At 43.1% G+C, this 144179-nt stretch overlaps 1 protein-coding gene across 2 annotated transcripts; it reads left to right on the top strand.

Moving 5' to 3' along the window:
- The first annotated feature begins 83227 nt into the window (after positions 1-83227).
- On the top strand, positions 83228-141389 carry LOC142651666 (N-acetyllactosaminide beta-1,6-N-acetylglucosaminyl-transferase-like). 2 transcript variants are annotated; one of them, XM_075826648.1, is made up of 3 exons: positions 83234-84528; positions 126333-126422; positions 140874-141389. In XM_075826648.1, the coding sequence occupies exons 1-3, from the start codon at positions 83613-83615 to the stop codon at positions 141062-141064; spliced, it is 1197 nt and encodes a 398-aa protein (XP_075682763.1). In that variant the 5' UTR covers positions 83234-83612; the 3' UTR covers positions 141065-141389. The 2 variants fall into 2 exon arrangements, with proteins under 2 accessions (XP_075682765.1, XP_075682763.1); XM_075826650.1 differs by lacking the exon at positions 126333-126422 and having other exon boundaries at positions 83228-84528.
- The last annotated feature ends 2790 nt before the right edge of the window (positions 141390-144179 follow it).

Below are 144179 nucleotides of genomic sequence, written 5' to 3'. Positions count from 1 at the left end.
CAGTCCCATTTGTTATAGTATGGGAAATGGATTTTGGACAAACCTTTGACTCTTAGGCCTGGATGAGAGCATTCACCTTTACTCATAAATCCTCTGTCTCCTGCAGATTGCAGGAGAAAAAAATATAAATTAAAATCCTGGTGGTACAGGACGCCAATACTTGTAAATGAAATACATATATCTACAGAGTTCTAGGATCTGCTGGAGATGTGTATACGAAGTGGAAAGCACTTGCACATTTGGTGGTCATGTAACAAAATACTTCCTTCTGGAGCTGCTAAACCAGTTGTACACTCAGTTTGCTGGCGACCAGGTTACATAGTGTCACAGTACTGTTAAAGGGGTGAAAATTATTTAGTAGGGCTGCAAATGAAATAAATAAGCCAAAAAACCAATACTTACCTATCCTTGCCTCTGGCGATCCAGGGCTGAGGCTTCGACGGCACTCCCAGTGGTTGTTTACATACACGTAGCATGTAACCGCTGCAACCAATCAGAGGGCTCAGCTGGGCTTTGTGGGGACGAATCGTATTTCCGGCATAATGCCAGAAACACATCATATGGCTGCTGAGCCCTCTGATTGACCGATCCCTGTTAGAAGCTATGGAATAGCAGGATGACTAGGCAGCTGCTGACTGGCAGCATGAGTAGAACGGTACCTGAAAATTAAAATGTAAACCAGAAAGCACATAATAATTTCAGCAGGACAATAACAGCAAAAGGGTAACCAAAAAGCACGTAATAAATTTAGCAGTACAAGTAAAAGGTAATCCAGAAAGTACGTAACAAATCCAGCAGTAAAAGTAAAAAGTAAACCAGAAAGCAAATAACATATCTTGCATGATAATATCCACTCCACAATAAACCAAGAAGAACCTGGTTTTAACCCCTTCCCCCTGCTTGCATTCTGGGCCCTAATGTCCAAGCCATTTTTTACATTTTTCCATTGTCACATTCGAAGAGCTGTAACTTTTTTATTTTTGCGTCGGCATAGCTGTATAAGGTCTTGTTTTTTGCGGGACGACTTGCAGTTTTTATTGGTACCATTTGAGAGTAGATGCGACTTTTTGATCACTTTTTATCACATTTTTTTTAAGTCAGGATTAACAGAAAACAGCAATTTTGTCCATTGTTTTTTATTTTATTTTTTACGGCGTTCACAGTGCGGGTTAAATAATGTAACAGCTTTATAGTCGGGGTCGTTACGAACGCGGCGATACCAAATATGTGTAACTTTTTTGCTTTATTGTAGTTTTTTTTAATAGTAAAGCATTTTGTAAGGGGAAAAAGTGGGTTTTTATGATCGACTTACCTGCAAACGCTGATGCTGCTGCAGAATCAACTGTAGCCTCTGGTGCCGATGTGGCTGACACGATGCAGGACCTGTGAGTGACGTCACAGATCTGCACTGTCAGAAGCTGGGCGTTCTGAAGAGAAGTGGATGATACTTCTCTTCAGAGCGCCCAGCTAGTAAAAGTATTAAAAACGCCCCGATGTACGCACATAATACACGCCCACTTGGACTTTTACTTTTAAACACACCCACTTGGACTTTTGCAAGCCTCATTTGCATAACTACAAAAATGGTCATAACTTGGCTAAAAATGCTCGTTTTTTAAAAATAAAAACGTTACTGTAATCTACATTGCAGCGCCTATCTGCTGCAATAGCAGATAGGGGTTGCAAAATCTGGTGACAGAGCCTCTTTAAGTATTTCTTTGGTGAAGTTGAAAGAAATGGTTGTTATAGATGAAACATATATGAGACTCCTTGACTGTGAAGATTGAATGTATGAGGGTTAAATAAATAAAACCCTGTGTGTGTATAAGGGAGTCCAATTAGGAATGGTCCTTTGTAAAATTGTTACAAGGACAAATCAGTAGGAAAAATACTGTAAAACACCCAGGAACATGAAGTATATGACTGATCAGCATAATACTTGTAAATATTGTTGTGTTTTGTGTGTGTACTGTGAAACTTTGGTGAAAATACCTTGTGGTCAAGATATACGAGGTATACAGAAATATAGAATATGATAGTAGGTTTTGTTATTCATATCGAATTTGTCTGTTTGTTAATCGTTAATCATGTGTCTTGTCTAAATGTGGTAAAAGTGAGAGTTGAGACAGTGTTTCACATTTTCTCGTCGTGGTCACCTTGGGTGAGCGACATTACTGTCTTGGGACTGTGTTTTGGTAAGCAGCTCTAGGTGTGTAGAGTGCAGCGAGTCCTACAGTCCAGGGAGAATAACGTTTTGGTAAGCGGCCTTATTTATAAGGTGCAGCGAACACTGTTATTCAATATTCCCAACTGACCATCAAAATTCTACAAGACTCTTTGAATGAGATCAAATTAGAGTCAGATCATAGAACCAAGAACAAATAGAATAAAGGGATAAATTAATATTAGTAAGTCAAATTGTCACGTAGCAAAAAGATGGATTAACATCTATTGAAAATATTAGAAAAGGACAAAGGCACACCAGATTGTTTTAGAATGTTTTATTCTGATTGTATGTTTGGATTAATCAGGCTATTTCTACTGAAGGTTGGAGAATAGTCAAAATAATTGATAAAGGATACAAAGTTAATCAAATCTTTTCATATTAAAAGTGCTCGTAAGACTCCTATTCTAGAAAAAAGAAAATAAACTATTTAGGTGTCCATTAAATAGAGAGACATATACTAAAATTGCTAAATTAGATTTCCTTTCAAAAGGACACTGCTTGTAACATGTGTAACGTATCAGGAACAGTTTCAGGATGTGGTTGTTTGTGTTAAAAAGTATTAAAATATTCCTTTAGAAGGGGATGTTAAGTATATGCACAAATTAGATGTGGTGAATGTACAATGATGATGATGATAAGGGTGTGGCAAATTTGGATTTAAAAGGACTTTGAGGGTAATTGAATGTTATAATTTAGTGAAGGAAAAAGAGAAGTGTGGTTTTGATTGTGTAAGACCATGGTTGGAAGAATCTCACAAAGGAGAACAAGGTAGAAGGTTGACAGAATGTTAAAATGATAAGGAATGTTAAAGAAGGTTGTTTATATAGTTCAAGATGAAAAACTTTCATAGAACAAAATGCTGGCTGGTTGAAAGACCATGAAATGTTTGGAAAAGCAGAACTATAGAATAGTGTGTCAATAAATGTTGAGATGTATAGCATGTGCATAAAAGTGATAACAGTGACTGTACTAGTGATAAAGAGTAATACAGATAGGTACATTGCAATGAGTAAGGTGGATGAGAACGAGAAGTATGATGTAGACGTGTATACAGGGTGTGTGTCCGTGTATACAGGGTGTTTGTTGCAGACTAGTCTGAGGAGGAAATGAAATTGTGTACTGTTTGATGTGAGATGTTTTTTTCAATCCAGATTAAGAACTGAATTAATTGAATTTCAAATTATTATTATATGTAAAATTAGTGTGTAAAAAGTTCTAGAACATTGAACTAAAGTACAAGATTGTGTAAATAGACTGACTTTTTAAGTAATTAATTAAAGTTAGCTGTATAAAAATCCAGTTTTAAAGTTATAAATACAGTTTCCTTAATGTACGAATTTGCAAATGACAAAGACTTGTTTGATATGGAACATGAGTCTGATTGTCACAGTTTAATGTAACTTGAAGCCCAAGGGTTACCAGTTGTCACTGATGTACCTTTGACTAACTATGATGTTCAGTATTTTGTAGACGGATCCAGATACTGGAATGAGCAGACAGGACATTTCACCACCGGGTATGCAGTAGTCCAGGAAGGTAAGACAGTGCTGCAAAAGTCACTGCCCTCCAGCAGCTCTGCCCAGGAGGCAGAACTCATGGCACTCGCAGAAGCATTTAAGATGGGCACAGGTAAAAGGGTGAACGTCTATATAGACTCGAGGTACACCTTTGGAGTCTCACACGATTATGACACAATATGGTGCAAGAGGCTTTCTGACTGCAGCAGACAAACCAATACAACACTGGTTTGCACCTGGATTTCAGAACGCAGCTGCTCAACATGTAGAGGGTTGCCTGACATGCGTCAGACACAACCCCGGTAAAATGATAAAAACACCCAGTAAGCGCACGCCTTGCCTTGATTACCTCTTCCAGCAACTGCAGGTGGACTACATACAGCTACCCGAGGTGGGTGTATATGAATATGTCCTCATATGTACTGACGTGTTTACAAATTGACCTGAGGCATGGCCAGTAACCAAAAACATACCTAAAAACACTGCTAGAAAAATAATCAGTGCAGTAGTATGCCGATATGGGGTCCTGAAGTAATTGAGAGTGATAGAGGAACCCACTAAACAGGAGAAGTATTAGGGCATATACTTACTAGCCTCGGTAACACACAGGCATTCCATACACCATATTACCCAAGAAGGTAAACATCTAGATGAAGGAAGAAAGTCAGCAATACTCCAAGCACCGAAACCTCTGACAAAAAGACAAATGATGTCCTTTTTGTGTATGACTAACTTCTTCAGGAGTTGGATATGCTGATATTACAGGACCATTGATGTCTTTGATTTATGAAGAGGCCTTTTTTTTCAGATAAAACAGGTTCTTGTAGGCTCTTCAGTGCTTGGACCAACTGATTATTTAAAAAAAACAAAAAATAAAAAACCTTTATTCAAACTTTAGATTGTAAAAATTGATATATGACTTCGGGGCTAACACAGGAGTATGGAGGAAAGGATAGACCTCTAGATTACTACTCATCAAAACTCGACCCTGTAGCTGGAGCCTTACCTACCTGTGTTCAATCAGTTGTAGCTGCCGCAGAAGCTATAAGAGCTTCCGCCACATTAGTGTTATTTATGATAGAAAGATGTACCACTTTAAATTTTTCAACCTTGATGTCTACTGCGGAGGATGGTGCACCACTTGATTGCCTATCCTCCATAGCAGAAAGAGTGTTACCAAGATCAGATCTTAAAGACATTCCACTACTAGATAGTGATCTCATACTGTTTGTAGATGGATCTTGTAAGAACAAATACATCCTACCCAGCAACTTATTCAGATATGAAGTTATATTGAGCCATGGGACAAGCCATGTCTCAAAAGGGGGGATGGTAGAAATCATATCTAAAGTGTTCATGGCATATTGCTTTACTAACTACTCTAAAAAAAAAAAAATTGTTTAGCATGCGCCAAACATAATCTACAGGGGAATGTAAGACCAAAGAGAAGACAGTTCCCAAATCCACAATATCCATTCTAACACATTTGTATGGATTTCATTGAAGTTGTTTTTGCTTCCTAAGATATTAGGTATATGTATAAGGGTGTTGATTTGAAAAAATTTGGTTTGAGACACTTGTCAGATAAAATATATGGTATCTGTGAATATTTCTGTGAGTAGAAGATGTTACAGATAATCATCTCAGATCAAGGTACAAATCCTGCTGAAAGGGGTAACAACAAGTGTGACATAAAATGTACCCAGTAACTACATATTTCTAGGTTCCCCTGTCCAGAGAGACAGAGAAGTTTTTCTTATATAAAGGTGTTTGTTTGATTTGATATACAGGACTTGTCAATGAACTGATGACACCCAAACCAGAGGGGTGATAGCGTGAGATTGGTGATAGTATTCTTTTCTTAGTTGAGACTCTATTGTTTATATTGTCTGAGGTTTATAATTATAATGTATGCCACGGTATTGTGAATAACAACTTGAGGTGTTTTATGTGGAGTTATGAGGTGAAGGTCACTGGTTGTTGTCACTCATAAGTAAGAAGTACATGGCAGCAATGAGAGCCCAGAGGTCATGTGACCTGGGTGTCTTTAGGTTTGAGGAAGATGCTGCCCATAACCTGTTATATCTGCAGGGGTAAAAGTCGAATTAGAACAGTAAGTGACAGTGCGACAATTATGACCAATATGTACCATGGTAGGAGAAGTTTGGATTATTGACAATGTTAGTAGGTTTAGCAGTAAAGAATGCTCATAATGTAGAGAAAGTGGCCGACAGATTGAACACTGCTCCCTTGGCATTTGCCAAGTAGTTGGCTCAACCTGTTGCCACTGTATAGACCTTTTTGGCCTTATGCAGGATAGAGCAAGCTAAGAAAATAAAGTCCGTAAGGGGGATAAGCCCTATTTTAAGTACCTGGCTTGGGTACAAAATGTCCTAAAATAAACAAAAGGTGGGAAAAATGAAAGTGATTAAAATAATGTTTAGATTAATTTATTTTGTGCAGCAGTCATCTTGTCTGGAAACCCCATCTTGTTCTTATGTAGTGAATAAGAAAGATATTGTTTCTTTAAGACAAGTATATTAATGCTGATTTCGCATGTTATTAAAATAGTTATTTTTGACATTAGTTCTTATGCGAAACCCAAAGGGAAGAAATATTGTTTCGTGATTATTGATGTATTCACCAAATGGGTAGACTATTTGTAATACCACAGTTACATCCATTCTCTAGGATGGATGAAGAGTTTGATTTTACACTTGCTAAATTTATGGCAAAAATGCTAACCAACAAGGAAGTTTCTATCTCTAATTGTATTCCAGGTGACCCTATACCTGAACCTGAACCTGTGAAGCCAGGAAATTGGATATTATTTTCATTGAAAAAGAACATATCAGGTTCTGCTTACCACACCTACGGCCGTACAGATAGCCGAACATACCTCTTGCATACACTTATCACACTGTAAGGTAGTTAGGGAATTGCCACTATCCTCCTAGGCTATAAGAGACTGATTACAAAGGGTGGTCATTTGTTAGAAGTGACTGGTCTCAAACTTCAGCGAAGAAAACATCCAGAGCCTGGGAGGAGACAGGGCAAAATGTTATTAGTTATTCTAGGTATCCTATGGGGGTCCAAGGTGTGTTAACCAAAGGTATGGGATCCCTGGGACACAGGGTCAGAGTATGATTTCTTAAAGACTTAGCTTGGAGAGTTAAATATTTTAATTTCACTGAAGGTGAGACTGCAATGTATGAAATAGATTTCCGCTCTGTGTTGTAGATCAAGGCAAGGATAGAAACACATCCCACAAACTAGCATATTCAGATAAATACATTTGTACTATCTATGTAAATACCCTAATAAAAAGGATAAGGGACTATATGATATAGGAATTGATGTTTCAGGTACTGGCCTATAGGGCATGTCTTGCAACTGAAAGTTTTTTAGTTCCAAAGATAGACCGACCCTTTATAGTCTATCTGGCCAACTTCACTTATGAAGATAAATTGGCATTAGAAACAGGTTACAGTGATAAAAATGAATGGTTAGCCTGGATGAGATACACTGCAATCCAAAATAATAGAACTAACTGTATCGCTTGTGCAAAAGCTAGGCCACATCCGGCTACTATAAATTTCAGGCTATCAGATAAGGAGAACCTACAAGGTCTGCAATGCATGTTATCTTTATATAATGCATCATATAATCCAGGTGATAAATTATGTAAGACATTCTCTTTATTGTACCCACCTGTGGGGAGAGATGAAATCCCTCCCTTAGTAGTGGCTTACCCAGGCAACTACACCTGCTTTCTGAGGAATGGGCAAGGTAAGAAAGTAGGGAACCTCACTGAACAATTTTGTGACCGATAATGGTAATTACTCCTCTAATTGGTTTACCAACCAGACAAGGGCAAGGACTGATCTCTGGCGGCTATGTGGAGAAGGAAGGCCAAGTGGCAGGGAAGCTGTGCTCTGGTTCAGCTTCTGATGCCATTCCACTTGTTTTTAGCACCTGAGTTTCAGAGAATGAGAAAACGCCCTGGAGACTATCTGAATCACTATAAGCGGTCTATCCCTGGAGGTTCCTTTGACCATAGAATATACATAGAAAATAGGAGTACCCCGAGGGGGGCCAAATGAGTTTAAGGCCCAAAATCAGATTGCATCAGGCTTCGAGTCTGTACTTTTCTGGTGGTCTACGATAAATAAGAATGTCAACTGGATTAATTATATTTATTACAATCAACAAAGATTTGTTAATTTTACCAGAGATGCAATAAAGGGCATTGCAGATCAGTTGGGACCTATATCTTTAATGACATGGCAAAATAGAATGGCCCTGGATATCTTACTAGCAGAGAAAGGGGGTGTCTGCAAAATGTTTGTATTTTCTGTTGTACTTTTATTCCCAATAATGCAGCTCCTGGTGGCAGTATTACCAAGGCAATGGAAGAACTCAATTCCCTGTCCGAAGAGCTTGCAGGAAAACTCCAGAATAAATGACATCTTCACCTCATGGATTGAGGGGTAGTTTGGAAAATGGACTGGCCTGGTAACATCTGTACTCATGACCATTGCCGTTGTTGCCAGTATATTGACTGTTTGTCGATGCGACACTCTACATAAGAGGATTGATCCAAAGATTAATTGAGACCTCAGTAACAAAGACAATGTGCCAAGAGATTCAAAAGAAGAGAACCTGTCCTGGATAATCTTACAGAACATGTCTACATAAATTTATAAGAGGAGGGAATGTTAGACAAGTTTTATTTTAAATTTATTGTTACTTCATGTAATAGATATTAAATGTGCATGCAGGGTTCTCAGAAAATGCTTTAGTTGACATGTTATATTCTTAAGTGTATGAGGCGGTTGGACTTCTTAATAAAGATTGCAATCTCCAGAGGAAGTCCAACGTGGCCTAATCTCATTCTGAAGTGTAACATTTCATATGACAGGAAAGCCACAAACGGTTTTCAGTTGGTATATGTGTATATAAACTTATGCTTATGTAATGAAGGCAGACAACTGCTGATTTTGACTTGTCTCCTCATCGATGAGAATAAAACTCTTATTGGGATGAAAACTTGAATCATTATTGATAAGTATGGAAAATTCTTCTAACAACTAGTCCCACTAGGGGACTTCACTATCCTCCGATCGCTATTGTAATACACTGCAATACTTTTGTATTGCAGTGTATTACTGCCTGTCCGTTTAAAACGCACAGGCATCTGCTAGGTCATGCCTGAGGCATGATCTAGCAGGCATTCGCTCGAGGCAGACCTGGCGGCCTTTATTAGACCCCCGGCTGCCATAGAAGACACTGACACTCTGCGATTTTATCGCCGGGTGTCGGTGGGAGAGAGAGGGAGCTACCTCCCTCTCTCCAAAACCATTCAGATGCGGTGCACGCTATTGTGCACCGCATCTGAAGGGTTAAACGGGTGAGATCGATACTAATATCGATCTCACCCGGCAGAGCAGGGACGCTCCCAGCCCTCAGCTGCCTCTAGCAGCTGAGAGCAGGGAGATTTGACAGCTCCCTGCTCTGTTTACTTTATTCTACAGCAGCGCCGTAGAATGGCGGCGCTGTAGAATAAAGCCCATTAATGACCGCCGTGAAAAGGCTTATCGGCGGTCATTAAGGGGTTAAACAAAGATTATTGAAGTACATACATAAACATAGTGAAAAGTAGTTGCGAGGCCTGAAAACAGAGCAACACACAGAAATCCAGACCCAGCCCAGTCTGCACACAAGAAAAATAATAAGTCAGAGTGAGATCAGGGAAGTCCAAACACTGAGAAACTTAGCAGAGTTTCAAAAAGCAGTAGTAGGGCCAGGTAGAATAAACAATTATTGGCACATGAGGCCAGGAGAAGGAACTTTAAATTTGGCGCTGCCTTATATGAGTAGACGCTGGATCAATCAGCTATCAGATTTGACGTCTACTCATATTAGGCAGCGCCTAAAATATCAGTACTCTAGCAGGCTGGTCAGATCGACCACTACATACCAGAATGCATAGTGCCTACTGTAAAATTTGATGGAGTAACACTCAGGGTATGTTCACACGGCCAAATTTCAGACGTATACGAGGCGTATTATGCCTCGTTTTACGTCTGAAAATACGGCTCCAATACGTCGGCAAACATCTGCCCATTCATTTGAATGGGTTTGCCGACGTACTGTGCAGACGACCTGTTATTTACGCGTCGTCGTTTGACAGCTGTCAAACGACGACTCGTAAAAATACAGCCTCGTCAAAAGAAGTGCAGGACACTTCTTTCAGACGTTTTTGGAGATGTTTTCTCATAGACTCCAATGAAAACAGCTCCAAAAACGGACGTAAAAAACGCCGCGAAAACGGCGCGAAAAACGCCGCGAAAAATGCGAGTTGGTAAAAAAACGTCTGAAAAGCAGGGTCTGTTTTCCCTTGAAAACAGCTCTGGATTTTCGGACGTTTTGGTTGACTACGTGTGAACATACCCTAATGGCCGCAGACTGTTTTTCAGGGTTTGGGCCCCACTTTTGCATTAGAGAGTAAGACATTTTAGAAAATTGTATAATTCAAACTTTGTGGAAACAGATTGGGGAAGTCCCTTTCCTGTTCCAGCATGACTATGCGCCTGTGCACAAAGTAAGGTCCATAGAGACATGTTTTGATGAGTTTGCCGTGCAGGAACTTAAATGGCCTGCACAGAGACCTGACCTTGACCCCATCAAACATATTTGGCATCATTTAGGAATGCTGAATACGAGCCAGACTTTCTCGTCCAACATCACAAATACTCTTTTTGCTGAATGGGCAAACATTCCAAAACTTTGTGGGGTAGAAATAACCTTCCTAGAAGAGTGGAGACTGTTAAAGCCACAAAAGAGAGTCCAAATCAGGTGTCCACATACTTTTGGCCATATAGTGTATATTTCAAACTGGTTTACCAATACATCCCATTGTGCCAATGTGGCTCAGAATTTTAAATTTTTTTCCACTTATAAGTGTGGACGCCATCTTACATATTCAAACTACATACTGTACCTCTCTTCTAAGTTAAGGGATAATCCACTGATTTGGTCCACCATTATAATGTGGCAGCATTTTATGTATAGGTTTTTCTCCATTTTCTTGGAAACCCAAACATTTCTCTTGGGCAAACCATTCAACATGTATGAAATTTTAGGCTACATGAACATGTTGCGGTATTTGATGTGAAAAATCCTTATCAAAACCGCAGGTAATTCCGGACGTAAAATCCACACCTAACATTGCAGGTTTTTTTTAATGTGTTTTTAGGTGCAGTTTTTACATTTTGATGTGAAAGCACGTGCGCAATTTAGGCGGAAGATTTTGGTTATTTTTTTTAGAAACTTGTCAGATACAATTCTGAGATTGAAACGCAAGATTAATTGACATTCTGCATATTTTAATGTCCACGCCACAGGTCAATTTACATGTGGAAAAACTCTGAAACATGTTGATGAGATTACTTGAAGTCTCAATATCTTTGCTAGTACTGTATTACGCTGCAGGAAAATCCATGCAGGAAAATCGCCACGTAATACGCATCTTGTGTATATGACCTTAGGGTCTCATTATCCAATCATTTTTATTTTTGTCCAGAAGGTCTGCACAAGTTCTATTTCAATTAGTCTGGTTTACAAGATTATGATATAGTATAAATTGGACACAGGTCCGGTTCAATGGTTTGTCCAACTTCCTGGTTTTGATATTGTTACACTCTTACAAGTTATGGCCCTTTTGATTTTTTATAGGGCCTTTATGACACCTTTCTGTGCAATCTAAACTGCTACGTAAGTTTGTGCGAAATGTAAAACAAATTTTTCGCTTCTATTTCTTCTAAGGCCCCGTTACATCATGTTTATTCCCTACGTTTAGAGTGTACATTAGGAAAGCTCCCGGCGTACATGCTAAATTTGTACATAGGGCTCCATCAGCGATGGAGTGCAAAAGTGTTTCCATTAGGACTCTGTCGGGCTGGTATACATACTACTCACACCTCGGCAGCCGCGGCCATGGATCTGTGAGTGCTGGCCAGCATCTCCTTCCTAGGAGATTCCAGCATTCACTGCCACTCCGCTCGCTGTCCTGTAGGGTGCGTGCGCACGCTCGTGCCTGGCTTTAAAGGATCAGCGTGCGCAGATTAATTATATTTACATTTAGCCCCAATCACTCTGGACTATTTAAGGGGCCCTGCCCCTTCACTCCCTGCCTGAGCGTTGTTAGTAATTCCCATGTTGGTAATTGCAAATTGTCCCTCAGTGTTATCCTGTTCCCAGTGTTGACGTGCCCTGCTACCTGTATCTTGTATCCCGTGCCGTGCGTTGTTTCTAAGCCTGTCTAGTGCTGGAGTCGTGTCCTGCTGCACCTACTGCCATCCGCCACGTCTGGCGCAAGCTGCCGCACCTATGTCGTCCGCCATGTCTGGCCAACCTGCTGCACCTGCTGTCATCCAACATGTCTGGCTTAACCTGCCCCATCCAGCCCCATCTATGCTAAAGCCTCTGCCACTGTCTAGACTATTCAGGTACTCTTGTGCTGGACTTTGTATTGATTGCCTCCCCGCTATGACTGTGCGGCCTAGTGGGTCCACATACAAACAGACCGTGACACTTTTATTTCTCACTTTGTAGACTTTTCCCCACAGGGAATATTAGATGTAATTGTTATACTGGCAATTATTATATTTCTATGAGATGGTGCTCTTCATTATCCCCTGCTTGTAAGGGCTGATATGGAGAAAGCTATCACTAGCAGGAGGCAGTGGAGACAGGCTGAAGCTGCATCTCGTTGGAATACACTGAGAGTCTGCAGTGTGAATACAGAAGTTCTCTGTTACTGATCTATCACTCGCTCCATAGAAATGAATGGCCGAGCATGCGCACCAGCGCTTCATTCTCATGGAGAACTTCGGGGAACTTTTTGTCCCCGTACTCCTCATCGCTGGGGGTCCCAGCAGTTGCACCCCGAGCGATCACACATGTATCTCCTATCCTGTGTATAGGGAATACTTGTGTTTTGTGGGGAAAACACCTTTAATAATTGCCTATTCTGCACTATATTAGCAAAAACAAATTGCTGCGGTGCTTCTTTAAAGGAATTGTTTGTTTTTAAAAAAAAACATTTTAGATTACTCTGTTAGGGAATTCTAAGTTAAAGAGGACCTGTCAGCTTTCCTGACATCTATTTCAGTAGATACTTGTATTACCCATAAAATTACAATTCTGGAGCATTCTTAGAACTCTGTGTTGTGCCGTTTCTTTTTTATTCCTGCTAGAAATTAATGAATAAATTGAAAAATGGTTTCACTTTTCTCAAAGGGGTATGTGCCTACACAGCCTGACACTGAATGGACATTTTCAGTCAGTAAAGGGACACACCCCCAACTGTAACACCCAGCTGTCAATTTATTCATAAATTTGTAGAAGTAATAAAAGAGGAATGGCACAATGCAGAGTTTTGAGAAAAGATGTTATAATGGACAGTTCTAAGAAAAAAAATATTATTTTAGGGAGAATACTAAAGCAGACATGTCAGGAAAGGTAACTGGTCCTCTTTAATGGAGGCAAGTCACTTGTTTGGGACCTCTGTCAATTAGCCAGAGCAAAGAGCAGCTACAAAGATCATCTCTCATCCTGGAGGACCCGGCAGGCGTGTGGTTTATACGGACAGTCCATTGATTTTAATAGGCACCATGTAATGCTTAATTTCCCTTGTGGTTGCATTGTAGGGAAATTCAACACTTGCTGCCATATTCCCCTGAAGATTACTGCTGACCACTAGAAGTCCCAGTACTGGGGCAACCTGTGATCAGCCTATTTTTGGGGGACCCTGCTAACAGAAAAGGAATTGTATATGGCAGAAAACCTCTGGTGATAGATCTTCTTTAACATTTTTACTGATGTAACTATTGGAATATGATAAATAATTGACATATTTGTTGTAAGTTAAATATTTTTGCTTTTGATAGGCTGTTAATAACCTAATTTGAAAGCATGACAAAAAAATGGCTCATTGGTACTGCTTTATAAATACGTTGTTTTTTATTAGAGATAAAGGATATTTTGCCATATGTCATATGCATAAAAAGAGCATTAATCAGGATTTAAGTTGGCATGGTGTGTTCCTATCTGATTACATAGGGTTAATGATTACTATTAAAGTGTTGTTTTCCTACAAGGGACAGCTGTTCATACCAAAATATATTTGCTTCTGTAATCTGTATGTGTCATTTTACGCGGAGAAATTACTATGCTGTAGTAGTTATATAGGCCATCATTGGATTGTTCTCTCAGAGAGCTTCCCCATTTCCAACTGGAAAACGGAAGAAATAATATTGAATTAGATTGGACGGCTTGCAGCACAATAAATGTTCACTCAAAGTTTTGCTGAAGGCTTGCTTACAGATATAGTCACAGTAAATAATTCTTTTTTTTATTTTAAGCATTCACAATCGTTGTGGCTTACCAGAAACATTTCCACATGTATCATTATTTTGATCAGTAGCAGCTGGAAGCAACTGTTTTAAAATATTTTAATTTGACCGGAAGAACTTAAAATGTACGTGCTGGAAATAACATAAGAACTAAGGACTATACCAGGAGCTGAACTACCGCCTGTGCCAGTCTAGCGACACAGGAGCCTGGAGGAGGAGAGGGGCCCAAGGGGCTGCCATTTGAAAAGGAGTAATAATTATATCTCCTGTTATAGATGAGACATAATTATTGTATCCATTGCAGTGGCGTAACTACCGCTAAAGCAGCCGTAGCGGCTGCTACGGGGCCCGTGGCATGAGGGGGCCCGTGTCGCCCGCCTACACGGGCCCCCACCATGGCCGGAGGCTCCGCTAGCAACCGCTATGGCTGCTACAGCGGGACGCCACTGAACACTACGGCAGAGCAGGGAGGTATCTCCCTGCTCTGCCATTAAACAAAAGACATGTATCCCCTATTCACAGGATAGGGGATACATGTGTGATCGCTGGCATTGATAGGGAGAACGGGGGACTGAAAGTCCCCTGAAGTTCTCCATCACAAACCTCGGACTTCCGGGGTCTGTGTCGGCAGCTCCGTAGAAATGAATGGAGTGCTGGTCGCGCTTGTGCGAATGCGTGATCAGCGCTCCTTTCATTTTTATTGAGCTGCGCAGACGCCGGAAGTCAGAGGTTAGTCATGGAGAACTTGGGGGACTTTCGGTCTCCCGTTCTCCCTATCGCTGCCAGCGATCACACATGTATCCCCTATCCTGTGGATAGGGGATACATGTCTTTTGTCTTTTCACACTGTAGGTCGCATTTTTTTGGGTGGTTGGGGACGCTGTATGGCGTTCCCTACAGGGGGGGCTGTATAGCGTTACCTACAGGGGGGGCTGTATAGCGTTCCCTACAGGGGGGGCTGTATGGCGTTCCCTACAGGGGTGGCTGTATGGCATTCCCTACAGGGGGGGCTGTAAGGCGTTCCCTACAGGGGGGGGCTGTATGGCGTTACCTACAGGGGGGGCTGTATGGCGTTCCCTACAGATCCCCCCTGTAGGGAACGCCATACAGCCCCCCTGTAGATAGCGCCATACAGCCCCCTCTGTAGATGGCGTCATACAGCCCCCCCTGTAGATAACGCCATACAGCCCCCTTTGTAGATATCTACAGAGGGGGCTGTATGGCATTATCTACAGGGGGGACTGTATGGCGTTATCTACAGAGGGGGCTGTATGGCGTTATCTACAGAGGGGGCTATATGGCGCTATCTACAGAGGGGGCTGTATAGAGGGTCAGAATAGAGGACCGGGTCTGCTGCCAGATTAGAAAGTCCGTAAATGTAGAGTCAGCTGCGGGTATCTGAAATGTAGCCATAACAGGAAGAGGGATTTGTGGATGTTGGCCGTAGACAATGTAGAACGGTGTGGAAGTAGTGGACTCTCTTGTGTGGTTGCTATATGAGAACTCGGCCCAAGGAAGCTGTACTCAGTCATCATGCTGCATGGAGATGAAGTGACGAAGATAATTCTCCATGATTTTGTTAAATCCCTTCGACTTGACCATTGGACTGGGATGGTAGGCTGAGGAAAAGTCCAATTTCACATCCAGGAGTTTACAGAGGGCTCTCCAGAATTTTGAGGTGGACTGAACTCCACGATCAGACATGATATGAAGGAGCAAGGCATGCAAACAGAAAATGTGCAGAATATAGAGATTTGCCAGTCGAGGAGCAGGAAGTAGGCCGGTCAGCGGGACAAAATATGCCGTCTGCGAGAACCGGTCCACCACCACCCAGTCAGTATTGCATCCTGCTGTGGGAGGAAGATCTGTGACAAAGTCCATTGCAATATGCTGCCAGGGAGCGTTGGGCACAGGCAGAGGTTGGAACAGACCGGCAGACTTGGAGTGAGCAATCTTGTTAGAAGCATAGACAGTGCAGGAACAGACAAAGTCCACAATATCTTTGGTGCAGCGTGGTCCACCAGAAATGACGAGCTATCAGATCACGAGTCTAACTTGAAGGGGATTAGCAGTAACAATGCAGGACCGGTCTATGATACATTGAGGGGTCTCTACAGTCTCCTCTGTGTCAAACGACCTGGAAAGGGCATCGCCCTCACATTTTTATTAGCGGGATGTTAGTAGAGCACAAACTGGAACCGGGTGAAGAACAGCGACCACCTGGCTTGACCGGGGTTTAGCCGTTGAGCCGACTGGAGATAGGTGAGATTCTTGTGGTCTGTGTATATCAGAATGGGATGAACTGCGCTCCCTAGCAGATTTCTCCATTCCTCTAGTGCCAAATTGATGGCCAGTAACTCCCGATCCCCAATAGAGTAATTGCGCTCTGCTTGAGAAAAAATTCTAGAATAATAGCCGCACACTACGGCCTTTCCTTTGAAGCTTGGAGACTCAAGGCAGAAGTGAAGGCACTCTTGAGGCTATTAAACGCTGATCCTGCCTCTGGAGACCACACTATGGCGTTCATTCACTTCTTGGTAAGGGTAGAGATGGGAGCCGTCAGAGACGAGAAGTTTGGGATAAACTGCCGGTAGAAGTTGGCGAATCAAAAAAAAACGCTGCATGGACTCCAAGACCTGTGGACGTGTCTGTTCCAAGACAGACTTTACTTTTTCAGGATCCATCTTTAGTCCTTGATCCGAGGTTATGTAGCCCAGGAAGGGCACCGAGTTTTTTTCAAAAATGCACTTCTCCAGCTTGGCATACAGACGATGCAACAGAACTTGATGGACATGCCTCTGATGTATCATCGGATTTGGGGAGAAAATTAATATATCATTGAGATAGACCACAACACAGACATAGCGGATATCTCGGAAGATGTAATTTACAAATTCTTGGAAGACCACGGGAGCGTTACACAGACTGAAGGGCATCAGCAGGTATTCATAGTGCCCGTCTCGAGTGTTGAATGCCGTCTTCCACTCGTCACCTTGACGTATTCGGATCAAGTTGTAGGCCTCCCGCTGGTCCAGTTTAGAGAAGATCCTGGCTCCTCGTATACGCTCAAACAATCCGGATATCAGTGGCAATGGGTACTTATTCTGTTTGAGACCACGGTAGTCAATGCAGGGTCGAAGAGATCCATCTTTCCTTTTAACGAAGAAGAATCCGGCTCCGGCCGGGGAGAAGAATTTTCATATGAATCCCCTCTCTAGATTCTCCTTGATATAGGCTGACATGGATTGAGTCTCTTGCAAGGAGAGAGAATATACCCGTCCACAGGGAGGTAAAGCATTTGGAACCAGTTCAATTGGACAGTCGAAAAACCTGTGTGGAGGAAGCATTCCAGCCTCCTTCTTGCTGTAGACGTCTGCAAACTGACAAAAATTAGTAGGTAATCCCACTAATAACTGAGGAGAGAAGGCTGGGCAGACGGATCTGTAACAGGCAGTGGTGGAGACATTTGGAGCCCAATTGGAGAACCTCTCCGGAATTCCAGTCCAGGACTGGGGCATGCAACCGGAGCCAAGGCAGACCCAGCAGAACAGGATTGACGGCTTTAGAAAGACAAGAGATGTAATCAGTTCAGTATGAAGGACTCCAACTTTAGTGGTTTGGTCTCAGACACGATCAAATCAGGCAGAGGAAGTCCATTCACCGACGCAACAGCCAGAGACAACTGCAGAGGCACTGTGGGCAACTGTAGATGATCCACTAATTCTTGTTTGAAGCCCAGTTTGGAAGAAAATGTTTAAATTAACGCCGTTCCACCTAGGGTTGTCTCTAGGCACTGGAGTTTTTTGGCTTCTGGGGACACAGACGCACAAAATGGCCTCCGAGGCCGCAATACAGACAAAGTCCCGAAGGGTATCTGCGTTGTTTCTCCTGGACTGACAATTTGAGCTAGTCCACTTGCATAGGCTCCTCTGGTGGAACAACTGATGAGGGCAGCAGGGGTTGCTAGAAAGTAGGAGTCAGCCTAGGGAATCTTCTTTCCTGGCAAACCCCTTGGGACCGTTCCCGGATCCTAATGTCTATCCAGGTGGCTAGAAGAATGAGATCATCCAGGGTAGGTGGCAAATCTCGAGCGGCAAGCTCATCTTTAAACTCGGAAGACAGTCCCTGCCATAATGTAGCCACCAAGGCCTTGTTGTTCCAGGTTAGTTCTGCAGCCAGAGTACAGAACTGAATGGCGTACTCGCCCACAAAGATGTCTCCCTGGCGAAGGGTCAGCAGAGATGCAGCTGCAGAAGACACTCTCCCAGGTTCCTCAAATACTGTACGGAAAGTCTGTAAGAAACACTGTAAGTCATGGGTCTCTGGTCCCTGACGTTCCCAAATGGGGTTTGTCTATGATAGGGCCTTGCCAGTAAGGAGAGATTATGAAGGTGATCCTTGCATCATCAGAAGAAAAGGCCCTTGCATGCAGTCTGAAGTGGATCCTGGCATTGGTTCAGAAATCCCCTGCAGGTCCTCGTGTCCCTGTCAAAACGAGTAGGTAGTGGCAGGGAGAATCGGGGATCAGCATTGGTACTGACAGGAGGTGTAGCAGGAGTAACAGCAGGAACAACAGGAGCAGGTGCCGTAAAGACTGCAGCTTGCGCATCCTGCCAATGTGCAGTGGCGTTCACCGCCTGCAGGAGTTGGTCCTGTCATGACCGGAGGTCTCGCATGCCTGCTTGTATGACTTGTGATGTCGTCATGGTCTTAGGTTGACCAACGCAATCCATGGCCTAAGAGTACTGTCACGATCTGTGGGTATGTGGACCCACTAGGCCACACTGCCGTAGCGTAGTAGCAGCTGGCCAAAGAACAGTCTATACAAAGTACTAGCACAAGAGTACCTGAAATAGTCCAGACAGTAGCAGAGGCTAGGTACAGATGGAACGTGAAGGTAGATGATGCCACACGTGGAGGATGATATCAGATGTGGCAGATGACACCAGACATGGTGTATGACTGCAGGCTTGACAGGTGGCACAACACAACTCCAACACTAGTTAAGGCTCAGGAACAAACACAGCATAGGATACAGGTAACAGGGAATAGGAAAGTTGGGAACAGGATAACACTAAGGGACCATTTGCTAAGACTAACATGGGCATATACAACTACGCTCAGGCAAAGAATAAATGGGCAGAGCCCTTTTTATAGTCCTGGGTGTAAAGGGGCTAATTTGTAATATTCTTCATGTGCGCGCACCCTAGAGGACACAGCAGAGCAGAGCGGAAGTGAGAGCTGGCGTCTCCTAGAAGGGAGATGCCGGCCAGCACTTGAAAGCCTGCGGTTACGGCCGTCGAGGGGTGAGTGGGGACGACGGGCCGTGGCCAAGGACGTTACAGGTATCACACATGAACTTTTTGTGCCATTTTTTTTTAGCCAAACAGAGGATCGGATCCAAAAAGAAGACGTATAAATTAAAGACTAATACATGTCGTCTCTTTTGTATTTACTCTTTATGCATGTGTTATTACAGCCTAAAAAAAATCTTAAGCTAAATATTAGATCTGTCGCCAGTATGAATAAGTAATTTGTGGTGTGCCGCACCCCTCTGCTCTCTACTGCTTGATAAGGTCTCTTTACACACTGCAGTCATGCTGCATACTTTTTGCAGCGATTTTGCTAAAATTACTGTAATTTGTAAATAGAACCTAATACAGAGCAAGAGGGAGATGGAGCCTGACACAATCACCTTAAGCCTACCCAAGTACCCTTGAAAGAGTCATCATAGGTCAGGTCTCATAAAAAAGATGGTCCTGTATCTTCAAAATGTGTCTGGAAAAATCGCCACTGCTCCAATGCATAACTCATAAGTTTTGCCCAAAATATTTATTTATATACTCATCTATAAACAGAAATCTGGGCTATGAACTTTTCTTATTTTCTACTGTGTGCTATCCTTTGTCAGACACTTCTGAACTCTTCTTTCTTGTTATGTCTTGATGTAGTTACTTTTATCATTGTTGTCTATAATGTATGTCCTTTTCTAATGCAAAAAAAATCAATAAAAAGAGAATTTGTGAGTGGGTTCAGGAAGTAGCTAAATTGCAGCAGCCAATTCTAGCAGCTTTGGAACTATCATTCTGTCACAGAGTCATAGATTATTCATAAATGCATGACTGCTTCCCAGATCCTCCTCCTATCTCTGTGTGCTACCTGTTAGGTTTTGGACAAAATGAAATGTAGAGCCTAACTTATGGCTGTCTGGGAGTGGAAAGCTAGAAAAAAACATGAAACATTAACTAATTTTTATATCAAAATTATAGTATAGTGTAAACTATCCTAAGCGACCACATTATCTTATATAGCAATCACTGTAGACCCACCTTAAACAACCTCAAGAGATATATCCTCAAGAGATATTCACACTATGAGATGAGGCTTTGTAGTGCATGTCACCACAGGATGGTTAATAAAAAATTACAACCCTTCTGGCCACTATATCTTGGCACTCAGAGTAGATCTCACTTTTCTTTCACAAAATAGCAATAAAGTTTTTCACATATATCTTCAAATCCTGCTAGAGAACAAGTCTGTTCCTAAGCACACAGGTAAGTGACAATTTCCTTTTAAAGCATAAACACTAGTATACATGCAAATTAACCTGAATGGTTTCTGTAAAAAAATCAGGTCACCAGATCTTTTCAACTGATATAAGGAAAGATCCATTCAAATATGCATTTTACCAATGTGTTCTAACTTGTATACATGCCTCAATATACTGGCATGTATACAACCACAGTTTTTTATGTAAAGTTGGCATTAGCCACAAGACAGGAAAGCAAAAGCTCTGCCAAATTTGAAAAGTACTTAAACGCAATAATAAACTTTACGCCACTAACAACAAAAGCTCCTTTAATTGAATTTGGCATATTGTAAAGCTATACAGTTTTCTTTGTGTCTGACACAATGAAAGCCATAGCAGAAAGAGAGAACAGTCATAACCTCCCTATCAGGTGGGGGTAAACTACATGGTTTATATGATTAATGTAATATTTGTTCTTGTGTTCAGCAATTACGGTAAATGGGAGTGTTACTTGCAAATACTTCCTCATACAATTCCTGTCAGCACCTGACTAGTTAGAGGGGTGATCTGGAGAGATAAAATTAATGACCTATGCTCAGGATAGGCCATCAATACCTGATCAGTTGGCTTCAACTCTCAGGACCAGTGCTGTAACTATAGGGGTCGCAGCGATCACAATTACGACCAGGCCCCAAAGCCAGGGGGCCCGCGGCCCCCTCCACACCCCATCAATGAAAAGTTACTATAGTAACTGGGGCCTATGTTCTAAACTACACGGGCCCCCATTACTATAGTAACTGACAGTACTTACCTTTGTCATTCCAGAGCGCAGCACACAACATCCCAACCCTGGATGGAGTCAGGACCTCTGCTGCGGCCGAAGAGGAGGGTAAGTTTAATACCACTGTCTGCTGGAGCTGAAAGGTCGGGGTCCGACCCCTGGGACCCCCGACAGCAAGCTGTTTTGAAGGGGTGCAGTGCTCGTACGAGCGCTACTTCCCTTCATTCCGGTCACTTTCTCACACTGTAAATCGCCAACACGGACATATCAGCGATTCACAGTGTGAGCAAGTAATTGAACTGAAGGGAAAGCAGCGCTTGTACGAGCGCTGCACCCCCTTCAAAACAGCTGATTGGCGGGGATCCCGGGAGTCGGATCCCGACCCATCAGCTATTGATGGCCTATCCTGAGGATAGGCCATAAATGTTTAGGGACTGGACAACCCCTTTTAAGCCTACCATGTGGTAGGCTTAGATACAGGGCCCCAGCAGACAGTAATCTTATACTGTATAAGATTACTGTCTGCTGGACCCTGTATCTAAGCCTACATTGTGGTAGGCTTAGATACAGGGTCCAAGAAACCGTATCACACATGCACATGGGCCCTGTATCTAAGCCTACCATATGTGTTAGGCTGTGTTCACACCACAGTTGTCCTTCCGTTGAGAGGTTCCGTCAGAGGTTTCTGTCGGGTAACCCCTCAACGGAAAGGCAAACTGAACTCTCAGCTTCCGTTTCCCTCACCATTGATCCCTATGGTGACGGAAACGTTGCTAAAGGTTTCCATTTGTCACCGCTGTGACAGGGTTCCGTTGTTCTTGATGCAACCAATAGCGCAGTCGACAAATAGGATATTTGTAGGAACTGTCCACATCATATTTATGTATGTCTAGATTATACTTGCCCATGTCATGTTGTGAATGTCCCTCCTTGCTCTCTATGTCTTCTGGAATATCTGAGGACATATCAGTATACTTTTCAGGCTTGGACTACGCAAACTTTTTTCACCTCACATTTACAGTCCAGAGGAGTATATAGAGACATGCAACTTTCTTGTGACTTTCATATGGAACAATTAGCACTAAAAAAGCACTGGAACAATTAAGATTTAACTATTTATAGATATACTCGATAAAAGATCAGAACAGCGTTATAATACAGCTATCTTGAGCACGCTGCAGCATTGTACCTGGTTGAGAAGGGTTTCGTAGTCAAAAGAAGCAGGGTATTTAAAGTTCGGGCCATGAATCTTGGAGGAACCTGGCTCCAGCGTGTAGAACAATCTGCCCTTTTGTGACCCCCATTGTGTTATTGGATAATATGTCGTGGTAAATACGTTTCTTCCTACTGCACGATGTTCCCAATATGGTCCAAGATCCTCATGCTGAGTTCCCTTTTAGTGACATAATTGAGGAAATAGCAACGTAAACAACCACCTTAGTGAGACAATTGATAAAGTTGCTTATTTCAAACCTTTTGCCGGTACATTCATATGCCACTCACGTCCTTGTATAGATTCACAATCTTTACACCTCACTTTATACATCCCTACCAGAAAATTGACTGTGCATTAGTCTGTCTTGGAGATTATCATCTATGCAACAGGTGATTAAGGTATCATGACCTCTTTTACGTCTACATTCATTCTCAGTATATCCCAGTGTATTGACAGAATATTTCTGCATTTGCATGCATAATAGCAAGGTACTAATGATCCTGATCTCTTCCTTTCCTTCCAACTCTTTCCTTGGGTACAAGCAGTTCATGTCTATTTTACCGAACTGCATGCTCAACCACACTTTGCATAACATTTTTGGGGAATCCTTTTTTTTTTCAATAAATAATACTCCATTTTTGTGGCTCATTCTCAAATATAAGAGTTGAGGAGCTTGAAGGCTGCTGGGTGATCTCATGTTTGTCTCCAGGGTACCATCTGATGCCCTAGATATGTTCAGGTCCAGGAAAGTGAACTTTCTTTCCCTGGTGAAAGTCATGCCAATCGTGTTAAAATTCAAGTGTCTAGAGAATGTTATCAAAGCTCTACGTAGCGAAATATGCTCCCGATATGTGGGAATGTCTACTGATTTGTTATGTCTACATTACCAAATAAAGAGTTTGTAAAAAAAATAATTCAAGTGTCTAATGAATGTTTCAGCATCGTTTTTTCTCCTGCTATAGAATGAGGATGTCATTTATGTAAAGTTTCCCAAAAAAAGGATCGAATCAGTCCACAACTATATCCTTCCATTAGTGCAGAAAGAGATTAGCATAAGGGCTCTCCTCATAGCAGTCCATCTGAACTGGTGGATAGTAATTATTTCTCTTGGTTTTAAGGAAGCACTCCATAGCTCTCACCCCAAGTTTGTTGGGAATTTACCTGTACAGCGCCTCTATATCTAAGCTTGCAAGATTGATATCCTCCAAGTATGATTCCTTCCAATTTTCTACATATATACATTGTGTCTCGCATATAAGATGGCAGTAATGTAACAAAGCCCCTTAAGAGTTGATCTAGATATATAACCACATTTTGTGTTTTATGTTAATACTGAAGAGGGGGTAACATTTTTATGGATTTTAGGTAAGCTAGAAATGGCTGAAATCTGTACTTACTTTATTGTCCTGAATCCTTCATTCTTGCTCAGTTTCTTTTTAACCCCAACCTCCAATATTTTGAAATAGTTCATTTCAGAGGACAGTGGAGTGGACTCTCTCCAAAATCTTGCAGTATTCATATTCAAAAAGGATTTGCTGATGGTTTTATGTGTTTCCATTATATGTCCATAACCTCAGTATTTCCATTGTCATCTGAAGACTTGATGACAATGGAGTTATTCTTCTCAATTACCACCAACACCTAGACTGCTGCGACACTGTGGTTAATGCCCCTTGAATTAGTTACACATGTAGAAAGCCATGTTTTACCAGTTACAATAATATGTCAGTGTTAGTTGCGTCTCCAAGTGGCGCATCCTGTTATGTTTAGGTCAAAAGGTGGTTAATGGTCCACTACAGATAGAACTTCCTCTCTTGGGGTCTTTCAACTTTCATTCTGCCCTGGTGCTCACTACCAATAGTAAACCATATGTAACAGGGAAAAGGGAATAGAAAGAAATAGGGGGCAAAAAGTTAAATAAAACAATAAATAGTTTTATTAGGCAAATTAATATACTGGCAAGAGTGGGCATGTACCACCCATTGGGAAAGTACATATAGGGTGAATAGTTCCCTTATTTTTGATCACCCTATTATTGAACATATGTTCAAATCCCATTTATATTTTATTGTATTTTTATAAAATTATTATTTAGTCTTATTTCACTGCTTTCTTATTGTTTTTATTCAACTTATCAAATTGACCGAAAGCAGTAAGTTAATACAATAGATGGGAATAGAGAGGGAAAGTTCAGATCTAATATATTGTAGCCATTACTTCAGAAGGTAACTTAAAGAGGCTCTGTCACCAGATTTTGCAGCCCCTATCTGCTATTGCAGCAGATAGGCGCTGCAATGTAGATTACAGTAACGTTTTTATTTTTAAAAAACGAGCATTTTTGGCCAAGTTATGACCATTTTCGTATTTATGCAAATGAGGCTTGCAAAAGTACAACTGGGCGTGTTGAAAAGTCAAAGTACAACTGGGCGTGTATTATGTGCGTACATCGGGGCGTGTTTACAACTTTTACTAGCTGGGCTTTCTGATGAGAAGTATCATCCACTTCTCTTCACAACGCCCAGCTTCTGGCAGTGCAGATCTGTGACGTCACTCACAGGTCCTGCATCGTGTCGGCACCAGAGGCTACAGATGATTCTGCAGCAGCATCAGCATTTGCAGGTAAGTAGCTACATCGACTTACCTGCAAACGCCGATGCTGCTGCAGAATCATCTGTAGCCTCTGGTGCCGACACGATGCAGGACCTGTGAGTGACGTCACAGTGCTGCACTGCCAGAAGCTGGGCGTTGTGAAGAGAAGTGGATGACACTTCTATACACAACGCCCAGCTAGTAAAAGTAGTAAACACGCCCCGATGTACGCACATAATACACGCCCAGTTGTACTTTTACTTTTCAACACGCCCAGTTGTACTTTTGCAAGCCTCATTTGCATAAATACGAAAATGGTCATAACTTGGCCAAAAATGCTCGTTTTTTCAAAATAAAAACGTTACTGTAATCTACATTGCAGCGCCTATCTGCTGCAATAGCAGATAGGGGCTGCAAAATCTGGTGACAGAGCCTCTTTAAGCAAAATAAATAGAGTGCTTGTACAAATAGCATCTTGTTCTTATCCTTTTGTGTTTTAATGGTATAGTACTCTTGTAGTGGAATGACATGTTGCTATTTTATGATACAAAGTGTGTGTTACATGTGTTGCTGTGGAAAACATGCACCAGTAAAATTTAGCAAATAGTTTCACACACTGCTCTCTGCAACAACACTAAATTACTAGCCAATCAGAGAGAAATGTTGTGTACAACCCCACAGGTAGATGAGGTGAATGTGATACAGCCCAAATTGAAACCAAAATCTAAAAACATGCCCCTCTTAGACATCGCCCCACAAGTTAAAGTTTTTGTGGATCTAGTCTCAAATGATATAAATAAACGAAGCAAATCATCTTCACAAAATATTACAGCTGATGAATATATCTGGCTCTAGAAGAGTTCAAAACATGGACAGATGGTGTTTTCAAACAATCGGATAAAGGGGGTAATGTGGTCATTTGGCCAAAATTAATGTATATTAAAGAGGCAAATCGCCAATTAAACAACAAAGTGCTATAAATCCCTGTGGGGGGGAGCCTACAGAACAGGGTCATAGAGAATATGAGAGACTCGTTGAATTTGGCTTCAGTAATGGAGCAGTTACGCAAAATGAGGCCAAATTTCTCTCAGTCAGACGCCCAAAATAGCAACATTTTAAAAGTTGCCCAAGGTACACAAGAATTTAGAGCAACCCCCGGGTAGGCCCATAGTATCAGGCCGGGGGTGCCTGACTGGGAAATGCAGTCAATGGCTAGACTGTGAATTGTGAGAATTGGTGTATAGACTTCCTTCTTACACTCGCAACACGATGCAAGTTCTCCAAGAATTAGATAGTGCCAACTTCTTGCAACATGTGACGTCAAAAGTTTATATACACATATTGGACATGACCTTGAATGTGCAGCAGTTGATTTATTTTTGAGATGAAAGCCCAATTACAATTCAACCAGAATAAATTTTGCTATTAGAGCCCTCAAACTCATCCTAACCAGGAACTATTTAATCTTTAATGAACACTTCTTCCTACAAACCCAAAAAACAGCGATGGTTGCGGCTTGTACGCCCATCTTTGCCAACTTGTTCCTTGTGTGGTAAGAAGAAGAGTTTGTGTTTAATGAACAACTGCAATCTTGTATTAATAACATCACGATATGGCGTCATTATATAGATGAGGTCATATTCATCTGGAGGGGGCCAGAATATGAGCTGCTGAAGTTTGTAGATTGTCTCAATGACAATGAGCTCAACATTAAATTCCGTATTTACCTCTATCATTTGGTCCCAGAAACGTCCGAGAATAGCCCTCAAGAAGCTCATGACACCTAAAGAGCTAAGAGACCTTAACTTTCCTGACCTCTGTAGCTACAATTTAGCATGCCTTACTCGCCATGGGCTTGATTGGTTGCAGAACTACTCCAGTTCCCTAGCGGCAGGGGTAGTGTATCCTTTAGATTTATCGACCCTATTACATACCGCTTTTGGAACCCTCCTTGCCAATTTGAGACACAGAGTTTTATTACGCGATACTATTATGGCTTGGAAATCTATTAGGTCCTCTTTCAAGCTCCCTCAACATATATCTAAACACATGAATCTTTGGGGTCATCCAGGCTTCCCCTAGCGGAGAGATAATCCTCACTTTCAAAGGTGGCGCATACTGAGCATTTCCAAACTCAGACACATTCTACTCCCTTCTGAAGGTCGTTTCATGACTTTTCAGGAAATGGTATCTACGTTGCATGTCCCATCACACCATTATCTGGCTTATTGTCAGCTTCGTTCTATTTTAATATCATTGCTCCACGACATATCACTAGAGTGTGTTGAGAATCCAATTGATTCTTTAATTGCCACTCTGCCTATGGAGATGCCCTAAAATGGTCCCATATTGGGTAGACATATTAAAGTTAATAGTGGATACTTGGGAGATATCACCTCCCATGGATCTGTTACCCCTTTTATTCCATATACTTCCTGACTCTTCATGCTCTCTGCAAGCCCTACACGTGTTTTTTTTGGTAGCTAAACCATGCTTACTGGCTCACTGGCTCACGTCTCACGTTCCCACACTTATCAAACTAACAATACAAATGAAAAAATTTATACTTATGGATAGGCTGGAAATAGAACGTACTGCAGAAGCTAATGCCTCAAAATTACTCCAAAAATGGAAAACTTTTATTTGCAAACATTTCCAACAAAACAAAATTACGGAGTTGATGGCTCCTTTTCATTACACGTCATGGTACTTGACTAGGGACATTGCTGGTACGCTTGGTCATCTGAAATGTTAGAAACTAATAGAGAAGAGGTATACAATGCTTAGTGGTGGTACCTGTTATAGAAACTTAGACCTGGTTGTCTCATAAACACAATTTGATATAAATACTGAGTCCTTGAGCTTTGGGAGGTGTTTTTTTTTTTTGGGTTACTTTGTTATATGATTCTTTGCATACTGGTACGTCACCTGTATTGAGTCTTATATGTAACACTCAGGGGCGTAACTAGGAAACACTGAGCCCCATAGCAAGCTCTTGACCGGGCCCCCCCGGTGCAACAAGCAGCCCCCCTTATAAATAGTGCCCCCTGTAGAATGTGCCATACAGATCCCCTGTAGACAGTGCTATATAGCCCCGCTATAGAACCAACCTCAGTACATAAATACATCCCCAGAACCAAGCTCAGTACATATATACACAGAACCAAAACCAATCTCATACGTATATACAGCACCAGAACCAAGCTCAGTACTTACATACAGCATCAGAACCAAGCTCAATACATATATACAACACCAGGACAAATACAGCTCAATTTAGTGCAACCCCTGCTGTATAGGTTTGTACAGCGCAAAACTACAGCTCCCAGCATGGCCCGGACAATGGAGGGGGGCATGTTGGCTGGCGGCACGGGCCCCCTCAAGCCCCAGGCCCCGTAGCAGCCGCTACTGCTGCTACCACGGCAGTTACACCACTGGTAACACTGTATCTATTGTAAAATATACAATGTATAACTTTGTGATTGTATACTGCATTTTCTCATGTACCATTCTCACTTTATATCCTTTTGTGTAAATATGCCGAGTTTTGAAAATCAACAAAAATTTGTTTAAAAAAAAAATTCATTGTTTACATTTTTACATTATTATACATTATGGTGTATAATGATGCCTACATGGCATACAACTTGCCACTGGGGGAGTACATAGATTGCTATAAGCAGGAATGCCCCAAGTGTGGCATTTTAGGGCAAACTCGATGCATTGTTTCTGGGGGTGCAAAAAGTTAAATCGTCTGGGTTGGACTGAGTTTATACTCGATCCATGGTTATGCTTACTGCACAACGAGAGAAAAAAAAAAGGAAAAGGGTACAACCCTCACAAATCCTTCATTTGCTGCTATTAGTAACAAAACAAAAATAATTTTGAGACATTGGTTATTCAAAACGACCCATAGAATTAATGGAGCAATCGAAGATCTTAAAATCATAGTCAAAATGGAAGGAATAGATCTGCTCTCAGCCAAGTCTAAGAAGGAAAATAATTTTCAACCAAGGTGGGGAAAGTATTTGGATAAAATCCTAGATCCAGAAGGACAGAACATTATACTGTATGACTTTAAATATGACCCTTTAGATGAGAATGGGAGTAAGTAAGCATATGAATAGTAAAATCAATCCACTTTATTTATTTATATATCTGTGTGCTTATGGGGAGGGAGGGTATGGGTGGGAGGTTTATTTTCAATAGATTAAAATCTATGTATGTAACACTACTTTTTATATCTGATTTATTATTTTATTTATAATTTGTAGTAATATGTAAAAGTGATAATAAAATCTTTAAAAAAAACAAAAACACAAAAGGACATGACCAAATGCTATTTGTACAAGCTCTCTGTCTATTTTCGTTAAGTTACCATTTGAAGTAATGGTTACAATATATTAGATCTGAACTTTCCCTCTTTATTCCCATTTATTGTATTAACTTACTGCTTTCGGTCAATTTAATAAGTTGAATAAAAACAATAAGAAAGCAGTAAAATAAGACTAAATAATAATTTAATAAAAATACAATAAAATATAAATGGGATTTGAACATATGTTAAATAACAGGGTGATGAAAATAAAGGGACTATTCACCCTATACTTTGTCAATAGGCAATACATGCTAGCTCATGCCGGTATTTTCATTTAATTTAGCTACTAAAAATGTTTTGGTTTTATGGAAATTTTTGCCCCCTATTACTTTCTATACACTTTTTCCTGTTATATTTAATGGTCCACTATCCCCTTTTCTTTGTCGCTCCTGCCAGAGAAATTTGAGGAAGTTGTGATCCCCAAAGTCCATAGGGTTAGTTTCCAATTCCTCACACTTCTTTGTCCAAGTCAAACATCATCTGAGAGGAGTCAGTTCAGACTCAAAGACAACCTTGGACGAAAGGTTCATTACCCCACTGGCCCCTTGAAATTATGTCAAGACTGGCTGTGGGCTGTTTCAACCCCTCAGGGAGTAGTCGGAGGACAGGGAGAGCGTTGCAGTGTGTTGTCCCTATGGCATGTTCGTGTCTCTAAAAAAATGTGCAATGGAGCACCTGCCTTTTATGTAACAAAGATACATATTGGCTAAAAATGTAAAACAAAAGATGCCTCACAAAAGTTGCATGACTAGCGTATGACTACTACAGTTGAGTGACAGTTGCTATCAAAGCAAAAAAAGTCTGTGTGTAGCCCCAGCTTTAGGGAGGATGTGCTTTCATTATAATTGTATATTTACATAAATTACCATTTATTCAGGCTCATTTGTCTAAGTATATGTGTGGCAGATGCCAGATTATTAGCTTGTAGTATATAATATATCATATTATCCTTGCTGTAACATCAAATTAACATTTCACCAACTGACTTCTTGAAAAGTTTGTGGTGGGCTTGTGCTCTATACCACAGCCAATCAGTACAAGCAGAGCTGCAATGTAAAAAATGAGGATGGGACAGAGAAGCAGCACAAGGTTTTTATGAGACAGGAAGCAGATATTTTAGTTCTTATTCCCTTAAAGAGGCTCTGTCACCAGATTTTGCAACCCCTATCTGCGCTGCAATGGAGATAAGAGTAACGTTTTTATTTTAAAAAAATGAGCATTTTTGGCCAAGTTATGACCATTTTTGTATTTATGCAAATGAGGCTTTCTAAAGTCCAACTGGGCGTGTTTAAAGTAAAAGTCCAAGTGGGCGTGTATTATGTGTGTTACATCTGGGCGTGTTTACTTCTTTTACTAGCTGAGCGTTCTGACGAGAAGTATCATTCACTTCTCTTCAGAACGCCCAGCTTCTGGCAGTGCAGACACAGCGTGTTCTCGAGAGATCACGCTGTGTCGTCACTCACTTCCTGCCCCAGGTCCTGCATCGTGTCGGACGAGCGAGGACACATCGGCACCAGAGGCTACAGTTGATTCTGCAGCAGCATCGGCGTTTGCAGGTAAGTCGATGTAGCTACTTACCTGCAAACGCTGATGCTGCTGCAGAATCAACTGTAGTCTCTGGTGCCGATGTGGCCGACACGATGCAGGACCTGGGGCAGGAAGTGAGTGACGTCACAGCGTGATCTCTCGAGAACACGCTGTGTGTCTGCACTGCCAGAAGCTGGGTGTTAACGAACAGAAGTGGATGATGCTGATTCGTCAGCATCATACACTCCCATTCCTAACGCTCAGCTAGTAAAAGAAGTAAAAACGCCCCGATGTACGCACATAATACACGCCCAGTTGTACTTTTACTGTAAACACGCCCAGTTGTACTTTTGCAAGCCTCATTTGCATAAATACAAAAATGGTCATCACTTGGCCAAAAATCCTCGTTTTTAAAAAATAAAACCGTTACTGTAATCTACATTGCAGCGCCTATCTGCTGCAATAGGAGATAGGGGTTGCAAAATCTGGTGACAGAGCCTCTTTAAGAAATAGAATCTTCTGACATGTTGGATATTTACTGGTCTTTTCTTTAGTTTCCCATGGAGATAAGCAGTACCAAATGAGACAGATGCCACTTACTCCCATGTCTCTATTGAAGTAACATGCTATTTAATCTGAGCCAAACGTGTATGTTAATAGCCGTGTTGTGGCTGACGAATGATAATTGAATGATCTTTCATCCAACAACTGTCTTTCCTCTATGGACAGTTCGAACTCCAGCCAGTGGTCATTGATGTGGCCTAATAAGGCAGAGATTAAAAAAGCAGCCACTGATGAAATGAAAGAGCAAATAAGCAACACCATCAAATAGAGACGTAATTATAATTTTTAACCCCACAACTGTAAAACTTTTAAGTAAATCTTTAAACTTTAAGTAATCCCAAAATACAAACAATCTTGTCTATGGCTATGTATATATAATTTATATGTATTTTATTTTCATCAAGAATGTTTCTTGCTCTATGTCTATAACTTATCTGTATGATGGATTAACTACCGATTCACTAGATGGCACATTTGGCAGTGTATGCTCCACTAGTCTTGAGTCAATATTTTTATCCAAACAAATGCATGCTACATTTAGGAATCTCTTACACCTTTAAGTTTCAAGCAAACAAAAATTTTCTAGTACGCAATAATGGGATAAAGCAATGTGACTACCAAGGCAAATAACTTTTTGACCTATATTCTGCCAACAATTACATACTGTACTAAAATATCTTCAACATGTACTATATTTAGCAGAGGCTGAATACTGGAGAACATTGTTCTTAATATTGTGTAAGCGGTGCTCTCCTATTAATTAAACAATGACAGGAAATATTACAAACGGAACAAGAGCAACATGGGATATGATTCACAGAGATAGAAAGCAGTCTTTGACTTGGACTTCAAACTAGTAGACACAATTTCTCACATGCGGTAATTTAGTAAGAGTTTCTCTATAATTTGAGATTAGTAAAAATAATAAATACTCTATCTTACTTAGGCCTCATTCACACGGCAGGGTTTCCCGGCCGGGTGCCGGCCGTTCATAAATCGGCCGGCACCCGGCTGCATTAGGAATAATAGACCCCTAATGGGGCTATTCACACGGCCGTCAAAAAATAGGACATGCTCTATCTTCGCCCGGGTACCCGGCCGCCCGGCTCCCATAGAAGTCTATGGGGCCGGGTAATACACGGCCATCACCGGGATGTGTCCCGAGTGATGGCCGGGTTTTCCGGAGCCTGCGCTCTATCTCCTCCTCCTCACAGCGCAGAGTGCATGTGAGGTGGAGGAGTTGATGCCATTCTGACGAATGGCATCGCTGTACACGGTGTGGCAGGGCCGGGGTGTACAGCAGGTGGAAGGGAGCGCTGCGCTGGCTCCCTTCCCCTGCTTGAAAAGCACCCTGGCCCGGCGACACCTTCGATGGCGCCGCTAGTAGCAGCAGCTGCTGCTGCTGCTGCGGCTGCTACTACTGCAGCGACGCCACTATAGCAGAGCAGGTATCTCCCCGCTCTGCTATGTGCTAGCCGCACTTTAGCTCCTTGAAGGAGCGGAATCCCCGTGTTTTCGGGGATTCCGCTCCTGGACAGAGCGCTTGATGTCTCTGTCCATATCTGGGCAGTGACATCAGGGGAAACTCCTGAAGCGGAATCCCCGAACACATGGGGATTCCCCTTCAGGAGTTGCCGCTGATGTCACTGTCCGGATCTGCCCGGCCCGGCACGGGTGCAAAACTGAATGCAAACCGGCCGGGCAAAATGGCCGATTTTACCGGCCGACACTCGGGCTCGGGAACGACCCGGTCGTGTGAATCCCGCCTTACAGAGACATACAACAAATATTCAATAAATAATCAGAGATTTTGGGAATTCTTTATTTCTAAAAATACTTTGAGCCCAGTCTATCATCTCTGTTAAAATGACTACTTCCTCCTTGTCTCCTATGCCTAAATGACAGTGACCACTTTGTTATCCTCATTTGCATGCCAGCTAATATAGTATTCTTTTCTGATCTAATGCTCCATTTCCCGATTTACGTTCCAGCGGGCCTCCAAATCTGCCTTGTTCAATAAATAAAGTTGTCAGTGTCCGATCTAGCTGCAAACCACTAACTTGGAAAAATATGTTCAGCCATGCCCAAGTGTGAGCCTACTATCTAAAAAAAATATTCTGTAATATTCATCACTTATAAAGAAGTCAAAAAGGTAGTTTTATTGTAACTCCTCCGTAAAACAAGCTGGAAGGATATACTCCCCAGCATGGACAGTTATACCTTGCTAATGCATGTAAGCATGTAACATTTGAAAATGAACAGAGAACATTGTACTATAGCAAACAGGAAATGTATAAATATTTAAAACGAAGTGCATGTGTTGTCTCTCACTATTAACCAGAGAATATGCACACTGTTCGTCTATTTGTAAACTGCCTAACCATGTTATTTTACAAGAATGTAACTAAACTGCTACAAGTAAATGTCACAGCAACTCTATCACAGGATGATCTTGTTCGTTTCAATTTCCTTCACTGACCTCTATGGTGAGAGACTGGTGCACGAGACAGGCAATTGAGTAGTTGCCAGTTGACAGCTGTTCCATTTTCTGTGTAAGGTACAGGAGCTCTCAGCATACAAAAAAGATACAAAGGAAATGATGAATGCACCCTTCTTTTTAGATAGATAGATAGACAGACAGACAGACAGACAGACAGACAGACAGACAGACAGACAGACAGACAGACAGACAGACAGACAGATAGATAGATAGATAGATAGATAGATAGATAGATAGATAGATAGATAGATAGATAGATAGATAGATGATAGATTCAAGACTTGAACTATTCTTAATCTTGTAATACTGCAAAGCTCCAGAACTTTCCCAGTCATTAAATCCTATTTCCAGAAATTTCAACTAAAACTCTTGAGGAAAGTGTGCGCAAAGAAAGCTGCTACATTTGTCTGGTAAATATCCAATGTTTTATCAAATAGTTACAGTATGTCCCTGGCTGCCAGCTATATTGATAACAAGTAAAGGGTGTTTTAACACTGGGCAATTATCGGGCAAACGCTCGTTCATAGAACGCTCGTTGTTGATAATTGCCCTGTGTAAACAGGGCAGTGATCAGCAGATGAACAAGCAAACGCTCGTTCATCTGCTGATCGTATCATTTTAAAAAAGTAAAATATTATCGTTGTTGGCTGCAAATTTCCCTTTGTAAACATGATGATAATGTATGGGGATGAGCGATCGGAGTAACGACCGCTCGTCCCCATACATAGCTCCTTGTGACCGGAGCAAATGGGCTCAATGGCCTGTCTCATTGATCGGCGCTCGTTGCACCTTCCAAAATCGACTGGTGCAATAGGGCCTTAAGGCTGGGTTCACACCTGTGTTGTTGTGTTCTGTTGTTCTACTCCATCAGAGGAGCAGAACAAGGGATTATCGGAACTAACAGTTCCGCTGCACAATGGATACTGCCGGTTGCCGACCAAACCTATTGACTTTAATGGGTTCTGTCGGCTTGTCCGTGATTTTACCCGACAATAGCGCAGCATGCTGCACTATTGTCTCCAGTAAACTCTGGCAAACCCTGCTGGATCCGTGACGGAGGCCCCTAATGGAGCCTCCAACGCATATGTAAACATAGCCTAAGACCAAAAAAAAGAAGCTCCTGATGTCACCATTGAAATATAAAAACGTCGGGAAAAAAATAGAAAGGGAAGTATTATAGTGCAACTGGTTTACTGAACAATCTTTGAAAAGTCGCGGTGAACAACGTCAGGCACTGTTTAGTAGTATGGGATGCAATTTCCAAAAGTCATGCACTGTGCTATGGGTATCTCTCTGCGTATCTCTGCACAGTGAGAAGGATGGGAGGAAGAAAATTCTCTGACTGTGACTGACTGACAGGGATACCTGACAGAGGAATAAGAAGGATCCTGTGTGTCATGAGACTACTGAGACTGCACTCCCATTAAAGCTAATTTAACTTACAATGGTATTTGTCAGACAGCTACTTCAGCTACTTCCTGTTCCAGATAGAGAAGGCAGGAAATGTTTTGAGCACAAACAGCGTCTTATGTTTACTGCACATACTGTAAGAATTTAGAAGCATTTTCCTATCATATAGCTAGAGAAAATTAAAAAAGCATCCCTATAAGTACATTATTCACAAACAGACTTGAAAATCAAGAACATAGTTATAATGGTTGAAAAAAAAAATACATGTATCCATCAAGTTCAACCAAGAGAAGGGAGAGGATGTGGATGGAAGGAAGAGGGTGTGGGTGTTGCGTGTTATTGCTTTGTAGTTCGTTATTGTTTTTCAGTTTGTGATTGCTTTGAAGTATTTACCTACGGCTGGTTTTATTCTGATAGACAGCAGAATTATTGATTCATCTTTTCCTTTTACTGAATTGGAGGTGTATATGTATATATATTATAAGTGACAGCCAGCACGGTTTTACTAAGGACAGAAGCTGTCAAACCAACCTGATTTGTTTTTATGAAGAGGTAAGCAGAAGCCTAGACAGAGGGGCCGCTGTGGATATAGTGTCTTTGGACTTTGCAAAGGCATTTGACACTGTCCCCCATAAACGTCTAATGGGTAAATTAAGGACTATAGGTTTAGAAAGTATAGTTTGTAATTGGATTGAGAATTGGCTCAAGGACCGTATCCAGAGAGTTGTGGTCAATGATTCCTACTCTGAATGGTCCCCGGTTATAAGTGGTGTACTTCAGGGTTCAGTGCTGGAATCACTATTATTCAACTTATTTATTAATGATATAGAGGATGGGATTAATAGCACTATTTCTATTTTTGCAGATGACACCAAGCTATGCAATATAGTTCAGTCTATGGAAGATGTTTCGTGAATTGCAAGCTGATTTAAACAAACTAAGTGTTTGGGCGTCCACTTGGCAAATTAAGTTTAATGTAGATAAATGTAAAGTTATGCACCTGTGTACGTACAACCTGCATGCATCATGTGTCCTAGGGGGAGCTACACTGGGGGAGTCACTTGTTGAAAAGGATCTGGGTGTACTTGTAAATCATAAACTAAATAACAGCATGCAGTGTCAATCAGCTGCTTCAAAGGCCAACAAAATATTGTCGTGTATCAAAAGAGGCATGGACTCGCGGGACAGGGATGTAATATTACCACTTTACAAAGCATTAGTGAGGCCTCATCTAGAATATGCAGTCCAGTTCTGGGCTCCAGTTCATAGAAAGGATGCCCTGGAGTTGGAAAAAATACAAAGAAGAGCAACGAAGCTAATAAGGGGCATGGAGAATCTAAGTTATGAGGAAAGATTAAAAGAACTAAACCTATTTAGCCTTGAGAAAAGACGACTAAGGGGGGACATGATTAACTTATATAAATATATGAATGGCACATACAAAAAATATGGTGAAATCCTGTTCCATGTAAATCCCCCTCAAAAAACAAGGGGGCACTCCCTCCGTCTGGAAAAAGAAAGGTTCAACCTGCAGAGGCGACAAGCCTTCTTTACTGTGAGACCTGTGAATCTATGGAATAGTCTACCGCAGGAGCTGGTCATAGCAGGGACAGTAGATGGCTTCAAAAAAGGCTTAGATAATTTCCTAGAACAAAAAAATATTAGCTCCTATGTGTAGAAATTTTTTACTTCCCCTTTCCCATCCCTTGGTTGAACTTGATGGACATGTGTCTTTTTTCAACCGTACAAACTATGTAACTATGTAATGTATAACATATTAAAATGTTTACTGTCTGTTTGTAACAGGCAATAGCAACAAAGTGAATATCTACAGACTAGATATATTAAATTATTAATTTCACCTTATAAAATGATTAAACAGAAATACCAACAAACAGAAAAATAGCCAGAGGGAAATAAAACAGTACATACACCCCCATATGTGGCATTCAGTGTACCTGTCAGTAGAGACCACATGTACAACACATAAGACCTGTACAATATTCAAAAAGCAAGGCTATATCTTGCCATAATTCTGCTTCAAAAAGGTTTAACAGTCTAAAAAAGAAAGCTGGTAAGTATAGTGTGTAGGCATGGCCGGCCTTAGATACGTTCGACCAGTGCGGTCGCACAGGGCGCCAGCCAACACACTGCAAGAGGGGCGCCAGCGGGTGTGTGTATCCCCGCGCTGTTGCAACTACCAGCGGGTCAGGTGCCACTCGCTAACTGCACCCAGGGCCGGCCTTAGGCAGTCGCCTTTCCGCCCGGGCGCTTCTTCACTTAGAAGCCGTCGCTACCGCTGTAGCAGCCATACCTCCCTGAAGGAGCGGAATCCTGGAGCGCTGCTTGATGTCTCTGTCCATATATGGACAGTGACATCAGGGGAAACTCCTGAAGCGGAACCCCCGTCCACAGCGAATCCCAAGACAATCAGATTCATTCCCAATATCCACAGTTTTAAACGTGCCCAGAAAACACATCTATTTAGAAAGGCCTATAACATTCCATAATCTGACTCCTTTCCATGGCCCTCCTTTTCGATTAGTCATCAGAATAAGATTCCGTAACACTCCTTCTCTTCATGTCCGTCATACACGGATACTGGCTGGTGACCGGCTCATGCAGCTTTATGTTACCACCCCATGTGTATAAAAATGGCTGGACTATTGTACAGAACAAACACTGTTACACTGTTACACTTTGTGTCTCCTTTATTTCCTCATAGATTGTAAACTATTGCGAGCAGGGTCCTCACTCCTCAGGTTTGAATTGTAAATTAACTTTGTCACCATGTAATGTCTGATATTGTTTGTTTCATGTTCCCTGGAGTGGAATAGACGGTCACAGCGTCGGCAATGCTGTGGATGGGGATTCAGGAGTTTCCCATGGAATATACGGACAGAGACATCAAGGAGCGCTGCAGGAGCGGAATCCCCGGTCACACAGGGATTCCGCTCCTTCAGGGAGCTACAGTGTCGCTATCTATACTGGAAGGGGGGGTTTGCTATCTACAAGGGGGCTGTGGGCTGTGTGGCATTACCTACACAAAAGGACAACTGTGAAGGAGCACACAAAATACCCAGCTTTCCCAGCTATCAAATAAATGTGTGGAAATAAACTAAGATATAACTTTTATTTAATCTAGCTAAAAGGATTAATCCTTTAGCTAGACTAAATAAAAGTTATATCTTAATTTATTTCCACACATTTATTTGATAGCTGGGAAAGCTGGGTATTTTGTGTGCTCCTGCACAGTTGTCTTTTTTGAATGTCTATTGCCCGCCAGCTATCAGGGTCATTTTGTAGTCCTTGCTACCTACAAGGGGGCTGTGGGCTGTGTGGCACTAACAACCAGGGGCTGTGGGCTGTGTGGCACTACCAACCAGGGGGCTGTGGGCTGTGTGGCACTACCAACCAGGGGGCTGTGGGCTGTGGGGTACTACCAACCAGGAGGCTGTGTGGCACTCCCTACCAGGGGTCTGTGCGGCACACAATACCAGGGGTCTGTGTGGCACTCCATAGCAGGGGACTGTGTGGCACTCCCTACCAGGGGGCTGTGTGGCGCTCCCTACAGCGGGCTGTGTGGCGGACCCTACAGGGGGCTGTGTGGTGCTCTTTACAGGGGGCTGTGTGGTGCTAACTACAAGGGGGCTGTGTGGCACTATCTACAAGGGGCTGTGTGGGCTGTGTGGCACTATCTACAAGGAGGCTGTGTGACGCTACCTACAAGGGGGCTGTCTGGTGCTACCTACAAGGGGGCTGTCTGGCGCTACCTACAAGGGGGCTGTGTGGTGCTACCTACAAGGGGCTGTGTGGTGCTACCCACAAGGGGGCTGTGTGGCGCAACCTACAAAGGGCTGTGTACCTACAGGGGGAACATGTGAGTGATGGGCTGATGGCCATTTTACTGTGAGTGGTGGGCTGATGGTCATTTTACTGTAAGTGGGGGCTAATGGCATTAAATTCCTGCGTCGGTTGTTTGGATCTTTTTTTCCTGCGTCTTTTTTATTCGCTTCAACAGCTTAAGAAAAAACACACAAAAAAAAGTCAAAGAACGCTGTCAGTTGCTGAACGAATTTTGAGGCAGATTTTTTTTTGCCTTACATAAAACGTGTGCGAATATACCCTACGAGTGTAGTGCTTGCTCTTAGACGTTTTCTGTCTTTCTCGAAACAATTTTTGTTAGGGGGGCCCTGAGCAAATTGTATTTTTCCAGTGCTGCCTCGAGTCCGAAAAGGTTGGGAAACTCTGTACTAGGCTACAGGATCCCGTCATGGAGCAGCTCAGTTCGTCATGGAAACGGGGCCTAGGTGAGTAAAAATGTTGTTTTTGTTTGGGTGCACTGTTTACAAGGGGGAGGTGGGGGACTGTATGGCACTGTCTACAAGGGGGAGGTGGGGAGCTGTATGGCACGATCTACAAAAAGGAGGTGGGGGATTATGGCACTGTCTACAGGGAGGCTATATGGCAAAATCTACAGGGGGGCACATATTGTGTGGGGGCCACTAAACGGACATATAACTGTGTAGGGGTACTATAGGTGGCATAATACTGTGGGCACAATTAGAGGACAAAATACTGTGTGCTTGAAGGGGTTGTAATATATTATATTATTAAATATTATTATACTGTATGGGGGCACTAAAGGGGCATTATAATTTTTTTATGGGGCATTTTTTTTTTAATGATGGGGTGGGACGCCAAAAGATCATTTCGCACAGGGCGCCATCTAACCTAGGGCCGGCCCTGTGTGTAGGCATGTGCCCAGTGTCTGCATGGTGTGTGCTTAGTGGTGTGTGTGGAATTTGTCAAGTGTGTGTGGTGTGTGCGACACGTGTCCAGTGTCTTAGTGGCGGGTGGGGCTTGTGTTCAGTGTGTGCATGGTATGAGGCGGCCGCTGGCCTTTTCCGGAATCACAACCACCTTCACCGCCTGGATGTAGCAGCCAGCGGCCTCCTCACCAGGCAAGGACAAGGTAGGGGGTTCCGCATTTGTCAGACATTTAAAAAAATCTTTAAATAAAAATGTCATGATGTTTCTTCTAGGACCCTTTAAATAACAGCAGGTGGGGGCAGTGCACATAGGACTAAGCAGAGCAGTGGTTGACTGCGTTCAAGTAGTAGATGGTAGCAGAGAACTTTAAAAGGAGGTGAGCGGTAGACAAATTGCAACTATACCCATGACATATTTTACCTTATTAATTATGCGTTATTCTGCCTCAGTGCCAATACATTTTCATTCTGTTTAAATATTCTGCAGCAATAGACAAAAATACATACCCATCCGATGGAACCTGCTTTTCGTTGCAAACGTTGACAGTAGCCCAGATATGATGTATACAAAAAATACATTTTACTCACAGATGGTATTACAGAAGCACAAGGGGAGCAAACACTTCTCACAGATGTGAGGCACAGTCTCTTGCAACGTTGTACAATATAATGGCGACAATGGTGGCTCACCAAACAGAGCTTTCAACTCCTCCCTGATACAGAAGTAGCATCCTTTTTATCTCGAGGTCCTTTTCTCTCCCCTACTTGTGGGGAGGCTCCACCAGCCAAATAGAAATCTCTTGCGGGAGGCTCTCTGGCAACTCCACCCGCCGTATCAGTCTCGCTATTTGCGGGGAGGCTCCCTGAGAACTCGACCCGCCATTACTGGACCCAGGGCCACTGCGCTGACTCCCTTCCCCTGCTTGTTTCAGAGCTCCCGGCCCAGCGACTCAGAAGCTGCCTTTCCGCCCGTGCACTTCTTCTCTCAGTGTCGTCGCTACCGCTGTAGAAGCCATGGCGGCTGCTAGGGGCGACACAGGGCAAGAGGGCGCCTGTGGCGGCCATCGGGACGGGTCCCCCCCATGGCCGGTGGCAGGCGCTGCGGCTGCTACAGGGGTAGTGACGCCACATTCAATAGTGTCTGCGTCCTTAGGACACAGATACTATTGAACACTATAGCAGGGCAGGGAGGTATCTCCCTGCTCTGCTATCTACTAGCGCCACTGTAGCTCCCTGAAGTGTGGCCGGGGATTCCGCTCCTGGATGGAGCGCTTGATGTCTCTGTCCATGGACAGTGACATCAGGGGCAACTCCTGAAGCGGAATCCCGGTCCACAGCGTTGCCGACGCTGTGACCGGGGATTCCACTCCAGGAGAAGCCCTGTCGTCACTGTGCATAAATGGACCGAGACGTCAGGGGCTTCTCCTGGAGTGGAATCCCGACCGGATTCTGCTTCTTCAGGGAGCTACAATGGCTCGATTTACAGGAAGGGGTGAAATCTACAAGGGGGCTGTGTGGAACTACCTACAAGGGGGTTGTGTGGCACTACCTACAAGGGGACTGTGTGGCACTACCTACAAGGTGGATGTGTGGCACTACCTACAAGGGGGTTGTGTGGCACTACCTACAAGGGGGCTGTGTGGCACTACCTACAAGGTGGATGTGTGGCACTACCTACAAGGGGGCTGTGTGGCACTACCTACAAGGGGCTGTGTGGCACTATCTACAGGGGGCTGTGTGGCTCTATCTGCAGGGGGAATTTGTGAGTGGCGGGCTGATGGTCATTTTACTGTGAGTGGTGGGCAGGTTTCCACCTCTGACCTCCAATTGAAATTAATAGGAGGCAGAAAATACCTGCGGCGCTCGTTTGGAGTGCTTTTTTGCCTGCGTCTTTTGCATTAGCTTCAACAGCTTAAAAAATGCAAAAAAAAGTCAAATAACGCAGTCATATCAAAGATTCAGTTTGGCGCCCCCCCCCCCAACCTCTTTCCGGACATTTCCTTCCCCCTCGCCGTGTTTGTTTTCTCTACCAACCAATGACGTGTCATTTCTTTTCCACATTTCTTTTTATGTAACTCGAGCATAAAAACATTTGTACATTTTACAAGCAATATAGTTCTATACACAACACCAGAACCAAGCTTAGTATATATATACAGCACCAGAACCAAGCTCAGTACATAAATACAACACCAGCACAAATACAGCTCAATTTAGTGCAACCCCTGCCGTATAGGTATGTACGGCGTAAAACTACAGCTCCCAGCATGGCCACGAACAATGATAAGGATATGCTGGGAGATGCTGTTTCACAAAAAATTTATCATATCATAATCATACCCCCCATCATCTCGCTGCAGATCATACAGTGACTATAGTGCTGGTTAGAGGCAGAATGAACATTTACATTAGGTGACTCACCAGTGACGTCTCAGATTCTAGTTATTTTTCTCCATCCGATCTAGACCTCTATGATGACTTCTCCCGGTCACAGCCCATTTCTGCAGTTTGCCGCTCAGATGTCTTCAGCTTCTCACTTTTCCAACATTTCTACACCTATAAATAAAGATAAAGTTCTCATTATACCACACACTATGCCCCTAAATATAATAGCACCATACACTGCACCTCTAATTATAATATCACCATACACCGTGTCCCACACACACACACACACACTGTGCCCCCAGTAGATAATGCCCCATAGAGCCCCCTGTAGATAGTGCCCATAGATAGTGCCCCCTATAGCCCACCTCTGTATATAGTGTCCCACAATTAGTGCTCCACAGATAGTCAACCCATGTATATAGCCCCCCCTGTAGATATAGCCCACCCCTGTATATAGCCCACCCCTGTATATAGTGCTCCATAGATAGCCCACCCCTGTATATAGCCCCCTGTAGATATAGCCCACTCCTGTATATAGTGCTCCACAGATAGCCCACCCCTGTATATATGTATTAGCAGTTTTACCTTCTGACTGACATTGGGATTCTTGTCTTGTTTATATGGTGTGTTGGACACCCCTGTATATAGCCCACCCCTGTATATAGTGCTCCATAGATAGCCCACCCCTGTATATAGCCCCCTGTAGATATAGCCCACCCCTGTATATAGTGCTCCATAGATAGCCCACCCCTGTATATAGCCCCCTGTAGATATAGCCCACCCCTGTATATAGTGCTCCATAGATAGCCCACCCCTGTATATAGCCCCCCTGTATATATAGCCCACCCCTGTATATAGTGCTCCATAGAAAGCCCCCCCTGTATATAGTCCCCCTGTAGATATAGCCCACCCCTGTATATGGTGCTCCATAGATAGCCCACCCCAGTATATAGCCCGCCCTGTAGATAAAGCCCCCCCTGTAGATAAAGCCCCCCTGTAGATAAAGCCCCCCCTCCCAGTAGATAAAGCTTCCCCAGTAGATAAAGCCCCCACATAGATAAAGCCCCCTCGCAAATAAATTCCCCCTGTAGATAAAGCCCCCCTCGCTAGATAAAGCCCCCCAGTAGATAAAGCCCCCACATAGATAAAGCCCCCCCCCCCGCAGATAAAGCCCCCCCCCCCCTTGTAGATAATGCCACACACTTTTTATTACAATAAAATAAACTATTGAAACTCACCTTAATCTCGCTCCCACGATGGCCGGCAGCAATGGAGACCTGCTCTCTTCTGAGCAGGTCTCCTAGGTGTTGAACGAAGTGTCTATGAAAGGCGCTGATTGGCTGGGCAGAATGACTTTCCCTGTCAGTCAGCGCCTTTCAGCGACGGAAGTGCGATGTCGCTTCACTGGTACAAAAGAGCTGAATAGCCGGGCACGGAACGTACCCGGCCATTCATTGCTTCTAATTGTACCTGTGTCCTATAGACACAGGTACAGTTATAGTGCAGGAGGAGGTGGCGCTGGCGCCCCTCTCTAAGTTGCGCCCGGGGCACATGCCCCGCCTGCCCCCCTAGCTACGCCCCTGTCCAGGGGTACCTCGAGTCTGAAAAGTTTGGGAAACTCTGTACTAGGCTACAGGATTATGCTGGACTACGCAAGGATCCCGTCGTGGAGCAGCTCAGTTAGCCGTGGAAACGGGGCCTAGGGGAGTACAATTTTTTTTTGTTTGGGGGCACTGACTACACGGGGAGGTGGGGGATTATGGCAATGTTTACTAGGAGGAGGTGGGGGACTATGGCACCCTCTACAAGGGGGAGGTGGGGGGCAGTAAGCCACTGCCTACAAGGGGGAGGTGGGGGCTATATGGCACGATCTACAAGGGGGAGGTGGGGGATGTATGGCACTGTCTACCAGGAGGAGGTGGGGGATTATGGCACTGTCTACAAGGAGGCTGTTTGCACAATCTACAGGGTGCACTATCTACAAGTGGGTCTGTGTGTGGCAACCAGGGGAGGGGGTCATTATACTGTGTGGAGGCCACTAAGTGGACATTATACTGTGTAGGGGCACTACAGGGGGCAATATACTATGTGGCACTTAGGAGGCATAATACAGTGTGGGCACAAGGGGTTATAATATATTACATTATCAAATATTATTTTACTGTATGGGGGCACTAAAGGGGCATTATACTGTGTGGGGGCACTATATAGGGCATTATACTGTGGGGGGGCATTATAATTTTTAATGGGGCATTTTTTTTATGGTGAGGGTGGGGCGCCGAAAGATAATTTCGCACGGGGAGCCATCTATCCTAAGGCCGACCCTGACTGGACCCAATTTATCTTCACAGTCTCTATTTTGTCACATGCTTGCCAGCACTTCAACACTCTACTGTTCTCAAAGCCGTAGTTTGCTCACTGAAGGAAATACCACCTTTTATAATTTTAGAACTGCCCAGTGTACGGCAAACAGCGTACCTACGCTGGTTGTGTCCCCCCACAGCTGTTGGCGCAGCAAAATATAGTAGCAAAGGGCATCAGGGCCGTTTCTGCTGGTGCAGGACCATAATAGACAAAGTGAGCCATATATAAGTACGTATATAAATAATATATCAACAGTCCTACTCCAGGATCTAGACCTGTGGAGAAAAGCAAGTCGAACAAATATAAATATAATGCACTTAAAGGGGTTTTCCAGCCAGTAAAAATGGATGACCTATCCTCGGGATAGGCCTTCAATAGCTGATGGGTCGGGGTCCAACTCCGGAGCTCCCCGCTGATCAGCTGATTTAAAGAGGGTGCAGCGCTCGTGATGAAGTGAATGGGAGAAAAGGCGCCAATACCTGTGAATCGCCGCTAAATGCGTTTCAAAGATTCACAGTGAGCAAGTAGAAATGAAGGGGAAGAAGCGCTCGTAAGAGCGCTGCACACCATTCAAAAGAGCTGATTGGCGGGGGTCCTGGGAGTGGGACCCTGACCCATCAGCTATTGATGGCCTATCCTGAGGATAGGCCATCAATTTTTACTGGCTGGAAAACCCCATTAAAGCAACAGTAGCATCTTCACTGAGGAGCGGCTGCTTCACACTCTTACATCCCCCCAGCTTAAATTGGTGCCATCATTGGCACAAGGACGCTCAGCAGCAGGCTGGACGGCCAAAACTGGGAAAACAAAGAATACACAGCCACATATTCACATATTTTAATGAGGGTAGGGATATTAAGATTCTCTTCTGGCTCCCAAGACCTCTCCTCAGGACCAAACCCTTTCCAGTCCTCTAAATAGAAAGTTCTTCCTCCTACTCTCTTGTAGTCTGGAATCTCCTTCAGTTCGAAGATATCAGAATAACCGCTGGGAGCAACTGCAGAACTAGGAGATTTACTGTAGCAGTTCAGAACCACAGGCTTAAGGAGGGACACGTGGAATGAGTTGGGAATTCCGAGACTAGGAGGCAGCCGAAATGTATAGGACACAGGGTTTATTCGTTGTAAAACTTCGAAAGGGCAGAGGAATCTGGGAGTGAATTTGTGAGAGGGCATCTTGCGACAAATGTTTTTGGAGGATAGTCAGGCCTTGACTGGGAGAGAATTGAGAAGGGAACCTCTCTCTTTTTATCGGCATGCTTTTTCATGCGGTCCACTGCCTGGAGGATCGCAGAATTGGTTTGTTGCCAGATATGAATGAAAGTCCCAAATTAGGAATTAGATGCCAGTACCTGGGTCATGGCTGGCACAGGAAGAGGAACTTGTGGATGTTGGCAGTACATAATGTAGAAAGGAGAATAGGCAGTAGACTCACTTGTATGATTATTATAAGAGAATTCTGCCCAAGGCAGAAGTTGTACCCAATTGCCATGATGGGTGGACACGAAATGACAAAGGTAATTCTCTAAAATTAGATTGGTCCTCTCCACTTGACCATTAGACTGTGGTTGATAGGCAGAAGCGAAGTCCAGCTTCACATCTAGCAGGTTGCACAGGGCTCTCCAGAATTTGGACGTAAAACGTATACCAAGGTCTGAGACAATATGCAGAGGCTGTCCATGAAGACGAAAGATGTGCAGAATAAAAAGATTTGCCAGGCGAGCAGCAGACGGAACGTCAGTCAAAAGGAATAAAATGTGCCACTTTAGAGAAATAGTTCACCACTACCCAGACCATAGTGCATCCAGCTGAAGGAGGAAGGTCTGTATAAAGTCCATAGCAATATGTTGCCAAGGGGCATCAGGAACAGGCAGGGGTAGGAGCAGACCAGCAGGTGTGGAATGGGTAGACTTGTTCGAGGGACAGTTCATACATGAGGATACATAGTCCACAGCATTTCTAGGCAGCGTGGGCCACCAGTAATGATGAGCTATCAAGTCCTGTGTCTTACGGACACCAGAGTGCCCAGCCAGTTTGGAACTTTGTCCCCAGCGGAGAATCCTCTTCCTGTCTGCAAGACAAACAAAAGTCTTTCTGGGAGCAATGTCTCTAATTTGAAGAGGGTTAGCAACAATAATCGTGGGGATAATTTAGTTTAGAATAATAGAGACAAGGAATCAGCCATCACATTCTTGTCTGCAAGACAGAAGTGAAACAACTATTAAAATGGGGCGAAGAACAACGACCATCAGACTTGGCTAGGATTTAGTCGTTGTGCAGACTGTAGGTGTAATGTCCGTGGCTGCGGGCTGTCAGCTCCAGCCTCCCGCTGACAGCCGCAGCCACGAGTCGGCAAGCGCTGGCCCCAGCCTCCCCCTCAGGAGACGCCAGCGCTTGCATCCACTCACCTCCGCCGGAGCCCGCCGGACATCTTGAACGACCTTTGACCCGTGAGTACCCTGGGCTATAAGAGGGGTCCAGCCCCCTAGTTTGATGCCTGAGCGTTGTTAGTATTCCCAGTCTGTCTTGCAAATGGTCCCTTAGTGTTTCCCGTTCCTGTTGTTACCCGTACCTTGTTCCCTGTTCCTGTTTCCCGTGCTTTGCCCTAGAATCAAGTCGTGCCACGTCCTGTGTCATCTGCCACGTCCAGAGGAATCTGCCACGTCCTGTGTCATCTGCCACGTCCGGAGGAATCCGCCACGTCCTGTGTCATCTGCCACGTCTGGAGGAATCTGCCACGTCCTGTGTCATCTGCCACGTCCGGAGGAATCCGCCACGTCCTGTGCAACTTGCGGCTCCTGTGTCATCCGCCACGTTTGGCGCCATCTGCTGCACCCATCTGATCTGTGCCAGAGCTGCGGCCACCATCTGGACTATTCAGGTACCCTTGTGCGGGACATTGTATTTCTGGGGTGCCCTGTTGTTTGGCCAGCTGCCTCCCTGCTGCGACGGTACGGCCTAGTGGGTCCACTAACCCGCTCCGTGACAGTAGGTACAGGAGGTTCTTGTGATCCGTATAAATGATAATGGGGTGAATAGCGCCCTCCAGCAAGTGTCTCCACTCCTCTAAGGCAAACTTGATGGCCAGCAACTCCCAATCCCCGATGGAATAGTTGCGCTCTGCAGGAGAGAATAATTTTGAAAAGAAGCCACAAGCCGCCTTCTTGCCTTTGACGTTTTTTTGACACAGCAGTGCTCCAGATAGAACTGCAGAGATGCGTCAGGATGATAAAGAACGGAGGCTGAGGAAAAAGTGCTCTTGAGCTTGGTAAATGCTGACTCTGCATCCGGAGGACAAACCTTGGCGTTCATCCTCTTCTTGGTGAGAGTACAGATTGGAGCAGTCAGAGATGAGAAGTTTGGGAGAAATTGCCGGTAGAAGTTTGCCAAACCCAAAAATTGTTGTATAGACTGAAGACCCTGTGGACGTGGCCACTCTAAAACAGACTTCACCTTCTCTGGATCCATCTTGAGTTCATGATCAGAGACAATGTAGCCCAGGAAGGAGAGTTTGACTTGAACACACATTTTTCGAGTTTAGCATATAGGTGATTCCCCCTTAAGCGCAACAGAACTTGACGAACATACATCCGTTGCGTCGTGAAATCGGGCGAGTAGATCAGGATGTCGTCCAGATAGACCACCACACAGACATACAGCAGATCCCGGAAGATATAATTTACAAACTCCTGGAACACAGCTGGAGCATTACACAGTCCAAAGGGCATCACGCGATATTCGTAGGGACTGTCTGGCATGTTGAATGTCACCTTTGCGGATACGTATCAATTTATAAGCCCCACGTAGATCCAGCTTTGTGAACACTTTGGCCCTACGAATTCTGTTGAAGAGCTCTGAGATGAGTGGCAAGGGGTACTTGTATTTGACCGTGATTTGGTTCTAACCTCGGCAGTCGACACATGGACGAAGAGATCCAACTTTCTTCTTCTCGAAGAAGAATTTGGCTCCAGGTGGGGAAAAAGACTTCCCTGATGAACCCTCTCTCTAGGTTCTCCTTAACGTAAGCAGTCATGGCCAGGGTCCTCGGCAGGTAAAAAAGAAAGACTCATCCACGAGGGGGGTGAGACATTAGGAAGCAATTCAACAGGACAATCGTAGCTGCGATTTGTAGGGAGAGTCTCTGCCTCCTTCTTGCTAAAGATGTCCGCAAAACTGGCATAATGTGTGGGTAGATCGGAGAGCGACTGAGGCAGTGGAGGCAAAACAGGACAAAACTGTTGTAGGTAGCGGTGAAGACACTTTCATCCCCAGTGGGGGACTTCTCTGGAATTCCAGTCGAAAACTGGAGCGTGTAAATGAAGCCAAGGCAGGCGCAGCAGAATAGGGTTGATAGCAAGACGAGAAAGGCAATATGTTCGGAGTGGAGAACTCCATCTTGAAGTGTCAGCGGTTCCGTGACGGACACAATAGGATCAGGCAATGGTAGTCCATTCACAGAGGCAACAGCCAGGGGTCTCTGCAGAGGAACCGTGGGTAGACGCAGGCGATCCACTAGATCCTGCTGGATAAAATTTGCAGCTGCTCCAAAATCCAGATAGGCAGAGGTGGTGTGTTATCTCTCTCCAAAGACAATGGTTACTGGGATGGACAATTTGGGAGAGGATTTGGCCTTTGGCGTCGTTCCACAAAGGATTGTCTCTCCAACCAATCCTAGGTGCTGGAGCTTCCCGGTTTTTGTGGACATTGGCGCATAAAATGGTCTTTGAGGCCACAATACAGACACAAACCGGAAGAGCGTCTGTGCTGTTTCTCCTGCTTGGACAATTTGATTCTGTCCACCTGCACTAGCTCTTCAGGGGGAACAACAGGGGAAGGCAGTATGGGTCTCTGGAATGAGGGTGCCAGTCTGTATAAATGTCTCTCCCGCCGAACTTCCTGAGCACGTCCCTGGATCCTCATGTCGATCCTTGTCGCCAACAGGATAAGAGCATCTAGGGTAGAAGGAAGATCGCAAGCTGCTAGCTTGTCTTTGATGTGCATGGACAGTCCTTGCCAAAAATTTTCCACCAAGGCCTCATTATTCCTCGCCAGCTCCACTGCCAGTGTACAGAAAGAGATGGCATATTCTCCTACCCTCGACTCCCCTTGCTTGAGGGTCAGCAAAGTGGCAGCTGAAGAGGATGTTCGACCCGGTTCCTCGAACACTGTACAAAAAGTCTCTAAAAACAATGATAGATCCGAGAATTCCAGGCCCTCCCCTTCCAAGATGGGGTTTGCCCAAGCCAGGGCTTTGCCAGCAAGAAGAGAAATAACGAATGCTAACTTGGCCTCATCAGAGCGGAAGAGATGAGCACACAGTCTAAAGTGGATCGTACATTGATTAATGAAGCCTCTACAGGCTCTAGGATCTCCGTCGCAGCGAGGCGGTAGAGGTAGAAAAACTGTAGATCCAGGACAGGCAGGAGGGGTAACAGGCAGTAGAACAGCAGCAGCATCCAGAGGAGGAGCAGGCAGATGAACCACACGTGTGATGATAAAATTTACAGCCAGTAGGTGCTGATCCTGGCATGCACGCAGGTCATGCATGTCTGTTTTGCATCACCTGAAACGCCGTATTAGGTTGACCAGCAGGTTCCATGGCCTGAGCGTACTGTCACGATCTGGGGGTATGTGAACCCACTAGGCTGCTCCGCCATAGTGGAGTGGCAGCTGGCCAAACTACAGTCTATATATAGTCTATGCAAAGTCTTTAGCACAAGAGTACCTGTAAGAGTCCAGACAGGTACGAAGTGTAACAGAGGCTTTGGCATAGATAGAGCTTGATGTGGCAGATGACAGCAGATGATTACAGACGTGGCAGATGACAGTAGAAGTGGCAGATGATACCAGATGTGGCAGATGACACCAGACGTGGCATATAACACACTCCAACTAAAGCCTTAGGCTCAGGAAACAAATACAGCAGCAGGATACAGGAACACTAGGAGAAGGAAACAACTAAGAAACCGTTTGCAATACAAACATGGGTAGACATCAACAACGCTTAGGCAAGGAGTGGAAGGGCGGAGCCCCTTTTATAGTCCAGGTTGATCTGGAGATTGGTAAGGGAATTTTAGTATGCGCACGCTGGCCCTTTAAAGCCGGGGACGAGCGCACGCACATTAGGAGACAGTCCAGGACAGGACGGCCGCACAAGCTGGCGTCTCCAAGGAAAGAGATGCTGGCAGGTAGCCAGGGATCTGCGGTCGCAGTGGTCTGAAGGAGAGGGACGGCGGCGGTCCGTGACCGCAGCCGTTACAGGCGTCTTGTCAGCCCTGACCATTCACACTGTCACAAAGGGTCTGTGTACCCACTGGGCGGTACCGCCTTGTCAGTAAGGCAGCTGGCCAATGGGGCGCAGGTCAATGTCTATAGTTCGTATAGGTACCTGTGGCAGCTCGGACAGCAGCAAGGCAGGCTCGGCTGGGACTAGGCAGCAGGTAGACGTCAGGCGAAGTGAAGCAGGTCAGGCATGGAATACAGCACAACACGACAATAGCACAGCACAGTACTCGACCAGGATAGTACGGAATGCAGGTAACAGGAACAGGAACACACTAGGAGGCCATCACATAGACAAACTTAGGGAACAATCAACAACGCTCAGGCATCGAAGCAGGGGGCTGGACCCCTCTTATAGTCCAGGGCAGTCACGGCTTCAAAGTTTCAAAGTTTATCAAGGTCCGGTGCGCACGCTGCCCCTTTAAGAGCGCTTGCCGACTCGTGGCTGCGGCTGTCAAGGGGAGATTGGAGCTGACGGCCCGCAGCCACGGACATTACAGTATCCCTCCTCTTACGCCCCCTCTTCTTGGGACCAGAGCGAGAGAGAAACTTCTTCAGAAGAGTAGGAGCATTGAGGTTCTCCTCCGGCTCCCAAGAGGCGGTTCAGAACCACCGGCTTCAGGAGGGAGACATGGAAGTAGTTGGGGATCTTGAGGGTAGGAGGCAGCCGAAGCTTGTAGGGGACAGGGTTGATCTGCTGTAGGATCTTGAAGGGTCCGAGGAACCTGGGAGCAAATTTGCATGATGGCACCCTTAGTCGGATATTCCTAGAAGATAGCCAGACCCTCGTGCCAGGAAGAAACTGAGGAGGTTCTCTTCTCCTTGTTGAGTAGAAACGGACCAAAGGCGCTGCTCAAATCATCGATGCAATAGACTTTAGACAGGCATGAGTTGCAAATGTGTTTAATAACACAGGGGGGCTACGCGTTTCAACGCCGGACCGGCGTCTTCATCAGGCCAATACAGATTGTGCGATAAGCACACGTTTAAATACACAAGGGGGAATGAATAACAATTAACTGCCAGACAGGGAAAAAAAACGCCAAAGGGGCGGGTCAGAGGTCAAAAGTAAAAAATGCATTTACACGTACCATATTTGCCGATAAATTAATAAATAAATAATTAACATATAAATAATTAACAAACATGGTGCATGTAAATGCATTTTTTACTTTTGCCTGTCTAAAGTCTATTGCATCGATGATTTGAGCAGCGCCTTTGATCCGTTTTTACTCTACTCAACTATCACTCTGACAACAAACTCAGTTTGATTTTGTTTTGGACCTGGCAGCAGCTTTCATACCTCTGTGACACTTACCAGTGTCCACAGTTCAAGGTGAGCACTTTTTGGTTACTCAGTTGCTCCCTTGTTACCCTGCTTTTATTTGCACCATGTGGTCGCCGTGTCTCTTTTACTCTTTTCTAGTTACTCTTCTCCTTGTGTCAGCCTTCCGTTTCATGCGGTCGACTGGCATTAGGATGGAGGATCGAGTCTGCTGCCAAATCTGTAGGAAGTCTCTAAAAGCGGAGTCAGCCGCTGGTACCTCTCGGAAGTATAGGGCACCGGGAGAGGAATTCGGGGGTGCTGGCCATAGACAATAAAGAACAGCTGAGGAGCAGAAGGAAGACCGGTCAGAGGAACGAAGTGGGCCATCTTCGAAAATCGATCCACCACCACCCAGACAGTACTACATCTGGCAGAGAGGGGCAGGTCCATAATAAAGTCCATAGCTATATGCTGGCAGGTAGCATTGGGCACAGTCAATGGCTGGAGCAGACCAGCAGGGCTGGAGTGAGTGACCTTGTGGGCTGCACATACAGAACAGGAAGAAACAAAGTCCATAATGTCCTTGGGCAGCGTGGGCCACCAGAAATGACGAGCAATAAGATCCCGGGTCTTACGGACCCCCGCGTGACCTGCCAGTCTAGAGGAGTGTCCCCAGCGGAGGATTCTTCCACGATCAGCCAGGCGCACAAAAGTCCTCCCTGGAGGAATGTCCCCAACTTGCAGGGGATTGACAGAGACAATGCAAGACGGATCAATAATGTTCTGTGGAATCTCCATGGTGTTGTAAAGGTTCTGCCAGACACAGCTTCTGTGTCGACGCCCGTGGTTAATCAGTCTGCATCTGCTCCTAGGTCTGATAGAGTGACTCGATCTGCTACCACTCAGGCTGGTAGGCTGAGGAGTGGGAGAACCTATCACAGCCTGGCCAGACGGTTCTAGCTCCCGCCCTCGGTCTATGTATACCTTCATTTCCTCCTTGTCTTTGCCTGTGATTCTCTCTTGTTTCCTGGCTCTGCTGTTCCAGCTATTACTATTGACCTCTACTTCACATTGACCCTGGCTTTACTGACTATGCTCCTGCTCTGCGTTTGGTACCTCGTACACTCCTGGTTTCACTCGGCTCGTTCACTACACTTGTTGCTCACGGTGTTGCCATGTGCAACTGCCCCATTTCCCTTAGCTTCTGTGCACCCTTGTCTGTTTGTCTGTCGTGCACATATTGAGCGTAGAGACCATCGCCCAGTTGTACGCCGTTGCCTAGGACGGGTCGTGCAAGTAGGCAGGGACTGAGTGGCGGGTAGATTAGGGCTCACCTGTCTGTCTCCCTACCCCGTCATTGCATAATCACAGGCCCATATACCTTTTCTACCCTGGTTCCTACTACTATGGACCCCCTTGAGACCCTGGCTCAGCAAATGCAGGGTCTCTCCCTACAGGTCCAAGCCCAGGCTCAGAGATGCAACCAGCTAGTGCCCTCCACCTCACCTCTTGAACCCCATCTCAAGTTGCCTGACCGGTTCTCAGGGGACCGGAAGACTTTTTTCTCCTTTCAGGAGAGTTGTAGGCTCTATTTCCATCTAAGGCCCCACTCCTCAGGTTCTGAGAGCCAGCAAGTGGGTATAATTATCTTCAGGCTCCATGACGGCCCCCAAGAATGGGTCTTCTCCTTGGCTCCTGACGCCCCTGAACTTTATTCTGTTGACCTTTTTTTTACACTCTCGGGCTCATCTATGACGAGACTGACAAGACTGCCTTTGCCGAGAGTCAGCTGGTGACCTTACGTCAGGGTAAGAGACCCGTTGAAGAGTACTGTTCTGACTTTAGGAAGCGGTGTGTAGCTTCTCAATGGAATGACCCTGCCTTGAGGTGCCAGTTTGGATTGGGTCTGTCGAACTCTCTGAAAGACCTGTTAGTTAGCTATCCCTCTTCTGACTCTCTAGATCAGGTTATGACTTTAGCGGTACGTCTTGACCGACGTCTCAGGGAACGACGACTTGAACGTTTTTGTGCCTTCTCCTCTGGCTCCCCCATGATGGCTCCCGAGGTTCCGTTGCTTCGTTCTTCAATGGAAAACTCGGATGAACCAATGCAGCTCGGGGCCTCCGTGTCTCCCCAACAACGTAGAGAGCTCCACAGGAAGAATGGTCTCTGCTTCTACTGTGGGGAGGACAAGCATCAAGTGAACAACTGTCCTAGGCGTAAGAATAATCAGCCGGAAAACTTCCGCGCCTAAGTGACCATCGGGAAAGTCGCTTGGGCTCACAGGTATTTCCCGTAAATATGAAACCTAATAAGATCTTGCTTCCCTTTCAGGTCTCTTTTGAGGGTAGGTCTGCCACCAGCAGTGCCTTCGTGGATTCAGGGTCTTCTGCTAATGTTATGTCTGTGGAATTTGCTATGTCTCTAGCTATGCCATTGATTGATTTGCCTAAACCTGTCCCGGTAGTGGGTATCGACTCCACTCCACTTGCTAATGGTTACTTTACACAGCATACCCCTGTTTTTGAACTCATTGTTGGCTCCATTCATTTGGAGCAGTGCTCTGTGCTGGTCATGCAGGGATTATCGTCCGATTTGGTTTTAGGCCTTCCCTGGTTGCAGATGCATAATCCCACGTTTAACTGGAGTACTGGGGATCTTGCTAAATGGGGTAATGAATGCATGATGTCCTGTTTTTCTTTTAATTTTATTTCTCTCCCTGAGGAGGTGGACACTCTACCTGAGTTTATTCAGGACTTTGCTGATGTTTTTTCTAAAAAGGCTTCCGAAGTGTTACCTCCTCATAGAGAATACGATTGTGCAATCGATTTGGTACCAGGAGCTAAGCTCCCTAAGGGAGGGATATTTAATCTCTCTTGTCCCGAATGTGAGGCCATGAGAGAATATATCCAGGAAAGCCTGGCCAAGGGTTACATTCGCCCCTCTACTTCTCCGGTAGGTGCTGGCTTCTTCTTCGTAGGGAAGAAGGATGGTGGTCTTAGGCCGTGCATCGATTACCGAAACTTGAATAAGGTCACGGTAAGGAACCAGTATCCCCTTCCTTTGATTCCTGATCTCTTCAATCAGGTTCAGGGGCCCAATGGTTCTCTAAGTTTGATCTTCAGGGGGTTTATAACATTATCCGAGTCAGAGAAGGGGATGAGTGGAAGACTGCGTTTAACACGCCCGAAGAGCATTTCTAATACCTCGTCATCCCCTTTGGGTTGTGTAATGCTCCCGCGGACTTCCAGAATTTCATAAATGAGATTTTAAGAGACTACCTGGGGGTATTTCTTGTAGTGTACCTTGATGACATACTTGTGTTTTCCAAGGACTGGTCCTCCCACATTGAGCATGTCAGGAAGGTGCTCCAGGCCCTTCAGGAAAACAAACTCTTTGCTAAATCCGAAAAATGTGTGTTTGGGGTGCAGGAGATACAATTTTGGGTCAAATCCTCACTCCTAATGAATTCCACATGAACCCTGCCAAGGTTCAGGCTATGGCTGAATGGGTCCAACCTGCCTCCCTGAAGGCGTTACAGTGCTTCCTGGGGTTTGCTGATTATTACAGGAGATTTATTGCTAACTTCTCGGTCATCGCTAAGCCTCTTATGGATCTTACTCGCAAAGGTGCTGATCTCCTCCACTGGCCTCCGGAGACGGTCCAGGCATTTGAGATCCTTAAGAAGTGTTTTATCTCTGCCCCAGTGCTGATTCAGCCTAACCAAATGGAGCCATTCACCGTGGAGGTTGACGCCTCTGAGGTGGGAGTGGGTGCTGTCTTGTCCCAGGGTACCAGGTCCCTCACCCATCTCCGTCCCTGTGCCTACTTCTCCAGGAAGTTCTCGCCCACTGAGAGTAACTATGATGTGGGCAACCGCAAACTCTTAGCCATTAAATGGGCATTTGAAGAGTGGCGCCACTTCTTGGAGGGGGCTAGGCACCAGGTAACGGTCCTTACCGACCACAAGAATCTGGTCTTCCTAGAATCTATCCGGAGGCTAAACTCGAGACAAGCTCGATGGGCGTGTTTTTTTACTAGATTCAACTTTGTGGTCACCTATAGGGCTGGGTCTAAAAATATTAAAGCTGATGCACTGTCGCGTAGCTTCATGGCCAGCCCTCCTTCGGAGGAAGATCCTGCTTGTGTTATGCCCCAAGGTATAATAATATCCTCTGTTTATTCTGACTCGACATTGCGGCTGATCAAGGTTCAGCTCCCGGGAACCGTCCCGAGAACAAGCTGTTTGTTCCCCTGCAATTCCGGCTAAGGGAAAATCATGACTCTGCACTATCTGGCCATCCAGGCATCCTGGGTACCAAGCACCTCATTGCTAGAAACTATTGGTGGCCTGGGTTGCCTAAAGACGTTAAGACCTACATCACCGCTTGTGAAATTTGTGCTAGGTCCAAGACTCCCAGGTCCCGACCAGCGGGCTTACTATGTTCTTTGCCCATTCCCCAGAGACCTTGAACCCATATCTCCATGAATTTTATCACCGATCTTCCTCCATCTCAAGTCAAGTTGGTGGTGTGGGTTGTAGTAGACTGCTTTAGTAAGATGTGCCACTTTGTGCCCCTCAAGAAACTACCCAATGCCGAGATGTTAGCTACCTTGTTTGTCAAACACATCCTGCGTCTCCATGGGGTTCCTGTCAATATTGTTTCTGACAGAGGGGTACAATTTGTTTCATTGTTTTGGAGAGCTTTCTGTAAAAAGTTGGAGATTGATCTGTCCTTCTCCTCGGCCTTCCATCCTGAAACTAATGGCCAAACTGAGAGGACTAATCAGTCTCTAGAACAATATTTAATGTGTTTTATCTCTGACTGTCAATATGATTGGGTCTCCTTCATTCCCCTCGCCGAATTTTCCCTTAATAACCGGGTCAGTAAGTCATCAGGGGTCTCCCCCTTTTTCTGTAATTTTGGGTTTAATCCACGGTTCTCCTCCGTCTCCCCTGGTGGTTCCAACAATCCCGAGGTAGATGTCGTTCATCGGGAACTGTGCACAGTCTGGGCCCAGGTTCAGAAGAACCTAGAGGCGTCCCAGAGCATACAAAAGACTCAGGCCGATAGAAGACGTTCTGCTAACCCCTTGTTTGTGGTCGGTGATCTGGTGTGGCTGTCTTCAAAAAATGTGCGCCTTAAAGTTCCGTCCCAAAAATTTGCTTCCCGGTTTATAGGGTCGTACAAGGTCATTGAGGTCCTTAACCCTGTCTCCTTCCGGCTGGAGTTACCCCTGTCTTTTCAAATACACGATGTGTTTCATGCCTCCCTCCTGAAATGCTGCTCCTCGTCCTTGGTTATGTCGAGGAAACCTCCAGTCCCTGTTCTCACCCCTGAAGGGGTAGAATTCGAGGTGGCCAAGATTGTGGACAGCAGGATGGTCCAAGGCTCCCTCCAGTACCTGGTCCATTGGAGAGGATACGGGCCAGAGGAGAGGACTTGGGTACCCGCCCGGGATGTTCACGCTGGTTGTATTGCTCAGGAGGTTCCATCTTTGGTTCCCCAATAAGCCAGGTCTACCTAGGAAGGGTCCTGTGGCCCCTCATAAAAGGGGGGGTACTGTAAAGGACACAGCTTCTGTGTCGACGCCCGTGGTTAATCAATCTGCATCTGCTCCTAGGTCTGATAGAGTGACTCGATCTGCTACCACTTAGGTTCTCCCACTCCTCAGCCTACCAGCCTATCACAGCCTGGCCAGACAGTTCTAGCTCCCACCCTCGGTCTATGTATACCTTCATTTCCTTCTTGTCTTTGCCTGTGATACTCTCTTGTTTCCTGGCTCTGCTGTTCCAGCTATTACTACTGACCTCGGCTTCACATTGACCCTGGCTTTACTGACTACGCTCCTGCTCCGCGTTTGGTACCACGTACACTCCTGGTTTGACATGGCTCGTTCACTAATCTTGTTGCTCACGGTGTTGCCGTGGGCAACTGCCCCATTTCCCTTAGCTTCTCTGTACCCTTGTCTGTTTGTCTGTCGTGCACATATTGAGTGTAGGGACCGTCGCCCAGTTGTACGCCGTCGCCTAGGACGGGTCGTGCAAGTAGGCAGGGACTGAGTGGCGGGTAGATTAGGGCTCACCTGTCTGTCTCCCTACCCCATCATTACAGGTGTCTTCCATCTCGAGCGACCTGGACAAGGCATCGGCCCTCACATTCTTGTCAGCTGGGCAATAATGGAGCTCAAACTGGAACCTGGTAAAGAACAGTGACTACCTGGCCTGACGAGGGTTCAACCGTTGGGCCGTCTGGAGGTAGGTCAGATTCTTGTGGTCTGTAAAAATTTGGATCGAATGAGCTGATGAGCTGCGCCCTCTAGTAGATGTCTCCACTCTTCCAGAGCCAATTTGATGGCCAGTAACTCCCGATCACCAATTGAGTAGTTGCGTTCTACGGAATAGAAGAGTTTAGAGAAATATCCACATACCCTTGCCTTGCCCTTGGGACCTCTCTGGAACAGGAGTGCTCTAGCACTGAAAGATGATGTGTCCACCTCCAACGAGAACTGCAAAGAGACATCGAAATGATGGAGGATAGAGGCTGACGTGAAGGCACTCTTTAGGCTATTGAATGCAGACTCTGCCTCGGGAGTCCACACCTTGGCGTTCATGCCCTTCTTAGTGAGGTTAGAGATGGGAGAAGTTAGTGAGGAGAAGTTTGGAATAAACTCTCTGTAAAAATTGGCGAATCCCAAAAGCGCTGTATGGCCCTCAAGCCTTGAGGGCGTGGCCATTCCAGGACAGACTTTATCTTCTCAGGATCCATCTCGAGAACTTGATTCGAGATGATGTAGCCCAGGAAGGGTAGAGCATCTTTGTCAAACACGCACTTCTCCAACTTGGCGTACAGACGATTCTCCCATAACCGTAGCAGAACTTGATGGACATGTCTCTGATGCGTCATAGGATCTGGAGAGAAAATCAAGATGTCATCAAGATAGACCACAACACAAACATAGTGGAGGTCACGGAAAATGTCATTAACAAACTCCTGGAAGACCGCGGGAGCATTACACAGGCCGAAGCGCATTACTAGATACTCATAGTGTCCATCACGGGTGTTAAATGCAGTCTCTTCCATTCATCACCCTGGCAAATCCGGACTAGTTTGTAAGCCCCACGCAGGTCTAGTTTGGAAAAAGTCTTGGCACCACATATACGATCAAACAGTTCAGTGATCAGTGGCAACGGATATTTATTCTTCTCCGTGATCTAGTTAATATCTCAGTAGTCGATACAAGAACGAAGAGAGCCATCTTTCTTTTTGACAAAGAAGAACCCGGCTCCTGCCGGGGAGGAAGACTTTCGTATGAAGCCCCTCTCCAAGTTCTCTTTCACATAGGCGGACATGAACAGAGTCTCTGGCAATGAGAGAGAATATACCCTACTACGGGGATAGGATGCACCAGGAATCAGTTCGATAGGGCAGTCATACTCCTGATGTGGAGGCAATGTCTCTGCCTCCCTTTTGCTGAAGACGTCCGCGAATGCATCATAATGACTCGGCAATCCTGTCAATGACCGAGACAGAGAAGGCTGAACCGAACGAATCTGCACCAGGCAACGGCTTTGACACTCAGGGCCCCACTGGAGAACCTCTCCAGAATTCCAGTCCAGGACTGGGGCATGCAGTCGGAGCCAAGGCAGGCCCAGCAACACAGGGTTAACAGCTTTGGATAGGACATAGAACGACAGAAGTTCGTGAAGAGCCCCTACTTGGAGCCTCAGTGGCTTGGTCACAGCTATAACTGGGTCTGGCAGAGGTAGTCCATTTACTGAAGCAACTGTCAACGGGCTCTACAGAGGCATAGTTGGTAATTGAAGAAGGTCCACCACGTCTCTACGGATGAAATTAGCAGCGGGTCCAGATACGCAGAGACCTGATGCGTTCTCTCACCGGACACTATGGTCACAGGTATGGACAATTTAGACGGAAGTCCGTTCTTACCCAAGGTTGTCACTCCTAGCAACCCTAGGCTTTGGGATCTTTTGGGACATAGGCGCACAAGATTGCCACCGAGGCCGCAATAAAGACAGAGTCCAGAAGTGTGTCTGCGTTGTCTCTCCTGGGTGGATAGCTTACACTGGTCCATTATCACAGACTCCTTAGGAGGATTGACATCTAAGGACAGCAGGGGTTGCTGCAAAGTAGGAGCCAGACTGGGAAGGACTCCCTCCCGTCGAACCTCTTGGAGGCGTTCTCGGATCCGTATATCAATCCGGGCGGACAGAAGGATGAGGTCATCCAGGGTAGACGGCAGATCTCGAGTGGCAAGTTAGTCCTTAATTTTAGGAGCCAGTCCATGCCAGAATGCAGCCACCAGGGCCTCATTGTTCCATAACAGCTCTCCCACCAGGGTGCGGAAGTGGATGGCGTACTCACTCACGGAGGTGTCTCCTTGGAATAGGTTAATCAAAGAAGCCGCTACAGATGAGACCCGATAAGGCTCCTCAAACACCATATGAAAAGTCCGGAGGAAGGCTTGGAAGTCACGGGTCTCTGGTCCTTGTCTCTCCCAGATAGAATTCGCCCATGCAAGAGCCTTGCCAGTGAGGAGAGAGATGATGAAAGCGACCCTTGCGCCATCAGACGAAAATGTCCTATTATACAGACTAAAGTGGATCTGGCACTGATTCAGAAATCCACGACAGGTACTTGCGTCTCCATCATAGCGGTCAGGAAGTGGCAAAGAAACATGCGGGTCAACACTGCCAGGAGGTGTAGGAGGAACGGCAGCTTGTGCCTCCTGCCGACATGCAAGCCTGGAGGTGTTGGTCCTGTCGAGACCCGAGGTCTAGCATATCCGCCCGCATTTCTTGAGACGTCGTCATAGTCTTGAATCGAGCAGCGGGATCCATGGCCTGAGCGTACTGTCACGAAGGGTCTGTGGACCCACTGGGCCGTACCGCCTTGGCGGAAGGCAGCTGGCCAACAGAGTGCAGGTCAACGTCTATAGTACGTATAGGTATCTGTGGCAGCTCGGACAGCAGCAAGGCAGGCTCGGCTGGGACTAGGCAGCAGGTAGACATCAGGCGAGGTGAAGCAGGTCAGGCGTGGAATACAGCTCGACACGACTATAGCACAGCACAGTACTCGACCAGGATAGTACGGAATGCAGGGAACAGGAACATGAACAGGAACACACTACGGGATCTGGCTGAGGTGAGTGGAAGCGAGCGCTGGCGTCTCCTGAGGAGGAGGCTGGGGCCAGCGCTTGCCGACTCGTGGCTGCGGCTGTTAGGGGGAGATTGGAGCTGACGGCCCGCAGCCACGGACATTACACAAGGCATTATCGGCCCCCAGATCGACTTCACGACAAGGTTATATTGTAGGGTTAGACCCCGTTCCTGTTGGATGCTCGAGATGGCACTAATGTTGAACTCCCGGCGGAAGATGGACTCACCAGTTGTGGTGATCTCGGGCAATATGGGTGGCTTATCTCGCCCATTAAGGGGGACAACATACGGCCCAATTTAGGCTCCTCTGACGACAACAGTTCAGCTGCTGGGTCAAGACCACAAGCTCCATCCTTCTCCTCCCACACTTCAGTCTCTTTCTGGCCTCCAGACTGCTCACCGGCCCTGGTCGCAGCAATGGCCCACCAACTGCAAGGCCCCATGGCCCAGCTGTATTTAATAGTCTCGCCCACCTGCAGGTTATGCCACCACCCTCTCACATACATTCCTCCTATACAAAATCAAACTTATTTCAAGGGTCAAAATGCAGGACTGTGCCCCATTTCATCTGCAGCTGTAGCACCTCTGCCACTAGTCCAACCATCAAGCCTCTCATGTGGTGCTCCAGCTGTATATGCTGCTCCTTAGATCACTTCACAGGGTCCTATTCCATCCCCCAGCACAGAAAGCCCAGTGTGAGGCATGCAGCATCCCCACACAGTTGTTAGCGTAGCAAAGTATAATAACAAAGGGGGTCCGGGCCATTACTCCCATTGCAGCACTACAAAAGACAAAGTGAGCTAACCTTGAGTGTGATTAAGAACATGTTACTAAGTAATACAACCATCACAAGTACATACATAAATAATATATCAACAGTCCTACTTCAGGATCTAGACCTGTGAGGAAAGTAAGTCAAACAATAAATATAATGCACTTAAAGCATAAGTGGCATCTTTATCTGGGGAATGGCTGCTCCACACACTTTATTTGTGTTGCTGCAAATTAAAATCTTATCTGACATAAGGAAACGTGTGTTTCTACTCTCTTTTTAGTAAATTGCAGGCTGCAGGATACATCATATTTCTTCTCCATTAAAGACATGGTTCTTAGTCAATACTTTCAGCAGTAATATCACTGTACTTGGCTACTGATACTGTTCTTGATAATTAATAGCTATTATAATGGAAATCAAACACATTTATGCTTGAGTCAGTGCTTCTGGCTTGTTAATACAGCACCTGAGGGCTATAAAAGGGAAAGCTGCTACTTGATACCTTTTGTGTTTCACTCTATATAGATTTAGACTGGTCAGATTAGGGTAAAATATATTGAACGGGATTTATGAAAACTACTACGGACAGCACTGGAAATGTTTTTCTATATAAACCAATTAGATTCAACCTGTCATTTTTCTATGCATTATCAGAACAATTGAAAGGCGAAGAAGCTAAGTACCAACTGTGTGTTCCTTTATTTATTTTTTGATCACTCGATGTTTTCAATTGTTTATGCTTTGTGTCATTCCCTTCTTATCCTCCGTCAGAGAAAAGATGCTCCAGAAATATTTACTAAAACAGGTATGTCAGGGGAGTTGACAGATCCTCTATTCCCTATATTGTGTTCCATCTCTTTCCCATATACCTGTATATTATTGTCTTTGTACATCGTTATTTTTGCAATAAACATATAAACATTGGCTGGAACTTACAGCCCATGTGACTGCAAGGTGACCACTAGCCTTTGTATGTTCTACGCTTCAGTGTAATGAGGTGGTTATCTTGCTAGAGGGAGCAGTAGATACTTTTAACCACAATTTATGCTAATTTCCTATGTGATGAGTCATGCTGCTTAGGCTGGATTCACACGAGCACATTACGTCTGTAATGGACATAACGTATTTCGGCCGCAAGTCCCGTATCGAACACACTGCAGGGAGCCGGGCTCCTAACATCATAGTTATGCACGATGCTAGGAGTCCCTGCCTCGCTGCAGGACAACTGTCCCGTACTGTAATCATGTCTTCAGTACGGGACAGTAGTTCCATGGAGAGGCAGGGACTCCTAGCATCGTACATAACTATGATGCTAGGAGCCCGGCTACCTGCAGTGTGTTCGGTCCGGGACTTGCGGCTGAAATACGTTCCGTCCATTACGGACGTAATGTGCTCGTGTGAATCCAGCCTAACTGTCACTCATTCACACAACACGCGCTAATTAAAGGGGTCTTACTGTTTCAGCAAATTAAGCTTATTCTTTGTATAAGAAAAATGTATATATTTTTCCAACATACTTTCAATATCAGTTTCGTATGGTTTGTCCGAGTGACAATCTAAACCTCCAATTTTATGTTATAGGAATTTACCCAAATACCACAATTGCAGTTACAGTTGAACTTAACTTAGCAAAAATTTAAAGTGAAGTCTTGGAAATTGGGCACTTAAGAACTTAACTTCACTTGAAAACCACTTTTCTATTATCTAAAAATAAGACTACAACAAATCAATAAAACTCTTTGCAAAATGCTGCTATTAGGCATGCTTTTGACAACATAAACCCCCCCCCCCCCCCCCCCGCTTTCTGCATATCCTGATCCCACTTTCTCCCTAACTGTTAATGACATCCTGTATTGGTGATCTCACTGTCTATACATGTAAAAAGTGCAGTATCTCTAGTTTTTTCTATACAAAATCCTTTTTGGCTGATGAAAGCGATGCTGGCTTGTCATATATATTTATATATATATAAAACACATCATCTGAGGACTTCTAAAAGTTGTTTGCCTCAAGGCATGATTCACGCTAATTAATCTTTCTTAAGTAAAACAATTTTGTTAGTAACCAGGCTTTGTGTGCCTTTATTTAGTGGGCCAAGCAGCTGTAAAACCCACACTTCCAATCTAATTTCTTTAATTGAAACCCTGTTTGCCAATTAGATTTGAATCCCTGTTTGCCAATTAGATCTTGGTAAAATCATTGAGGTTCACTAACTTTGGCTCCCTGCACTGTGGATGTTTATTCAATGGAGCAGATTTACCAATGCGATGGTGCCTAAAGCTTGTTGTAAAATGTGCCAAAATGTGGTACTGTAGCGTCCGCGGGCGAAGACCGCCGTTCCTACTCACCCCAGGTGGCCGCGGCTATGGATCTGTGAGTGCTGGCCGGCATCTCCTTCCTAGTAGACGCCAGCACTCACTTCCGCTCCGCTCGGCTGTGTCCCATAGGGTGCGCGTCAACGTTCGTGCCTGGCCTTAAAGGGCCAACGAACGCACATGAATTATATTACAAATTAGCCCTAATCACTCTGGACTATAAAAGGGGCCCTGCTCTTTGACTCCCTGCCTGAGCGTTGTTTGTACCATGTCTGGTGTCATCTGCCATGCCTGATATCCTCCGCCACGTGTGGCATCCTCTGCCGTCAAAGTTCCATCTGTGCCTAGCCACTGCGACTGTCTGGACTATTCAGGTACCCTTGTGCTGGACTTTGTATTGATTGGATACTCTTTTGTTTGGCCAGCTGCCACCTCTCTACGGCAGTGTAGCCTAGTGGGTCCACATACCCACAGATTGTGACAGTACGCTCAGGCTATGGACACCGCTGGTCAACCCAAGACCACGACGACGTCACAAGCCATGCGGGCAGAGATGCTTGACCTCCGGTCACGACAGGAGCAACTCCTCCAGGCGGTGAACATTATTGCGCATTAGATGGATACGCAAACTGCAACCTTCCCGGAACCTGCTCCTATTGCTCCTGCTCCTCCTCCTACTACACCTCCTGGCAGTACAGATTAACTATTCTCTCTGCCACTGCCTCCCCATTACGATGGAGACGCGAGGACCTGCTTGGGATTTCTGAACCAGTGTCAGATCCACTTCAGTCTACATGCCAGTGCATTTCCTTCTGATGGCACAAGGATCGCATTCATAGTTTCTCTCCTTACTGACAAAGCCCTGAGCGGGCGAACCCCATCTGGGAACGTCAGGGACCGGAGACCCATGACTTACAGTCTTTCCTATGGACTTTCTGCACTGTATTTGAGGAACCTGGGCGAGTCTCTTCAGCGGCTGCATCCCTGCTGACCCTTCGCCAAAGAGACACCTCTGTGGGCGAGTACGCCATTCAGTTTGGTACCCTGGCGGCAGAGCTGATCTGGAACAATGAAGCTTTAGTGGCTACATTCTGGCAAGGTCTTTCCCCCGATATCAAATACGAGCTTGCCACTCGAGACCTACCCTCTACCCTAGATAACCTCATCCTTCTAGCCACCCGGATTGATGTGAGGATCAAGGAACGGTCTCAAGAGATTCACTGGGTCAGGATATTGCCCAGTCTGGCTGTAATCTACCCGCCACTCTGTCCCTGCCTACTTGCAACGACCCGCCCTAGGCGACGGGGTACAACTGGGCGGCGGTCCCTGCACTCAGTAAGTGCACGACAAACACGACAAACATACAAGGGAATACAAGCAAGGGAAAGGGGCAGTTGCCCACGGCAACACCGTGAGCAACCAGAGTGGTGAACGAGCCGAGTCAAGCCAGGAGTGTGCGAGGTACCAAACGAAGAGCAGAAGAGTAGTCAGTAAGCCAGGGTCTGTATGGAGCAGGAACAAAATAGAAGGAGCTGTAGCTGGGCCAGGAAACCACACGAAAAAGAATAACAAGCAAGGAGGAACAGGAAATGCAGGTATAAATAGACAGAGGGCGGGAGCTAGCTGAGTCTGGCCAGGCTGCGATAGGCTCTCCCACTCCTAAGCCTGCCAGCCTGAGTGGTGGAAGCTGGAGTCAGTCTCAGGGATGTAGATTCAGGTGCTGACTGATTAATTAAGGTAGTTAACCCCGAAGCTGTGCCTGGCAGATCCTTTACACTGGCTCCTACATTCCAGCAACCTCTGCTGCCCTCATCAGCTGTCCAATCAGAGGAGCCTACGCAAATAGACCATCTCAAGTTGTCTGTCCAGGAGAAACAGTGCAGACGCACTTCGGCTGTATTGCGGCCTCGGAGGCCATTATGTGCGTCTGTGTCCCCAAAAGCCTAAAAAGCTCCAGAGCCTAGGATTGGTTGGAGAGACAACCGTAGAAGGAAAAGGTCTAAATAATAAACTCTCTCCCAAATTGTCAATTTCCGTGACCACAGTGTCCGGTGAAAAGATGCACCGGGTCTCTGTCTACCTGGACTCTGGGTCCGTGCAAACTTCATCCAACAGGACTTAGGGGATGAGCTCCAGTTGACGACGTTTCCCTTGGAGACACCCCAAGCTGTTGCAACGGTGAATGGACTTCCTCTGCCCGACCTTATCGTGTCTGAGACTAAGCCACTGAAGCTCCAAGTGGGAGAGCTTCATACCGAGCAGATTACCTTTCTTGTTTTGCCCAACGCAATCAATCCAGTGTTGCTGGGTCTGCCCTTGCTCTGGCTTCATGCTCCAGTACTGGACTGGAGTTCCGGAGAAGTTCTCCAATGGGGCTCCTAATGTCTCCACCACTGCCTGCTACAGGATCGTCCTGTTCTGCCTCCTATGTTTCAGTCGTTGACAGGACTACCTACTCTTTTTGCACAGTTTGCAGACTTCTTTGGCTAGCAGGAGGCTAAGATGCTTCCCCCACACTGGGCGTATGACTGCGTGATTGAACTGGTTCCTGATGCCTCACCTTCCCGTGGTCGCGTAAACCCCCTCTCCTTGCCAGAGACTCAGTCCATGTCAGCCTACATCAAGGAGAATCTGGAGAGGGGTTTTATATGAAAATCCTCCTCCCCGGCCGATGCCGGGTTCTTCTTTGTAAAAAAAAAAAAAAGACGGATCTCTTCGACTCTGCATTGACCACCGTGGTTTCAATCAGATCACGGTCAAAAACAAATACCCTTTGGCACTGATCACAGAATTATTTGATAGCATACGAGGAGCCAAGATCTTCTCTAAACTAGACTGGCGTGGGGCTTACAACCTAATCCGAATCCGTCAAGGTGACGAATAGAAGACGGCATTTAACACTCGAGACAGGCACTATGAATACCTGGTGATGCCCTTCAGCCTGTGTAATGCTCCCGCGGTCTTCCAAGAATTTGTCAATGATATCTTCCGAGACCTCCTCTATGTCTGCGTTGTAGTCTATCTTGATGACATTTTGATTTCCTCCCCAGATCCGACGACACATCGGAGACATTTCCGTCAAGTTCTGCTGCGATTAAGGGAGAATTGCCTATATGTCAAGTTGGAGAAATGTACTTTTGAAAAAGATTCTTTGCCCTTCTTGGGCTACATCATCTCGGTTCAGGGTCTCAACATGCATCATGAGAAAGTAAAACCCATCCTGGAGTGGCCACGTCCTCAGGGCCTGCGGTACATACAGCGTTTTTTGGAATTTGCTAACTTCTACCGGCAATTTATCCCAAATTTCTCTTCACTGACGGCCCCCATCTCTACCCTTACTAAAAAAAAGGTATGAACGCCAAGGTGTAGATTCCAGAGGCAGAATCCACAATTAATAGCCTCAAGAAAACCTTCACTTCAGCCTCGATCCTCCATCATCCTGACGTGTCTTGGCAGTTCTCATTGGAGGTGGACGCTTCTTCTGTTGGTGCAGGTGCATTTCTGTTCCAGAGGAGCTCCAAAGTTAAGGCAGTGATATGTGGCTCTGGAGGAGTGGAGACATCTGCTAGATGGCATAGCTCACCCCATACTGATATACACCGACCACAAGAACCTCACCTATCTCCAGTCGGCTCAACGGCTAAACCCCCATCAAGCCAGGTAGTCGCTGTTCTTCACCCGTTTCCAATTTGTGCTCAACTACTGTCACGCTGACAAAAATGTCAGGGCCAATGCCCTGCCCAGGTCATTTAAACGGTGGACATGGTGGAGTCCCCTCAAAGTATCATAGACCCGTCCTGCATTGTCAATGCCAATTCTTTGCAAGTTAGAGACATCCCTCCGGCGATTTTGCCTATGCTCTACAGGTTGTCTCGCAATATGCAGTATCTCCGAGACCTGTTAGATCAATAAGCCGGAGCATATGGCAGGTGCACGGCGTGATGACGTCTTTTCACGTCGGTGAGGAAAACCCAGCAGGGATGAAATGCGTCAGCCTAACACTTCTGTTTTGTCATAGATGTGAAAAGACGTCATCATGCCGTGCACCTGCCTAAATTTCCCTGACCATGTAACTTTGAAACCAGACCACTGCTCACCTGCTGGCTGATATTGAACTGGTGAGGTCTGTTTTTTCTGCCCTGCAAGTAGGCACTAAGGAGTCTAAGGTCAAGTGGAGACCTTACATCCGACTGAGAATGGGGAATAATATACTAATGATGTGGTTCACTTAGGTTGTCCTGGATTGAAGTCCAGATCACCTGGCCATATATTGCTGAAACAAAGCAGCTGAAGATCTTCAAATAGATGAGTATATCTACTCCTTGAATCCTCTTTACATACTTTATGCACTCTTATTTTTTTGTCTGGAATATCTGCAGCTAACGGATTCCGTTGCAGAGACTATTTTTCAATCTTGTTTTTTTTTTTTCTATGGTTATACAACCTACAGTGCATATATTGCTTCCTATAGTGATTATACTAGGATTCTGTTTATTTTCCATTCTGGTAATTGTGGTTCTGCTGTTCCAATGCCTGCCCAGGCAATTTAGCCTATGTTCCAGTTTATAAATTGTTTGTTATACTATTGTGATTGGTATTATTCAGGGAAATGGTATTTATACAATCTTAGACTTCAATATCATGGCAATTAAATTTAATATTTTCATAACGTGAGTGCTTGTTTTTTTTCTTTATTTTCTTTATCTTTCCTATATTATCTGGGTGGCACCATGTAAAATTATTTACATTGACTGAGCTGGTTTATTTGACAGTTTTGTAGTTTTTCTATTTATGAAGTAAGTGCACCAAAAGGAACAGATGTCTGTGACTTATTAGACACTTTTAAAGGGGTCTCCAAATTTATCATACTGCTTGCACCCCTGTGATAAATTTGGTCCATCTTCTGACTGCCCTGTACAAATTTATTCTGTCTATATCTCAGAAAGCATTAGTAAATCTGCCCCATAGTGCTAAATAAAAGACATGAACAGTACATTAGTTTAGTATAAGCACCGATCAGCCATAGTATTAAAACCGCCTGCCTAATATAGTGTAGAAAGGTTGCATTATCTTGCTGAAAGAGGCTGCAACAATGTTTAGGTAGGTGGTGTGTGCCCAAGTAACATTCACATGAATGCCAGTATCCAAAGTTTCCCAGCAGAGCATTATCCAGAGCATCACACTGCCTCTGCTGGCTAATCCTGGAGCGGGGGTCAGTAACCTTCGGCACTCCAGCTGTTGTGAAACTACAACTCCTAGTATGCACTGACAGCCAAAGGCTTTATAATTCCAGCCAAATGCTGTCGGGGCATACTGGGAATTACACAGTTGAAGTGCCGAAGCTTGCTGACCTCTGTCCTAGAGCATCCTGGTAACATCACATCCCCAAGTAACGGATGCACGTGCACCCAGCCATCCACATGAAGTAAAAGAAAACATGATTCATCAGACCAAGCCACCTTCTTCCATTAATCCATGGTCCAGTTCTGATGCTCATGTCTCCCTTGTAGATGCTTTTGGCAGTGTATATGAGCCAACATCCGCTCTCGGATTGGTCTGCGGCTAAACAGCCCCAAACGTAGCAAGATTTGATGCACTATTTATTCTAACACCTTTCTACCATAGTCAGCATTATTTTTATTCAGCAATATGTGCTACAGTAGCTCTTCTGTGGGATTGGACGAGACAGGCTAGCCTTTGCTCCCCATGAACATCAATGAGCCTTTGCCAGCCATGACCATGTTGCCGGTTGACCGGTTATTTTCTCTCATGTTATGAGATAAATCACCCCATTTTGAAACTGCACCCCTCAAAGTATCCTAAACAGCAGTCAGAAAGTGTTTTAACCCCATAGGCGTTTCTCAAGAATTAAAGCAAATTTGAGGTGAAATTTGCAAAATTCTTTTTTTTTTTTGCCAAAATAATTTGAAATACCAGAGAAGGTTTTACATGATAAATGCAACTCAATATATATTGCTAAGATTGTGCAGTTTTTAGAAATATCCCACTACTGTGCTAATAGACTGGAAAAACAGGCCTCAGAAGCAAAGGAGCACCTAGTGGATTTTGGGGCCTCCTTTTTTTAAAAAATATACTTTAGGCACCATGTCAGGTTTGAAGAGGTCTTGTGGGGCCAAAACAGTAAAAAAACAAAAAAAAAGTCACCCCATTTTGGAAACTATAGCTCTCATTTAGTTTATCTAGGGGTATAGTTAGTGTTTTGACCCCACAGTTTTTTTGCTAAATGTATTTGAATTAGTCTGTGAAGATGAAAATCTACTTTTTTCTGAAAAAACTTATAAATATTTCATTTTTACAAGGAATAAAGGAGACATAACACCCCAGCATTTGTAAAGCAATTTCTCCTGATTACGACAATACCATATATGTGGTAATAAACTGCTGTTTGGACACACAGAAGGGCTCAGAAGAGAAGGAGCGTCAGTTGTATTTTGGAGCGCTGATTTTGCTGGATTCGTTTTCAGTGCCATGTCACATTTGCAAAGAACTGGAGGGACCAAAACGGTGGCCACCCACCAAAAGTGACCACAATCTACTTTTTTTTTCTGATAAAAGGTAAACTTTTTTTTTTACAAGGAATAAAGGAAAAAAAACACCCCAGCATTTGTAAAGCAATTTCTCCCGATTACGGAAATACCGCATATGTGGTAATAAACTGCTGTTTGGACCTACAGCACGTCTTAGAAGGGAATGGGCGCTATTTGGCTTTTGGAGCTTAAATTTAGCTGAAATGGTTTTCAGGTATTGTTGTATTGTTGTTGTTGTATTTGCAAAGCCGCTTAGGTACCCAAACAGTGGAAACCCCCCAAAAGTTACCCTATTTGTGAAACTACACCACTTAAGGAATCTATCTAGGGGTATAGTAAGCATTTTGACCCCACAGGTCTTTTGCAGAATTTATTAGAATTAGGATGTGAAAATGAATATCAACATTATTTCCACTAAAATGTTGAATTTTTAAATTTTCACAAAGAATAAAGCAGGAAAAAGTACCTCAACATTTGTAAAGAAATACCTCCCGAGTACGGCTATACCCCACATGTAGTCATAAATGGGTTTTTTACTAGAAATTAATTAACCCTTTCTGGACTGATCCATTTGTTGCTTTTCTATTTTTATTTTTCACTCCACTTCTTCCAAGAGCCATAACTTTTTTATTTTTCCGTCAATAGATTTATGTGAGGGCTTATTTCTTGCAGGAGGAGCAGTATTTTCTATTGACACCCTTTAATGTACCATTTAATCTACTGAGAAACTGAAATAAAAGTCTGTGCAGGCTGAAACTGGAAAAAAAACTGTGATTCCTCCATAGTTTTTTTGGGTTTCGTTTTTACTGCTTTCACCGTGTGGTAAAAACTACAACTTAATTATTTTCTGAGACTTAATACAATTAAGGGGATACCAAATTCATAAGTTTTTTTTTTATATTTTACTACTTTTACAAAGTAAAAACTATTTGTTAAAAAAAACAAAACGTTTTGTTTCACCACATTCCGAGAGGCATAACTTTACTTATTTTTTGGTCGATTGAGAGGTGTGAGGGCTTATTTCTTGCAGGATGTAGTTTTTTTTGGTACCATTTTTTGGTACGTACAACTTTTTGAGCACTTTTTATTAACATTTTTTTTAGAGCTAAGGTGACAAAAAAAACAGTGAACCAGAGTTCATTAGATCGCTTGTACAATACACTGCAATACTAATGTATTGCAGTATATTGTCATTTTTACAGGCTCCTGTAACAGCGCGATTGCTGTTCCTGTCCATTAGTACCGGGTGTCAGCTGTAATACACAGCTGATACCCGCAACGTATGGCACGGTGCACAAAGGGGTTAATGCGCAGCGGATGGTGCGAAGTGAAAATTACAATTTTCCCCTCATATGCCACTTTAGTATACAATATGTTGTGCCCAGTTTGTGCTACTGAAGACAAATACCTCATAAAATATTAATCGGGTTCTCCCGGGTATGGCGATGCCATATCTGTGGACGTAAACTGCTGTTTTGGGCTTGCTGTCGGGCTCATAAGAGAGGGAGCGCCATTTGGTTTTTGGAGCGCAGATATGGCTTGGTAGTAGTTCCGTGTGGGGTTTTACTTGTATTTCAGTTTATAATGTGGGGGCATATGTAATCTGTGCGGAGTACATCAGGGCATAATAAGAGGGTATATAATGGGGTAAATAAATAATAATCCGCAGATATGTGGCCAGTGTCGCACAGATAAATGGTGCCCAATCTTATCCGCTTTTAGAACACTCTGAACGTTTTGTGTTGCCATATTCTGAGAGCCAGAATTTTTTTAGTTTTTATTCCACCGGAGCTGTGTGAGGGCTGTGTGAGGGCTTATTAATCGTAATGACATCCGTCAACTTGTTACATAATAGTAAAAATGTGCATAAAAACTACATACAATACATCTTCAATCGACAGTTAATATAAATGCATCAATCGTTATTCTGGTAATAGAAAATGAAGAAGGGAAGTTCACCACACTCCATGTTTCAGTATGTATGTAGTTTTTATGCACATTTTTACTATTATGTAACAAGTTGACGGATGTCATAAAGATTCATGTATAATTCACCTGGGAGACACTGATCACGATTTCCATTGGCTGAAATGTACCATGTGATTATTTGTATTCACCTATTTAAAATGATGTTTTTAGACATAATGTTAGGCTTGACAAAGACCCTACACTCACTATGGGTCGAAACGTTGCCTGTTTGTCGTGGATGTTTTGACAATAAAACCACTTTGAAGATCTGGAGACGTGTGCTGTTGTCCTACTATTTGTCTTGGAATTTGCATTATGCCGGAGTGGGTTTGCCTGGCTTGACAGCATGCACCGCACCAGACTTGGGACATGTGCTGCTTCAAAACCTTTTACTTTTCACCATATTCTGAGAGTCATAACTTTTTTATTTTTCAGTCAAAAAAGCTGTGTAAGGGCTTGGTTTTTGCGGGATGGGATGTAGTTTTTATTGGTACTATTTTGGGGTACATGCGACTTTTTGATCATGTATATTTTGGGAGGGGTGGCAACCAAAAAATAGTAATTCTGGCATTGCTTTTTAGCGATGTTCACCGTGCGGGGAAAATTATATTTTCATAGTTTGGGTCGTTATGAACGCGGTGATACCAAATATGTGTACTTTTTTAACGTGTTCATTTTTTTCCTATAATAAAAGACTTATTATAGGAGAAAAAACATTTTTTGTTTATGAAACTTATAACTTTTATTTTTAAACTTTTATAAAACATTTTTATTATCTTTTTTTTACTTTTTTTTACTTGTCCCACTAGCGGACATTTAGACTTGTAGCTCTGATCGCTGCTAGAATACTTTGCACTACCTATGTAGTGTAATGTGTTCTAACTGTCATTGTGACGTGACAGTCACTCTGACAGGAAGCCTATGAGGACCAGCCTCTGGCTGGTCCTCATAGGCTTCTGTACATGACAGCCCAGAAGCCATTGTCTGGCATCCGGTTGTCATGGGTACCACCGCCAGTCCCCGTGATTTCATGTGGGGGCTGGCGATCTGCGCTAAACTCCTTAAATGCGGCGATCGCAATCGAACACCGCATCTGAAAGGTTAACTGCCAAATACAGCAGCGATGGGCCGCTGATCGGCAACAGGGAATGCAGGGCAGACACCCTGCACAGTTAACCGCCGCTGCAGTGTAGCGCTGCGGTTAACTGTCAAAGTACAGACGTAACTGCACGTCAAGGTGCACGAAGTTACTGCTCACCTTGATGTGCAGTTACGTCAAGGTGCGGGAAGGGGTTAACAATGTAAATATATATATATATATATATATATATATATATATATATATATATACATATACATACATACACACACACACACACACACAAACACGCAGACAGTGAAACCTCTCCAAAAAACCTCCTCTTTTTGAAGTCTACCCCATTATACAGACCAGATTTCTTGGGACAGATTTGCAATCATGCATGCTGGAAATCTTATTTGGGAAGACCACTTCCCTACAAGACCACTTTTTAATGGTCATCTCAAAGAGGTTTCACTGTATATACAGTAAATTAAAAAATGGCAATGGTAGAGCAAATCATACAGAAAGCAAGTCCTGCATCTAAGAAATTATAAAGACACATTAGTTTTTGTCTCGGAGCTACAAATAGAATAAAATGAAATAAAAACAAAAAACAAAGACCAACTGGATCAATGGTTCGTAATCAGTCTTAGTGGTACATAATACATTTGTTACACCGTGTTATGTACCTATCTGACAGAAACCAGGTAAGTATTGTCCCAACAGTCTCTACTCTGCTTCAGCATCTATTTGATTAGGAATGCAAACTCTGCTTTGCCAGAGCCTCCGGTGACGCTGTGAACTCCAAAGATCTTGACATTTCCTCAGGCCAAATAGAGCAGCTCCTGAGTTCTGTAGCGGCTCATCCGGGTCAGGTGCAATTTGCAAATAAAAGAGAGATAAAAACGGAAAAACTGATGAAACTGGTTTGATAAATATCAAACAATGAATTTATTATAAAACGTACAGAACAGATTTTTATTTCATTGCGTATTATCTTGGTATAACAAGCTCAGATTTCCTCAGAAGTTTGTCCGACTGGTTCCAACAATTGCGTCTTCGTCAGGAACATATTTCTGAGGACACAGCATTCAGATAAAAGCAAATGTTGGGAATAACTTCCAGATCAAAGGTTACAATATATAAAATACACAACTATTAAAAACTATTTCAAAATAAAACAATTCAGATCAAGTTCCATGTTTAACCCTCCTGGTGCCATTCAATTAAGTGCATATACAAATTCTATTTATTTTTGAGATACTGCTTTTATTACCTCTCCACCTCTCCACCTCTCCAATTACGTTCCATTTTTTATAATATTTATGTATTCTCTTATTCTTTTTTTTAGGCTTTCTCCCAGGTTTTCTCCCATGTATTGCAGCCCACTGCTGCTTCCCAAAATATAAATCACATTGATACATTTAGGGCAGATTCACACGAACGTTGCGTTTTTGCGCGCGCAAACAACGCAGAGTTTTGCGAGCGCAAAAAACATTTGACAGCTGCGTGTGTCATGCGTGTCTGATGCGCGGCTGCGTGATTTTCGCGCAGCCGCCATCATAGAGATGAGGCTAGTCGACGCCCGTCACTGTCCAAGGTGCTGAAAGAGCTAAATCTTTCAGCACCCTCGACAGTGAATGCCGAACACAACAGCGAAAAACCTGTAAAAAAAAAGATAAAGTTCCTACTTACCGAGAACTTCCCGGCCGTTGCCTTGGTGACGCGTCCTTGGTGACGCGTCCTTGGTGACGCGCCTCTCTTGAAATCGGGCCCCACCTCCCTGGATGACACGGCAGTCCAAGTGACCGCTGCAGCCTGTGATTGGCTGCAGCCTGTGCTTGGCCTGTGATTGGCTGGAGCTGTCACTTGAACTGAAGTGTCATCCCGGGAGGTCGGACTGCAGGAAGGAGACAGGAGTAATCGGTAAGTTAGAACTTCGTTTTTTTTTACAGGTTCATGTATTTTGGGATCGCAAGTCACTGTCCATGGTGCTGAAACAGTTTAACTTTTTCAGGACCATGCACAGTGAATGTCTCCCGACGTCGCGGACCGGAAATTTTTTGGCCGGGTTCGGCCAAAACGAGTTTGGCCGAACCCGGTGAAGTTAGCTTCGGTTGTAGGGGTTCGCTCCTAGCAAAGACACTCCGTTTGGATGCTTGGAAACAGAAAAGCACGTGGTGCTTTTCTGTTTCCATTCATCCTTTTGACAGCTCGTGCGCTGTTTCAGTCTGTTCGCACGGAAGTGCTTCCGTGCGACCTGCCTGGTTTTTACGCACCCATTGACTTCAATGGGTGCGTGATGCGTGAAATACGCAGAGTTATTGAACCTGTCGCGTATTTTGCGCAGCGAACAAACGCTGCGCAAAATACACGGACTGTGTGTACTGCCCCATAGACTTCTATAGGGCATTGCGTGCCGCGCGAAAACCACGCGCCCTACACGCTGCCAAATCACGCTCGTGTGAATCCCCCCTTACACTGTATTCTCTGTCTAATAGAGTATTGTTTCTTATTATTTACATTTCCAAAACTAGTCTGTTTAGTGTGTTTTAATGTCCTGCACATGTTACAGAATTTGCATGGAAAAACCCAATACTCTGCTTCTGAGCTGGAATCTTTAAATAGCTCTTTACTAACTTACCTTTTAGTAAACAGCTGTTGGAAGGGGTTCCTGCCAACTGCAATACTGTTATGTGATGGTGCTGGCACGTGCTCAGAAGCTCAGCCCGCACCCTCATCAGAGGTTTTCAGCTGCATATTACAGCTGATCCTCTGCAGTAATGGCTAGGATCGGAGCTAGCCACCGATTCAGCCGATCAACCCCTTAGGGTATGTGCACACACACTAATTACGTCCGTAATGGACGGACGTATTTCGGCCGGAAGTCCCGGACCGAACACAGTGCAGGGAGCCGGGCTCCTAGCATCATACTTATGTACGATGCTAGGAGTCCCTGCCTCGCTGCAGGACAACTGTCCCGTACTGTAATCATGTTTTCAGTACGGGACAGTTGTCCTGCAGCGAGGCAGGGACTCCTAGCGTCGTACATAACTATGATGCTAGGAGCCCAGCTCCCTGCACTGTGTTCGGTCCGGGACTTGCGGCCGAAATACGTCCGTCAATTACGGACGTAATTAGTGTGTGTGCACATACCCTTAGATGCCACGGTCAATAGCAACCACGGCATATAAGTGGTTTGAAGCCCATCAGTACCCCAAAAACAAGTATTCAGGGGTGCCGATGGTTGTTAATAAAAATGTTAAATAAAAATAAAAAAATTAAAGTTTCAAGTTAAAAAAACAAAAATTACCTTTTTCCCATAATAAGTCTTTTAAACAAAAAATGTAAAAAAACTATACACAATTGGTATTGCAGCATCCATAATAATCCGAACTATAAAACTATCATGTTATTTATACTGCACAGTGTACGCTGTAAATAAATAACATGAAAAACTATGCCAGAATTGCTGTCTTTTGGCCACATCTCCTTCCAAAAAAGATAATAAAAAGTAATCAAAAAGTCACATTTACCCAAAAATAATATCAATAAAAACTACTGCCGGTCCTGCAATAAAACAAGTACAGCTTTGTCGATGCAAAAATAAAAAAGTTCTGACTTTTAGAATATGGCGACACAAATTTTTTGTGCAAAAGTTGTAACACATTGAAAAAAAACTATATAAATTTGTTATCGCTGTAATCGTATCGACGCACAGAATAAAGTTAACATATAATATATGGTGCTCAATAAATGCTAAAAAATAAATAAAAAAATAATGCCAGAAGTAAAAATAAAATAAAAAGTGATCAAAAAGTCACTTATGTCCCAAAATTATTTTTATTACCCATACAGTACTTAAAAACAAAAAAACGAAACATATTAGGTATCTACATGACCGTAATAACCCGAAGAAATAATTTAACAGGTTATTTAGCATGAAACAGAAATAATGCAGAGAATCGCTTTTTCTTATACTCACGCCACAAAAATAAATTATACAACTTAGGCCTCATGCACACGACCGTAGCCATGTGCACGGCCGTGATTTTCGGGTCGGCTGGCCACGGAATGTCAGTCGCGAGCCGCCGCAAATCGTGGGCTGTGCACATGGCCGCGACCATTATCTACAATGAGCCCGGACCACAGAACACAGCCGTAATAAGGCTTGCCCGTTCTTTCTGCGGCCTGGGCTCTGGGGCCATGCACGGACCATGGAAACCACGGTCGTGTGCATGGCCCCATTGGAATGAATGGGGTTGCAATTCTCCCGTGGATTTTCGGGGGAATTGCGGCCGCAAAAGCACGTTCGTGTGCATGGGGCCTTACACAATGAATTTATTATACCCCCTAAACCACGTAGAAAAAAAATAAAAATTTTCCCACATCAAGAAAAAAAATAAAACAGTTAAGGCTGCTGAAAGGCAGAAAGGCAAAAATAGAAACATTTTGCTGGACATTAAGGCCTTTTCAGGCTTGGTCATTAAGGGGTTAAAAAATTATGGCAACAAAAATTTGACATATGGAAAATGCTAAATAGTAACTATTTTGTGTGATATAACGATCTATCTTAGGCCTCATGCACACGACCGTAGTCTGGTGCACTGCCAGTGAATACGGCACAGACGACCATGGAGTGTCATCCGCGGGCCGTCCGTAATTTGAGGACCATGCACACATTGATTTTGGAAAGAACGGTCGTGTGCATGGGCCCATAGAAATTAATGGGTCCGCAATTCATCCGCATTTTTGCGGACTCAAAAACCTATTCGTGTGCATGAGGCCTTACAAGCAGATAAATTCAAATTTTGAAAAATGTTCTCCAAATTTTAGTGTTTTTCTCAAATAAACACTAAACGTATCGACTAAATTTGACCACTTACATTAAGTACAGTATGACACGACTAAACAGTCTGAGAATCGCTTGGATAAGTAAAAGCGCTACAAAGTTATAAACACATAAATTGAGACATGTCAGATTTGAAAAATGAGGCTTTGTCAGGAAGGTCAAAACTGTCTGCAGTTTCAAGGGGTTAATAGTTGTTACTCTTCTGTACACTACCCGGAGTTTGATGAATGGAGCCAGTCTATAATAATTTTTCAGAATATGTCAATGTTTATTCAGTATTTTTTTCATTCTTTCCCCATCAAAATTAGTAAAAAAAAAAAAAGGGGCAATTCTGCTTTTTTTTGTCCATAATTTTTATTTCATTTTGCCCTGTCACCATATCCAAAGAGGTCCAATCATTCAAAAATGTCCCATATACACACACCAAAATTAACAGAGGATATTGGTATTTCTGTGGGCACTTGTTTGTAAAATAGAAGAAAATACATGTTCTGAAGATTATATCCTTCCGATACCTGAGTTGTAGGGTGGTCAATTTTCAAGCAGATAGACATTTATAAAGAATGAAGTCTTCCAGCCATGCCACATTCTGTTTCTTATGTTGTGTCCTACATACTGTAGCAACCGGTGAAGCGAACTAGCTGGATACGTTTCCTGGTGTTGTTTCTCAGCAATGTGTATCTTGAAAGCAGTAGGGACACTCAGCGTGCCATTGTTTAAAGTATATACAGAGGATATAGGATATACAGAGGAAGAACTGTACAAATATAGATTACCATGGTTTTATTAAACAAGTGGTGACATGAATATATCCTTTATCTGGGGTATGTGGCGGTGCAGGCATTTCTGAGCTGCAGACAGTTTTACCGTGTTTATCAATACTCTGCTCTTGGAATCCTGATGTCAGACTTTTATCTGGTACTTAGGGTGGTTTGGCACGCTAAAATTAAATTCCCATGCCCCTCCCCCACTGCTCTTGGCTGTCCAAGACCAAACTACCCTCCATGTATCTACAATCATACTACTATCTTTTCTGTTGTAATGGCCCTGTATAGGCTGTCTCTCTCTCTCTCTCTATCTATCTCTCTCTCTCTCTATATGTATATGTTAAAGCATATTTTAATATCTATACCCCTTTTATCCTGCCCATACCTCCAAAACCAACTCTAGTTATAAATTCAATACAATCCTGCATTCGCTTGCTGGATGCCCAGAGCAAACAACAGAAATAATGGATCTGCATTATTGCAAGTACTATAAGTGCTCACTGTCCCCGCACTAGGGCCAACTATAGAGTGGTACCACTTTGAAGTCATTACCCTCTATTGTACCCATGAAAACATAGTCAAACATTAGTCTCAGCATTATTATAATGACATCAACGCAGAAATGCCCATGATGTTCAACCAGCCGTATAGCAATGTCCAATATATTGTTCTAATCACACTGTAGAATGGTCCAAACAAATGTTCCAGCCACAGTGGCCCTAATATATCACACTTATCTATCTCCTCCATAACGATCTCATTTTGTGCCAATCTCTGAAGTCTGATCAGAAATGGAGAAGACAAAGCGGAAAGGAAGACAGAGAAATCATGGACACTTGTTTGGCATGAGATTGGTTAGTGAGGAACCACACAAAGGAGGCTCCCAAGCCTCGTACACTGTATGTCTTCTTTTTAACCCCTTTGGTACAAAGCCATTTTTTGATTTTTCTTTTTCGTTTTTCACTACCCGCATTCCAAGAGCCATAACTTTTTTATTTTTCCGTAAATAGAGCAGTGTGAGGGCTTATTTTTTGCAGGAGTTGTAGTTTCTTTTGGTCGCATTTATATTCCATATAATGTACTGGGAAACTGAGAACAAATTATTTGCGGGCTTTAGTTTGAAAAAACTGCGATTCCTCAATGGTTTTTTGGGTTTCGTTTTTACGTCTTTCACCGTGCGGTAAAAACGACATCTTATCTTTATTCTGTGGCTCAATACGATTACAGTGATACCAAATTTACATAGTTTTTTTTAAATATTTTACTGCTTTTATTGATAATAAACTCTTTGTTAAAAAGAAAAAATGTTTTGTCGCCACATTCTGAGAGCCATAACTTTTTTATTTTTTCACCAATTGAGCGGTGTGTGGGCTTATTTTTTGCGGGACGAGCTGTAGTTTTTATCAGTAACATTTTTTGGCACATACACCTTTTTGATCAATTTTTATTACATTTTTTATTGTTTATGGCGTTCACCGTGCGCCTTAAATAACGCTTTATTGTAATAGTTCAGACTTTTACAGACGAAGCGATACTAATTTTGTTAACTTTTTTTATTTTTTACATTACTTTAGGGGGAAAATAGGAAAAGTTTTTTTTTAACTTTTAATACTTTTTTTTCCACTTCTATAAACTTTTTTTCATTTTTTCACACACTTTATTAGCCCCCTAAGGCACTTGAAGCAGCGATCGATAGATCGCTGGTACAATATACTGCAATACTAACATATTGCAGTATATCTTCATTTTTACAGGCTTCTGTTAAGCCCTGCCAGAGACAGATTGAAGGCATAACAACCGTCGTCACCCCCGATCTCACTGCAGGGGGGGTGAGCTGTTGGATGGGGCCGCCCCCCTCTTTTCAATGCATCAGATGCTGTGGTCGCGATTGACCGCATCATTTGAGGGGTTAAACAGCCAGGAACAGCGCGATCGCTGCTCCCGGCTGTTAGTCCCGGGTGTCGGCTGTAAAATACAGCCGACACCCGCAGCATATGGAGCGTGCTCAGCGCATGAGCGCGCTCCAAACATCAACCCCCACACCCGGACGTAATGGCACATCAGGGTGCGCGAAGGGGTTAAACATAGTAAAGAATGGGACAGATTTACTAATGCAGTCTAAGATTTAGACAGTATAAACTTAGACATGGCAGTGAAAATATGCGCCAAATTTATCACAGTGGTGCATGCAGTATGATCAATCTGCCGAATCTTACATGACCTGCTGACCCTTTACTCCTTCTTTTCTCCTTCTTATACCACCTTTGTTTTGGTTTACCACTCAAACGATGCTTCCTCGAGGGAGTTCTTAGCAAGCAAATACATTTTTTGCATTTTAGTTTTTGTCTGAAACAGACTAATCGAGGACTCCATTTCTTGCCTACACCTGCTCCAATGCTCAAAAACGCAAGTGGGACTGTTGATAACAAATCTATTGTTCTTTGATTTGGCTTAGTGTGCAACAGAATTTTGTGCCTGTTTTTTTGGGTACGATGGCGCATATCTTAAGCCACGCCCCTTTCAGTTAAGTCACGTCCTTTTGGGAACACTTTTAAAAGTGTCTAGAGAGAAGCAAACATCTAGTTTGCCAGATATGCCCGATGTTGGCACAATTCAAGACACGTTCGAGCTGCAGACACATTAGTACATCTGCCCCAATGACCTTTCAAAAATACGGCAAAGACTAAGCCAAATAATACTAATTATAATCCCAAAAAAAAATATTATTCTATTTATAGAAATAAATTCCTGTAGACCAGACCCCGGTACACATTTTTTACAATGTGTCTGCAAATGTTATTATTTGTTAATCTGTTGCTACTGTATTTTTAAATGCAGGGTAGATCCAGCAGCAGGGTAGATCCGGCAGCAGGGTAAAAACGGCAGCAGGGCAGATCCGGCAGCAGGGCACATCCGGCAGCAGGCTAGATCCGGCAGCAGCGTAGATCCGGCAGCAGCGTAGATCCGGCAGCAGGGTAGATCCGGCAGCAGCGTAGATCCGGCAGCAGGGTAGATCCGGCAGCAGGGTAGATCCAGCAGCAGGGTCTGCTAGCAAAACACATGCAAGAAAAAAGGGAAAGGACAGATTAAAGCAGTCAGTGACATGCGGCTGGATGCCAGAGCCTTAACCAATGAGCGCACTCAATGTTTTCATATGCAAATGTTTAAAGTGAACAGAAGGTCATCACAGCCTCATGCTGCCTGCAGAAAATCATAGCAAGAAAGGGAGAGAACATAGACTGGTGCTGCTCCACGCTCAACAGAGATGACACAAATACATTGCCAGAAAGAAGGCTTCCACAAAGAAAAGACAATGCACCTTTCAGCAATCCGGGAGTGTACAGTAGATGAAAGGCACATTTAAATGGAGGTATAAGATTTCTCTTCTTGTTTAATAATGCGTTCTTGGATGCGATGCATGTTTCCGATTCCTGTATTAAGTGTAACCCTTCTGTTGTTATATTATAACAACAGCCTCATAAAGTGGAAAGCGTTTCACAGGTTTAATGCGACTCAAGAAAGAATCCTTTTACTGGAAGCCTGTGATGCCCTTCTAAATGGGAGAAAATCGACATTTGAGCCTACACTGACTAATTCCTATGAAAGGTATGACTGTCAAGATTATATAAGGAACAATCACTACATCACAGCTCCCCTTTCCGATGAAGAGGCTGATTTTCCGCTAGCTTACATGATGACAGTGCACAAGGAATTTGATACATTCGAGAGATTGTTTAGGGCTATCTACATGCCCCAAAATATATACTGTATCCATGTGGATGAGAAGTCGAGCGCGGATTACTTGCAGGTAGTAGATGATTTTCTAAATTGCTTTCCTAATGCTTTTCTTGCCTCGAAAATGGAGCCTGTGGTTTATGCTGGAATATCGAGACTGCAGGCTGATCTGAACTGCATGAAAGATCTGCTGAAATCAGAGGTGCAGTGGAAGTATGTGATCAATATGTGTGGACAGGATTTCCCTTTGAAGACAAACAAGGAAATTGTGCAGCATTTAAAAAAATTTAATGGGAAAAACATCACTCCTGGGGTCCTGCCTCCAGATCATGCCATCCCCCGCACCAAATATGTTCATCGTGAGGATATAGTACATTCCCATGTACTGAGGACCAATATTGTAAAGCCTCCCCCTCCTCACAATATAACCATATACTTTGGGTCTGCATATGTTGCCCTGACAAGGGAATTTACTCAATTTATTCTGGAAGATCAGAGAGCTGTGGATCTACTGAAATGGTCTAAAGACACTTACAGTCCAGATGAACATTACTGGGTGACTCTGAATAGAATACCAGGTATGTGGCGTCATATGAAAACCTGTTAGACACAGTTGATTTGCTTTGTATTACAGGGATAAACACAAAATAACATTCTTTTACAAAATGTTTCTCTTGTATACAATGTGCACTTAGAACGTAGCTAGTGTCTAACATCATTGGATGAATACTTTGGCTCCACTGCTTGAAGATGTGACCTCTTTGACTTCTAATAGTAGCGGGCCATTTGCCTTTAATACTTATTTTGTTCATTCTATCATTTATTCCACTTCCGCAGTGATAGTAAATTTATCATGATAGATAGTGTACACTTTAAGACTTATAACTTAGGTCAGGACAATGAAAAGTCCATTTTCAGGTCTACTTCACATATACTTCAACAATGTTATATAGTTCTTCTGAATGATATAGGATTGCTTAAAAATATAAAAGTTGAATGTGGGATGCAGCTTGACTTCAAAGAAGATGAAATCATCTCTATGGTCGTGCCCATGAATTTAGGAATAATATGGGATGTCCCCTATTTACATAGTTTAACAAGGATCGTAAATGAAGTGTTGTAAAATTACATTATGACTTTTGAAATTGTCTTTTTAGACTCATACGTAAAAATTAAGAGTCTGTACTCGACAGGAATATTTTAAAATGTACACATTTAATGCCACTGTTATACATATACTTATACAGATGTGTGGTGGGCAATGAAACAATGTATGTTTTGTATAGATGGAAATATTATTATATATTTGCACTGTAATTTGCACTTAAATGAAGATTGGTCAGGTCATACACACATGAAACATTTAAATGGGGTACCTGCCACTAGGACCACATCTCTAGTGACCAAGGCAAACAGTCTAATCCCCTAGCTCAAACACAGAGATTCCAGGCAGTCCACAACCTGTCCAAGCCTCTGGAGGCACAAACACCCTACTATACACTCACAATACCCATACAATGTGGTAACCAAGTCACACCTTCAATGAATTATTCCATCTGGGTTAAACTGGCCCACCAGAGGATCTCCGGTAGGTCGAGGGTCTGACACAATAATGGCCCCAAAGGTCCAGCAGAAGACAACCCCATGTGAAGCTGATTTGAAACCAATCACTTGCCGCTAGGGACAATTTTTATGGTTTGATTCACAAATAAATTTTACTAAAATAACAAATAAGTCTAATAAACATATATTCTGTGTGTACCATGATAATGGCATCAATTAGGATGTAATTAAAACTAGACCTGCACCAGCTTTGTATAAATGGAGAATCATTTCCTCTGGTGGGCCCGAAGCAATCAAACTCTGTATTCTACTACATGAAACCCCGGCTAAGCATAAGTTCACACATAGCACCTTCTGAGGTTTTACACACATCTGAGATTTTATGCACTTAGTATGCATTGGAAAAATGTGTGGGTTTACAAAACATGTATTGTGAATGGGATTTTACATAATAGATTTTTCTGCATGATGAAACCTCCAGAAACTTGCATGTATGAACAATAATACATTGGTAACAACATGTGCTGTTCTGTGTAAGTCAAAATTACTTTTAACTAATGAGACCATAGTATTTCCAAGTACGCTATTCAGCGCCTTTCAATGACATAAGTGATGCGCTTATGTAAAGGCTTCGTTTAAAAGGCGTTGAATGACAGGGCAAGGCACCCTGGCACTCAGTGCCTTTCAACGGCGCTGACGTCATAGCGCTGCTTGCGTCATTGAAAGGCGCTTATTGGTAGGACAGTATGACTTGCCCTGCCATTCAGTGCCTTTTAACTATGCAAGTGGCGCGACGACGCTTGCGTCGCTTAGCCCCAGCAGACCTGCTCAGAAGAGAGCAGGCCTGCATTGCAAGAGGACAGCGCAGGAACAGGTTTAGGTGAGTACGTATGTAAAGTTTTGTTTTTTTTCTGTTAAAAAGTGTGAGGGGCTATATGTGGAGCACTATCTACAGGGAGGGGCTATACGTGGAGCACTATCTACAAGGGGGGCTATATATGGGGGCTATATGTGGTGCACTATCTACAGGGCTATATGTGGAACAGTATGTACAGGGGGGTTATATGTGGGGACTATATGTAGAGCACTATCTACAGGGTGGGGTATATGTGAGGCTATATGTGGAGCACTATCTACAGGGGGGTTATATGTGGGGGCTACATGTAGAGCACAATCTACAGGGGGTCAGCTATATGTGGGGCACTATCTACAGGGGGGCTATATGTGGGGCACTATCCACAGGGGATACTATCTATAGGAGGATCTATGTAGGGCACTATCTATGTGGGGCACTGTCTGCAAGGGGCACTACCTACAGGGGCTCTATGAGGGGCAGTATCTACAGGAGGCTCTATATGGAGTACTATGTATGTGGGCCACTGTCTACAGGGGGCTCTATGTGCGGCACTGTCTACAGGGGACTATACGTGGGGCACTGTCTACAGGGGGCTCTCTGAGGGGCACTATCTACAGGGGGCACTGTGTGTGTGGGAGGGGGACACAGTGTATGGTGCTATTATAATCAGGGACACAGTATATGGTGCTATTATAATCAGGGACACAGTGTATGGTGCTATTATAATCAAGGACACAGTGTATGGTGCTATTATAATTAGAGGTGCAGTGTATGGAACTATTATATTTAGGGGTGTAGTGTGTGGCTCCATGAGAATTTTATCTTCGTTTATAGGTGCAGAAATGTTTGAAAAGTGAGAAGCTGAAGACATCTGAGCGGCAAACTGCAGAAATAGTCTGTGGCCGGGAGAAGTCATCATAGAGGTCTGGACCGGATGGAGAAGAAAAGAGAAAAAGAGCAACTAGAATCTGAGAAATCATCACCTGTGAGTCACTTAATGTAAATGTTTATTCTGCCTCTAATCAGTACTGTAGTCACTGTATGATCTGCAGCAAGATAATGGGTGGTTTGAATTATTTTTTTTGTGAGGCTGCTAGTGATGTAGAACAGCCAGGGGCATGTCAATCAAGATCTGGGGGGGGGGGGCGCCATTTAAATTTTCGCCTGAGGCAGCAGAAAAGCTAGAATCGGCCCTGGGTGACATCACATTTTACCGAAGCATGTACCTTCATATAACCAAAATTAAGCAAATTAATTTGCTGTAACAATCCCATCAATTACTATGGGGCAAATATATACCAAAAGAGTGTCATTTTGGCATATATTTGGCAGATTTACATCTGGATACTTTAATTCCAAATATATACTGATGCCTTGAGAAAGCTAAACATATTAATAATAATTTCATATGTTTGCATCTTGTTCTTTGCAGTGAATGTTTTACAAATAAAGACATGTATACCCTATCTGTTTGGCAGAAATGTAATTTCTAGAGTGCCTAACATTTCTTCTGTAACAGACTATAAAACCACTTAGCATTATTCTTGAGAGGATTTGCACTAGAGGAGTAAACATTTACAAATGGAGTTTTAACTGTTGCTTTTCTGACCCAGGAAGATAAATGACCCTTTTAGTGACATAAAATATCTAAGTCCATCAAAATTATTTTGACATGTAATTTAGACGTCAATTAGATTAGATCTGTTGGGGGCTTGATCTGTGGTAACTATGGAACCATTGAATCAACTACAGTTTGTTAATTCCATTGGAAATCTACGAGTATTGGTCCCAAATTATAGTCACCACTAGTGTCATTTTTTTTATATGCCTAAGGATAGGTTTATGCAGTTCATAAGGCCTAATGGTCTCTATATTTAATATGTTCTCTGTTTAAAAATCTCTGTCAAAGCAGAGGGAATTTACAACATAAAATATCCCGGATCGTGACTCAAAAACTTTAGCTCAAAAGCTGATCTGCACATCTCATCCCTAGACTATTTAGAGCTCCTTATATTAATTAACTCTATAAGCACCACAAATTCAATCACGGCTGATTTATTGTAAAAATAAGTAAATTGGTTTGCAACATGTCTTCCATGAAGTTTCATAAGAGTGTACTCAAACGTCATGGTTCAGACTTAGTTCAGACTAAGGGTCCTCTTACACAGCCCGATGTGGGCCATGTAAACGAGCTCCGATCAACAAGACAGCTCACTATGTATGGCGACGAATGCTCGGCACTACGATTGCTTGTCCCCATACATTTCTATCATGTCGGCAGCACGTCTCCCTGTTTACCCAGGGAGATGTTCTGCCGACAACGATAATATTTTAGGCTGCATAAACGATACAAGCAGCCAATGAACGAACGTTTACACAGGGCAATGATCGTGAAAGAGTGTTCTGTGAACACTCATTTGCCCGATAATTGGCCCGTGTAAACGAGCCTTAAAGGGAATGTGTCGCTAGAAATTATTATTTCTTTTTTTAGTTAAACAGTTAGTGTATACACGATTAGACATTGTTCTAATTTTTTTAATTTTTTCACAAGTCAGGAAATATTATAAATTAGATTCTAATTTATAACATTTCCCTGTGCTGGTCACTAGAGGGAGCAATTCCCAAAATTGCAGCATTGGCATGTGGTAAAGCAACCACATTGCTTTATGCTGCAAAATTTGAGAAGACACACTCGCTCTAGCGTCCTCAAACAATCCACCCTCCTTTATCCTGGCTAGTGCCAGGAGAAAGGAGGGGATTGAATGTTCAAACCTCCTACACTGTGTGCCGCCATTTTTTGAGCAAATACACAGTGTAGTAGTCTTACATACAGTGGTTATAACACAAAACATACACAAACATGACTTACCTGCTCTTGCAACCGCCTCTCCCTCCGGTCCGTCTGCTCCCTCCGCTTTCTTCTGAACACATGCCCGGAAGCCGCGACCGGAAGTAGTCATCTTACTGTCCGGCCACGGCTTCCGGTCCACAAGACAATGGCGCCGGATGTCGCTCGGCCGAAGACCTTCCATTTGGACTGTGTGGGAGCAGCGCATGCGCCGCTCCCACACAGACCCCATACGCTATAGTGAATGGAACGGCTCCCGTTCGCATTCTCTATGGGGATGTGTGTGCCGTATTCCATCACTGTATGTGTCGAAAATCGACACACACAGAGATGGAAAAAAAAGCCCCCATAGAGAAGTAAAAGAATGAAAAACGTAAAAAGTAAAACACAACACAAATAAATAAAATGTATTTAAATATCAAACTAAAACCAATATTATATTTTTTTTTAAAAATTTGTGACACATTGCCTTTAAATATCCATGAACACAAGCAGATATTGGTATTAGCAATCTATGATACAATCGCTCTAAGGCTTCATGCACACGACCGTAGTGGTGTGCACGAGCCGTGATTTGCGGCACGGACGGCCGCGGAGTGTCACCCGCGGCCACCTGCAAATCACGGGCCGTGCACATTGCCATGTGCATTCATTTCAACGAGCCTGGACCGCAAAATGCGGCCGTAGTAAGACATGTCCTATCTTTTTGCGGTCCAGGCTCCCGAGCAAAGCACGGACCGTGGAAACCACGTTCGTGTGCATGGGCCCATTGAAATGAATGGGGCCGCAATTCACCCACAGATTTGCAGATGAATTGCGGCTGCATAAATACCTTCTTGTGCATGGGGCCTTAGTGATTAAATATCGATTACAGACAAGTATTTACGCTCAACTTTAAAATTCGCGAAAAAAATGTTTGGTTGCCTATTTAAAATGTACAACTAACCAATAAGGGGCATGGAGAATCTGAGTTATGAGGAAAGATTAAAAAAATTAAACCTCTTTAGCCTTGAAAAGAGACGACTAATGTGGGACACGATTAACTGGTATAAATATATGAATCGAACATACAAGAAATATAGTGAAAACCTGTTCCATTTAAAACCCCCTCAAAAGACAAGTGGGGCACTCCCTCCTTCTGGAGAAAAAAAAGATTCAATCTCCAGAGGCGACGTAACGGCCACGATCACAGACTGCCGCCGTCCTTCACCTTCCGGCGACTGCAGACCTCTGGCTTCTTGCCAGCCTCTCCCTCCTCGCAGAGGCCAGCACATGCGGCCGCCCAGCTCTAAAGTGTCCTCTAGGGCGTGTGCGCTCGTTTCCAGCCTTAAATGGCCAGCGTGTGCACATGCAAAGAGTTACCAAATTATCCCCATATCATCCTGGACTATAAAAAGAGCTCTGTCCTTCCACTCCTCGTCTGAGCATTGTTGTTGTCTACCCATGTTCGTATTGCAAATGGTCCCGTAGTTGTTTCTTGTTCCCAGAGTTCTCCTATCCTGCTTCCCGTATCCTGTATCCTGTTGCTGTGTTTGTTACTGAGCCTAAGCCTAGTTGGAGTAGAGTGTGTCTCATCTGCCACATCTGGTGTCATATGCCTCGTCTGGTATCATCTGCCACATCTGGTATCATCTGCCACGTCTGGTATCATCTGCCACATCTGGTATCATCTGCCACGTCTAGGTGTCATCTGCCACATCTGGTGCCATCTGCCATATCATCAGTGCCAAAGCGTCTGCTACATTTCGTGTCTGTCTGGACCTTACAGACATTGTGCTAATAGACTTTTCTATAGACTTTTATTTGGCCAGCTGCCATTCCGCTATGGCGGAGCAGCCTAGTGGGTCCACATACCCCAGGACTGTGACTTTACTGGGAATCTGTGGAATAGTCTACTGCAGGAGCTGGTCACAGCAGCAACAGTAGATGGCTTTAAAAAAGGCATAGATAATTTCCCAGAACGAAAAAATATCAGCTCCTATCTCAATGTGAAGAATTTTTGTTTCATCCCTTCCCTTTTTCCCATCCTTTGGTTGAACTTGATGGACAGATGTCTTTTTTCAACCATACTAACTATGTAAAGGCCCTTTTACACTCGGCGATTATCGTGCAGACGAGCGTTCATATAACGCTCTTTGCCGATAATTGCCCTGTGGTAAAAAGGACAGCGATCAGCAGATGAATGAGCAAACGCTTGATCATCTGCTGATCGTATAGTTTTAAAAAAGTGAATTACTATCGTTGTCGGCGTCTGACGCGTTGCCAACATGATGACAATGTAGGGGGACGAGCGATCGGAGTAACAACCGCTTGTCCCCATCCATAGCTCCGTGTGACAGGAGCAATCGAGCGCCGATCAACGATGTCTCGTTGATCGGCGTTCGCAGCACCAGCTGATTGTCGGCCGGTGTAAAAGGCCCTTAACTATGTATTAACCAAATGATTCATGGTTACATACCACAATGCCAAAATAACCTACGATTCTTTTTATGTTCACATAAACTATTATTCGAATGATCAAACCGTGTGTAATCGCTCGTTGTTCAGTCGTCACACCTATTCACATTAAGAGATTATTGTGAACAATAGTTTGTTAGCATTGGAATCTGACAGATTATCTGTTCGCGTAAATGGACCTTAAGGTGACTGTTTCACAATTAAACTGTATGGATTTCGTAAGTACTGAGCTTTATTTATTTGCTTGAGGTTGGAAGTGAGGAAGCTGATCCGTTTGAGAATACCATCTGAACCACCTGAGAAGTTAATATTACAGGTACTGTATATAACCCCTCTATACTATGTGGGTATATACCTGTGAAGTATAGAAATGCGGCTTATGAAATTATATAAGGGTATAATAAATTAAATATGGTGCTCGAAACCTTGTGGCGCTAGAAACTTTAGTCATGGAAAGGTAGAGATTCATGTATAATAAAGCTATCTATCTGGGTAAATTTCATGAATTATTTCTTTAGAAATTGACATTAAGAAATTCATCTTGAGAAGCAAAGGATGCCAAAAAAATCTTTTGTTTAAAATATATTGGAGGATATACAAAGGAAGAACAGTAAAAATAGAGTGATTTGTCAGGTCTTAGTTCTTTTTATGTTTGTAGATTTTATTCTATTTTATTAAACAAGTTGTGACATGAATATTCACAAAATATATTTTAGGCTTGGGTTAGATTTTGTTTCTCATGACAGCAACTGTGGCATAACAGTCCGTCAATAGGAGTACACTGAGCAGAGCAATTTATGTGACACAGATATTTTCTAGACAAACTGCACAAGATTTTTTTTGTGAATTAAAAGTTTTATACATTTTGTGGGGGTATGTACATGCAATTTTCATACAATGGTCACCAAAATATTTCTGTGGTTGAAAGAAAACTTTGGAGGCAAAAAAGTTTAGCAACTAAAATCATGCACAAGACATGTGATCTTTTCCAAGAGAGAGTTGTTGTGTCGCATGACTCATACAAAGAATAGTAAAAAAAAAAACAAGTCACTGTGTACCTCTAGCTTTATGTGGGCAGTTTGTTTAAAAAAAAAGTTTATCTTAATTTGGCTATGTGAATGAGCCCTTGGTAATGGTATAAAATGATGATGGACTTCGTATGTCATTCATGTAATGTGTTTGCTTTATTGAGAGTGTACATAAGACTGTGTGGAAGTGCAGTAAAGAAAATAACCGAAATCTTACAAGATGTCAGTCTATTGCAGATAGCACATGTAAAGAACTAGTGGTCTAAGCCTCCAGACTCAGCATTTCTCACTGTAGGAACATGCTAGGAAATACTTAAAGGGGATGTTTTCTGTAATCAACACTTTTCCATATGCCTTTTTAGAATTTCCCCGCTCGGGACCCCTCTATTAGCCAGGACAGAGAGTCGCTAACAAAGGGAATGTCTCTATCTTGCAGAACTAGCAAGTCCATGAATTACATGGTCGGCTGCACATTGGTGTGAAAGGCTGGCATGCAGAACTACACGCATGGCAATATCCCCTCAGCAATAACAGCTGATCGCCCGGAGCCCTACTATTCTGCTGATCGCTAGGCTGGCTTTAATTTAAAAAGGGGTTTTTCTTTGTAATACAACGCCTTCAATTATTAACCCCTTCCCGCCACATTACATAATAGTAAGTCGTGGTAAATGAGTCGTCACTCTCGAACTGACGTACTATTCACTCATGGTGCTATTGCAGGAACAGGAGCTGTGCCCGCACAATGACTCACAAGTGCGGGCTGTAACTTACAGCCAACATCCCGCTGCAACGTCCGGAATCAGAGATAACTCAGATTCCAACTGGTTAACCCGTTAGATCTTGCATCAATCCGACCTCGGCATCATTGGAATTAAACAGAAGGAGGGGGCTTCCTCTGTCACCCCATTGGTGCGCCTGCAACGTGATCTCGTGGTGCCGATGGGTTGTCATGGGAGCCAGGAACCCCTGCATCCGTATTTGCCTATTAGGCCCTGCATAATAACCCGGCCCGCAAAAAACAACCCATGGCTACATCAGCGAAAAATAAAAAAAGTTATGGCGTCCTGAGCCCGCATCCTTAAGCCCATCCTGCCCCAGCCAGTTTTAGTTTTTTTATTTTCAGTATTTCATCCCTGCATTCGAACAGACATAACTTTTTTATTTTTCTGTCAATATAGCCATATGAGGGCTTGTTTTTTGCAGAACGAGTTGCATTTTTTTTATGGAACTATTTAATATACCACATAATGCACTGAAAATATAAAAATATTTTTTTTTAGGGTGGAATGAAAAAAAAAAAAGAAGCAATTCCTCCATTGTTTTTGGGTTTTGATTTTACGGTATTCACCACGTGGTAAAATTGACTGCTGTATTCTGAGCATCACTACAATTACGGGGATATGTATAGTTTTTTCGTGTTTTGACACTTTTGCAATGTTAGCTTAGCAATATAGTTTTTATTGGTACATTTTTGGGGTAAATACGACTTTATGATCACTTTTTATTCCATTTTAATAAATTTTTTTAAGGCAAGGTGACTAAAAATCACAAATTCCGTCTTTCTTTTTCTTACAGCGTTCAACATGCAGAAAATATATTGCTATATTTTAATTGTTTGAATCGTTACAGATGCAGCAATACTAATAATGTTTATTTTTTTATTGTTTAAATTATTTAACGGAAAAAAAAAAAAAAATCGAAAAGTTTTTTACATTTGAATGTTATTTTATGTTTTTCTTAAAACTTTATTAAAACTCTTTTTACATTTTAGATTACTTTTACACTAGGGGACTTGAACATGTGATCGGATGATCACTTGTACAATACACTGCAATACTTATGTATTGCAGTGTATTGTGCTCTAAGCCCTACCAGAAACCTTAATAGGAGGTTAAATATTACAGACCTGGCAGACCTTCATTAGGCCCCCGGCAGCCATAACCATCTATCAGCACCCTGCGATCGTGTCACAGGGAAGGGGCGCTATGGGACGACAAAGGGGAGCTATTGACCACGGCATCTAAGTGGTTAAATGACCAGGGTCTGAGTTAGCTTCGATTCCAGCCGTTAGAGCAGGGTGTCAGCTGGCACCTGCTGCGTATTGAGCCCCATACATCTGCCTCCCGACTATAACGTACATGTATGTCAAATGTTAGGAAGGGGTTAAAGGGGTTCTCCACTTTGGTTAATCACTACTTGTTAGGTCCCTTGAGAATAAGCAGATCACAGAGTCTTTCCCTGCTGAGAACCTCAGCGATCAGCTTTAATCTGTGAGGAAACCTGGCAGTAAGGGTATGTTCACACGGCCTATTTACGGACGTAATTCGGGCGTTTTTGCCCCGAATTACGTCTGAAAATAGCGCCTCAATAGCGCTGACAAACATCTGCCCATTGAAAGCAATGGGCAGACGTTTGTGTGTTCACACGAGGCGTATATTTACGCGCCGCTGTCAAATGACGGCGCGTAAATAGACGCCCGCGTCAAAGAAGTGACCAGTCACTTCTTTGGCCGTAATTGAAGCCGTTATTCATTGACTCCAATGAATAGCAGTGCTAATTACGGCCGTAATGGACGCGGCGTTCAAGCGCCTGCACATGCCGGTACGGCTGAAATTACGGGGATGTTTTCAGGCTGAAACATCCCCGTAATTTCAGCCGTAACGGACGCCCTCGTGTGAACATACCCTAAGTGTTAAAATTTCCCTGCAGCGTCACCACAGGGGAAATGAAGCATTTCACAGTGCCCATTAAAATCAATGGGCTGTCTGTGTAATAAAAGCGTGGTCAGGTCCTCCAGAACGAGAGAAGTTCTTTGTAACTGTTCTCCACTTTAGCCAGGGGATGAGGATCTTGAACAGGGGACACCCCCCCCCCCCCCCCCCTCTAATAACTCAGAATTCCATAAGAGAATATATATATAAAAATTGTTTTTTAAACAGGACAAACTCTTTAAGGGGTTAAAACATACTGTATATTAGACAATTGTATAAAAAACTATTTTAATATACATTTTTATAACCAAAATACCTCCCTTTACAAAAGGGTAAGAGAAATCCATGTAATACAGCAAGGGAGCCATAGGCGTTTTTAGCTGAGTCAGAGTTGTGCACATACTCTCTACAAATCGATTTGCTCCCATTTCTAAAATGTGTGAGTACTCAATGAAGCAATTTGGGTAATTTATAAATATTAGGATATATTTTTATATAATATATAATGAATATATACTTCAAAGAAGCTCCAAGCTACGGCAGTTCATTATCCTAGGTTAACAAAATATATATATTTTTGACACACACGTTGTACAGGAATAAAGCTGATACTAAGCTGTAAAAACACAGTAGGGAAGCAACTCAAGTATAGGACCACAAATGTTCTCTTAGGCCCCATGCACACGACCGTGTTTTTGCGTCCGCAATTCCCCCGCAAATCCACGGGAGAATTGCGGACCCATTCATTTCTATGGGCCCATACACACTATCCGTGTTTTCACGGGTCTCCGCATGTCCGCAAATCCGTGCCGCAGAAACTCAGGACATGTCTTATTACGGGACGCAAATTCGATGCGGACATGCCAATAGAAGTCAATGGGCCCGTGGAAATTGCGGATACACCTCCGTGTGTCATCCGCAGTTTGCGGATTTGCGGAAATGTTGCTAGGCGACGACCGGGAATGAGTTCTGTCGTCATCCTGTTTTACCTAGGCTTTTTTTTTTTCATCCGCATTTTGCGGATTACATACGGATGAACTGCGGATTACATACGGATGAACTGCGGATGACATTTCACGGAACACAGTCCTGGAATTTGCGGACCAGAAAAACACTACTGTCGTGTGCATGAGGCCTTAGTATAAAAAAATATTATCTTGATGTTTAATTGTTTCAGAAATAAGGGGTTAATATAAGTTTCCTAGTAATATATAGTACATAAGGGTATTAAACATAAGTCTTATGTTCACCGTAATAGATCAATAACAGGAAATGAGGATTTGGGATTGGAAGCACAGTTATTGATCTAAAATCATATGTTTAATAAATGTAAGACTGGAAAGTTAAGAGAGGTGAAGCCGCAAATATAGGTAAGGGGGTAAAACAGCACGCTCCGTACCATAGAAATCATTAACTTTCTGAAATACGTTTGATGATTAGCATTGTGTGACTTAGCTTAATCATTCCGAGACCTAATGTATTTATGGTAATCTAACTACAGTGGACTTATGGAATATTTGCACAGTATGGCACCAATAGCGTGTCATGGATTTTAACCAGCTGCAGGAAATACACTATCATTCTTGCTCTTTTAGCTATGTATACTCAAACTCATTTAAAATTAGTTTGTATTAAAAATAATTTTAACTTTTTGAGATACAGCTGCTCTGTATCCTATATTCACAGCAGCTGTATCGTTCTCTGAATCCTACTCTTGTCAGGTCCGCGGGACTGACGGGTTCAGTGAAAGTGGGTCCTGCGACTCTCTGACACGCAGGATCCATCTGTTATCCATCACATCTAAATTGATAACTTAGATGTAATAGATTACAGCAGGACATGCTGACACTGAGCCCGTCAGTCCGCGGACCTGACGGATTCAGGTCTTAGCGAACGATACAGCTGCACTGTATACAGGATACAGAGCAGCTGTGACTCAAAAAATAATGATTTTTAATAAAAACTAATTTGAAAGTTGCACCAAACACACTGACTAACATATTTATTTTAAAAAAACAAAAAGAACACTTTCAAAGTTGTACATACAGCCAGGACTCATAAAGAAAGCCTGTGAGTCCTTCTCCCCCACCCCAACACACACATACACACACACAAACTCATACAGGAGAAGCTGTCACTATACAGTGTGTGGGTGGAGGTAGCGGGACTCAAAAGCTTTCTCTAGGAGTCCTGGCAGTATAAACAGCTTTTTACATAAAAATACTGAATCAAATCACAGAAAACTACAAATCACGAGCACCGCATCTCCCCATCTATCCTATGCTTGCCACAGATAGGGTAGTCTGGGAGACCTGACAGATCAGCTTTAATACACTATAGCATAAAACAAAGATTATGTTTTAATGGCTTTTTTCTTACCACTCAAGTTTTTCTGATTATAAAGAAAGAAGGATCCAGTTCTACGCTCAGAACTCAGAGTGCCCCATAGCATTGCTTGAATGACTCCCTTCACTCCTACGCACACACACAGTGGTTACAGATGACTGAGTATTGACCTAATGCTAACACTTTCATCAAACTTTTGATACATCATAGAGACATATCAAAAGTTTGGATAGGTGGGAGTCCGGTGGGAGTCAAGGTGCGGAGATCCCCACCATTGCTGAAATGAAGGTGCAGACGCGTTCAGCTGAGCACTTTGCTCTTTCGGCTGTGATCAGCGCTCATAGTCAGGCTAAAGACGGCTTACATAGAAAACCTATGAGAGCCGTCTTCAGGCTGATGAAACCGTACCTTGTTATGTCTTTGGACAAATATCAGAGGCTAACAATGTAACCATGTGCAGTGACCACTTTCAATGACTTTGTAGCATTCAAACATTAGCACCTTACGGATAGGATAACCACCAAAAGTTCTGTGCAAACAGACGAGGTCTCATCAATAAAATCTCCAAACGACATCCACATAAAAGTAATGCAAAGTACACCAGAGTATATTCAATGCTTTATTTATTTTATATATCTTAAGTACAAGTATGATTGCATATGTATCATAATACTTTCACTTAGGGATCACTTCCAATTTTGAATAGAATTTAGGAAAATGTCATGAGCAATCCGCTGGTTGGTTATATGTGCAATTGGAAGTAAAGCAAATCTTTAAATATTCTCTTCTTTACTGATTCTCCAACTTGCACATTTGTTTAGTGCAGGTTATAAAAACGGTTGGTCACTATGAGCACCAAAGTGGTTATTGTGACTATTACAATGTTGTTGTCACGATCTGTGGGTATGTGGACCCACTGGCCGTAGCGGTATAGCAGCTGGCCCAACAGGGTACAAAGTCAATGTCTATTGTTCGGATAAATGTACCTGTGGCAATTCAGACAATAGCAATGGTTTAGGCTCGTATGGAACTCTGACAGCAGGCAGACAACAGGTGCGGAGAAACACAGCGGGTGTATAGCACAGGAACACGGTAGCACGGGACACAGGATACAGGTAGCAGGAATGGGAACACTGGAACTGGAAAACACTCAAGGAACCATTTGCAAGACAGACACGGGTAGATACAAACACGCTCAGGCAATGCAGGGAGGGGCAGAGCCCTTCTTATAGACCAGGGTGATCTGGGAGCAATCAGCTCAATCTCACACATGTGTGCGCTCTGGCTCCTTAAAGGTAATGTGTCGCTAGATTTTATTTTTTTTTTATAGTTAAACAGTTAGTGTATAAGTGATTAAACATTGTCCTAATTTTTTCACGAGTCAGGAAATATTATAAATTAGATTCTAATTTATAACATTTCCCAGTGCTGGTCACTAGATGGAGCAATTCCCAAAATTGCAGCATTGGCATGTGGTAAAGCAACCACATTGCTTTATGCTGTAAAATTTGAGAAAACTCACTCGCTCTAGTGAGCTCACAGAATCCCCCCTCCTTTATCCTGGCTAGTGCCAGGAGAAAGGAGGGGATTGAACGGTCAAACCTCCTACACTGTGTGTCGCCATTTTTTGAGCGAACACACAGTGTAGTAGGTTTACATGCAGTAGTAAACACACAGTAAAACACGTATATACACTGCCCTACCTGCTCCTGCCGCCGTCGCTCACTCCGGTCCGTCCGCTCCGTCTGCTCCCTCCGCTCCAAGTGCACAAGTCCGGAAACCGCGACCGGAAGTAGTAATCTTACTGTCCGGCCGCGGCTTCCGGTCCAGAAGAAAATGGCGCCGGACGTCGCTCGGCCGAAGACCTTCAATTTGGACTGTGTGGGAGCGGCGCATGCGCCGTTCCCACACAGACGGCGTACAGCATAGTGGATGGAACGGGCCCCGTTCGCATTCACTATGGGACTGTATGTGCCGTATTCCATGTCTGTATGTGTCGTTAATCGACACATACAGAGATGGAAAAAAAATGGCAGCCTCCATGGACAAGAAAAAGGGAAAAAATTAAAAAAATGAAAAACACAAACACACAAATAAATAAAAAATGTTTGAATAAAACATTAAAAGCAAATTGATATAAAAAAAATTTTTTTCGCGACACTCGTTCTTTAAGGCTGGACTAATCTCGCGAGCGCACCCTAGTGGTCACTGCAGAACAGGACGGCCGCATGTGCAGAAATCTCTGGAGAGAAGGGCGTCGACAGGATGGGAGGAGTTCGTGGTCAGCAACCACGGACGTTACAGTTGAAGAGCCAAAATACAATTGGCTTAAGTAACCAACATTAATGACAAAGGTAAAATGACTTTAAATATTGAATATTAAGGTTCTATAACATCTAGTACCCATATTTAAAAGAAATATTAGCCAAAGCTATTTGAACAGAATGTTTTTTTATGCAGATATGGTATGTTCACACGCTTAATAAAAAACGGCTGAAAATACGTAGCTGTTTTCAACGGGAAACAGCTCCTGATTTTCAGCTGTTTTTGAAGCAACTCACGTTTTTTGCGGTGTTTTTTTTTAAGCAACTCGCGTTTTTTGCAGCGTTTTTCACGGCCGTTTTTGGAGCTGTTTTTCTATTGAGTCAATGAAAAATGGCTCCAAAAATGGCTCAAGAAGTGACATACACTTCTTTTTACGAGGCTTTTTTTACGCCGTTGTTTTTAAAAATGTCGGCGTAAAAAAAGACTTGTCGGAACAGTATTTCCCATTGAAATCAATAGGCAGATGTTTGGAGGCATTCGGCTTTCGATTTTCCAGTCTTTTTTCGGGCCGTTTACAGCCCGAAAAACGGCCAAAAATAGGCCGTGTCAAATGAAGCTCCAATTTACGCTCCTCACTCAATATTAGGAAATAGCTTTTATAGTTTTTTAGTTCCATTAATCAGATTAGTATATCTACCAATGTCTAATCCATAGTTATCCAGCTGCCATACTTCATGATACAGTACTTCTGTTGCTATTTGAAATCTTCAAGGGACACTCCAGGAAAAACTGATACACTGTGTTAGGGCCTGGATGTCGAAAGAGGGACGCGTCACCAAGACAACGGCCGGGTAAGTATGCATTTCTTTTACTTTTACTGCAGAAAGGGCTGTCCCTTCTCTCTATCCTGCACTGATAGAGAGAAGGGGCTGCCGATTAGTGCAGTGCAATTTTGCAGCGAAAACGTGCCCGTAAATATGGGTGGAATACTGGTGGCACCGGACCCGTATTTACGGGCACGGGTCCGTAAATACTGGTGCAATACGGGTCAAACACGTGTGACCAAGGACCCATATTTACGCCAGTATTTACGGGAGTAAAAAAATACGTTCGTGTGCATGAGGCCTTAGGCCTGGTGAAGCGTCTGAGGTGGTGGTGCATGACTCAGACCTTCAAAGAACACAAAAGAAAGAGGTCATGCACCCTTCCTACCGGCCTGCACTAGGTATAACACAATGTATCAGTTTTTCCTGGAGTGTTTCTGTAATGATTTTATTGGAATAAACAATCTGTCATTAGAAACGTGCACCCAGTTGAACTGGATAAAACTGGAGACACCCCAATGTATTCTCTTCACAAAGTATTCTAGACTGTCACGGCTGTAGGATATGTGGACCCACTAGGCCGCTTCGGCGTAGCCGAGAAGCAGCTGGCCAAACAACAGTCAATAACAGTCTCTCGGATATGAGTACCTGGGTAGATGATCAGGCAGATACTCGAAGTAGCAGACACATGGTGAAGCAGGCACAGGTGATGCTTGGCATAGCAGATGACACTGCATGTGGCAGATGGCACCAGACATGGCAGATGGCACCAGACGTGACAGATGAGGCACACACGACTCCAATAGGCGTAGGCTCAGGAACAAACACAGCAACAGGATATGGGAAGCAGTATACGGGACTACTGGGAGCAGGATACATCTAAGGGACCATTTGCATAGACAAACACAGGAATACAAACAATGCTCAGGCAAGGAGAGGAAGGGCGGAGCCTTTTTAAAAGTCCAGGGTGTAACGGGGTTGGCTGGGGAACTTTAGACAGTTGTGACAACTGTGTCTTGTATGACCTGATTTTATACCCATTGTTTATGGCCAACCTCCGTGTAAGGCCATCCCCACACACACTTTTTTTTAGCGGGTTTTAAACATATGTAAAAACACATCATTCATTTTTAATGGTGTTTTTTACGTGTTTTTGGAGGCTTTTTTATTGTCTCATTTTATATGGACATTTTTTCCAGGGTTTTTGTAGTCCTTATAGAGAAGCCTATGATTTAAAAAAACGCCAGAAAAAATGCCATACCTAGAACACTCTGCATTTTAAAAACACCACTTACCTAAAAAATAATACAAAAATGCCACAAACCAAAACGCTGTATTTGTAAATGCTAAAAAAAACTCCGCATTTCATCACAGGACCTACAGGTAGTGCTAGACTCTTCATTTGCTGTCTAGAAAGAACATCAGGGCAAGACTAAAGTTTTCCCATGAACACCTTGGCAAACACCAGGACTTCTGGAACAATATGAACTCTAAATATGAGCCAAAGATATTATTTGGCCATAGTACTAGAAAACGTCTGCCAATAAACAAAAACACTAGCATTTCACCAGAATACTGGTGGTGGAAATGTTATAGTTTGGGTCTACAGCTCGTCATTATAGAATCCACTATGTTCTTCATTGTACCAGAGGGCGCTGAATAAAAGGAAATGGATAGTTCACGAATCGCCAAAGTCAAAGCCCAGATCTTAATCCCGTTGAGATGTGTTGAGGGTGTTTGAAACAACCTGTGCATGCAAGAACCCACGGCCCCAAACAACACACAGCTTAAAAAATTATCCATGGCGGAGGAGAAGAAATTTCTCCCAGTTAATGGCAGTGACTGGTAGGGAATGTCCACACGTAACGTAAACACTGCGGAATGTCTGACTGGATTTTCTGTGCAGAAATTTTGCTGCATTTTCAGAAGAAAAATTGAGAGTCCACACCACAGGTCAATGTCTGCACTTCTTTTGTGCACAGCATATCTATTTGGAAATTCTTCAGTTTACGCTACATGTGGACATATCCTTATATAGACAGTAAGGCGGCAGTCACACATGGCATATTTTTTGCCTTGTATTCCCTCAGCGTAAAAATAAGCTGCAAAATACTTTACAATGTAACCCAATGGGAAAAATATTATGCAACAGATTTCTCAATTTCTTGCATTGTGGAATATTTTTCCCATTGGATTTCATTGTAAAGTTTTCTGCAGTCTATTTTTTCACTGCAGAAATCCCAGGCGATAAAACCACATGTGACTGCAACCTTATGGGTATGTGCACACGTAGTGTTTTCAGCCGTTTTTCGGGGAGAAAACGTCCCGAAAAACGTCTGAAAAATCGGCCCCGCGAAAAAGAAGTGCATGTCACTTGTTGAGCCGTTTTTGGAGAAGTTTTTCATTGACTCTATAGAAAAACAGCTCCAAAAACGGCCGTAAAACACGAGTGGCTTAAAAAACGTCTGAAAATCAGGAGCTGTTTTCCCTCTGTAAGCGTGTGCACATACCCTATGAGAAACGCCTGCTGTAGGTTGTTTCTGCCAAAGATGACAATACCAGGTTTTAGATTTAAAGAGGCTCTGTCACCAGAATAAAAATGCTCTATCTCCTACATCAGTTTATCGGCGCTGGAATGTAGTTACTAGCAATGTGTTTTTATTTTAAAAACGATGTTTTTGAACAAAGTTATGGCGTTTAGAACATTTATGCAAATGAGGTCCTTAATGCCCAACTGGGCGTTTTTTAATTTTCAACCAAGTGGGCATATGACAAAGAGGTGTATGACGCTGGCCAATCCGCATCATACACCTCTCTGCCTTACACCCAAGCTAGATTCACTGAGCAGAGTGATCTCGCGAGACCGCGCTGTGACGTCACTTCCGCCCACAGGTCCTTCATCCCTGCGTCTGAAGACAACATCTTTCGTCTCCCTCCAGGCTGCTGCTGCTGCTGCTACTACCGATCCGACAACTAGGACTTCTCATTGGCCTGGAGGGAGACGAAAGATGTTGTCTTCAGACGCAGGGATGAAAGACCTGTGGGCGGAAGTGATGTCACAGCGCGGTCTCGCGAGATCACGCTGCTCAGTGAATCTAGCTTGGGTGTAAGGGCGGGTTCACACGTGGCGGAATTTCACTTAAATTCCGCTGCGGACACTCCGCAGCGTTAATCCGCAGCGGAGCCGTTTGTCCATTGACTTACACTTTAATTTAGCAGTGTTCGTTTAGACGAGGCGTAAAATTCCGCTGCGGAGCATAGGCTGCGGAGCGGAATTTGGTGTCCGCAGCATGCTCTGTCTGTTGCGGACCAGTGGCGGACTCATGGCGGAATTTCTCCATTGACTTCAATGGAGAGTCAAAATTCCGCAATGAAGTCCGCAGATCTTATGTGTGCTGCGGAGCGTATTGGTTTTACTACCATGACATTTCTTCATTCTGGCTGGACCTATGTATTTCTAGGTCTACAGCCAGACTGAGGAAGTCAATGGGGCTCCCGTAATGACGGGAGCGTTGCTAGGAGACGGCTGTAAATAGTCACTGTCCAGGGTGCTGAAAGAGTTAAGCGATCGGCAGTAACTGTTTCTGCACCCGGGACAGTGACTACCGATCTCAATATACATGTATCTGTAAAAAAATATAAGTTCATACTTACCGAGAACTCCCTGCGTCTGTCTCCAGTCCGGCCTCCCAGGATGACGTTTCAGTGTAAGTGACGGCTGCAGCCAATCACAGGCCAAGCACAGGCTGCAGCGGTCACATGGACTGGCGCGTCATCCAGGGAGGTCGGGCTGGATGCCGAAGGAGGGACGCGTCACCAAGACAACGGCCGGTAAGTATGAAATTCTTTTACTTTCACTAGGGAAAGTGCTGTCCCTTCTCTCTATCCTGCACTGATAGGGAGAAGGGAAGCACTTTTCCCGCAGTCCGCAGCAGCTAGTCCGCATCAATTTTCGGCACATTTTGTGCAGATCCGCAGCAGAATCTGCAACGCAGATTCTGTGCGGCATTGATGCGGACAGTTGCGTAGGAAATCCGCCACGTGTGGTCATGCCCTTAGGCAGAGAGGTGTATGATGCGGATTGGCCAGCGTCATACACCTCTTTGTCATACGCCCACTTGGTTGAAAATTAAAAAACGGCCAGTTGGGCATTAAGGACCTCATTTGCATAAATGTTCTAAACGCCATAACTTTGTTAAAAAACATTGTTTTTAAAATAAAAACACATTGCTAGTAACTACATTCCAGCGCCGATAAACTGATGTAGGAGATAGAGCATTTTTATTCTGGTGACAGAGCCTCTTTAAGAGTATACTTACTTTTTTTTACAGAAGAACATTGCAGATCAGTGAATTTTTTGTTTAAACCCGACCTGCCAAAGACATTGTTTGTTTGTTAATTTTTGTTTCATCCTCCCCACCTTCCAAAAGGCCTAACTTTTACATTTTTCCATTGACATAACCGTATAAAGGCATATTTTTTGCGGGATGAGTTGTAGCTATTAATGGCACCATTTAATGTACCATATAATGTGGAGGGGAAATTTTACTTTGAAAAATTATTTTGTGGGTTGGAATAGAAAAAAAAACTAGCTATTCCTTCATTGTTTTTGAAGTTTAGTTTTTACTGCATTCGCCGAGCTGTAAAAATGACATATCAACTTTATTCTGCAGGTCAATACGATGTTTGTGAAACCAAATTTTTTATTTTTTTTTTATCCATTACCACCTTGAGAAAATGAAAATACTTTTACTTAAAAAAATAATTTGTTGTGTGTTGCCATATTCTGAGATTGATATTTTTTTTTATTTTTCCATTAATGAAACTGTGTGAGGGCTTGCTATTTGCGAGGCAAGCTGTAGTTGTAAAAGGTACCATTTTGGGGTACATGCAACATTTTGACCACTTTTTATTCCATTCTTTTTCGGGAGGAAAGGTGATCAAAAGACAGCAATTCTGTAATTTTTTTTTATAGCATTCACCTAGAGGGTTAAACAATGTTATATTGTGATAGTTCACACTTTTACAGACGCAGCAATACCAATTTTTTTTTTTATTGTTTACATTACTTAAAGGGAACCTGTCACCAGCATGAATGAAGATATGACTCTTTTCAAACGAAGATTTGACTCTTTTCAAATGAAGATCTGGCTCTTTTCTGCTCATTAGCATACGGTGTGAGAACACTAAAAACTGAACACTAAGGCTATGTTCACATGGGGTATTTTGCCGAGTTTTTTGACGCGGAAACCGCGTCGCAAAACTCGGCAAAAACGGCCCGAGAACGCCTCCCATTGATTTCAATGGGAAGCGTCGGCATCTTTTTCCCGCGAGCAGTAAAACTGCCTCGCGGGAAAAAGAAGCGACATGCCCTATCTTCGGGCGCTTCCGCCTCTGACCTCCCATTGACTTCAATGGGAGGCAGGAGAAAGCGTATTTCTCTCTGTTTTATGCCCGCGGCGCTCAATGGCCGCGGGCGAAAAACGGCGCGATAATTGCCGCGAAAATCGGCGTGCAGGGAGAGGAATATCTGCCTCAAAGTTCCAAACGGAATTTTGAGGCAGATATTCCTCCCCCAAAATACTCCGTGTGAACATAGCCTAAAGCTACAGAGCCGACTAAGAAGACAATTATAGGTTATATAGATATGATTTTTCACCCACTACCACCAGGTATTGCTGGTTTAATAGGTGAAATGCTGGTGACGGGTTCCCTTTAAAGGGCAAAATTAGAAAACCAGTTTCTTTTTTACTTATCCCTAAAAACTTTGTTTAACAGATTTTTTATAGTACCACTAGGTTAAGGCCCTTTTATACCAGTCAATTATCGGGCAAACAAGCGTTCATAGAACGCTCGTTCCCGATAATTGCCCTGTGTAAACAGGGCAACGATCAGCCGATGAATGAGTAAACGCTCGTTCATCGACTGATTGCATCTTTTTAAATGCAGAAAATATTATCGTTGTCGGCAGCACATCTCCCTGTGTAAACAGTGAGATGTGCTGCCAACATGATATGACGGTATGGGGACGAGCGATCGGAGTAACGAGCTGTATATCGTGGACCGAACATGCTCGTGTGAATCCGGCCTTAGGGTAAGGCCACACGGAGCGTTTATGTTGCGCATTTTAACCGCAGTAAGTCATTTTTCAATGGTGACATTTTTGTTATGGACAGACTGCTGCTATTATATTACAATAGCAGGGAGACGCACCTTGCAGCCTTACCCTAAAAGGACCTTAACTTGTACATGTGATCATTAGATCGCTGGTACAATACGCTGCAATATTTATGTGTTGCAGTATTTTCTGCTTTTAGCGTCCTGCTCTGGCGTGAAATGGGGGCCGATGGTGTAAAAGAGGGGGCTCTTCCTCTGTATAGCACCTTAGATGTCGCGGTCACTATTGACCACACTATTTAAGCAGTTGAGAGGTCGGGATCGGGGTTACACTGCTTCATACTGCCCGCTCCCGACCCTGACGTGCATGTACATAAAATGTCGAGAAGGGGTTATTAAATTATTGCAAACTCAATTTGCTAGTAAGCTTTTTTTGTTTAATAACATCACTTGTATCGTTATATCTTGCTGATCTTGATTTCTATGTAAGTAGATTCAGCCATATACGTACTCACAAGAGCATAGGTTGGTACATAGCCCTCACCATTGTATTGCCATACTCAGTAGCAGAACTTTAATGTGGTATATATTAAAGTGTAAGCACTGTCTGCAAATATTTAGCAATCCTATTCTACATAAGTGTGAAACTACTTTAATACTATTTCTTTGTTTAAATATAGCTGAGAATTGTATCTAAATTAGTATGCATATATTAAACCTTCATTCATATGACTGAATGGTAAGTTATATATTTCGTAATTTTTTATCAAAAATGTTTTCAAGGTGACCTCTATTTTAAACTTGGAATGTAACCTATACTGTGTTTATTACTTGATAGCAGATGGAGCCTACTATATCTCCATGTCAATGATTTTCTATGTGCGCTAATTGTCTGTTTGTCACTTATTACTGTGGCACATACAAATGTGCATCTCCATATGAGTAAGGAGTGTTCTATCTGAACCCAATCCACTCTTAGAATGTTATTGAAGACGATTGTTAACATTCCTAGAACTGGTTTCTCCAAGATGAAGGTCAAAACCAATGTCAGGGTCTGAATAGTTAAACTCAGCTAGCGTTACTACATCTGTTACCAGTGTAAGGGCTTATTCAGACGAACGTGATATACGTCCGTGCAACGCGCGTGATTTTCACGAGCCTCGCACGGACCTATGTTAGTCTATGTGGCCGTGCAGACAGTCCGTGATTTTTACGCAGCGTGAGTCCACTGCGTAAAACTCACAACATGTCCGTTCTTTGTGCGTATTTCGCGCATCACGCACCCATTGAAGTCAATGGCTGCGTGAAAATCATACGCACCACATGGAAGCACTTCCTTGGGACGAGCGTGATTCGCGCAACAGCAGTAAAACTATGAATGTAAACAGAAAAGCACCACGTGCTTTTCTGTTTACAAACATCCAAATGGAGTGTCATAATGATGGCGGCTGAGCGAAAATCACGCAGCCACGCATCATACAGGGCTGACACACGGAGTTGTTAAGTGCCTTTTGTGCACGCAAAACGCAGTGTTTTTTGCGTACGCACACGCTCGTGTAAATCCGGCCTAAGGCTTATCACACGGCTTATTTTCAACCGTTTTTCGGGCCGTAAACGCCCCAAAAAACAGCTGGAAAAACGGAAGCTGAACGCCTCCAAACATCTGCCCATTGATTTCAATGGGAAAAACTGTGTTTCTTTCTGACGGGGCCGTTTTTTATGCAGCCGTTTGAAAAAACGCTGTGTAAAAAAACGCCCCATAAAAAGAAGTGCATGTTACTTCTTGAGCTGTTTTTGGAGCCGTTTTTCACTGGGTCAATAGAAAAACAGCTCCAAAAACGGCCTACAAAAACAAGTCAAAAACCGCTTGATGCTTAAAAAAACGCTGAAAATGAGAAGCTGTTTTCCCTTGAAAACCGCTCCGTATTTTACAGCCGTTTTTTGTTTAGCATGTGAACATACCCTAACTGGCTTGATAAATTATAAAAGGCTGGCCTGGGTGACATCAGAAGGCCGGCCTCCTGGGATGATACTTCTTCCCAGGTGACCGCCGCTGCAGCCAATCACAAGTTGCAGCAGTCTCCTAGGCTAAAACGTCTGGTGCTGTGGTTTTCCGCAGTGGACATTCCGGGCGAAAAACTGCATCACAGTTTGGTGCATTTTTTCGCCCGGAATTCCCAGCGGCGCACAGGATGGATACGCTGCATGCTTTTACGCTGCATGCTTTTACGCTGCGTATCTGTCCTGCATGAACCCGGCCTTAGGGTATGTCAACACGTAGTAGAATTGCTGCAGATTGTCAGGACTTGTGGGCGGAAAATCTGCAGTGTGTTACAGTAGCAGCAAAGTGGATATTTGAACAAATCTCATCCACATGCTGCAGAAATTTTCCGTGAAGAAATTGACCCTAGGTGCAAAATGGTTGCGCATTAGTTGCAGATTTTTTCCTTTGAGTTCAATAAGGAGGTGAAAATCCACAACAAATGCCACATGTTGCGGTTCTTGTTGCAGAATTTCTGCATTTCTACAGAAAAAATTGCAACAATAAAAAACAACAGCCCCATTTCTACTTAAAAAAATACCATATTCACCTCACCTCTAGCTCCCATAGCGATGCGTCCCTGCTCCCCCGTCTGGTCTCTGTGCAGCCGGCCTCCCGGGATCCTGTTATGTTCGATGTGACTGCGGCAGTCTAGCTGCAGCAGGTCGGCTGCACAGAGTCCAGCCAGGGAAGCAGGGATGTGTCACTATGGTTGCCCCAGGAGAGGCGAGTATGGTATTTATTTTTTAATTTATCCCCTCTGCTGTTTCTTCTTCACTCCTTCTTTTACTCCGTAGCTGCAAATCCGGCCAAAAATCTGGTCCAAATCAAACACGATTCATTGCGGACCTTCAGATGGAATTCCCTGTGGAATCTGGGTCTGACTTGTTGCTGATTTGAAAATCTGCAGCATGCTCTATTTTCCATGCGGATTAATATTTAGCTGCACGTTGATGAAATTTTTAAAATCTCATCCACTTGACTGCAATAGCCTTCCACCGTGGATTTTCCACCCGCAAGTCTGGACGGAATATATGCAACAAATCCACTATGTGTACAGATATTAGTGTGGGATTTGGAGTTTTTCTGTCCAATGTCCTTGAGAAGGCCCGGTTCCCACGTAGCGTAAACTCTGCAGGATTTTCGCAATGGAATCTGTGCAGAAATTCTGTAGCACTTACAGTAGCAGTAAAGTGGATGAGATTTAGAAAATCAGCGTAAACATTAAAAAATTGACCTGCGGTGCGGGATTTAATTCTGCAGCATGTCAATTTATGCTGTGTTTTCGTCTATTTTCTGTGCGGATTTTCCCAATTGAATTGGGGATGCAAAACCCGCAACAGAAAGCCACGTGTTGCAAATTTTGCGGCGGAATCGCAGCGATTAGGCCGCAAAAATCGCAACTCCGGAAAAAAAAAAATAAAACTTACCCAGAACTCTCTCCTTCTTCCTGCAGTCTAGCCTCCTGGGATGAAGTTTCATCCCATGTGAACACTGCAGGCAATCACAGGCTGCGTTACATGGCCTGCAACATCATCCCAGGAGTCCGGACTTCATGCAGAGAATAGGGAGGGGGTAAGTATGGACGTTCTTTTTTTTTTTTCTCCCAGCGCTGCATTCTGCAGCGGAAATTCCGTTAGAAGAGCTGCGGGTTCCAAGTCGCATACGCTGCACAGTTTTTACGCAGCGTATCCGACCTGTGGGAGCCCGACTAAAAGTATTTATCTATGGCCAAATTGACTGATTTAGCATATTGGTAGATTTAGTTCACATATGCTGCAATAATCCCATATGACTGGTACTATATCAGGGATATTGGTGTGTTATATAATATGCTTTGTGCTATGGTTTTTGCTATGCTTTGTGTGCTGTGCACAAAATTTTATCTCTTTTCACTGACCTGCTACCCTGCCCTTTGTTACTTTTATGACAATATTTTCTTCAGAATACATTTCCTTTGGCTAGTCTTGTGAACCACTATAGTGTTCTAGGGAACAGGGCATGTGAGAAGCATATGCTGCTTTCCTTGGGACAAACACATACTCTCATTGTATGCTTCTCAAAATATTGCATTTCCTAAAATTAGTTTGCGCTTCAGTATGAAAGCTTCCCCGTTTACAAATAAAGCTTATTATACGGATGATTTAATGATCGGAAGTTAAAGTATCTATTTGAAAACTATAATTTTTTTTAATCAAAATCATTTATAAACCACAGCAAATAATAACTTTTAACTTATTCTTAGGAAAGCCTTTAGGCCATGTTCAGACGTGGCGTAATTTTTCAGCTGCAAATGTTGGTGCAGATTCGGGGCAATTACGCAACGAACCTGCACCAACATTTGCATATTTGACAGGAAATTTAGATGTTGCGGATATCACAGCTGACTTGCCACAGATTTCAGTTTTTGCATTGCAAAGGCTGAAATTTGCAGTAAAATTCTGCTTCTTCTGCGCAACATAATGTGCATGCTGCGGAGGGGAATTTCTGCACCACAGCCTAATTTCCGCACAGTTATTTTCCGCAACGTCTGAACCAAGTTTCCTAAAAATGTATAGAACTAAATGCAAAAAACGGCTGCTGCAGAATTCCACTGCGGACTGTCCGCAGCGGAATTCAACAGCAATTTCACCATGTCTGAATGTGCCCTTAGGGTATGTTCACACGTGGTGGATATGCTGCAGATTATCTGTATGAATTTGAGGGCAGAAAATTAGCATCGTATTACAGCAGCAGCAAACTTAATCAGATTTTCCAAAATCTCCTCCATATGCTGTGGAAAATTTCCTACACGGATATGTTGCAGCATGTCAATTTATGTTGCATATTTTCACTGCTAATTTCACTCCCTTCAATGAGAGGTTAGAAATTCTCCATCAAAATTGTAACAAAATCTTCAGCAGAATCTGCATGTTTAATATGGGAATTTTGCTGCAGAAATGCCGTAAATTTGCGACGAATTCCGCAGGCGCATTAACGGCTGAACTTTCCTTCCCATGTGGACATACTTAAGATTCTGTTCACACAGACATGATGAGTTCCGTTTTTACAGGATGCATAATTCACGTGACTGATCTGATTCACTGATGGTCCGACAGGTTTCCACTTTGTCTACCCAGTAGAATAGCACAAGAAACGAACGTCTTTCCAGCCTGAGGGGGGCAATGGAAACCTGACAAAATAGAGCCATGACACCAGTGTGACCATGGCCTAATAAAGGGATTAAATATTCATTGAGCAAACATAATGATGGAAATTTATGAATGCAATTACGTAAAAAATTTCCACTCTCATCTCCGTCTACCAGCCCACTCCTGCTCTTCACTAAACCAATGACTCTTATCCTAAGTTATTACATTCTCCCTCTCTTGTCTGTAGGATTTCTCCTGTGTTGCACCCATTCTATGGAACTGACCAACCTGGACTATTCCCAGTTTTAAGCGTGCTTTGAAAGCAAAATTTTCCTAAGAGGCCTATGTCACAAAACCAACTGTTGACTACAACCACAGCCCATGGCCCATTCACAACCTGACCTGGTAGCAGATATCTCTACTTCACTCTGCAATATCTTATTGATGAAATATGCCTTTCTCCACTTATCAGACTCCCCCCTCTTAACTGGTTGCTCACTCTAAATGTACTGCTAAATCCGTCTCAAGACAAGATAAACTATGAGGTCATTGAAGGATCAGGATATAGATGCCCATAGAAGTCTATGGAGAGGGGAGGGGAGGAGGCGAGCAGGAACAGAGTAAGAGAAACACAGACGCTGCTGCAGCTACTGGTAAGTGTTCTATCTCTACCCAGTGCTGGATTCTCAGCTACAGGGGTGTAGGTTAAGTACACTTTAAGCAAAATTACAGTTAACACAAAGTACAGAAAGGTTACTAACCACTAGAATAGTAAAACTGTGAATTTGAATAGGCATACATTATTTCAAACCAGACATATAGCTCTGTATACTTGATAACCTTTTAGAGATTGAGTTTTTAAGCTCAATATAAAAATAAATATTTCATATTATCTAAAAATGACAATACTTGAAAAAATAAATCCAAAATGATGACAATAAGACCACCACTACAGGGACATCACACACACACACACACACACACACACACACGCATATATATATATCGCAATAGTTATAGATATATGTTACATAATTATAGCATTACTAAGGTTGTAAAGGATCTGCCAGGCACAGCTTCTTTATCAACGCCCATAGGTAATCAGTCTGCACCTGCTTCTAGGTCTGTGAGACTGACTCCATCTTCCACCACTCAGGATGGCAGGCTTAGTAGTGGGAGAGCCTATCGCAGCCTGGCCAGACGAAGCTAGCTCCCGCCCTCTGTCTATTTATACCTGCCTTTCCTGTTCCTCCTTGCTTGTGAATCTTCTCTGTTGGTTTCCTGGCCCTGCTGCAGCTTCTTGTACTATTTGTCCCTGCTTCGTATTGACCCTGGCTTGTTGACTACTCTCCTGCTCTGCGTTTGGTACCTCGTGCTCTCCTGGTTTGACTCGGCTTGTTCACTGCTCTCCTGCTCTGCGTTTGGCACCTCGCACTCTCCTGGTTTGACTCGGCTCGTTTACTACTCTTGTTGCTCACGGTGTTGCCGTGGGCAACTGCCCCGTTTCCCTTAGGTTCTGTGTTCCCTGTCTGTTTGTCTATCGTTCACTTATTGAGTGTAGGGACCGTCGCCCAGTTGTACCCCGTCGCCTAGGGCGGGTCGTTGCAAGTAGGCAGAGACTGAGTGGCAGGTAGACTAGGGCTCACTTGTCTGTTTCCCTACCCCCATCATTACAAAGGTGCAGTACATGTAGGCAGTATGGTGTAAAATGGCTGAGTTGACTGAGGCTAGTAGATTAGTATATATATATACACCGGAGAAAAATGGAGCATAATAGCCAAAGGTAAAAGTAAATAGCTTTATTAAACATATAAAGACATACATAAAAGGAATTAAAAAGGTACAGAGCTGGACATGAGGACTCTATATAATTTCAATATAACACAGCTTGGAAGACTCTCTAAATAGTACAGTAATAATACACGGTAACGTAGATTTACTGAAGTCACAAGGATGGACTATGGAGGTAGTATAGGTAAGAAGGTGGACTACATGCAATAATATGATGCAATAACGATACAGCTAGTACCTATAAAGGCTACTGTCGTGAGATCAGATTGCGGTAGAAGACCTAGTAACAACACAGAAACCTAAAGAGTATAGAGACCATAAATAGTGGGCCGAAAATAAATGTTCGGTCTAGATTCTGAGTAAGCCATATATCCATATATCCACCCACTCCTAAAGCAACTTACCCATGATGGAAGGTAGCTAGGAGAGTCAAGCTGTTGTGAAGCGAAATGAACCCCAACGCGCGTTTCGCGATGTGCTTCCTCAAGGGGTAAATCTACGTTACCGTGTATTATTACTGTACTATTTAGAGAGTCTTCCAAGCTGTGTTATATTGAAATTATATAGAGTCCTCATGTCCAGCTCTGTACCTTTTTAATTCCTTTTATGTATGTCTTTATATGTTTAATAAAGCTATTTACTTTTACCTTTGGCTATTATGCTCCATTTTTCTCCAGTGTATATAAGTATGTATAGGAGTTGCCTTTTCTCAGTACCTGGGTAGTATGCTATACTCAAGCATCTAGCCCCACATGTGCCGTATGAGCTGTTTTGTATATTCATAGATTAGTATATAGTATAAACACCCATGTGCTAAGTAACACAGATATCAATGGACTGCTACTTAGATAACTAAAGTTTGGTCACACTGAAAGTTAAAGTGCTAAGTGCAGAATTGATGAAATATAAGCAAATCCCCAAAATCAATTAGTCACCAATACTGACCAGTCATGCTTATTTTCCTGGGATGGCATCCCACTCTGATGCGCGTTTCGGCTTGCGCCTTCGACCCCCAGAGCTGAGAGACTCAGTCTCTGTTACTTATTGTGATCATTTAAGGTGTTTAGGTAATGGAATCACATGCAGTGGATATAGGTTGGATTATATAGCTCTGTATACTGTAGTTAGTATCAGAAGTATTTTGTTTTCTATTCAGCTGTCTCTGCTTTACTTTTTATGTACTGATATTTATGTGTTTTTCTAGAACTAAATTTAGAATTCTTCTGGTTTCCTAAATGTATGTGGGAGCGCAGGTGACAGTAACACGATGAAGCTGTTTACACGCAGATTGATGGTTTGAGTCGTTGGGTATCTCTATAGATTTCCATCAGTACAATGATCAAACATATGACAACATATTTATCACAAGTTTAATCATAGTGGCGGCTTTAATGTAAATGATAGATAGAGTATACCAAAATGCTAATATACTAGAGTAATTACAGTCCGTAATTACGGGCCCATGCAGTTCTATTGGTCGCGTTCACCTTTCCGTATCGCTACCAAAGGGTGTCCGGGCCGTAGAACTCTGCCGGGAATTATGGAACATGTCCGTTTTTTGGTGTTTTGCGGGACGTGCTTCGATACTTTGTATGAAAGCACGGCCCGAAAAATGCGGGCGGCCATCAGCAGCCGGCCGTTCCCGCAATGCGGGCCGAGATTGCGGGCACGGCCGTGTGCATGGGGCCTTAAACTGAATTTTTAATTGTTATTTTAACATTCTATAACATTGTATTTTGTTTCTGAGCAAAAAAAATAACCTTATTCTGTATTGTACACTTCTTTTTTCAGTTATGTTGAAATTTCTTGAGTAAAACACTAAAAACCTTTAATTCGGGACTATATAGAAGTTCAATGCTTTGATCATAAAGATTTGTAAAACACTCTGACTAATATCAGTATCTCTGTACTGTCAGACAAGCTTATTTTGAAAGTGGATAATGAATTCCAATTATATATTTATATTCATAGGCAAAAATATAAGTAGATATGGGCAGAAAGGTGAAAGATAACAGGTGTAGAAGGGATGAAAATGCCATCAGACCTTAGCAGCTTAGCAGATAAGGCTAAGAAAGTGATTAACCATTTGCACGCTGCCGGATTTATAGACGTTTTATAACATTTATATTGTTTATAATGTATTGCATAATAGTAGCCTAATATTAACATTTAAGTAGTTATTCCCAACTCAGACATTCATGGCATATCCATAGGATATGCGATAAATGTCTAATAAATGCAGGAAGCTAGGACCCCCACCTATATTGTCGTTGGCTTCCGATTCTAGGGGGGAGGACTAAAGGGAAAGACAGCCACGCATGTGTTCTATGGGAGTTACGGAGACAGACATCAGCGTTGTACAGTATGGACCAGTGTAAGCGATGAAGGGGAAGCAGCGCTCGTCAAAGCACCGCGGCTCCTTCAAAAAGCTTATCGGCAGGGGTGCCGAAAGTTGGACCCCCACTGATCAGATATTCATGGCTTATCCTAAGAATAGGCCACCAATATTGTGTCACCGGACAACTCCTTTAAACTGGCATTACACAGCAGGAAATACATGGCAGTAAATACTGTATTGTATTAACCGAACATTGCATTTACAGGATACTAATAGTACATAGTTTAAAAGTACTGAGGTGGTAAACCTTAGTCCTCATGCACACGACAGTAGCTGTGTGCACGCTCCGTGATTACGACACAGATGGGCCGCGGAGTGTCATCCATGAGCCTTCCGCAATCATGGACAGTGAACACACAAGATGTGCATTGACCTCAAGGAGCCCTGACCGCAATTGCGGTCCGTAAAATGGCATGTCCTATTTTTTATGCGGTCCCGGCCTCCGATCAATGCACAGACTGTGGTAAACACAGATGTGCGTATTGGCCCATAGAATAGAATGTGTTCTATACTATCCGCAATTGCAGCTCCGCAATTGCGGATAGTACACGGCCGCAAATGCACGGTCGTCTGCATGAGGCCTTAAGGACATCTGTTGGATTTATTAGTCCATACGTGTGTCCATAACTTCCCAGACTAATTTGAGTTTTTGCATCTGGAACTCTTTAGTGCAGAAGAAAGAATATTACTGCTCTCAAGAAATAGAATTGCTGGAAACAGAATCTTTTAATAGTTTACTGCATTTGGCACCCAGCTAATAATCTTCCAGGTCAGCAAACACAACTCCATGTGAAAACCCAATTCCAAAGATAAAAAGGAAGCCTAAATATATATTAGACATTTATCTATTTCATGTGACACATACATATCTACAGTATTATCTGACTTTGGATAGAGATGACATTCTTTCAAATGTGACTCACAGGGAAGGCAAAACACTCAATGTGCTACTATACAGTAACCATTTCATGACTAGGTTATTTTGGTTTTAATACAACCAGGAACCCTTTATCAGATTTTTGGTATTGGCTCCTTAACGAAAAACACCCAATCCGGCCTTTTCAAGGCCTGAACTACAGGAAACATGATGTGAGCATCTGAACCACAATTCAGTCTGACAGAGAGTCAGAAAGAAGAAGAAAACATAAGATTCCCAGCAAGACTTTATTACATGTAGCCGTTCATATAACTCTGCTGTATCACTAAATAAATTGCTAAAACGAGCACCGATATCAGCAAGTCGTTAACGTTCCCAAAACTTGCATTTATGTTACAATAAATAGGGTGTATTTTTCATAACTGCCATCATTCGTGTGATCGCTTGTCTTTCCTCCTCTTATGCTGTTTCCATTATAAACAACAGACAAATGCCTTTTTACACGAGTGGATGCACTGCCGACAAACAATAATATTTTAAGTTAGCAAAAAAGAAGCAATCAATGACAAACGAGCGAATCATTGTAGATCGTACACAGTGTCAGACTGTAGTACCTTGGGCCCACCGGAGAAAATCATTCTAGGGGCTATATTGAAATAATGCACGACCGATTGTCTAGTAAATCTACAAATGCGCTCTGCAGATCATATAATTGAATAGGGTACAGTGAAATCCAGTGATTCACAGGTGACGTCTTCTCTAATTGTAATAGTTCATTTTGCCTTTTCTCCTTCATCCAACCCAGAAAACCATTACGACTTATTTCAGCCACGACCCACACAATCACTGTTGGCTCCAGCTTTTCCAGCACCCTCCACATCTATTCCTCACACTCTACAAATGCACACCATTTATAGTGTCCCAGATGTAAATAATGCCCCTCAGTGACACACAGTAATAGTACCCCCTTTTATGCTTAACACAGTAATAGTGCCCCCACACAGTAATATTCGTTTTCCTCTTAGTGCCCCCACACACAGCAATTGGGTCCCCTATGCAGTAATAGTGCCCCTTTAGGCCCTGCTTTGAAAGTGCTCCTCTTAATGCCTCACACAGTTATAGTCCCCCTACACAGTAATAAAACCCCCTTTGTATTTTTTACATAGTAATGCCTCCCTATGTGCTCCACACGTTAGTAATGTCCCCCTTGTTGCCCCATATAGTACTTAGGTCACCTTTGTGCCCCCACACAACAGTAGTCCTCTTTTGTGCCCCAATATAGTGGTTGTCCCCTTTTGTGCCGCAGTATTGTAGTTAGGTCCCCTTAGTGACCCCATACTGTAGTTAGGTACCCCTTTGTGCACCGCCATAGTAGTTTGGTCCCCTTTTTGTCTCCAATAGTAGTTACATACTCTTTGTGTCCCAAGATAGTAGTTGGGTTCACTTGGTGTCCCTTTATAGTAGCTATGTCAACTTTGTATCCCCATAAAGAAGTTAGGTCCCCCTTTGTGCCCCATATAGAAGTTAGATCCCCTTTGAGTCCCCATATAGCAGTGAGATCTACTTTGTGCCCCCAAATACTAGTTAGGTACCCTTTGTGCCCACATATAGTAGTTAGATCCCCTTTGTAATCCACGATGAGCAGCTGAGTTCTCTTCCCACTTCCTGCAGCCTGCTGTCCGTGGCCCGGTAAAGTGGCGTCATTGCATCATCTGTGACGTCCTCTGCACCCTCCCTACTTCTATTAGTCCAAAGGCCTAATATAGCCAGTCGCCCACTAGCGTAAGCAAGGGGAAGAGAGCCAATTGCTATTCGGAGGGATAGCAATCAGGGATCCGGAGTCAGAGGTGGGGCCCATTGCATCGGTGCCTGGGCCCAGTCTGAGTCTGCCGCTGATACGCTTGATGCACAAATCTACAATGGACAATGATTGGGAACGTTTGTTCGATCTAACGATCGTTCAGGCAGTTATTGCTCCATGTAAAAGGCCCTTAAGGTGTATGTAAGAGTTGGGTCAAGGGCAGTAATTTGTGCAGAAGATGCCACATAAATAAACATCTATGTATTGCTCTTAATCTGGCGTAGTTTTCCTGGTTTCACTGAGACAGTGTTGCCAATCCTGTGTTGCCCTTACAAATACACCCTTGGGCTAGCTACAGTCAGTGGCGTAACTACCGCCGTAGCAGCAGTAGCGGCTGCTACGGGGCCCACGGCATGAGGGGGCCCGTGTCGCCCGCCCGCACGGGCCCCCACCATGGCCGGAGGCTCCGCTAGCAGCCGCTATGGCTGCTACAGCGGGACGCCACTGAACACTACGGCAGAGCAGGGAGGTATCTCCCCGCTCTGCCATTAACTGGTTCCCGACCGCTGGCTGTATTTTTACGGCCAGCGGTCAGGGTCCTTAAAACCCGAGCCATAGACTTTCTACGGCTCGGGTATTAACTTGCTGCCCGCACGATCGGGCAGCTGAATGTCGGGTCTCCGGCTCAGTGACTGCCGGGGACCCTGAGGAGAGGATAGAAGCAGCTTTCGCTGCTTCTGTCTTCTCTGATCACTTGTACACAGCGCTGAATGCGTACTGTGTACAGGAATAGAGACAGCAGCAGCGGCGCTGTCTCTATTCCTCCCGGTGATCATGTGACTGGTCACATGATCGCTGGGTGCCGTTAGTTACATAGTTACATAGTTACATAGTTAGTACGGCTGAAAAAAGACACATGTCCATCAAGTTAGTCCATCAAGTTAATGTCCATCAAGTTAGTGGCAGACTGCTGCTGGGTCTTACTAGACCTAGCACAGTCCTATTAGTGACAATCGTCACTATGAGAGGGCTGATTTCCCCTGTAACTGGGGCTGCTGTGCAGCTCCAGTTACAGTGAAAAAACATGGTGTAAAAGAGAGAAATAAAATATATAAAGTTCCCCAAAGGTCTTCTTTGACCTTTGGGGAACAGACCATAGTAATAAAAATATAACAAAGTAAAGTGCAAAAAAAATGTAAATAATAAATACACATAAAATACCCACCCCAAAAAAAAACGTTCCCCCCGCCAATCATTGTAGTAACGCTAGCGCTGACCCAATTACCCTAATATAGACATGTAATATATACAAATTTACGGTAGACAATGACGATCACAAATAAAAGGTCTATTTTAGGGTAAAACTATGTTATTACCAAAAAAAAATAGCTGAAATGTAAAAAAGCTTATTTTTTTACTATTATTTTCAAACTTTATGAATAAAAATTCTAAAATAGCAAAAAAGGTGTGTACAAAAACGATAAAAAATGAAACCTGCATTGTCTACGGAAAACACGTCGCAAAAATCACGTCGTTAGCCCATCAAATAAAAAAGTTATAGCCATTTAACTAACACGTGCTAAAAATGGCTAAACGGTGTCTGGTCCTGAAGGCTCAAAATAGAGCAAAAGACATGTATAGGGGATAGTCAGAGGTTTGCCGGAAGTCAGAGGTTTGTCATGGAGAAGTTCAGGGGACTTTCAGTCCCCCGTTCTCCCTATCGCTGCCAGCGATCACTCATGTATCCCCTATCCTGTGGAGATCCTGTGGAGAGGGGATACATGTATTTTGTAGGACACACTGTAGGTCGCATTTTTTTGGGAGGGGGGATGCTGTATGGCGTTCCCTACAGGGGGGATGGCTGTATGGCGTTCCCTACAGGGGGGGGTGGCTGTATGGCGTTCCCTACAGGGGGGGTGGCTGTATGGCGTTCCCTACAGGGGGGGCTGTATGGCATTCCCTACAGGGGGGGCTGTATGGCATTCTCTACAGGGGGGGCTGTATGGCGTTCCCTACAGGGGGGGCTGTATGGCGTTCTCTACAGGGGGGCTGTATGGCGTTCTCTACAGGGAGGCTGTATGGCGTTCTCTGCAGGGGCTGTATGGCGTTCTCTGCAGGGGGGCTGTATGGCGTTCTCTACAGGGGGATGTATGGCGCTATCTACAGAGGGGGGCTGTATGGCGTTATCTACAGGGGGGGCTGTAAAAAAGGGACTATCTACAAGGGGGGGGTTGTGTGACACCCAGGGGAGGGGGGCCCCAGTCAAACGTTTGCTATGGGGCCCTGTCTTTCCTAGTTACGCCCCTGGCTACAGTCGTATATGTCATTTTGACAATAGAGATCTAACAGCGGTTCAACAACTTGCAATATTACAGCAGTAACAGGACTGCCTGCATTTGGTTTGGGCTTTCCTTTCCGTAATGGTAGGATCAATGTTCATCTTCACACAACAGTCACATTCACGTTGCAGTAGTTGCAATGATTTATAGCATCTTACTCCATCGGGATTCTTATTCCCTCTATATATTTTTTTTATGTATATATTTGCAATATAATGTAGACTGTTTTTTCTTCTTCTTGGGCCAATGGTCATGTTCACAATCTCAAACTTGTGCACTTGCTGTACCACATCGCACTATACTTGCATCTGTACAAAATCTCTTTTATAGTGTCTCTTGTTGTCAGGACTTGTTTTAAAATCAAATAAAAATATTTATTGGTATTAGAGAGAAGGGAACCGCCACTAACTAGAGAAATTCAATGTAAGTTGATGTATCAGATAATAACTGCATTTCTGCTCTGCTGCTACATTTGTCCAAAGAATCCTGTGCATAGCCCCTTCGGGCATTAGTCTAGGCATAACACGTATATCAGTTTTGCCTAGCCTTTTATCGCGTAGTGACCTCCATTAGGCCTCTTTCAGACGAGATATTTGTAAATATCCATAATACGGGTCTGTAATTCAATGACAGTGCATCTGTATGTCATCAGTATTACAGATCCGTATTACTGATGGGCTGTCTTCTAGGGGGATAATTAAAATGCATAAACTCTGTTTTTATAAAATGCGCACATTTTATACGCCCATGTAAATAGCCTCATTTATTAACAATAGCTCCGTATTACGGACAGAAAAAAACGGCTTGAACGCGGATGTAAAATAGAATGTAAAAAGACAGAAATAGTTGATCATTTATGCTGGAGCATACTGAATCCCGGCTAGAGACTAAACAAAGGCCTGGTTCACATCACGTTATTTTGCTTTCGTCGGAGGGTAACCGACAATCTAATATTTGCTCCTTTGTCGGCTGATCGCTGGGCCCTTCCGTTCTATTCCCCTGATCATAAGCCTGTGTAAAAGGGCCTCAACAGGATATAGTCAATCCAATGCTGGCAGTGTTGTAATTCAGCAAGTGAGTGGAAGATATTTATTAAAAATATATAAGATTTTTTTTTTACAACACTTAATGATGAAGAAGGGGGTTGAGTTAAGGCAACAAATGGCATAAACAGAAACAATAAACCCTTATTTAATACCCTGGAATGAAGAGAGAGACCTATTTATAATAATGTCTGTTACATGTGTCTTTTTGTTTACTTGAACGTATTTATTACATCAATTGTGTCCATGAAAGGTGTGGTAGATATCAAGTGACCTAACATGAATGGGGAAATAGGTGTTGTAATTTACTTATGAATCTGAAAAAAAATAATTCTCTTTTTTATGCATGATATAAAGTTGACACCAATGAGAAACCCTTAGTATCCAAAAGTAAGTTATCGTGAGAAGTATAGCCACTAAACACACATCTTTCCATTCTCAGTTTTAGAAAATTGCAACATCCTTCTCACTTCCTGAAAATCAAGCACTTCAATGTCTTATTTTATCTCTAGCATGTAGCAAACTAGTAGTAAAGAACATTTGTATCAGGGTAAGTTCACACGCAGCAGATAGCGGGCTTTAGTCTGTACACTGTATGACATGGGCACAGGAGCTGTGGCCGCGCCATCCGCAGCGGATGCCGGCTGTATTATACATCCGACATCCTGCTGCAATAGCCGGGATCAGAGATTACTCCGTCCCGGCCGTTTAGCCCCTCAGATGGCGACCATGGCATCTAAGTGGCTTCAAAGGCTCCCTCTGCAACTCCATCGCTGATGGGTTGCCAAGACAGATGGAGCCTAACAAAGTCTCCTAGGCTTGCCATGGCTAAATACCTATATTTCAAAGCATTATATCATAATATTTTTCCATGGTTTTATTTTTTCCGTGGTTTTATTTTGAAAAAGTGTTAAAAAAATCCACATATCTGGTATTGCAGCAATCATAAGATCCCATAAAATGAACACATTAATTAAACCACATGGTGAACGACGTAAAAAAAAAAAGGCTAAAACCAACTGCGAAATTTCTTCTTTTTTCCATATCCTATACAAAACTTCACAAAATCGAAACCAAAATAGTTCAATTAAAAAATATGACTCATCTTGTAAAAAACAAGCTCACGTACAGTTACATCGAAATAAAAAGTTATGGAATATAAAAATATATACTACCGTTCAAAAGTTCAGGGTCACTTAGAAATGTCCTTATTTTTGAAAGAAAAGCAGTTTTTTTCAATGAAGATAACATTAAATTAATCAGAAATACATTCTATACATTGTTAATGTGCTAAATGACTATTCTAGCTGAAACGTCTGGTTTTTAATGCAATATCTACATAGGTGTATAGAGGCCCATTTCCAGCAACCATCACTCCAGTGTTCTAATGGTACATTGTGTTTGCTAACTGTGTTAGAAGGCTAATGGATGATTAGAAAACACTTGAAAACCCTTGTGCAATTATGTTAGCACCGCTGTAAACAGTTTTGCTGTTTAGAAGAGCTATAAAACTGACCTTCCTTTGAGCTAGTTGAGAATCTGGAGCATTACATTTGTGGGTTCGATTAAACTCTCAAAATGGCTAGAAAAGGGGAGCTTTCATGTGAAACTCGACAGTCTATTCTTGTACTTAGAAATGAAGGCTATTCCATGCGAGAAATTGCCAAGAAACTGAACATTTCCTACAACGGTGTGTACTACTCCCTTCAGAGGACAGCACAAACAGGCTCTAACCAGAGTAGAAAGAGAAGTGGGAGGCCCCGCTGCACAACTAAGCAACAAGACAAGTACATTAGAGTCTCTAGTTTCAGAAATAGACGCCTCACAGGTCCTCAACTGGCAGCTTCATTAAATAGTACCTGCAAAACGCCAGTGTCAACGTCTACAGTGAAGATGCTGGCCTTCAGGGCAGAGTGGCAAAGAAAAAGCCATATCTGAGACTGGCTAATAAAAAGAAAAGATTAATATGGGCAAAAGCACACAGACATTGGACAGAGGAAAATTGGAAAAAAGTGTTATGCACAGACAAATCGAAGTTTGAGGTGTTTGGATCACACAGAAGAACATTTGTGAGACGCACAACAACCGAAGAGATGCTGGAAGAGTGCCTGACGCCATCTGTCAAGCATGGTGGAGGTAATGTGATGGTCTGGGGTTGCTTTGGTGCTGGTAAAGTGGGAGATTTGTACAAGGTAAAAGGGATTTTGAATAAGGAAGGCTATCACTCCATTTTGCAACGCCATGCCATACCCTTTGGACAGCGCTTGATTGGAGCCAATTTCATCCTACAACAGGACAATGACCCAAAGCACACCTCCAAATTATGCAAGAACTATTTAGGGAAGAAGCAGGCAGCTGGTATTCTATCTGTAATGGAGTGGCCAGCACAGTCACCAGATCTCAACCCCATAGAGCTGTTGTGGGAGCATCTTGACCGTATGGTACGCAAGAAGTGCCCATCAAGCCAATCCAACTTGTGGGAGGGGCTTCTGGAAGCATGGGGTGAAATTTCTCCCGATTACCTCAGCAAATTAACAGCTAGAATGCCAAAGGTCTGCAATGCTGTAATTGCTGCAAATGGAGCATTCTTTGACGAAAGCAAAGTTTGAAGGAGAAAATTATTATTTCAAATAAAAATCATTATTTCTAACCTTGTCAATGTCTTGACTATATTTTCTAGTCATTTTGCAACTCATTTGATAAATATAAGTGTGAGATTTCATGGAAAACACAAAATTGTCTGGGTGACCACAAACTTCTGAACGGTAGTGTATATATATTGATGCATAATTTGTATAGCCAGGTTAACATTATTAATGTCACACAGTGAACGGTGTAAATTTAAAACGCAAAAAAATATGGTGGAATTGCTGGGGGTTTTTTTTTCAACCCTCAAATAAAAAGTTAATAAAGGTTAAGCAAAAACGTATTTGTCCACCAAAAGGAGGCTATTGAAAAAGATACTTCATCACGCAAAAAAATAAGCTCTCATTTGGCTATGTCGATGGAAAAATGAAAACGTTATGGTCCACTGGATGCAGTGATGAAAAAAATGAAAATACACGCTACATTCTCAGAGCCGAAAATAGTTGCATCCTGAAAGGGGTTAATGGCACAACGTTAAAATCCAAACAGGTTAACATGACATAGTACAAAAGTCCGCTGAAAAGGGCCTCCACAGAATAGTACAAAAGTCAGCTTATGTGTTTCAGGCACGCAAAGTGCCCATAGTCGGAGTGCCAAATAATAATCCTGAGTGCAATACTCTGCTGTCAGAAAACAAATGCCTACTAGTATTGATTCTTCTTATAGTGGATTCTCATAATATTATTATTCATTTATTTTATGTTGCTTATATAGTGCCAACATATTCCACAGCGCTGTACATGGTCATCACTCACATCAGTCCCTGTCCCCAATGGAGGGTAATAATCTAATATTTCTATACTACATACACACTTGGGCCAATTTCACAGGAAGGCAGTTAACCTTTCAGTATGTTGTGTGGGAGGAAATAAGAGTACCCGAAGGAAACCCACATAGAAATGGGTAGAAGATAACAAACTCTATGCAGATATTGTCCTTGGTCGGAACCAATAGATGGAAAGTGTTATAGTGTTACTTTTAAGCATTCGATTTTCAAACAACCGAGACAACGAAGAAAACCAAAGTTATACTAAAAAGAGAAAAAAAAAATCTAGGAACTAGACTGAAATATTTAATTGTGTTGCATATATAGGGAGAGTAGTTTTATATTTTCAGGACACCATTTGCTGCAAGTTCACCCTTCCTGTTATGTTCAGCTTGATAACCTCTAGTTAATATGTATCACAGACTGTATAATACATTGTAACTATTAACTTTTTGTAAGTATTGATTATACTTGTGAGTTCTTTTCAAAATCTTTATTAAAAACTATGACCTAATGTAATGTTTTGAACCGTAGATGTACCGGGATCTATGCCAGATGCACAATGGGAAGGTGACCTCAGAGCAATTAAATGGAGAGACATGTCTGACCACGGAGGCTGCCATGGTAATATAATTGGTATCATTATTCCGGCAATATCTAACGTATTAAAATGGATAGAGATAGATTACCATTTTTGACTGAAAATATTACAGTTGTTTCACCTTATATAGTCAATATTTACTCTGAGGTGTCATCTGTTTAGCTAGTCATATCTGATTGACTAGTCTAATATCTGACAAGCCTGTGCTAGGTCCGTCATGACCATGTCTAATATTCAGTTCTTGCCATCAACTGACCTGATGATAACTAATAAAATCCATCAGCACTGTACCCAGTCTCATCTTAACAGTAAAGTGAATCTCCACCTTAAGGCCTTATTCCCATGAACGGGATAATATGCCATGTGACAGCCGTTTTTTTTAACAGTCGTCTCACGGCTGCATTAAAATGAATGTACTTTTATGGGGCTACTCACACGGCCATTTTTTAAACGGACTGTGTGAACGGCCCTTGAAAAAATAGCACATGTCCTATTTTTACCCGTTTTCACGGATCCCTCAGTAGACTCTTGTCTACGAGGGATCTGTGAAATTGGATCCCACAAACCTAAGACTACATTCAACCGACAGTGAAAATGGCTGTGTGATGGCATATTTGTTTAAGAGCTGTTTGTTACACGGTCGTTTTCAGAACAATGTCGTTTTATGGCTGTATTCACACTGCTGTTTTTTTCAATGGCCCATGAATGCTGGCCGTCAAAAAATAGAATGTGTCCTGGAGCTCAATGGATCAGCTTTTAACGTCCGTTTTTTAGGAATCAATTCTCGTCACAGCCGGTAAAAACTGATCCTGGCACTCACAAGAGAACTCCCCGGGAACAGAGCTACTTTAAGTGCTGAGCCTGGGGAAGCACTCGACTTCACTGTCCATATATGGACAGTGATGTCAGGGCTTTCAACTATGGAGTCCCCAGCCACAGCATCACAAGATCTCTGGCCGGGGACTTCTGTCTTGGGAAACCCTTGACGTCACTGTCCATATATGTACAGTGAAGCAGGAAAATTGGCAAGCATAAGGATCTGAGCGACTTTGATCAGGGCCAAATTGTAATGGCTAGACAACTGTGCCAATGCATCTACAAAAAAGCAGGTCTTGTGGGGTTTTCCTCATATGTAGAGGTTAATACCTAATAAAACTGGTCCAAGGAAGGACAAGCGGTAAACTGGCCACAGGGTCATGGGCGCCCAAGCCTCATTGATGCGTGTGGGTAGTGAAGGCTAGCCCCTCTAATCCAATCCCACAGAAGAGCTACTGTAGAACAAATTGCTTATAAAGTTAATGCTGGCTATGATAGAAAGGTGTCAGTATACACAGTGCATCATATCTTGCTGAGTTTGGGGCTGCGTAGCCGCAGACCAGTCAGAGTGCCCATGCTGACCCTGCTGAAACTGTGTACAACAGGAATGTGAGTATCAGTACTGGACCATGGAGCAATAAAATAAGTTTGCCTTGTCTGATTAATCATTTTTTCTTTTACATCATGTGTGCGACCTAGTACGTGTGCATCACTTACCTAAAAAAGAAATGGCACCAGGATGCACTACTTTTGAATTCATTTGGATGTTACTTTCACACATACCATCTACCTAAACATTGTTACAGATTAAGTTCAATCCTTCAACAGGGTAATGCGCCCTGCCACACTGCAAAAATTGTTCAGGAATGGCTTGAGGAAAATTTTTCACGTCTTTCTTTCCATGACTAAAGAAAATGACAATTCAAAAGCTATCTGTATACATGTCAGATGCATGCAGAATTCGGATATTTTTCACTATCTGGATGCAGATGGTTAAAGGGTACACATTTTAAGATATCTGCAACAATCAGTATTGTTTTCCCTGAGGGAAAAAAAATAGGAAGTATTCATCTAGGGGCATAATGGGAATTTCCTAAAATTAGAAATTACAGGTTTATGCAAATGAAGGGGCTTTCCAGCAGTCGATGCAAACATGACATCCTCCCCCCACCCATTCCCTTCCTCACCCGTACAGTAAAATAAGAGAAAAAAAATTAACATTTAAAATAGGGCAAATATATTTTCGACTAATTATCTGAAATCTAATAATTCAGAACAATAAGGATTTTTTTTTAAACATGGCAGAATGCACAGGCCTGGTTGTGAGGGACATGAGGGATAAAAATATTGGGAAGTTTTGCGGTGCCTGTCTTTTCTGCAGATGAGGCACTTATTCTGGGGGTTGCTTCTAGTTGGGTGTTGGGGGAACGGGAGTGATAAAATGTCTTTGTCAATCGTTTGACATCCTCAGACTGTCGGCATTCTCTGGTGTCCTGAACTTCAAATGTGAGGCCTTCAATAATTTTCTCCTGGAAATCCAGGTATGTGTCTCTGCCTCTGTTTTCTTTGTAGAGCACAAAAGAATTGTGGATTGCCACCTGTAACAGATAAATAGCCACTTTTTTGTACCAGGTTTTTGTTTTCCATTTCAATAAATAGGACTGTAAAACCTGGTCGCTTAAATCCACCCCCCCCCCCCATGCACTTATTATATTCGGACACGCTCAATGGTTTGTGCTTGTCCGATGTTGCCCCCCTTTCCCTCACTGCCTCTGTTCCTGCGGTATGAATCGTGCTTAGCACATACACGTCTTTGCGATCCCTGAACTTGACCGCCAGCAATTCCTCAGATGCATAAGCACAGGAGTCCCCCTTTACCATGCGCTTCCCCACTAATTGCTGCGGAAAACTAATTCTGTTTTTGCACATGGTCCCACACGCCCCTGTGTTCGCAGCATGCAAATGCCTAAACAGGGGCATACTTGAATAAAAATTATTGCAGTACAGGTGGGTGGTGAAGCAGAGGCTACATTATCTCCAACAGTATTTTACTGCTGGTGGAAAGATCAGGGAGGCATCCAGGAACCTCTATTGATCAGTCCCACCTTTCATAAATTCTGAAGGTGGTAGTATATCCTGATCTGCTTTCGCGTAATTTGTAAAGCTTAATACCATATCTCGCCCGTTTTGTAACGAGAACTGGACATTACTGCAGAATACGCTGGGGTGGCTTGGTCTTGTTGACCAGTAAGATCTTATGGAGGGCTTTTTTACAATACCCATATTTAGGGAGAGCCCCAAATTTTTTTTAGAAATTCAGGCAAGTTGGTGGGCGTCCGATCTCTGGCATCGGTGGATGAAGGTTTCTGCCTTATATAGTGTGTGGCATATAAATTTGTTTGGTGGCCAATTATAATTAGGAGGTTGTCCGTAATAAATAAACTGAAGTAGTCCATTTGGGCAATATTTGAATAGTCCACTGTTATGACAGGAGTGGCAGTAAATGTGTGTATTCTAGGGGCCAAAAGATGGAGCAGGTGGCCATACAAGAGCCTGATCTGAAGGGACCATGCTGTCCTTTGCTACAGCGCTACTAGGCCCTATGCTTCCATACTCTACAGTGTCAACTTAGTCAGGAATAACGTCCCATGAAGATGAACCTAAAGTAACACTAACATTGTCGCTGCCTAAAAAAGGTTCCATCTCTGATGCCATCTCTGCTGCTGTCTCAGATTCTGACCACAGCATGGCGAATGCCTCCTCAGCGCTATATAACCTCAGGGGTTCGGTCATTTTGACGGAATCAATAGTGTAGTCAACTAGAAGGGTAGATAGATAGATAGATAGATAGATAGATAGATAGATAGATAGATAGATAGATAGATAGATAGATAGATAGATAGATAGATAGATAGATAATGAGATAGATAGATAATGTACTGGAACAATGTGTGACGAGAAGAAAAGAGGCAGGGGATTCGCTGCCAAAAGTCTTCAAAATAAACACAAATGTGATCGCTGTTTAGGTTCTCACAGCGATCACATGATCAGGGACCAACAGATTGGTCCCTGATACTCTGCCCAGTGCCCAGGGCTATTGGCAACAGTGGGGGCACAGGGCTGTGTACACACTATATATTCTATGGAAATGCATGTGATCGCTGTGATTGGTTCTCACAGCAATAGGATGATCAGGGAGCACACAGATTGATACCTTATCTTCTGCCCAGTGCCCAGGGCTGTTGGCAAGAGCCGGGGCACCGGGCTGTGTGCACGCAATCGCGCATGCACACTCTCTGAAGCGCCGTAGTAATTAGTCTTTATTGCGGGCTTCAGAGAGCCCGACCACTGGCCGTAAAATCAAAGCCAGCGGTTGGTAACCAGTTAAAGTAAATCTACCTGCACAGAGAGGGGCCAGGAATGTCGTTGTGCCCTCCAATGGGCATGTTTTTTAGTTTGTTACTTAGTCTTGGTGACTGTGCTGAACAATGCACTGTTCCCAGCAAGGTCCTCCCAGGTGCCAGCTCTGACATCTGCTAATAGACATAAACAAGATCAATACCATATAACGGAAATGGAACATAGTAATCAAAAACAAAGTGCCACTACAGGCCATAAGACCTGGGGGTGGGGGACAGGGTAAGGCAAAGAACTCTTGTTCCAGCCTTTTTATTATATTTAAGACCCCACCTGAACACATGATTGCTTCCTCCTTTGCAGCATAGCAAAAGACAGCCCCGAGTGGCACGAGGGCAAGGATGTATTTTAATGGCCTATAAGTCAAAGGACAGTATTCATCCTGCTCTCCTTGCTGCTTGCTTATTCACTCTGTCTCCATTATTCCCATACTCCTTTACCTTTCCTTGAAGTACAGCAGATTCTCTATGCAAATTCAGGTGCAGCTACGCAGTGGCAGAAAATCCTAAAAAACAAAAACTCAGATTCCTTAAAATTGCAAATGATTTTGCAACTATTGCAAAAATTCTAACTGTGGAAAAAGGCTCTTGTGGTCAAAATATTACTATTTTATAACTGTGTTATTTGTCGCTTTTGCGCATGCTGGAAAAATAAAAGTCAGCCCTCCAGCGATTTATTTTTTTCCTAATATAGATTACAGTGCACTAAATGGAGTTATTATTACTAATTAATTATTCACAGCTCATTTTCTTCCTCTCATTTTAACCTTTGTTCATCCGTCCTCCTTCTGTCACATGAATGCATTGTGACTAACTTTTTAGAGCGTCCTTCCTTGTATAGACCGGAGGTCAATCTCTGCTGCATGCTCTGGTGGATGAGAACTACAGAATGTCATCATCAGCTTCACAATCCCTCCCAGCTCCTCTCAAACTCAGACACCATCCACCTCTCCTCCGAGCGATTGGCTTCACAGTGGCAGGGTCATCATGGGAATTGTAGGCTACAGATGTGCGCGTGAGCTTGCGAACTCGTGCTAAGGGAACCATTTTCACAGCAGGTACAGGGGAAGAGCAGAGAAAGATGGCAGCCGGGCCAGATCACGTGATTACACTGAAATAGCTAATGCAAAAGGATTAGTTGACACCAAGTTAACATACTAGCAAAGATATTTAAAAAAAAAAAAAAAAAAGAATAAATTGCCGGAGTGCAGCTTTAGGTGGAGCCTTGGCTTACATCTCTTTTTTTTCTGCTTGGAGTATTTGCAAAAGTAGGAAAAAATTGGAGTTGCATAACGACCACGATTTATTTAGCTCCAGTTTAACTCAATATGCAGCAAGAGAAGTAGAGGGAATGGCCGATTTAACTTAACCGGACACAGAAAGTTATTGAAGAATATGGGATATTTAATGACATTAATATGATCTGCCTGCAAATGTTATCTGAAATGTGATATGCACTTTAACCCCTTAATGACTGCCCATACGTCTTTTCACGACGGTGATTAATGGTATGGGTGTCGCTGCTCCTGCTCTATGGAAATTACCTTCGAACCCACTCATTTAATCCCTTAGGCCGGGTTCCCATGGGTTGGATACGCTGCGTAAAAATCACGCAGCGTGTCCAACCTAGAACCCGTAGTAGATTCTGTCCGAAAAATCGCACCACATTGCAGGAGGCCGGACTGCAGGAGGAAGGGGAGTGTTCTGGGTAAGTATGTTTTTTTTTCCTGGAGTTGTAAATTTTGTGGGGTAATAGCTGCAAATCCGCCGCAAAAGTTGGAACACTTGGCTTTCTGTTGCGGGTTTTGCATCCCCATTGAATTCAATGGGGAAAACCCACACAACAGAAAAACAAAAAAACACCGCAGAAATTGACATGCTGCGGAATTAAATTCCGCATCGAAGGTCAATTTATTAACGTTTACGCTGCAGTTTTTTCCGCAGCGTGGGCATGAGATTTTCGAAATCTCATCCACTTTGCTGCTACTGTAAATGCTGTGAAATTTCCGCACACAATTCCGTTGCGGAAATTCCGCAGCTTTTACGCTACGTGGGAACCCGGACTTAGATGCCACGGTCAATAGCCACTGCAGCATTTAAGTGATTTCAAGGGAGGGGACTCCCTCTGTCACCACATGGGCATCACCGCGACACAATCGCGGGGTGCTGATGGCTTCCATGGCAGCTGAGGGACTAACAAAGTCCCCCAGGTCTGTCATCAGTGTATGCCCAATTTTACACTGACAGCATAATACACTGCAAAGAAAAAGTAAAAAATAAAGTTACTAATAAATAAATGAAAAATCCTAAGTGAAACAACGGCTGTCACACAGACCTATACAATTCAATGTGGCCGTTCACACGGCCGTTGTTTCAACGGACCGTGTGAAGGGTCCGTGAGAAAATAGGACATGCCTATTTTTTCACACTTCACCCACCCCTCCATAGGGGTTTTTCACGTCCGAGATGCGCAATGCCCGTCTGAATCTAGCCTTAACATTTTCTCACAGTCCTATATGAAATCATAGCTAACAAACTCATCCTTACCAATCCTCCTATATTGTCCAGGAGTCCCACAAATAAAATGTAGACCTCCTGCAGTTGCAGCAGAGCAGGAAAGAATACTGCAAAGCTATGAGTCTGTTCACCTGTGTGGCGAGTCACCGAACAAAACACATTCCAAACGCTGATCTTTGCTAACAAAAATTAGTGCCAGAAGAGGACATGACATGTGAGAGGCCATTTGCGGAGACATTATAGTGAGGAGGACATATGTGTTGTTGTTTTTTTAAAGTGTACCTATACTTTTAAAAAAAAATTGACATGTCATAGTGACATGTCAGAAGCTTTGATCAGTGGGGGTCCGGGCACTGAGACCCCCAACAATCGCTAAAACTAAGCGCTCATGTGAACACTGTGTCGCTTTGTCTCTGACCGGCTTTCCTTAGAAAGAGCGAGCGGTGTACGGGCTCAATAGAAAGTCTATGGGTCCGTACACAGCCCGCTAGGCTTTCCTGAGGAAAGCCGAGCAAAAACAAAGCGGCACAGCGTTCTCCTGAGTGCTTCTGTAGCTTCGTTTTAGCAACCGGTGGGATCAATATGACATGTTAAAAGTTTTTTTAAAGTATACGTAGGTATACTTTAAACGTATCTGCTATTATTGCTTAGGTGGCACTATTTTGGCAGGCACCATACTGCTTAGGGCCTGTTCACATCAGCATTGGCTTTTCATTCCGGGGTTCCGTCTGAGGTTTAAAACGGAAACCTGCCGGAATGGTGACGAATGGAAACCATTAGCAATGTTTCCATCACCATTGATATCAATGGCGACTGAAATGGAAGCTGTGGTTTCAGTTTGACTTTCCGTTGAAGGGTTCACCCGACGGAACCGCGGAACGGAAAGACAACGCTGATGTGAACAGGCCCTTAAAGAGGCTCTATCACCAGATTCTAAGTGCCCTATCTCCTACCTAATCTGATAGGCGCTGCAATGTAGATAACAGTGGTTTTTATTTTCAAAAACAATCATTTTTGAGCAAGTTATGAACAATATTAGATTTATGCCAATTAGTTCTTAATGACCAACTGGGTGTTTTTTAACTTTTTACAAAGTGCGTGTTGTAAAGCGAAGTGTATGACACTGACCAATCAGTGTCATGCACTTCTCTTCATTCATGCCCAGCTTGTTTCACCGCACATCGTGATCTCAAGAGATCACGCTGTGATGGGACTTCCTCCCACAGGTCCTTCATCGGAGCCATGGAAGACTTAACAGACATCGCATCAGAACTAATTAGCATAAATCTAAAATTGCTCATAACTTGCTCAAAAATGATAGTTTTTCAAAATAAAAACCACTGTTGTTATCGACATTACAGATTATGTAGGAGATAGGGCACATATAATCTGGTGACAGAGCCTCTTTAAGATAGGTGCCTTGGACTATAGGTCAGTGTAGGGTAAATGCAGGTCAGGGCAGGAATACTTGTTCTGCTCTCTTCCTGGCCCCAACCTTTTTTAAGTTTCATTGTTACAGGTCACTGAGAGGACACTAGGGGAGAAGGGGTTGTGAGTCTATATAAATTAAAGCACACTTACCTCAGGTCTCTTTCCAGGCTGTTCCAGCAGAAAATTGCCCACCATCCCTCCCTGGTTGTTTTTTGCTCGTTTTCTGTTGATTGCATTTTATTGTTGTCAATTTACTGTATTTTGATGTCACAGCTGGCGGTGTTTTGCTTGCCTAGCAAGCTGTTTATAGCCATTGCATGTCACATGTCCACGGCAAAATATTGCTAGGACATATAAGGATGGTTTGCTGCCCATTGTAGCTGCGTCGGTGGATGTTGTCTATCATACAGTGCCCACCAAAAGTTCCGGAACACCCTGGGGTAAGCGGGGGCTGCAAAATCTTAAATGGCATGGGGGGTCCAGTGGGGGCTCATTTGAAAGCTCTTTTGAATAGGAAAACAATGCCACAATTGATTTTGAGATCGGATTTTTTTTCGCTGAGATATTTTACTTTAACGTTATTATCTACATTATCGGCTAGCACTGGTGTTAGCATTACCCAAAATGTACCGCGCAGGTAAAATCCTAAATGTGTGTGGGCGCGTGTGCGTTTGCGTGTGTGTGTGTGTGTGAGAGCTTGGGAATGTCACATCCAGGTGACTTTAAATTACGTATTATTACAATCGGCCTTGGCGTTACAAAATTGACCTTGTCTACAACTGTAATTTCATGTGTACACATTTCAGTAGTCGCTTGTGAATTTCAGAGAGCGCTAATTCGGAGAGTAATTTTCATTTTTGTACGTTTCTATTGTCTTATCACAAAATGCATTTGACCAAAACGGAAAGGATCACTTTATTGATGATGAGAGGGTATGGCGAAGAAAAAATAAGTTCTTATCGAGAACTAGCGGCTTTATTCAATGCCACTTATCCTATCCGTGATCCAATTTCATTGTCAACTGTTAAAAGAACTGTTCATCGTTTCCAAATAACCGGTTCAATTACCCCTTTACGACGAAGGACGGATATATCCGTCCTGTGCAGGTGCTAGTTCCCGCAAAAGGACGGATATATCCATCCTCTGATCGTGTGGGCACTGCGAGTGTACACATGCGATCAGCGGTAGGAGCACGGCTGTTATACACAGCCTGGCTCCTGCTGCAACTGCCGGAATCGAAGCGCGCTCCGATTCCGGCAGTTTAACCCATTAAATGCCGCTGTCGATAGTGACAGTGACATCTAATGTGTTTAACAGAGGGAGAGAGCTCCCTCTGTCACCCCATCGGCAAAGAAATCGTCAGGTTTCCATGGCAGCCGGGGGCCTAACAAAGGCCCCCAGGTCTGCCTTCAGCAAATGCCTGTTAGGCCATGCCGGAGGCATGCCTAATAGATTGCCTGTCAGTTTTACACTGCTAGGCAATAATGCTTTGGTAAACTAATTATACCAAAGAATTATATATGCGATCAGCGTAGTGAAGTCCCCTGGTGGGACTAAAAAAAAATGTAAAACAGTTAAATAAAGTTTGTGAAAAAAAGAAAAAGAAAATTTCAGTCAAAATAACATAAAATGTGGTTTTATTTAGTAAAAGTGTCAAAACAAATAACACATACACATATATGGTATCCCCGCGATCGGATGAACGGCGTCCAAAACAAACGCAAAAAACAACGGCAAAATTTTCTCTTTTCTCCCATTCCCCCCATAAAAAAATGTAATAAAAGTTATTCTATAAGTCTTATGTACCCCAAAATAGTACTAATGAAAACTACACATTGGCCCGCAAAAATCAAGCCCACATACGGCCACATTGACGGAAAAATAAAAAAGTTACGACTCTTGGAATTTTTTCCAAAAGGGTTTTTATTGCGCAAACGTAGAAAAACATATAAAACCTTTACATATTTGGTATCCCCTTAATCGTGCCGACCCATAGAATAAAGGTAACATGTTATTTACGCTGCATAGTAAACGGCGTAAATTTACAACGTGAAAATCAATGTTGGAATAGCTGCTTATTTTCAATTCTCTCCTAAAATAAAGTTAATAAAAGTTAATCGATATATTATAAGCATCTAAAAATGGTGCAATTACAAAATACAAATCGTCCCGCAAAAAACAAGCCCTTATACGGCTATGTCGACGGAATAAAAAAAAAGTTCCGACTCTTGGAATGCGACCGTGAAAAAACTAAAAATAATCCTTGGTCATTAACGCGCAAAATGGCCTGGTCATTAAGGGGTTACAGACACACCAAGGAAGACCCAAACATGCTAGTGATGATGAAAAAGGGTATGTTCACACGCTTAACCAAAAACGTCTGAAAATACGGAGCTGTTTTCAAGGGAAAACAGCTCCTGATTTTCAGCTGTTTTTTTGAGCAACTCGCGTTTTTCGTGCCTTTTTTGAGCTGTTTTTCAATAGAGTCAATGAAAAACGGCTCAAAAAATGGCTCAAGAAGTGACATGCGTAAAAAAAACGGTCTGTCGGAACAGAACGCCATTTTCCCATTGCAATCAATGGGCAGACGTTTGGAGGCGTTCTGCTTCTGATTTTTCAGCCGTTTTTCGGCCGTTTACGGCGCGAATAACGGCAGAAAATAAGCCGTGTGAACATACCCTTAGATGTTCTGCTCACTGTACAGGATAATCCTCATACATCTGTCTCGAGTGGAGCACAACAAGTGACTACCGAAATGTGTACACATGAAATCATGTTACAATCGTAGACAACGTCCATTTTGTATCGCCGAGGCCGATTGTAATAATACGTCATTTAAAGTCACCTTGATGTGACATTCCCAAACTCACACGCACACTCGCCCACACACATTTAGGATTTTACCCGCGCCGTACATTTTGGGCAATGCTAACACCGGCGGTAGCCGATAATGAAGATGATCACTTTAACATTAAATATCTCAGCGAAAAAAAATCCTCAAGAGAACAGCAGGAACCACGACTGCGCGTTACTGGCTGTATAACAGAACAGCCCATACATGGCATGTCACTAGTGACGTTTCGTATACCAGGAAGAAAATTTGAATAGTTAGACCACGTAACAGGTATACGATGATAAACACAGCGGGCAGATAGTGACGTCACCAGTCATGTGCCCCATGGCAGCATCGGGAAACGGGGCCAATTTTGAAACTAAGTATATTACAAATGTATTTACATTCCCAAGTGTAAAGCATTAACTCATTCAAGTTTTAACTCGGAAAACCCCTTTAGGGCCTGTTCACACAGAGTTTTTTTTACACGTTTTTTTGACACGGAAACCGCATCGGAAAACGTGCCAAAAGATGTCCGAAAATGCCTCCCATTGATTTCAATGGGAGGCGGAGGTGCTTTTTTCCCGCGAGTGGAAAAACCGTCTCGAGGGAAAAAGCAGCGTCATCCCCTATCTTTGGGCATTTACGTCTCTGACCTCCCATTGACATCAATGGGAGGCAGAGAAAGCGTATTTCGCGGCGTTTTTCGCGGGCAAAAAACGATGCAAAAAACGCTGAAAAAAACCCGTCAAACAGCGTGCAGATGGAATTTTGAGGCATAATTTCTGCCTGCAAATAACTCCGTGCGAACATAGCCTTAAGGGAATATTCAAATCTTATGTGTTTATTGTGAACCTACGTCAGGGGAATAAGACCTGTGAGAGTTACTTCATGCAGCCTGTGGTTATCTTAGCATAGTGCAAAAACAAAACAATATCCCAGGTACAACATTCATATTATTTATCCTATCTCCCGCCCCGAAAAAGACGATAATACAGACAAGCATCGCACACTTTCCATGTTCAGACATAACTATAACTTCATTATTACAGCTGTTTTTATTTGCGAAATTGAATAAAATGTTATTTGACACTGAAATCAATACACTGTTCTTGGAGCAAAGCCACGGTCTGGAATGATTAAAGGGCATTTCCTCCTAAAATAATCACTAGTAATGTCACGCTGTCAATGGTTTTTCTTTTTACCAGTTAGGGTATGTTCACACCAGCTGTTTTCGGCCATTTTTCGGGCTGTAAACGACCCAAACAAATCAGAAAGCAGAACGCCTACAAACATCTGCCCATTGATTTCAATGGGAAAAACTGCGTTCTGTTCCGATGGGGCATTTTTTACACGGCCGCTTTTCAACGGACGCGTAAAAAAACAGCCGCGAAAAAGAAGTGCATGCCACTTCTTCAGCAGTTTTTGGAGCCGTTTTTCATAGACTCTATAGAAAAACAGCTCCAAAAACGGCCGTTAAAAACGCAGCGAAAAACGCGACTTTGAATAAAAAAAAGTCTAAAAATGAGGAGCTGTTTTCCCTTGAAAACAGCTCCATATTTTCATACGTTTTTTATTTTGTGTGTGCACATACCCAAACATTGATCGGTGTCTGATCGGGGAGGTCTGCGTACTGGGACCTCCTGCGAAGAAAAAATGTGTGTATAGAGGGAAAATTATTTCAATAAAAATTATTTTGAGGTGTTTCTTAGTTATATCTTTCCCTGTGTAGCACTGCAGATCTGCCAACTATGCCGTAATATGGGAGTGAGGTATACATTACGAAATAATCCCTTGTGAAAACAAGCATATTCGTGTTCTACAGATCCTGAATAAGCTGCCAAAAGTATTGTATGGGTCCCTTCTGAAGTTCTGTTTGGGCACAGAGCGGATATGGATTCCAGGAGGAGAAAAATGGCGGCAGGCTCAACACATATTATTGACAGTATTCTCAGCAACAAGAATTCCTTCTCGGGGAGAATACTGTGGCACATGGAAGTACCACACATTGCCACTCGGACTGCTATATAGGTTTTTCCACTGTGGACCCAATTTGGAGTCTGTGTACCTTCATGCACAGTGTGCATGAGGTCTTACAAGGCAGGTTTAGGGTATTTCACACACAGCAGATTTGTTACAGAAATCTCGGCAACTTTCCTATTCCTCTGAATGGGGATTGCAGAAATCCATGCACATGCTACAGTAACAACCCGATTCAGATGTATGGAATGAATCTTCAGTTGCACAAATTTCTGAAACAAATCTGGCGCTTGTGAACATACCCCTGCTCTTCAATAATTTAGGAAAGGTAATTGACAACTACTTTAAAATTTGTATCGGCCATATTGGTTGTCACGCAGCCTTCCCATGCACACGACAGTATTATCATCTATCCCAAAATACTGTCCGTAAACACGGATCCATAGGCATCTGTATTTCATCCGTATATTCGGAAGGGTGTCCGTAAATACGGTCCGTATTGCATCCGTATATACGGATCCATACAAAAAGAGGGAGGTTGCAAATGATGTCATCAACGTTTTGCCTAGCAATGCTTCCGTAAATACGGATGGTTTACGGATGCACATCAGTAGCCGTCCGTATTTACGGAAGCACCCGTAGACTTCTATGGGAGAGTCCTTACCGTAATTACTGACAAGAATAGGACAGGTTCTATAATTTTTTCAGCACGGACACCCATCAGTAAAAATACTGAAAGATGTCCGTGGCCAATAAAAATTAATGGGTTCGTAATTACTGATGAAAAATACTGTCATGTGCATGGGGCCTACGACTAAATTACTGTAATTATGGATGAAATTGCAAACCCATTCATTTCTTTTGGCCACAGACACCTTTCCGAATATTTACAGATATGTGCCTGAGCCGTAGAAATGATCTGCAAAATATAGAACTTGTCCTATTCTTGTCCGCAATTGCGGCAGACTTGCCCATAGAAGTCTATAGGCACTTTAGCAATAGCGGACGGCTACGGATGTGTATCCGTAGCCGTTGGATCCGTATTTGCGGACAGTGAAAACTATCACGGTCGTGTGCATAAGGCCTTATAGCAATGTTTATACAAAGAAATTCAACTATTTTTTCATTAATAATTCGTTAAACTGATAAATATGTTTCCAAGATGTCCTGTACATTTTGCAAACTATGAAAAATATCTTTATTGATCAGAAAGGATATTTTTTTTTAACCAATGACATACAGATTATCAGCCAGAAACCTAATTATAAGTCTTACTGGCTGAATTATCTGTGGCCAGTGGCAGTTTTTATGCAATGTATTACATTTTTGCCAGATAAAAAAAAAAAAAAGATAAACATAAATAAAGATAAATATAAAATTGTTGACTCATAGATATGATGGTACAAGCGATATAAAAATAAAAATGTGAGCAATACATTGAAAAAAAATAAAATTCATTTTTTTTTCATTGTCTTTCCTAGGCCATTATATCCGAGATATCTGCATCTATGGAACAGGCGACCTGCAGTGGTTAATGAATTCTAATAGCATTTTTGCTAACAAGTTTGAACTGAAATCGTACCCACCAACAGTGGAATGCCTAGAACTGAAAATTAGAGAGCTAGCTCTAAATCAGAGCGAGGTCACCGTGCTGCCTGACTGGTACTTGTAAGCAGAACGCTCAAGAAAAAAACAGCATGAAGAATTGATAGATGTGCTCTAAATATGGAAAAGCAGCGAAAAGTAAACATCTTTCTCTTAAAAACTGTCCTTAAAAGGCAATTTGAGGCCAAGAAGCAGATATCATCAAGCAACTTCCTCACGAGTAAGACTTTAATTAGTCAAAAGGCATATCAGGATTTTCCGACTGGTAGTAACAAACTATGTGTTGCTGCTAAAAGATGTGATTCTGTGGAAACGGATTGCATCATAGTAATATATTAATTTTTTTACTGTATAAACCGTATATTAAACAGAATTACGACCATTTATAATAATATATAAATTCCTCACTTTACAATATTCATTTGTTTCAAAGCCACCATTGTAAAGTTAAAATATATCTCTGAAGTAAGAAAAAAAAGTAGTAATAATATACATCACAATACATTATATAATGCAGCAGGCACATGAAAATTGTAATATAGGGTTATTTGGCGTACTATCTGCTCTATACTGCGCAACAAAGCCACTGATCCACTTCTTCCACCAAACAGGAGAACTTCTGACAACACTTCTCTAGAGCTGCGGTATTAATACGCACATCACTGGTTGGCCGTTCGCAGTCAAATGCATTTTCTTTAGCTATTGCATGAACTAAACTACTAGCGCCATTGTAAACAGAGTATGTCCTCAATTCACAATGGTCAAGGAAGGTCTATTGTAGGAGGAAATTATTGTAAAGTGAGGACATTGTAAAGTGCGGGTTTACTGAACATCATATCCTCTTTACAATGTGGTCCAGGAATTGTTCAAAGACGGAGAGAAAAACACTCTTACGATAATTGTGGTAAAGATGTGAAACTTTCCAATGTGGAGAGTCATTCATTGCCAGTAAAATTAGTCAGAATAAATTACAGATTTGTTCCAGTAAATGTTATGAAGACCTGATACATTTCACAGAAGAAGAGCATTTGATCTTATAGAAAATGACAAACACTCTTATTCACACATTCATAATCACACAACTGTGCAAATTTTTTTATATCATTAATAAAAATCTCCCCTGTTGCTTAGGCCTTAAAAGATGCAGGACCTGTTAAAACGGAGTATCCTTGCCCCTTTTCAGGGTAATCCACTATTAACAATTTAAAGAAGCACTCCAGCATTTATTTTTATTTTTTTGCCTATATAGTGCATCATAGGCTATTATTGAAGAATAATTTAGAGGCTCCTGTGTATGCCTTGGGTATACCTGTTTTATTTGATGGGCCATTTATGGGTTATCTGAATTCTTGGTTTCTTCTTCCCCTCTCATATGATTCTCCTACTGTAGCTTACATTTCCTATGATGCCTCTGGCTTTTCAGAGGGGGCACTGAACTTGTTCTGCTCTGAGTCCTATCTAAGTAAGTGATAGATCAGTGATATATAACTCCTTTCTCCTAACACAGTAGAGTCTCAATGTATTCTTATGTGATGCAGCTTGAGTCTGTCTCCTCTGCCTCCTTCTTGTGAAATGATTCTCCATGTGAGCCCTTACAAGCAGAAGACATTGAGAAGCAGCATCACGGATAGTATAGACAGTGTGAGTCAGATAGTTATATAACTCTTCAGCTAATAATCGTATGGACTCACCTATTAAATCTCTGCACTCCTGGTCCTTTAGATAGGGCAGTAATCTCTTGAGCAGTACTCTAGGCATGGGGGGGGGGGTATACAGAAGAACAAGAAGGGTGGGGGTTTGATAGGTGATGATGATGATGATGATAATGTAATCCTGTAGTTCCCATGAAGTCAGCCATACAGGAGAAAGAAACTGACCTCCTGTCTACACAGGAGAACATGGTCTATATTGGTGGTCAGACTGCGAAGAAGTGCTGGGAAGAATATTGTTGGTGAGTTAGTATGATTTGTGAAAAAAAAAATAATTTGCTGGAGTGCTACAGTAACTGCAAACATACTATTTAATGATGACATGCCTTTAAAGGAACTATGTTAATTTATTTTTTGTAATTTATTATTTGCGGCCTATCTTTAGATTATTTAATATGCTCAGGTATTTCAGCTTGCCTAACAAACAAGGAAGTTCTATCTGCTATAGAACAGACTATACCCATGATGGTATCCTAGTGAAATGCCACAACATTAATCGATTGGAATGCCGATATCAGGGAAAATGTAAGATAAGAAGATTGTACAAGAAAAAAATGAAGTTACACTATACAAACATGTAAGGTTTTGTTCATAGCCGCATTGGAGCCGCCTTTCGGAGCCTTTGACGCAGATTTCATCACACCTACTGTGCTTTTAGTGTTAGCATTTATATATATGTAATATTATATATACATACTATTTTGTCTTTTGCACTGGCTGATAAATTGCTCAAGTATTTATTGTTCGATTACAAAGAGTGGACGAGACGGGGACGTCCCATACAGCCCATTAAGGAAAAAAACACAATGTTAAATTATGTTTTTTTTTCACTTATAGCAAACGTAAATGGTGCAATATGAAGGGCTACATGTATCTGGGCAACACATACAGTATCTGTTTATTATGGTTTATACATTACTGAACATACTGTTTATATCTATATGAATACACTGATATTGCTGCTTTCAGATCTTTCCTAAATAGCATCGGTCACCAGACAGTTCTCTTTATTTTAGAAGATAGTGGATGCACCTGCACCCAGTAAGCAGCCCCAGCATAGTTTTGTCACAGATGCTGTTTACGGTCAAAGGTCAAATGACCTAACTATAGTGGTAACAATGTATTTTGTAGCTATCAAGTGTTTTTTAAGGCATTATATTATATTATTATATTATATTATTATATTATTCTGACAATAGGACAGTATCCTCAAGCGATTCTGTAGGTTTACATTCTACAATATTTCATGCGACACAATTAATTCCAATTCCATCTGTAACATGCAACAATTGTTTTCATTCTAATTTAAATTAATCTGACACGTAAAGAAAATGTTTCATTTATCAAATTGTTGTGGTCGCCATATGTAAACAGGGGTCTCTTTCAATGAATGGCCTTACAAATATGAAAATGTGATTTAATTCATATTAACGGATGTGCATGTTGCACGACTTCAAATGCTAGGGCTCTGTG

Source organism: Rhinoderma darwinii, chromosome 5 (assembly GCF_050947455.1).
Source record: "Rhinoderma darwinii isolate aRhiDar2 chromosome 5, aRhiDar2.hap1, whole genome shotgun sequence".
In the NCBI taxonomy this organism is placed as follows: domain Eukaryota; kingdom Metazoa; phylum Chordata; class Amphibia; order Anura; family Rhinodermatidae; genus Rhinoderma; species Rhinoderma darwinii.
This window is presented reverse-complemented; position numbering and strand designations above follow the sequence as displayed.

Excerpts from the sequence above, each read along its gene's own strand:
- LOC142651666 (XM_075826648.1), top strand. The coding sequence starts at position 83,613 with ATGCGTTCTTGGATGCGATGCATGTTTCCGATTCCTGTATTAAGTGTA. Across the intron at positions 84,529-126,332 it reads GACTCTGAATAGAATACCAG|ATGTACCGGGATCTATGCCA; the intron begins GTATGTGGCGTC and ends TTTGAACCGTAG. Across the intron at positions 126,423-140,873 it reads TGACCACGGAGGCTGCCATG|GCCATTATATCCGAGATATC; the intron begins GTAATATAATTG and ends TGTCTTTCCTAG.